The sequence below is a fragment of the Passer domesticus genome, chromosome 16 (assembly GCF_036417665.1).
Source record: "Passer domesticus isolate bPasDom1 chromosome 16, bPasDom1.hap1, whole genome shotgun sequence".
NCBI classification, from domain to species: Eukaryota; Metazoa; Chordata; class Aves; order Passeriformes; family Passeridae; genus Passer; species Passer domesticus.
In genome coordinates this window covers 6142043-6244582 of record NC_087489.1, presented here as the reverse complement: position 1 = coordinate 6244582, position 102540 = coordinate 6142043, and the positions used below count along the sequence as shown (strand labels likewise).

Below are 102540 nucleotides of genomic sequence, written 5' to 3'. Positions count from 1 at the left end.
TCTGCTCAGGGCAGCCCAGCTGCCACCAGCCATCCAGGGGACACCCGTGCTGGTGTGAGCCCTTCCCCAGCCTTGGCCATGCCCCTGTAGAACAGGGAGAGACAGACTGTGGGATCCAGCAGCACCCAGAAGCACCTGAGAGTGTTAAAGGGTGTGGGAGCTGTGTTGCTGGAGCTGAAATAGGCTTGGCTTTATCCCTTGCTCTGAAGACCAGGCCCGAGCTAGAAAGAGTTCAGGTCATATTACTGTTTACATGATTGAAGAAAAGCTTGTGCCACATCAAAAATAGATGTGACAACTCTGGCACCTGTCAGGCTGAGGGAAGTCCCAGTAGCTGTCCCATCAACTCAGGCATAAGTAACAAATGGAAAGAGAGGGGAGGGCACCCACTGCAAGCCATGGCACAGCTGTGCTCTGAGCACCTTGGACGTTTTAATGTATTTAAGCTAATGCACTCTGTTCTGTCAAGAGGACACTTCTGTTGCTCACTAGCCAAGCTGCACTTTACAGCAATTTAAATAAATGCTAGCCACCAAGCCAGACTGTGCTTTGGGTGAGAGCAAGCCCTGGCTTTGCATGTGGGGTTCAAGACAAGGTACAGCTGCGGGCTCTTGCCTTGTATGAAACCCAGCTCAAAAAAAGCACTTCAAAAGAGGGAGGCTGCAGGACAGCTTTCAATGGGATAAGAAGCCTCCCACCCCTACTGCAGAGAAGGAGCACTTTGATGTGCACTCTCCAGCACTCTCTTACCCTCCTTAGGGCCCTGAGATACCATCTTCATTGTAAAGATAGAAAAGTAAAGCATGGTCAGACAGAAAGCCTCAGGCAGAAGGAGGAACCCAACCAAGTCTCACATCCCATGCTAATGCCTGGTTCATCCTTCTCCATAAAGAGACTGTGAAAAACCAGCCTGTGACTGCAGAACAGGTCAGACCCGATGGCTTCTGAAGAGCAGCATCACAGCTTCCCTGCCTGTGCACCACAGATGGGCTGAGCCTGGACAGACACAGCCACAGTGCTCACCAGGCTTTGCCAGCTCCATGGAAAAATGCTCACACGAGATGCTCTGCCCTTCTGTGCCAGAAGAACAGTGGGGTGGCTCTGTCCCTGGGTATCCTGGGGGCACCACGGGCTCTCTGTGTGGGGACCACGCATGTGGGCAGCTGCACCAGTGGCTCAGAGCAGTGGGATTTAGAGCACAACCACTGCTGTGCCTGGCCCCACTGAGCCTGGACGCTGCCCGCAGGTGTCACTTGACACTTTGGCACTGAGTGTCATCACCTTGCTGAATTACAGAGTGTCCATCTGCCTGGTGCTCCCTGGATACAGGAGCTGGAGCCTTAAGCTGTTCCTTTGTCTTTCCGTATGAGGGAGAGATCATTTTCTTTTCTAGGTCATATAACAGATCAGTGACACAGCAGGGTCAATAAAGGAAAAAAAAAACAAACAAAACAACAAAAGAAAAGCCAGCCCAGGTTCCAATCCTTAGAGATGCAGCTTGGCTCAGGCAGTCCTTGGATTCGTGAATACAACCTTAGGGTTCAGGGGCTTTCCATACTCCTCCTCAACCTCTCAGGGAGAGGGAGCATCCCCAGGATGAGCAGCTGGAATACCACAAGGCTTGCTTTCTTTTTTGAAGCTTTAGATCTGGCTAATATCCATGGCAGTGCATCATCTTAGGATCTGATACTTGGCAGTTGAGCTCCCCAGCCCTGCTCGGGGTGCAGGTCGGAATCAGCCTGCTCTCCCAGCATCTGCTTCTCAGCCAGGGATCTTGCTGGGTGATTAGTGCCTCTGCATGGATTCTCTTCCTGCTCACCCTGAGACAAGCCCACAAGGTGGCCTTACCAACAGCAGCAGCCAGAGGAAAGAGGCTGATCTCACGGAGGAGCCATTTGGGCTGGAAGCACCCACCAGTGGCTCAGGAAGGAGCCAAGTCTGGAGGCACAGTCCCACTGGCAATAGCACCAGCCTTGTCCCCTCGTGCTGTCACCCAGGCTGGTCCAGCCAATCTCCTGAGGCAGGCAGACCACAAACATGGCTCAGGGTCACAGGTAGCCCTGCCCTGCAGCTTTTCTCTGGCACCAGGTGGTTTCCCAGCCGTGGGAGGTAAGCTACAGTCAGGTAAGGACTTCAGCCCTCCCCCAGAGCCTGGAGATTACCCCTTGGCAACAGGGTTCTGCTACTCTTCCAGCAAAGGCAAATCCTCTGGTTCTAGGGCAAGGGAGGACAGATGGCTCAGGTGCCACCCAGACCTGCTGCTGGAGGGGATGAGATCCAAGTGACAACAGGCTGTGTCCTCGGAGTGAACACATGCTGGCAGCCTCCTGTCCACCCCTTGTTACCAGTGAGTAACAGGCACTGTGGGAGCCCTGGTGACACTGCCAGTAAAACCTGAGAGCTTGACACAGGGGGACAGTCCTGCTGTGAGCCAGCCCTTTAACATACAGCACCCTGCTCCTGCCCCAGGAGAGCTTCTGCTGCATTTAGGCTGTGGGAGAGACCCCACACCCTCAGCACAACAATTTGCAGTTCAGGGCTGACCCTGTGTACTCAAAAGCATTTATCCTGTGGGAGCCAGGAGTCCACGTTCTTGGGGAGTGCTGCCACTGAGCTTTGGGGAAGTGAAGGGGATGCTCAAGTCAAACAGCAACTCATCCTCGCCATTTTAGAGCCCATTGCCAACACAAATTGCACAGCACAGGACCCCTGCCTCCTCACTGGAGCTGCTCAGGGGCAGCCACAGCCCCACCCCAATACCTTTCTAAGATGTTTCAGCTGCCACTGAGGCTGAGGGCAAGACAGGGAGAGGAGGAAGCAAACAGTGCCATAGGCAGGGCTTGGAAGTTCTGAATCCAGTCCCCTCATGCCCTGCACACAAACCACCTCAGTTCCCCTGCACCTCCCCAGAGGTCAGGCTGACAGCAGCACCCAGCCCTCCCCCAGCACCCATCTCCTCATCCATTTCACCCCCCATGGCCGTGCCGTTCTCAGCAACACCAAAGGGCAGATCTGAGGGCATTGTTCAGAGACCAAGGGACCTGCACACATGAGATTATCCCTCAATCACTTAATTCTTTTAAAGACACACTAAACATAAAGCATTAAACTTTTAAGGTGACAAGACTGAGTCACTTACCAGTCTGTGGAAAAGGGAGCAGCCAGGCTGGGGGCTTGGGGCACTAAAGCCACCCCAGACTGTGGTGATGATGGTAATGGTGAAGGAGCAGCAGCAGCATCCACTGTGAATTTAGAAAACCCCCTACACCCTGCACTGTGCTGTATGTCAATTACTCATCACTGAGGAGGGATCCCACTCAGCACCCACTAATTACCTTAACACAGCAGGCTTGTTTCTTAGAGTTGCTGATCAAGCAGATTCTGCCGAAGGGAGGCTGCCCCTGTCCTGTCCCCCCAGCCCAGCCTGGGTGGCTTCACTCAGGGACACTGCCCTGTGCTCTGGCAGCACAAGCACCACCCCTGCCCTGCCCTGTGCTTGCTTTGGGCCACACAGTGCCAGTGTCCCAGGCTGGGGGCACATGGAACACCCCTCAGGCCTGACTGCAACCACTGTGTCACTTGCTTTTCCTCCAGGACTGCTGGAGATGCCAGGCATGGCCGTGATCTGTGCTGAGCCTCGAGCCTGTCTGGGGAATGGCTCCAGCAGCACAGAAGCCCCACCAGATCCCAGAAGCATCTTCCAAAAAAAGTGTCTGAAGCACCAGGAGCTTCACACAGGCTCCGGGCAGCATCAGCTCCTCTAACAGGGATGCTAAGGAGCTAACAAGTCCTGTCATACACAAGCTACACTTCTGTTTTGTGAGGTCTGTTTGTATTTAATTATCAAATAGCAAAGTATTTACATCAACGTTAGAGTTTCAAAGCATCTCCACCCCCCCCACCACCCAAAAAGCTGGACCTTTTCAGGTTTTTTTCCGAAGTCATATTATTATCAAAAAAAAAAAAAGCTAAATATTTTACTGAGACACTGAAAAAGGCAAGTGAAGAAGTGAGGGGAGCTGGGGAGAGAGACACAGATCCACACATTCTCTGCATAGTCAGTTGGAGATCTTACAAAAGACTGTGTAAAAAATGGTAACAGCAGAGGAGAATGACTTGTAGGGTTTTATGGACCCAGGAAGCCAAAGAGCATCCTTAGGTGGGGGCTCCCCTCTGGAGTTTATTGGCTTAAAAAGTAAATTGGCAGACAGAGTGATGGAGGGAAGCTCTGCACTCCCAGGGCCCCCAGGTCATGCTGGTGACTCCGGTGACGCTGGGTCCCACCACAAGCACTGGAACACAGATGGACACACGGACATGTGGACACACAGCCCCGTGGAGGAGGGCTTCTCTGGGATTGCCTTACTGCCTTCTGCCCTGAAGTGTCCCCAGCACATCTCCTTCACCAGCTCTTGCTGAAAGCCTGAGGGAATTCAGCCCTCCCGGGGTGCTCCTTGCACCTTCGGTCTCTGAAGAGCCAGAGGCTGCACTGGCCCTCCTGTCCTGCTGCACCATGGCCCTGCACGTGCCTGACAACCAAAGGCCAAACCTTAACACTTGTGCTTGCCTTCTCTCTTCCCAGCTTCCAGACCAAATCTGGCTTCCACGTGTTACAGCTGCAAAAGGTTTCTCCCAGGGCTAGGGATTTGTATAATTCAGGCAGAGCTATGGCACAAGCCACCCCTTGGAACAGCTTCCATGGGACAGGGTGTCTGTGGCAGCTGCCCATCCCAAAAGGCTGCACACATGGGAAGACCCACTGAGGTTTGGGGAGTCCCTGCCCAAATGCAGAAATGCCAACACAGCAAACCTGCTAGGAAAGGAAGGGGGGGGAGAAAAGGCTCCAACTCCCAAAATAATAAAAAAAAATTCATTATCCAGCTGCTGCTCTTCAAGCTAGCATGTTCTCTCCATACTGCTGAAGAGCCTGTTCAAACTGATTTTAAAAGTTTTACTATTAAAAAAGGAGCCACCAAACAACCAAGCATGTACTTGGTTCATTAATAAGTGGCTGGGTCAGACCACACCAGGGCACTGTGGGAGTGAGTGAGAGAGTGAGTGAGAGGCAGTGGCTTGCCTGGGTCCTGCTCTGCTGGGGACCTGGGGCAGGGCTTTTGGCCACCTCCTGCCCATGCTTGGCTCCCACCCAGCTTTTGTAGGACACTGGCTCCATGGCAGGGGCTGGTGAGGGGTGGGTTGGGTCTGCTGCCTGCAAGGAGGCTGTGCCAGAGGCAAACACCATCCCAAAGGAGATGGGGAGGCACAGACAGCCTGAGGTCTGAGAGGAGGACACAGCCACTGGCTCCCCTCTCCAAGTCCTTCCCTCCAGCACCCCTGCCCCACAGCATCCCCCAAGCCCCAACCCTCTGTGCTCCAGGAGAGCATCTGAAGACCCCCAGGTCTCTCTGAGCAAGGGTCTCTGGGACCCAGGAGGTGAAGGAGTGAAGCTTTGTGAACCACCATGGTGAAGGGATTCCAGCTGGGTACAGCCACAGGAGAGGGAAAACCGACACATGCAATGAAGCCAAGGTCTGGGACGGTGCAGGGACCACTCAGGGGTTATGTACAAGCAGGTGCTGGGTGGGAGAGGGCAGGGGATGAGCCTCACCTTGCCAACACCAGGGATCAGCCCAGGATGTGTGTGGGACAAAGCTGGGCAGGAATAGCCACCCACAGCTGAGGCCTTTGGGAGGGGCCAGAGGGGAGATGAGGATGCAAAGGTGGCACAGCACTTCCAGAGGGGGAATGTGGCTGGGGATGCTGCATGGGGACTGCTGCCTGGAAGCTGAGACACAATGGGGAGAGGGAAGGCAGCTAAAAACATACCAGGTGGACAAAACCATCTGTGAAAGTCGAGTACTTCCTCCAAAACATTCCCTCAGCCAGAACATGACATGGGCCATGCACCCAAGCACCACAGTGGCACTGGATTTGGTGGCAGGGCCAGCCCAGGGGACTCTGCTGGTGGGAGAGCTGGTGGCAGAGCTGGGGAGGGCGGCTGGGGGGTACTTCCCAAGGGTCTGGCTGGAAGACCTGGAACATGTGGTGAGACAAAGGACTGCAGGGTAAGGGCTCTGCTGGTATCCCCAGTCCTGCTCCCCAGAGAGGAAAGATGTGTCCCTTGGGGGAACAGACATAGCTGGAAGATTTGATTGTGTGCTTGGGTGCTCCGACGGGACAGTGTTGGTCACCAGAGCCTGGAGCTGTCACATTCCAGAGTCCCAGAACCCACCAGCCCTTAAGGTCATGGTGAGGCCAGAGAGACCACCAGAATTCTACTGTCATCCCATGCTGCCACCACCACCCTGGCACATCACCCCATTCAAGCCAGCCTGGAATTGTGACATCCCTGTGGCAAAACATCTCTGCCAGCACCCTCGGGAGAGCTGGAGCCAAGAGGGAGATGGTGGGGAGGGTGAAGGGGCAGGGAAATTTGTGCTGATTTAGAAAGGGGTTGCAGGAGACTGGGACCGTGTGTCTGAGGTGGGGTGATGCTGTCCCTCAAATCCTCCTGGCTCACCCCAGAGCTGTGGGGGGAAAAAGTCTCCCAAAACCCAAGTCTCTTGGCAGGAGATGCTCTGCTTGCCCTCCTGAGCTGGCTCTGTTGGTGCCCACAGGCTCCTCTCGCCAGCAGAACAGCGCCGCTTCGTTAAACACGGGCCACAAGTCTTAATGAGCGATGGGGGAACCCAGGGGCTCCCCTGGCTGCATCTGGAGACAGTGCCCTGTCCTGCTCCAGGGCTGCTCCACAAACACAGCCCCTGGCTGGGGAGGCCAGCCCTCGGTGCCCCATGGTGAGCACAGCAGTGTCCCTGGTGCCAGGAGGAGCCCCACGTCTATAGGTTCTCTCCAGGCTGGTACTGGGGCTCTGTCGAGGTGAAGTAGTCCTCCAGGAAAGCCTGCAGGTACTCGAAGGTGGGCCTCTCCTCGGGGTCCTTCCGCCAGCACTGGCACATGAGGTCGTGCAGGGACTCGGGGCACTCGGGCGGGCAGGGCATGCGGTACCCCCGCTCCACCTGGTCCAGCACCTCCCGGTTCACCATCCCTGCGAGCGGCCAGAGACACGGCACTGATCAGAGCCAGGCCTGCACCCTGCCTGTCCCCGAGGGGACACCACGGTGCTGTGCCAGGACCTGCCTTAGGGGCAATCCCAGTGACCCAGGGAGAGAGGGACCCCTGGCCTAGCAGCACTTGTCCCTGTCACCTTGCTCAGGGACTAGAGCAGGACAGGGTGCCTGGGATGCTGCATCCTGGCCAATATCTGCTCACCCTGGTGGGGCAGGATCCAACCTGGGAAGAGGCAGCTCAGGGCAAGCACTGAGCATGGACAGCTGGTGCTGGGCACCACAATGGGGACAGGGCCTGTGCCAGCAAGTGCCAGCCCTCACCTGGGTATGGCACTCTGCCCTTGGTGGTCAGCTCGGTCAAGAGGATGCCAAAGGACCAGACGTCTGACTTGATGGTAAACCTGCCGTACAGAGCTGCTTCAGGGGCCGTCCACTTGATGGGGAACTTTGCACCTGGATGGAGAGCAGGGTGAGGGGGGTGAGTGCCCCCAGGGCCCCCGTGCAACCAGAGCCACGTGCTGGCTCCAGGCACAACACACCGTGGCAGCAGTGGCCATTGCTCCGGTGCCAGCAGCCCTGGGCACGCACCTTGCCGAGCCGTGTACTCGTTGTCCTCGATGAGTCGTGCCAAGCCAAAATCAGCCACTTTGCACACCAGGTTCTCCCCCACCAGGATGTTGGCTGCCCGCAGGTCCCGGTGGACATAGTTCATCCTCTCCACATAGGCCATGCCCGATGCGATCTGTGGGGACCAGCACGTGAGGCACTGTGGCTGACAGCATGACATGAGGGTCCCCAGGGAGGGCCTGGCACCACTGAGGGGAGCAGGCCTGCAGTGGGACCCAGCTGAGGTGTGGCAAACACCAGCTGCTCAAGAAATGCCATGCAGACTTGGGTTTGCTGGCCAGGGAGAGCTGGCAGCAACAGGAATGGGCAAAATGATGGTCCCAGAGTGCAACCCCGCTCCGGGCTGAGAGCCAGCAGTGGCACCCACCCAAGCGAGGCTGCAGAGCACCCCAGTGCCTGACCAGTGACAGCCACCTCAGCCCAGTGAGGGGCTCAGGCAGCCAGCACCCCCACCAGGAATGCAGGAGGCCCAGGGATGTGCAAACCCACCTGAGCAGCCATATCCACGAGCTGGGGCAGCCGCAGGTACTTGCCCATCTCACCCTTCAGGAAGTCCAGGAGGCTCCCTGTGAGGAAGACCATGGTGAGAGCAATCCAGAGGAGCAGGGCCCCTCAGCTGCCCCCTCGGTGTCCCTCCCCTGCTCACCCTTGCTCATGTACTCAGTGACAATGTAAATGGGCTCCTCTGACACCACAGCGTAGAGCTGAACCAGCTTCTCGTGCCGGAGCTTCTTCATGACCTGGGCTTCCTGCAGGAAGGCCTCTGGGGACATGGTGCCAGGCTTCAGTGTCTTGATGGCCACCCGAGTGGTGCCATTCCAGGTCCCTGGGGCACAGGACACACTGCTCAGGACACACGTGTGGGGCAGGGGAGCTGTGTCCCTTCCCTGCTCCCTACCCCACCACCAGCTCCAGGCATCTGGAAAGGTGGGGGACAGGATGCAGGTGGCGACACGGAGGGGACAGCAGGGTGGGAATGGTCCTTACCCATCCACACCTCTCCGAAGCAGCCCTGTCCCAGCTTGACCTCCAGCCGCAGCGATTCCCGGGGGATTTCCCAGGCATCCTTGGCAAGGCCTTGGGTCTGGGGCTTGGACGTGGGGCAGATGTTGGTGAGACGGTGGCACAGGCCATCAGCATGTTCTGGCATGGGAAGGGACAACAGCAGGGTGACAACTGGGTACTTAGCCATGCAATGTCCTTATCCCACAGCTTTCCTGTAAAATGTACATCTCCCCACCCTGGGGACCCACACCCAAACCCTCACCCTCTGCCCTGAACCCCAGCTTTTCACCACGGTCCCACACAGCTGCTTTGGTGCCTCCAGCAGCACCCCCCCTGCAGCGAGGGCAGGGACAGCACCCAGGGTGCCAGCCAGACCCCAAGGGGACCCACATGGCTACCCACTGGAGTAGTAGGCCACCAGCTGCTGCAGGCTGTTGAACTGGGTGCGGGAGGTGATGTAGAAGCCACCGCTGTCCAGCTTGCGGATCTTGTAGTGCTTCACGTTGAGCCCCTTGGCGTTGTCAAAGTCAGACACGGAGAGGCAGTAGGCACCTGTGGGCAGGACAGAGGGGCTGCAGGGGATGTGCCATGGGTGGGTGCCCCCCATGGGGTCCCACTGTGGGTGGGAGCAGGACTGGGAGCAGGAATCCTCCCCACTGCATGGGGGAGGCAGGACTGGGCACGGAGGCGCTGCCTTCACCCAAAAGCACAGGATGGGGAGCAGCTCCTGGCTGCACCAGCTGGCACCAGGTGCCAGGGAGGAATGGCACACATCCCCCAGCTTCAGCCATGCCACACCATCACAACCTCCAGCTGCCCTCTCTTGCACAGCAGCTCTGGCAGCACCCTTCCTATGGGACGTGCTAACAAGGGGAGAGGAGCAGGCAGAGCCAGGCTGGGGGAGCTGCTGACCAACAACTCCTCAGTGCCTCAGGGAGGAGCTAAGGGGCTGGTGGGCACAGTTCCCTCCTGCACAAGTCCCACCATAGGCATCACTTCAGGATGCTGGCTCTGCTCTGCCCACATGAGAACAATGTTGCTGGGGCCACACAGAGCAGAGGGCAAGATTTATGCTGCCGCTTGAAGAAGCTGATTCCATCAGAATAAAACAAATAGTGATAAGTTCAAGGCATAAAACCAGAAAGGAGTCTTTCTCAAAGGTGCATTTGGAGCCAAACTAAACCAGGTAAGAAACATCCTCAGGCAGTCAAACCTCAAAGATCACAACTCACACATTCAGAAGTGTCAGACTTGAAAGGACTAAAGGTCATCATTCCCTCAGCCTGGCTGCCCAGGAAACACGTGCTCAAGATTTTGTGTTCAAAATTTTGTCACTATACAGGGACCAGGAGAAAACAAAAACCCCATCTATTTGGGGGTATAAAAAAACCCAGCCAAATAAACCAACAACAAAAAAATAAAAACCAGGAAAAGAGACCATCCTGCCTGGTGGTCTTGCCAGAGTTGGTGAGACCCCTGGCTTCCTCCGTGCCTTGAGCTGAACCACCTCTGAGAAGGGCACCCCCTGGGTGGGCAGTGGTGGGAGAGAAGTGGCCACATCCCTCCAGCCCACGGGCTCAGTGGTGTCACAGTGCCTTTGGCACAGGCATGTCACTGGGGTGTGAGGGCCACGTCAGCACTGGCTCCCTGGGGACCAGCAGCAGACACTGAGGGGACTCAGGGTACCCCCACACCCCCGGAGAGGGTCTCCTCCAGGCCCCCAGCCCTGCTCACCTTTCGTGGTCTCACTCTCCCGGACCAGGAAGGTCCCTCGGGGGTTTTCGGGGTTCAGCAGCAGCCGCTCGGACTCCCGGCGAGTGATCTTCCCAAAATACCACCTGCAGGACAAAGGCACTGCCTCAGCCCCTGGCACCACCCCCTCCACCGCCTGCCCAAGCAGGGGGCTCAGCCCTGGCCCACCCACTGCAGGTTTGGGAGACAGGGGCTGTGTCTGGGCTCAGGCACCTCGAGTGTGCCACATCCCATACAGCCTGGGCTGGGCATCACCTCCCTGCCACAGGGGAACCTTCCTGCCACACCTTCAACTAGACCAGGTTGGTCAAAGCCCCATCCAAACTGGCCTTGAGCACTGCCAGGGATGGGGCAGCCACACTGGGCAACCTGTGCCAGTGTCTCACCATGTACCAGGTAAAGAATTTTTCCCTAACATCTAATCTAAATCTTTCCTCTTTTAGTTTAAAAACATTCCCCTTATCCTTTCACAGGCCTCTCTGCCCATGTAGAACACCTCTCTATTTTTTTAGAATCCCCTTTAAGTTCTGGAAGGCTGCAATGAGATCTCCCTGGAGCCTTTTCTGCAGGCTCCCCGTAAAAACCAGAGCAAAAGCACCCACAGCCCTGCTGTGCCACCACACACCCTCCACCACGCAAGCACGCTGCAGCACTGCACTCATGGCCTTAAAGAAAGGCTGGTTTGCACATTCAGAGGGGAAAACTAACAAAAAGGAAAAACCCAGAGGGTTTGGAGGCTTCTCCCAGGAGCAGGGCAGGGGTGGAGGGGGAGTGCTCGGGTGTGTTTGCTATCACTTGTCTATAAACTGTCTAAAAGATGGCAATTACTCTTCAGCCTGGATGGAGTCTGAGGGTGCGACATAGTTACTGGGGATGTAGCCCGTCTGTCCTGTAGTGAGGGAATGAGCCAGCCACCAGTCACCTTCCCTGCAAGAGAACCAAAACACACTCAGTGTGAAGCCAGGAGCCCCCCAGCCAGCCCCTCACCCGCCCACAGGCACCGGGGCAGGATGAGCCAGCACAGAGCCCCACTGGGAAAAGGTGCAGCCCTGCAGCCCCCAGCCCCACAGCCAGACCCCAGCCTGAGAGCTCCTGCTGCCAGCCCCTGCCCTGCCTCTGTCTGGTGAGCTCCGGCTCCTGGGGCCACCCATCCAACAGGGAATGCTTGAAACCCGAATCAGGCAGGGCAGCCAGCAAGCCAAAGCACCTTTGGAGCCTCCTGAATGGGAAGGGTTTCTGGCTGGAGCCTGGGAGGCACTGGGGTCCTGGCAGCAGGGAGCAGCAGGCAAGGGGAGGGACAGGAAAAGAGGAGCAGCGACAGAATGATGGCAGCGATTGGAAAAGGAACCAGGAGAACCCGAGGGAGTTAGTTAAACACAGGCTGCAGGTTCGGGCAGGGGCTGAGCCCTGCCCGTCGGTGGTGTCCTGCTGGGTGCAGCGGGATCTGTGCATGGCTCATGTCCCAGCCACAGCCCTGCACGGCTGAGCCTCCTGCTGCCCCAGCGAGGGCTGTGCTGCACAGCCACGAGTGAGGCTGCTTGTCCCTAAAACCCGGCTGAGCCAGCAGCCAGCCCTGCTGCCCCGGGCACGGGCACGTCCCCAGGAGCCGGAGGATGCTCTGCCCTCCTTCCCGCCGGCTCCTGCTCCGGACGGGGCTGGAAAGGACAACAAATAGAGAACAAGAGGACGGCAGGAGGTGGCTTCCCCTTCCTGTGGACAGCAGGGCTTTTCCTCCCACCACCTGCATCTTCTTGCCCATCAAAGACAGCCACTGAATTCATCCTGACCACAAGGGAGACGAGGCTACGGGAAAAGTGCAGCTTCGTGGGAACAGCCCCGTAAGGATACAGGAACTTGGCAGGACAACCTCCACAAACAAGCTACAGAAAAACACCAATAACCTCAGCCACCACTACAAGGAACACCAGGCCACATGCAGCCCCATCCCTGACCCTGCAGACGTGTGAACCTCTGTCCTTGCTCCAGACTCACCAGCTGCTTGTGACCTGTGCTTTTCCCAGCTAAACCAGTGATGTTTTTGGGATAACCCAGACACAGCCCCCAGCTCCCTGTGATGGTGTCACTTGGTGGGGATGGTGGGAACCTTCCAGGCATCTTTTCCTACTCACAGAGCTGGGCTCTGCCCCTGGAACAGCCTCACAGCAGCCCTGGATGACATTTTAGCTTCTTCCAGCCCCAACACACCTCGTGGCAGGCAGCTTGTGCTCCTCAGCCAGGGCTGCTGCCCCAGTCACCTTTACTGAGGTGGCTCTGGAGGGGACAGGAGGCTGCTTGGGCTCCTTTCCCACAGCACCATAGTAAACATCTGCTTGAAAAATGCCCAGCTTTTGACTTGTGGCTTTATTCCAGCTTGGGCTGCAAGCTGGGAATTCAGTAAAACAAACTATTCCAAAAATGTCTCAGTGGGGAAAAAAATAATAATAATAATCATCATCAAAACAAAGCATCTCAACAATTCCCTGCACAATCTTACCCAAAATATCCCACCACAACCCAGCTGGCTGCCTGCTGGCTGGGAGGAGACTTCTTCCCACTGGAAATGGTACCACAAGAGCCTTTCTGCACTGGCTGGGTTGGTAGGATGGCCCAGAGCAGGGAGGTGAGCCATGTGGAGGCTTCTCATCCCACCCTGAGCAACCCCAGCCCCGTCAGGACAGCCAAAACCTGCAAAGCCACCCTGGCCATGGGCTCCCCTGTGCCCAGCACCTGCCAGTCCTTCCTGGGCTGAACATAAGTCCCCTTCCCCCAGAGGAAGGGGACATCACACATCTGTCTGCTGCTGTCCCCAAAGTGCAGCAGCCTGAGCTGTTCCCAGACTGTGTGAGCGTCTCTGGGAGGTCACTGAGAAGAGTGATTCACCCCTGAGCACTGCACAAACGCCCAACTTCCTCCACCACCTCTGTCCCTGTGGACATCTCACCCACACAGGCACCAGGAATGTTGGCAGCTACATCCTGCACCCTCCACCAAAGCACTGTGTCACCAAAAAAAGCCCTTTGCTCCCCAGGATGCTGCAGAGCCCAGCAGAGGCTGAGCCTTCCCTCTGACTGAGCCTTTGACAAATAGCAGTAGAGGGAAAAAAAAGTGTGAAACCCCCAGAACTGATAAAAGGTGAAAAGATAAACCCCTCATATATGGGCCTGATCTGCACCTCCACAGGCAGAGCTCACTTTGCAATAGCCAGGAAGCAGAACTCAAGCATGGGGCTCACACACTGCTGAGACTTAAATTAAGAAGCACCAAAACTCCCAAATTCAGGCTTTTCCTGCAATGTTGAAACGCTGCACATCCCAGACTTCACAGATGAAACAAATCACCATTAATAAACAGCACTGGAACAACGAGAACAAGGATCAGATTGAAAACTGTTTGTGTCACACTGCCCAAGCACTGCAGGAGAAATCTCACTCCTGGGATGTTCCCTTGTCTTTCCACCCTTTGGCTTTGCTGTTTTGGGTGCCCAGGTTGGAAGCAGCAGTGCAGGGGGAGCAGGAGCTGCAGACCCTCAGGACCCTGTGGCAGCTCCTTAGCTGGGGACACTGGGGACATTGGCTCTGCCAGCCAGGCTCTGGACTGTGTGTGCCTCCTGTCAGGACAGACCACACATGGGGTTAGTACAGGATCACTTTTGGGAGCATCTTCCAGCTGGCCATGCTGCCCTGCACGCGATGGATGGGGAGCAAACCAGGGGGTCAGACCCCTGAGGAAATACTTGAATCACCAGAGCCACTCATGAAATATAAAAATAAAATTAAAAAATGCAAAAGAAAAATGCAAAGGGCAGGGGGGAGTGAAGAGCCAGCTGGAAAGAAAGTGCAGAGGGGAGCCACACATGGACAAGGAAAGGGGATGGGTTCAGAGCTCCCAGGTGCAGACACAGCCCTGGATGGAACATTTCCCCAGCACGGGAAGGGACTCCCTGCTCTGCTCTGGTCACTCAGAGAGGACAAATGCAACCAACCACAAAACCATCTGGAAACCATCTCCTCCCAGCCCTGCTCCATCCAATCTGCCCTCAAGTGGGCAGCAGACAGGCTTTGATCATTTAGGTCATTTATAATAACAGTAAGAATGTGCAATACACACCTGACATCCACTTTTCTCCTAAACGACAGCATGGAGGGAGAGAAAGAAGAGTCAAGAGAGAAGCTGAGACCAGAGACAGCGTACAAGCACAGGGAAAAGCACCCATGGAGCTGAGGGATGTGTCCAGCCTAACAAGAGGGAGCTGAGCATGGATGGGGATGGGACTGGTGGGGACGTGGCTCTGTGCTGGAGGGCACAGAATGGTCAGCAAAGAGGGGACATGGCTTGGTGACAAGGCTGTGAGGCCACAGCGACCAGCAGCAGGGTCAGGAGGATGAGGAAGCAGGCAAATGACTGCTCTCAGTGTCAGTGTCCCTGGACAAGTCACTGTGTCCGTGTGCATTTTGGCACATCCCTCTGAGCGCCCACCCCTGGGACAGCTGGTCCTGCAGGCTGGGCTGGGGGCTCCACAGGAGGGGCAGAGGCGACAGCTCAGCCCGTGGGCTTGGCTGCAGGGACACTCACGTGTTGTTGACGATCTGCAGGCGCTCTCCCTTCTTGAAGGACAAGTCTGTCTCCGTGCGGGACTCGTAGTCGTAGAGGGCAACGAAGGTGGTGACTCCCCCTGTGACAAAGAGCACTCAGGAGGGGCACGGCCACAGGGACACTCTCCTCCCACTGGCTGATTCTCCCCCAAGCCCAGAGCCCCTCAAAAACCCAAACCCCAAGAAGCTGGACACAAACCCAGCCCGACCCCACCCCGGCGAGCCCCAGCCCCACGGACCAGCCAGCGCCCCGGCACGCTGCGGCGAGGTGACGGTGTCAGAGGTGTTGAAGCCCCCAAAGAGCTTGGATTCAGCAGCCATGGTCCCGAAGGAGCGGCTGGGGGTGCGGTGGGCGTCGGGAGCAGCCGCCTTGCTGGGTGTCTGCGAGGCTGGGAAACCCCCATGGTGGGTGTTCTCCGTGGGCTCCAGGCTGCGCCGGCGCTGGCTGGGGTCTTTGGGCTTGCTCTTGCTGCTCCCCATGGTCCCGGGCTGGAGGACACACAGAGGCCTTCTATCATTATTATTATTATTTTTTTATTATTTTTTTAATTTTTATTGTTGTAGTTATTATCGTTAATAAGAAGTTGTTGCCCAGGGCTGGAGTGACAGATGCCTGCCCACCAGGAAACGAAACAACCTCTGGAGTCTGTTCAAGCAGCAGCTGCTGGGCAGTCTGGCCATCCTGCCCTTGCCCTGGGATACCACTGCCCCTCATTAGCATGGAGACACCTCCTGTGTGGCCAGAGCAGCCAGTGAAACTGCCAGGGCGTGCTTTGGGAGCAGAGGGAAGCACGCTGAGCCGTGGGAGTGCAGAGCAAAGATGCTGAGCGTGGAACCTGGGCTGTGCTGAGACTGTGGCAGCTCTGGGGCCAGGCTGTGGGACACAGCTCAGTCCCCACGTGTTTTCTCCTACACATGAGTTTCTACCAGGATGGGGATTAAAGTACTGAAGATGGACCTTTGAAGTCCAAAGCACGCAGCCAACAGGATAAAAGTTTAAATCAGGAGCAGTTTCAGACAGTTTGCAGCTAAGGACCAAGGGATCTCGCCTTTATATATAGTCAAATAGATTATATATAGCCTTCCTTTCCACTCAAGACCACACTCTATAAATACCTTCAAGGTAATGACATAAATGAAGGCAGGGAATTATTTGCAGTCTCTAAAGATGGCAGGATACCCAGCAGTGTCCTGAAGCTATGGAAGGAAATATTTAGGCTAGATCATGCATGGCAGGAGGGAAAAGGGAGGTGGAGACAAGCAGGGAGGAGAGAATCTTTTCTCTGATAAGAAAACAAGCAGGGAAGCAGCAGGGGAGGCAGCTGCTGCCCACAGGGTGCAGACCTGGACACAGCCATCCGTGAGGCTTTGGGGGGCTCAGCCTCACCCAGCAGAGGGTTTTTCTAGCCCAGCTTTGGAGAGAAGCTCAGGCTGAGCCCCCCAGTGCCGTGGGCAGCCCCAGCAGCCTGCACAGCCCCAGTGTCACTGGGGCAAAGCCTTGGCTCTTGCTGTGGGAAAGCTTAGGGGTGCCAGGCACAAGCTGCTCCCTGTTCCCCTCAGCTCCCCTCCCACAGCAAGGCCTCTGACTGACTATCAGGGCTTATTTCCCAAAAGACACAGTTTCCATCTCCTGCTTTCCAGCTCCCACACTGCACAGAGGACCAGCAGTGTCCTTGTGTGACCCATGCCGGCAGGCTCAGATCCTGCCATGGTTTGGGAAATGTAATAAACTGATTTTTTTTGTGCTGGGTATGACTCCACAGCCACTCCAGCGGGCAGCAGAGCTGTCCTTCCTCCTGTGGATGCAGGTGATGAGGAGGGCCCATGCCTCTGTCTGCCACAGGACTCAGTTCACCCATATCTGTGCCAGGCTTTGGGGGTCTCAGAGCAAATAAGGGTCACATAAAAGCTTTGGACTTGCAAATGGTCACTGCTGGCAATCCAGAGGCAGATCCTGCAGCCAAGGGGAAGGAATCTGTCCATAAATAAATGCACTTTAAAAGCTCGATGCAGTAGGGGAGAGCAAGACCTGAGGAGTGACGACAAGGAGCCCCCACCTCCCTGTCCCCAGCCAGCCCCTTGCTCACCTCTGCCCGGGGCTCTGGCACCCGCCGGGGCTCCCGGGATGCCAGTGGCAGTGCAGGGAGAAAAGTGGGAGCATGGCAGGGCTGTGACCGTGTGGCTTGTGACTCCCCACGGGACAGTGAGCAAGAGTACAGCTGCTCAGAGTTTCCCCTGGAAGCAGCACTTCCCCAGGCAGGAAAACACCCCAGCCAGGGAGGTGGGTTTAGCTGCACTCTGGGGACACAAGTGTCCCCCAAGCACATTTTCTGAGCCTGGGTCAGAAAATTATTTCTCAGTGTGATGAGGAAATTAAGGTAGAAAACAGTCAATGTGCCCAGAGATTAGATAGAAGCAGAGAAAGGACAGGGGATCCCCCAGGCACTTCCCCAAAACAGGGGAGTCCTCACCCTGACACCTGCGAACCTGTGGGCACAGGATGTGCAACTTCCAGGCGTGTCCTGGCCAGCAACACCATGAACTGTGAGTTCATCCCTCCTCACGCAGCAGTTTGGGCAGGCAGAGCTCCCACCCTGCTCTGGGGGTCTGACGCTCCCAGGCAAGGGCTCTGCTGGATCTGCTGTCACTGGGACACGATGCTCTGGCAGGGCTTTGGTGCAAGAGCCAAGCATGGAGGAGGAAGAGGAGGAGGAGGCACGAGCCCACAGCTCTCTGGGGAAGGGGCTGCAGAGCCACACTCCCCTGTTGCTCTGCATCTGAATACCTACACACTGACTTCAATCTGGCCATACAGAACACAGCCTGGCAATCCCAAACCGTGCCCAGGGGCACTGGCAGCCTCGCACCATCCCCACTCTGAGTCCCAGGAAACTCAGCCTGCACGGCCATGTGGCTTTAGCCCTGTGGCCCTGCACCTGTCCCCAGGGAGGAGAGGGGCCTGAGGAAACCCTTGCAGCTCCCACACCGCCTTGGCAGCCGGAAAGGAAAGGGTGCAGATTGCCCTGGGAGGACGCAGGGTTGTGTAAGAGCCTGGCAAAGGAGTGATTAATGACAGCAGGAATGTGCTGTGCACTCAGGTCCTCGGGAGGCACAGGGAGAGACCCCCCTGCCTCGGGCACAGCTGCCAATGAACCCTCCCCACCTGGAGTCAAAGGGCAGAGGGGGAAGTGTGGCGGCTCCCAGCACACCCCAGCAGCCTCACTGGGAGCTGTGGGACAGCAGCCAGACTGCAAAAAACACCCATTGCCAGGAGCTATGCTGTGTGTATGTCTAATGAGTTTATGTCTAATAAATACAGCATTTCCACACGCAGCAGGCTGCAGGGATGCTGGGCACCACCCGCACCCAGCCAGGGCAGCCTGGCTGATGCCCGGTGGGATTCTGCCCTGCTGCCGTGCTTTTCACAGCTGACAGTGCTGGGATGGGGGCTCAGCATCGCTCCCCATCCCGGCCAGGGCCTTGCCTTCCAGCAGGACTGCCCCTCTCCCCCCGGCAGGGCTTGTGCCGCGGGCTGGAGCACGGCCAGCGCTCCCTGCGCTCGCCAGGCAGCTTTCCTGCGGCGGAGATTAGCAGCCCGGGCACGTCGCAGCCTGCAGGAACCCCTGCCTTCCGCTCGGGGGGCACTGCCAGCGGCACAGCACAACCACCGCGGGCACGGCAGGAGCAGCGGGGCCCCGGCCGTGCCGCCCGGGCCAAGCCCGGGATGCTCCGGGCCGGCACAGCGCCCCGAGCCCCCCGAAGGCAAAGCAGCCCGGTCCCCGCTGCCCGGGCCGCCGGCGATGTCCTAGCGCTGCTTTCGGCTACAGCCCTGCAGCGGGCTGGGGAGCGCAGCTCAGCTCCCGCCGCAGCCTCGGGGACAGGGAGCGGCAGCACCGCGGCAGCCCCCAGCCCCCGACACCCCCTGACCCCGCCACGGCCCAGGGCTGCCTGCATCCTCCTCCTCCTCCTCGGCATCCCTCCGGCTCACACCGCTGCTCTGATCCTGCCGGGGATGGGGGAGCAGGCGGCTGGAGCCGCCCCAAGCCATGCCCCAGAGGGAAGGGGAGCAGAGGCACCCCCAGCCCAGCAAGGGATTGTTCAGGGGAAAAGCAAAGCCGGTTCCCCCAGCCACACCGGCATTTCCAGCCCTGCTGCTCCATCTCCGGACAGCCGCGGCCTGCGGCACGGCACGGCACGGCACGGCACGGCACGGCACGGCACGGCACGGTCGGCCACCAAGCAGAGACCTCGTCCCCCGGGATGAGTCACCTGCTCCAAGAGCCGAGAAAAATGCACAAACCGAGCACAAGGTATGGGAGCAACCTGTGCTGCTTAAGCCCTGCCTCATCCAGAAAAGCGTATTTTAGCTAAATTTTTCAAAAAGGACGGTTTTCTGTCACAAGTGTGACCCTAGTCAGCAGCAGCAGCTCAGAAAGCAGGGCAGGGAATGTCCCCGCAGAGCCAGGGCAGCCCCTCACCTGGCTTTGCCACCCTTTCCCAGCCTCAGCTCCTGCAGGAACTGCTCCTTCTTCTACAAAGGAAATTCTCCCTCCAACCAGCCCTGCTTTAGCCCGAGGGGCTCCTGCTCCTGCACAGACGGGATTCAGACCCCACTTCAAGGCCGCAGGCAGGATCCCACCAGGCTCCTGTCCCAGCTGGAGCGCAGGTTTCACCCCTCATCCAAGGGCACCATCCCGGCTTTCACACCTCATATAAGGGGAATATCCCAGTGTCTGCATGCAGGGGCCGTGCCCCACCGCAGGTTTGTTTTCATGGCCTCCCCTTCCCCCTGCTAATAAGTTTTGTCACTATTTTTAGTGCATTTGATTAGGATAATGAGTGGGAGCTGACTGACAGCTCTTTAAGACGTTGAATGGTTTGTAATTTGTACTTGACAAATACTGGCTGGCAATGATTGCACAGCGGGATGCAGGGGGAAGCCGCAGCCCCAACTCCAGGCTGCAGCACATACAAATAAAGCTGTGCCACGTACACACGTGGTGCCCGTGTCCCTGCTACCCAGGCATGCTGTGACATGGGCCACAACAATGATTAGACCGAAAAGAGCCAAAAATGCCACGAGGAAAATCCAAATATGCCTCAGCCTGGGGTCAGCATGTGCCAGGTGCCAGGTCTGCTGATGGGGAAGGGTGGATGGATGCACTAGCAACCTCATGCTGACAGATTTGGCTGTTTGGTGGCTGAAGGTGGCTGCTGTGGCAGCAGCCTGGCACTCCCTGGCACAACCTGGCACTGCCCTGCTGCTCGCTTGGCAGCAGGGTGCCATCCTCAGCAGCACGGCCACAGCCAGGCTCAGACCACGCCAGCACTGCCATCCCCACCCATCTCCTGTGCTGCTGGCTCTGCACTTGGGGTCTGCCCGGCCTCCACTCCTCCCCAGACAGAGGGGGCATGCCAGGCTGAGCTCAGCCACCCAATGTGCCCGGGGCAGAGGCCCAGCAAGGAGAGGCCAGCCCAGTCCTACCCTCTCCAAAGGCAATTACCAATGAAGCACACTCGGCTGCACACCTCAGCTCGGATCACATCACGGTACTGGAAACGCCACCTGGGCCGCCCAACACCCAGCTCCAGGCTGCCTCCCCCCAAAAATTCACTGGCAGGTTGGGTGGCAGGGAAAGGCTCCATGCTGTGCCCTACCTCCCCGAGGAGAGATGCTGTGGCAGCGAGGGGAGGCGGCAGCCCCGGGCGAGTCCGCGCCTGGATCGCTCAAGGATGCAATGGCCGTGGCGCGGGCAGGCTGGCAGCGCGGGGGAAGCGATCTTATCCTCGTGCCTCCGCGAGGACACCAACAAAAGACACTGATTGGGAGCAGACAAAACACAGCAGAGGCAGAAACCTTGGGAAATGCCGCGACAAGCTGGGGCCCAACACCAGGCACGGAGCTTTGGGGAGGGAAGCATCCCTGGCAATGAAGGCACCGTCCTTGGAGCCGCTCCAGAGCCGGGGCCGAGCAGCGCTGCCGGGGGAGCGGGGCTGGGAGCACCAGCACCCAGCCGCTGATGGAGGAGACGAGCTGAGCCGTGTCCTCGGCTCGCAGAGCCCGCTGAGATCCATCACGGCAACTGTCTCACAGCAGACTGAAAAATGAAGCGTGCGGGACGGCGGGCGAGACAAAGCAGCCTGGCGGCACCAGCCCATGGCAGCGGGGACAGGGAGAGGCACCGAGCAGCCAAACACAGCCAGCCCCTCCATCCCCCTGGAGCACAGCCAGCCCCCTCCCAGCACGGCCAGCCGGGGCAGATCCCTGCAGGATCACTGCAAGGGGGGCATTAAAGCAGAGCTCCCAGGCTGGAGGCAGCCAAAGGGCACTTTGTGTCCCCCTGCCTGGGTGGCACGAAGTGGCAGCAGTGCTGCCCCTGCCACGTTGCCCCCACAGAGCAGGGTCAGTGCTGTGGGTGCAGTCCCAGCTTGGTCAGTGCTGCCATTGCCATGGCATCGAGGTGGTCTTTTAATCATCGAGGTGTCTTTTAATCATCTTAAGGTGGTACCCTGTCCCCTTCCCTGCTTTGCTGTCTGCTCCCTCCCCACAAGTGAGTAGGATGCACAGCCCCGGATATGCTCACAGGACAGTTTCCCCCTCTGTCCCCGGGGATGCTCCTGGTTTTGCCCTTTCCCACGGCAAGCATCCCAGCTGGGGGCCAGCAAGCAGCAGCACAGCCCCGGTGCTTTGGGGACTGTGCTCAGCCCAGCATCCCCTGTGCCACCCGAACACTCAGTCTCTGTGTCCAGCCAGGGACAGTCCCTGTCCCCTGCCCGTGCCATCAGGCTGTGCTCAGTACAGCACAGGGAACACAGGCTCGTCTCTGCCAGGCTGGGACCAGCCCCACTGCAAGGAGTCCCAGGAGCTGTGAAAAGGGGGAGCTGCTGCCCCAGCCCCACAAGTGGGGTGTGATGCTGCAGACCCTGTCCCTGCCTGGCTGAAGCAGTGAGGACACATCTGCCTTGTGCCTGCAGCCCTTCTCCTCCACAAGGACACTCATTTCTCACCTGCACTGATTCCTAAAACAGGAGGAACAATGCAGGGATGCTCATTTCATCTCTCAGCTCCAGCCAGGGGCAGTCACAGGCAGGTGTCCCCAGTCCTGATCTCTGCTTCACCCAGTAACAGCATGATGCAGGCATCTGAGCCAAGGCAGTCCAGCCTTCCCCTGGCTCCCCAGTTGATGGAGAGCTCTTCCAGATGAAAGAGTGGCTGGAGTAGGGAGGGCAGTGCAGCTGCTGTGCAGGGGCCCAGCTACACACTCCCCACAGATATAAGTCCCAACTCCTCCTCTCTGGCCCTGTCAACTCCCGTTAAAATTAAGACCATCTTAATTAAAGCTCCACAGCCCAAGACAGCAGAGGCCAGTGTGTCACAAAAGGGGAAAGGATAATTAGATCAACCATCCAAATTCACTCCCCCTAAGCATGGGGGAGAGCACGGTCAGGAGCAATGCAAAATGCCTCTGTAAAGACATGTCAAAACAGGGAGTCTGAAAGACCAAAACAAACCCTGAGAAGCACACAAGTACATTCTGGATGTTCCTGTGGCCAAGAAACTGGGAAACTCCAAGCAAGCACACTGGAGCATGTAGGGAGCTTGAGGTCTCCCAGCCATCACAGGGTCAGCCCCTCCACAGGCAGATCTTGGCTTGCTGGGGCGATGGGCAGTGGCTCTGCCAACATCAGGGGCACAGAGAGCTGCAGGCTGTGCCCCCTACCCTCACAGCACCCCAAAACCAGCAAAACAGGGGCATCCCTACACCGGGCACCCCCAAGCACCACCCTGCATGAGGCTGGCAGAGAAAGCCACAAGGCTTATCTCCCTGAAACAAAGCCAGCAGCTGGATGCAGGAAGCGGAATGTGCTGCAAGTCGAGCTTGCTGCTGCTGAGCTGAGCACTCTGTTTTAAGCCTTTTCTCCACTGAGAGGTGTGAGGAGGGAAGGTGGCCATTGCCACACCTTGTCACATCCCTGTCACTGCACTGCAGCAGGCCTGGGGACCGGCAGGGACCATCTTTGGATCTGTGTGGGTGAATCCTTTCTGTAAGGGCATCCAACAATTACAGAAGGGAAAACAAAGCTTTCTCACCCTGAGGGTGGTCCAGCAGGGACTGGAGGGGTGGTGGGATCCCCAGCAGGAGCTGCTCAGAGCTGGCTGGGTGCTGTGCAGCCTGGCTGTGCTCCGGCTCAGAGCAGGGATGCCTCCCAGTACCTCCCAGCCTGACTCAAGCCTGCACTTCCAGCATTCCCATCAGGACACCAGCCAAAGCCAGGAATTGCCCAACCAGCTCCAGCAAATGCTTTCCAAGGCACACAAAGCCCTTGGCCTGCGTTAACCTGAGCTGGCTTCTCCCAGGCAGGTGATGAGGGCACCGCTCTCCTCCTGCCAAGTCCAGGAGAAGGAAACTGAAAGGAAATGCTTCCAAGGGCAGGAGTGCCCGTGGGGCTGGGAAGAGACAATGCTGGGCAGGGAAACCCTGATGCTGAGCTGGAATGGCACTAGGAGCTGGAGCTCTTGGCCACCAGGACTGCCTGGAGCCATGGGGCAATGCTTCCCCAAAGCAGCCCTGTGGCTCAGCACTCCTCAAAATGTGCCCTTGTAACACTGGCCCCTGGGCATGCTGGCACCTCTGAGCTCCCACTGCCAGCCACTTAATCCTCCAGTTCCCTGTGGCCCATCACAGCCCTGCTGTTCCCATCCAGGCAAAGAACCAGGACAAGGGACTGGCCTGCTGGAGGGGGTGATGGAGACCTGGTGACACGAGCTGGCCCTTGGAGGAGGAGGAGGGGTGATTTCTGTTCCCCATTTCTGCAGCGCCTCTCCCTGCACAGGCAGCCTCAGGCTCCAGGAAATGTGGTTTCCTTCTGCTTTCTGGAAGTGAACATGCACCCCGGGGCTCTGGGGGATGGCTGTGGCAGCAGCCAGCCCACCCCGTGCCCTGCCCGGCTCCGGGGGAAGGGGCAGGTGGCAGAAGGAGGCTGCTGTGACTCACAGGTGTCTCAGATCCGGACAAAACAGCGGTGCCACCTGCGTCTGCGTGGCCTCAGGGCTGACACACCCAATTCTGACCCGGGCGAGACAGCAGCGCAGGCAGGCAGCAAATCTGCAGGGCAGGGGGAGGAAGGGGGCAAGGAACGCGGGAGGCAGAAAAGCTCCACATCTGAGCAAGTTACAACCACCCCTGGCCACGCTGGCGTCACTGCTAAAACATTTCCACTTTCAGAGAAACCAGCCCATCCAGTCCAGCCAGGCAAGGAGCTCCCAGGGCTCCAGTGGCCCTCCAGGAGCAAAGCCCCAGCCCCAGCAGCCCTGCTGAGGGGTCCTGCAGGACCCCCGTGGCAGCAAACCTCCCACAGCCCTCCTGGCATGGAACAGGAACTGAAACACTCATAGGGAAAAAAAGAGAAAATGTGGGGAGGGTATGTGGGTATGTGCACCCTTGACACAACCCATGGAGCTGGGGATTGCCCCTCTCCCAGCTGGAGCCACAGGGACTTGGCAGGACACATCTGGGGTTCACTGCAATGGGAGGGGATGAAGGACAAGCCCAGCAGAGGCCAAGGCTCTTCTGTCACAGATTTCAAACCTTTCCCACTTTGCAGACCCCTGAACATTTTCAAATAAACAAGCAGGATCCCACAGTGCAAATTTATCAAATTTATGCTGATCATTTTCCTGGTTTCTTTGGACTTTGGGGCATATGTCCAACACAAGCCTCATGCTCTGGGGAGCCCTGGGGCCACCAGCCCTCATGTACACATGCCACATGTGGCTGCAGGTCAGGGCTGGATGATCAGGGTCAGCCTCCAGCAGGGCACACTGGACTCCTTTCACCTCTGTGGGCATGGATGGGACTGGGAGCAGGTCCCATATGAGTGATCCCAGCATGGACTGTGCCTCTGGCCTTGGAACACCCAGACATCACTGGCAACAGAGCCCTGAGAGATGCTGGTCCCCACAGCCACTCCCATCTGCACCACCAAAACAAAGGATGGCTCAGGATGTGTCAGAGGAAGCAACCAGGGAGGGTCCTGAGGGGCAAAGGGAGATCAGCCAGCCCCAAAAAGCTTTTCCAAACCCAAAATGCTGTGTTGGATTGCCAGCTGCTCCTGGGTGAGTGGGATGCTCATGCCAGAGAGGATCCAGCTGGGAGGTGCAGCCCCTGATGGTGCTCACTATCAACAACCTGAGCAGATGAAAAACAAAGAAAAATGCTGAGCTGGTGTCTTTTATCCCCGTCACTCCTGGAGCAGAGCTGGGCTCTGCACAGCCCTGGCACTGCTCTGCAGTTGTGGGGAGCAGAGATGGACCATGGGCAAGGCGGATGTGACCAGGGACACACGTGGACCTTGCACCCTCCCATGGCATCTCTCCAGCCCTCGCTTGTGCTGCTCATCCTGCAGGGACAGACTGAAGGGACACAGGGACAAAGGGACGAAGGGCGTCTCCTCTGCTTCCCATCACCTGTGGCTCACAGTGCCCTCAGCACAGCCCTCCTGGCCCACAGCACGGGAGCACCAGAGCTGTGCCCACCCCCAAACCCCCCAGAGGGCTCAGGTGAGCGTGCACACCCACGTGCACACCCCACACACCCGTGCAGGCAGCCAGGTGGGCAGGCAGCTGCCCTCCTTGCCCAGCCCCAGCCACACACCCTGGCCCCACAGCCTGAGCCTCCCCACCCCACACTTCTGAGCTCAGCTGCTCATGGCATTGGGGCACAGAACTCACCCTGCTCACAGTGACTCCTGCAGCTCCATCTGCACCCCTCCTGATCCCATCTCACCCCCTGATGCAGCAGGCTGCTCACTGGAAGCTCCCTCCTGCTGTTCCAGGGATTCCCAATCCCTTTCCAGCACAGCAGGGCCCCACCAGCACTTGCCCCACGGGCAGGGGAAGGAGAGGGCCCATCTGGGCAGGGAGTGACTCCAAGAGCCTTTCTGTGTAGTTTTTTTTGCACAAGTCAGCAAGCACATGCTTCAGCCCGGAACATCGGAAGCCCAGAGAGAGCACTGCCCGACCCTGCTGCTGCTGCTGGCACTGGCTGCAGCTGAGGATGAGGATGAGGAAGGTGCTTGTGCTTCATGGAAATCAGGTTCTATTTGCCCTGCCTAAGGGGAGGCTTTACCCATGGTGTGTGCAAGGGGTAGGGCAGTGCAGCTGGGGCTGGGAGAGGGGAAACTGAGGCACACACTCTGTGTAAAACCTCACCAACTCCAATGACAGCTTCTCCTCAGGTGCTCCTGGGGGAAACTGAGGAATGCAGTGGGAAAGCAAAGTGGGGAAGTGAAACCCAGCACAGTGCTACACCTCCAACCCCAAATTACTGTGAAAGGGTGCCCTGAGGTGAGATATTTTTAAGATCAATTTAGCACTGACCTGGCCCTCTCATGCTGCCCCCAAACTGGTGTGTGGTGTGGGAGTGGGACACATTGCTCAGGACAGGCTGGACTTGTTAACCTCTCCCATGGTGGAGGGGCAATGCAGCAATGGGCTTTTACCCTCATTACCCAGGTTTTTGGTGGCCAAGGCTGCCAAGCACAGTCAGGAAGGATGGGAGCAGCTGCACTGCGTGGAAGCTATTGCACAGCACACAGTCAGGTTGCCATCCATCCATCCATCCATCCATCCATCCATCCATCCACCCATCCATCCATCCATCCATCCCTCCATCCATCCTCAGCACAGGGGGCTCAGGGCCAGCCAAAACCTCACAGTCACAGGAGTGAGACCACAACAGGTCAAGCATGGGCTGGGAAGCTCAGGGCCAGCCTCTGAGTCCTGCAGCACAGGGAAAGAACCACAGCACAGCCCAAGTCCCAAGGATTCCCTCTAGGCTGCAGAACCCAAGCCATCCCAGTGCCCTCCTGGCACGGGGCCATGGCTGTGAGGTGAGGCCAGGCTTGCTACGCATGGGCCCCATTTCTTTTTGTTTTACTTTAAACACCCAGGCAGTTCTGTTCTCCACATGTCTCCAGACAAGCCCACCAACCCCACGTGCCATCCTATGGATATTTCAGATGCTGCATCTCCACTGAGACGACGTGGTGTCAAGGGGCAGATTTGTTTAAGGGCTGAGCTAAAATCAATGACCAGCCCTGCCCTGCCCAGCGGCCGATGCCCCCGGCAGCCTGGCCAGCCCCCAGCCCTCAAAAACCCCTCCCTGCTCCCAGTGAGAGCAGCCAGCAGATCCATAGCCTGGAGGGAAGTCAGCGCAACACGCAGATTTGCAGGTCCTGGTTCCTGGCCCAGGTTCAAACCACATTTGTTCCTGAAATCTGTTTCAGGGTTTTCTTTGCAAAGCGCGCGTGTGCGGAGCCATGTGCACAGCAGCACCAGCTCCCAGCACAGCCAGTGCCAAGGTCACTGTGCCAGCCCAGAACTGAGCTGGGGGCCTGGGTGCCCCTCCTAAGCACACTCTGGGCAAGTCTGGAACTAGATGATCAGGGGAACTGGAACTAGATGAGCTCTAAGGTCCCTTACATCCCTTACATCCCACGATTCTGTGATGTACTGGACCATCTCCCAGTGTGCTGCCCATTTAAGTGAAGAGGAACCAAAGGCTTTAAAACAGCCCCGTGACACGGCGTGTTTTCTGCTGATGGGTGGAAACTTCAGCAAGACACGAGCCCTGGGGAGCTGGACTGCACCACCCACAGCTCCAGGCAGTCGGGAAGAGCAGCTTGGCCTGGAAACAGTGACAATCCACGCTCCTGTCCCAGGAACAGCTATGCATGGATGGCTCTTTCCATCCACAGGAGCGAGCTGCTCTCCAGCAGGGCACTGAAGGGCTCCCCTCTGCAGGGAGGTCAGGGCTGTGCTGCTGTGTGACAAGGCTGTTTCCGAGGGGATGCACGCTGGACACATCTCCAGGCGGGCTTCGGGGCGAGATGCGGAAGTGAGCTCACATGGGAAATTGTTCCAAGAGATAAAGAAACAAGTTGGAAACCAAGCTGCAAAATAGCACAGGAAACAATAGCACTTCAGATAGGCTTTCCAATTTCCCACAGCCGTGCCAGGAGCCCAGTGCTTCGTCCCAGGGATGCTCATGGGTCCCCCCCTGCTCAGACATGCTGGGAGGAGGTGCAGGCTGCTTGCTCGCTCCTACCTCTTCTCTTTCAAGATCTTACAGGCATTTGCTGGTTGTTTAAATGAGAGGTTGGGGACCAAGTCCTTCAGGTCTCATTAAATAAGAGTTTAGCTCTGTGATGACTTCAAAGGCCAGGCGGGATCCCACACCAGTAACAGGGAGAGGCAGATGGGATTTGGAAGGTGCGGGAGCCCCATGGTCCATCCCCTGCTTGCCTCTGTGAGCCCAGTGAAATGATGCTGCTTTGCAGGAGCTGCCCGTGCTGCTAAAGGCCATCCCTGTCTCAGGATCGCTGATCTCCCCTCATGCCACCAAGGCAGAAAAGGACCCTCTTGTCTTTGCAGCAGAGCCTCCACATGGTTGGTCACTGCAGCACTCCCCTCGTCTCACCCCCTGCTCCCCAGCCAGGGGCTGGGATGGCCCTTTCTGCCTCCCCCTGGAACCTCCCTGATTTTCCATCACTCTGGCACAAAGTCATTAAAGGGCAGAGCTATCATTAGGGCATCTCCATCACACAGGGAGCACTGCAAGGCCACTAACGATCGAGACAGGGAACATTGGACTCCCCTTCGCTGCTGCTGCTGTGTAGCCCATGAATAACCCTGTCTTGGGCTGCTTTGGTGAAGCCAGGAGGTGTTTAGAGGAGCCCCTGCCCTGCTGCTCCCGGGTCAAAGCTTGGAAGTGAGAATTGACCCTCGATCTCCTAAGCAAAGGTGTTCCTTCCTGATATATAAGCATTAACTGGCTAATGATTACAGAGACACAGCTCAGACACCGAGTGCCACGGTTTTGCTCTGGGTGGATCTGGAGCCAGCCGAAGCTGATGGCTTAGCACAGGTAAGCCAGGATCAAACTCTATGGCAAAGGTGCCAACAGTGAAAATGACAGAAAGGATATTGCTTTAAAGTGCAAGGTTGCTGATGTCTTCCTCCACATCACCCTCCTCATGCCTTCCCGGGCAGCCCTGTGGCTGTGTGACCAACACCTGCTGCACAGGGGGCCTGGGCACATGTTGAGCCACTGGGTTCTGAGGGGCATCTCCAAGTCTGGCAGGGACAAAAGGACTCCCATCACTAATGGTGGGATCTTGGGAAGGTTTGTCACGACTCGGTTCTTGCACTGGTCATGCTGGCAGTGGGTATCTCCTCGGCTGAGAGGAGAGCAACAAAGATCCCCAGCACCTCCTCCTCTGGGAGTACCAGCCAGGCAGGAGAAAGAAAAATCAAGTCTTTTGTTACCACCTTCATTCAGTTTCATAGAGCACTGCTGGGTATGTGCTGTCCTGTCCCTGTCCCTGCTGCACAGGCAGGAGCTCACCTCAGGGAGCCCTGAGCTCTGCACCCTCCACTGTCCCCAGCTCCTAATGCCCCTGTCCTGAGGGACCCCTGGCTGCATGTCACATCGTGTCCCTTCCATTGCATCACCTCTGGGGAGCCAGGAGGACAGGCCATGGCACACACAGGGCAGCACAACCTGCTCCCTGCCACCTACAGCCTTTGCTGCTGCTCAACATCTCTGGGACCGGGACCAGGACCACAGTCACCTCCTGGCACCGAGTGCAGGGCTGAGCCCTGGCACACCACAGCAGCCACCGGGGTGAGGAAGGACCAGGGAGGAGTGCACTGTGCAGGGCCAGCAAAACACAGGGAGGTGGAGCAGATCCCAGCTCAGTCCAGCAGGTCTCACACGAGGCTGCACAGACATGATGCCCAGCACCAGAGAGGACCATGCCAGGATCGGTGCCACAAGATGCCAGCCCCCTACCACACCTGTCCCCATGCACACAGCCCTGGGCAGCAGCCTCAGCCCTGCAGGCTGCCTCCCGTGTCCATCCCAAGTGGCTCCAGGGTGCAGCACAGCCTGTCTGGGCAGTGAGCAGGATAAAACCTCATCCTGACCCCCGAGCGGCTCAGGGCAAAACCCACGATGCTCTCCCATGGCACTGGGGGCTGTGACAGTGGGGACACGCCACTGCCACCACTTGCAGCCACACACGGGGGTTGGATCGCCCAGGCTGCAACGGGGAACTTCCCGACTGGATGAAGTCTTAAATCGGAGAAGCCGGGGCTCTGCAGCCCCCCAGCAGCTGAGCCAGGTGGGCACGGCGAGGGGCACGGCGAGGGGCACGGCTTGCCAGGTCCATGCAGGCTGGACACTGGCCCCAGAATCACCGGTGAACAAACACAACAAGGGAAGCGGATCACGAGACATCAAAGCAGGGGGGCGATGAATATTTCATGTCCTGGCCTACATACAGCCCGGCTGTCCCCGCCCTGCGCTCCCGGGGGTCCCCCACAGCCCCTGAGCACAACAAAGGGGAGTTGCAGGCAGGCGGGGCCGCCCCGCCGGACCCCCCGCGCCCCCAGCTCTGCCCCGCCAGGCAGTGACACCCCCAGCCGGACCCACGGCTGACCCACCAGACCTTGTGCATCCCGCTGCACCCACAGCCGCCCCACCGACACCCCGCGCCACACCGCCAGCATCCTTGTGGGGACCCGCCGCCAGCCCTCCAGGCTGCGGGTACCCCACGCTGCCGGACCCACAGCTGCCCCACGGCAGCCCGGGCACGCTCGGCGGGAGCCATCGCCTCCCTGCCGAACTGCCAGCATCCCCGATCGGAGCCACAACCCGCTCCCGCCACCGCGGGCATCTCCCCGCCGACCCGCCGGACTCTGCGGGCATCCCACTGCGGGCATCCCCCCGCCGGTCCCCGCTGCGGGCATCCCCCGCCGGACCCCACGGCCGGACCCGGGACATCCCCGGCCGGATCCGGTGCCGGACCGCGGGCACTCCCGGCCGGAGCCCGCAGCCGCTCCGCGGTTCCCCCGCCGCCGCCGGCACTCACCTCCCGCCTGTCCGCGCAGCGCGGCCGCCCCGCCGCTCGCCTCCAGCGCTCGGCCCCGGCTTTGTCTCCGCGCCGGGGGCGCGGCCGCCGCCCCCCGCCGCCGCCGCCGCCGCCGCGCTCGGTGCCCGCACCGCCCCGCACCGGGCCGGGCTCAGCGCCGCGCCGCCGGCAGCAGCATCGCGCAGCGCCGCGGCCCCGGCGCGCTGCTGCCTCGCCCGCCCCCGCTCACCCCTTCTGCGGGGCGGGGGGGAGCACCGCGGGGAGGGGAAAATAAAAAAAAAATTAAAAAAAAAAAAAAAGAGAGTAATATGGCAGCAAACCGGAAACGGAGGATGGGGGAAAAGGCAGCAGCAGCCCCTCCCCTCCCTCCGTGGCTTTTTTTTTTTTTTTTTTTTTCCAGGGAGAAGGCTCCGGGCAGCCGGGCTCCGCGGGGCGCGCACGGGCCAGGGGCCGCCCCCGCCGCCGGCGCTGCCGGCGCGTCCCGGCCCGCGGCGGGGGAAGCGCCTGGCGGTGCCGGGGACACGCGTGGGAGCGCCGGCCGCGCTCCTCGGGGCGCGTCGCCCCGCGGGTGAGGGGCTGGGGGTGCTCCCAGCCGAGCCCGGCGCTGCCCGTCCCGGCGGGCTGGCTTGGTGTGGTACCTGGAAGCCGGAGCTGGTAACACAAAAGTGATTTTCAGGAGGCTGAAACCTCCCGGCTGGGTTGCGGTTCGCTTTATTCAACAGCTCTGACACACGGCGAATTGCAGGGAAATGCTGTTTTGTCAGGTTCTGTTCCTCCCCATCCCCGGGAGGGACACATCGCCTTCCCGGAGGACTGCAACCCACGTTCCCCCTTCTGTGAAGTCGGAGGGAGGCAAAACTTCAGATGGAAAAGCAGGCAAAGATAAACCGCGTCCTGTGCCTCCCTGAGAACCCCGGGAACTTTGTGGGGCCCTTTGGAGCCGGTGTCTGTGCTCCGCCGGGGCATCCATTCCGTTGAGGGGTTCACACCTCCCACCCCTGATCGGCCCTGAAGCCGGTGCCGGATCCAAAACAAGGCAGAGTGGAGCTGCGGCTGTTCCTGGGGGCCCCTCCCCAGCTGGCAGCATCACCCCTCGGGTGTGTGTGCCCCCGAGTTCCACTCAGGCAGGTGGGCACACGGGAACGGTTCCACCCATCGCTCCCCTTGCGCCTCAGCACCCTCCCCTTCGGGCAGCAGCAGCAGGAGGAGGTGGGAAATGCCCAGCCTTGCCCTGGCACCGGGGTGCACACAGGGCTCAGCCGGGTGCCCCGATGCCTGCGCCCAGCCCGTCGGGGCTGCCCGACCAGCTCAGCGGCGCTGGCAGCCCTCCCACCTCCCCCACTGGCGATCCACTGAAGTGTTGGCTGTCACGTTATCCTCCAGGAAGAAAGGGGGTGAAGCAGTCCACTCCTTAAACCCACATGGAGCTCTTTTGTGCTGGCCAGCCGCAGTGACCCTCGCGTTTGCAGAGCCAGCACCGCCTGTGCCGCCCTTGCCCACCCCTCCGAGCCCACCCCTCCGAGCAGCCCCGCAGCCACTCCGCGGGGCTTTTCCCAAAACCCTCCTTCCTCTGAGCAAGAGCTGACATTTCACAAACAATCTGGGAAGTTAACAACTTTTAAAGAACTGTGTGGTGGAGTTTTTCTTTCTGTTTCCCACTCCTCCTCCTCCTCCTCCCCCCCCCAGCCTTTTGAGTTATTAAAAAAATATTTCCCATGACACTGGCGAAGGCCAGCGAATCCATGAGTCACCAGGAACAGGGAGTCATGCACGCGCCGCTCCATCACCCCCGGCCAGCGCCTTGCGAGGGGCCCTTCCCTGGGAGGAGCGCCGCTGATAAGGTCCTGCAGCCGGCCGGGTGCGCTTTCCCTGCGGGCTCCCTCCCAGGGCTGGCCGGGCTCCCCGGACACCCGTGCCGTGTGTGGTCCGGGGCCGGAGCATCCAGCCGCAGCCCGGTCTGTCCCGAGGCGTGGGGGTGTTAATTCCCAGCCCACCCGCTCTGCTGTTCAGCTCTGGAGGGGAGGATTCCTCATCCGCTCTGGGATGAAGGGGTTAAGCCGCTGGTGCGGGGCAGTCCCGGGTGCTGCTCTGCTCAGCCCCGCGGGAATGGGGGCTCACAGCAATGCCTGGGCAGCCGCACGCCTTCTCCCTGCTGTGCTGCACAGGGACACAGGCACACGGGGACACAGGGATACAGGGACACAGGGACACAGAGACACAGGGATACAGGGACACAGGGATACAGGGATACAGGGACACAGGGACACAGGGATACAGGGATACAGGGACACAGGGATACAGGGACACAGGGATACAGGGATACAGGGACACAGGGACACAGGGACACAGGGTCACAGGGACACAGGCACACAGGGACACAGGGACACAGGGACACAGGGACACAGAGACACAGGGACACAGGGACACAGGGTCACAGGGACACAGGCACACAGGGACACAGGGACACAGGGACACAGGCACACAGGGACACAGGGACACAGGGACACAGGGACACAGGGATACAGGCACACAGGGACACAGGGACACAGGGACACAGGCACACAGGGACACAGGGACACTCCCCTGTCCCTCCCTGTCCCAGCAGCGCCCACTCCAGCCCGGAGCTCTGCCCGAGGGGAGAACACCCCGGGGAGTGGGGACCTGGCTCCAGCCCCGGCTGAGCTGCTGAGGATGACTCAGCCTCTGCTGGATCCAGACCCAAATCTAAGATGCAATTATGACTTATAAATATTTGTATTTTGTTTTTCTCTTTTGCAATCAGCTTCTTTTCTCCGGGCTGTCCTCCCAATCGGAGTTCCCATCTCTGGCGGTGCCGGCCCGTGGCTGCAGGGCAAACACCCACAGCGCCGAGCCTTTCAACAGCCAGACCAAGGCCAGGACAAAGCCCTGCTCCTTCCTCTAGGATGGTGCCAATGTGCAAATCTAAAATGACAAACAGACACTGTCTAAGCCCAGACTCTTATCTTTTGGTCTCAGATGCTGGAATGTGCCCTCACAGGGCTGACATTAAACACGCAGTGCTGGTGATAGCGCGATTTAAGAGCATTTAAGCCACCCAGCTCACCTCAGGACACTCCTGGCTCAGACATGAGCTCTGGAGCCTGACAAGCCCTGGCCACCCACTTCCCTTTGCCTCCTGCCTCTCTCCAAATATTTATCTTTAAGCAGTCTGATGCAAATTGCTGCTTTTTTCACCCAACCAGCAATTTCAGTCTCTCGTCCGAAACTTATTTTCTTGATATGATTCTTCACTTTTAAATAGCGCTGATAAAACCCACCCCAGAGAGAGGAAGAGGGTGACAGAAACTAAAACCAGGTACTTTCAATTTGAACAAAAGTAGCACTGAGTATTTCCAGTGGCTCGGTTATTACAGGACGTCTTGAAATGATACTTTAAAAAGAAATGAAGACATGCTCAGGTATTTCTGTGCTTCCTTGCTGACCTTTACACGAGTTTCATCAGCAACAAGAAGAATGAGAGTTACTGTGGGCAGATGCTGTCATGCTCATGAGTAAGTAAGTAGGTACGTGGCTCCTTCCCCTCCAGGTGTGCAGATCAAACTGCTCCACAGGGCTCCTGAAATCCTCCTGTGAGGTAAGAGGGTGCTTGTTGGGTCCAGGATTTGATCTGAGCCCTGACCTCCCCAAAGAAACCGTGGATTTACAACAAAACATCTATTCATCTCCAGCCAGCTTTATTTTTAAGCATCCCCTTGGCACGCGTGAATAAGTTTTGTCTATTGGATTCTGTTCCTGAGGCTGCACTTTGTTCACTGCAAATTGCAAATACAGTTGCAGGAATTATTACTATTAATAATATAATGGTTGTGTTTGAGATGCTGGACAGAGAGAGAGAGGCAGACGTGGCTCTTGCCCTGAGATTTTATGATTTTCATTGAGCTTTACAGCCCTGCAAATAGTGAGTGTGAGATGGGAAATGATCAGCACCATCAGCCCCGTTAGGGAAGCTGCAGTTTCAAGCTCAGGAGCTGATTTACTAAGGGGGATTGACCAGAATAACCCTGCAGCACGAGCCATTTGGCAATATTTCATGCTAGAAATGCTCATTCTGGCCATTCTCTCCCACACTGAGCATCAGGGCTGCAGGAGCCCAGCAGATTGCCAGCATCCTGCAGGTTATGGGATAAAAAGGGGCACCAGAGAAGAAATTACCAGGAGGGCTCAGGACCTGTTGTGTCCCTCAGTGTGGTGACAAACTGCTGTGCAAGAGGGGCCCTTAGCCCCTGCCAGGAAGTGTCATTGCAAAATTCCCTGGGGGAAAGAGCTATGGGGAAGCCACTGACTCGGTGACATGCAAATATTTAATAAGGAGGCACTGAGTTCAACAGCTGTGGGCTGAAATTATCTGCATGGTCAATAAAGGCACATTTCCTGTCAGGGTTCTGACTGGTAAAATATGCTTTGATACAATCTGAATTAAGTATCTTGGAATAGCTCGTTTGGGCAAAAATCTGACACGTTTTGCTTCTTGCCTCAGCTCAGCATGAAAGCCACACACAAGATGTTGGCATCTCCCAGCCTGGAAATTCTGCTTTTTGGCCAGTCTTAGTATCCATAGAAAAGAGCAATTCAGAAAAACTCAGGGAAGCTCATGCAGATGAGATTTATGCTTCTGGCTTGATTTGGTGGCAGAGCAGCAGAGGGTGGCTGGCTGGGGCAGAGCTCTGCTAGCCACAGCCAGGAGACCCTGCCCCAGGGCTGGGTGTCCCTCCCTGCCAGCACCCAGCTGCTTGCTGGCCTGCCTGCAGCCTGAGCAGACACCAGGGTGTTCCCCCTTCATCCTCCAGTCTTGGTCCTTGGAGCGAGGGATGGGCGAGGGAGGCCCAGTCTGAATCTGAAAATCTTACACCATGTGATGGTTGGATCCCAGCTCAGTTTAAAACAAGTTAAGTGAGGGGGGAGGTAGGGATGAGAACTGCTTGCAGCTTTTCTCAAAATCTGCTCCTCCTGGAGCCACCAGGGCAGCACAAGCTGCTGCTCTGAGGAACCACAGCCATGAGGACCCTCCCTGCAGCTGCAGTCTGGCCCTGGAGCACTGGGCAGGAGCTGCCCCCAGGCAGCCACAGGGATGTCACCCCACAAGCTCCACAGCAGCAGCACAGCTCCAGCAGGATCCTGCCTGTGCAGCCAGAGCTGAGGCACAAATAACAGCAGGGAACGTCTGGAGCTGATTCCTGGAGCTGCAGGAGAGCTTTGCCTGTTGTACTCTGGACTTTGGCTCATGGCAAGGGGAATTTATAAGCTTGGGATGGCTTTTGCACAAGAGCAGCCAAAGGGAAGGCAGCAGGAACAAGCCTTGGAGCCAGGGACACCTGAGTTCAGCTTGGGCAAGATGTGAGATGTCTCAGCCATTGCTGATGCCTTCCATGGCCCCAGCCCATGCACTGGGACTGGCTGAACTTGACCCAGGGGTGGCAGCTGGGACAGCCTCTGGCAGGAAATGTGGAGCTGTCCTGAGTGCAGGTTTGGCACAAAAGGAATGCTGTGCAAATGGGACTTCCAGCAGAGCACGATGCCAAAGACACAGCTCTGTGCCTGGAGACAGGGAGAGGTGAGAGCCCTTCCAGCCACAGCTCCCCCACTTGGGAGCTGAGCTCCTTTCACACAATGAGAGACATCAACCAGGCATCAGATGTTTTAAAATGTGACCCAAAGCAGGTTTACCTTGTGCCCAGCAGCCAGGAAGGCTGGACTGAAACCACAGAGGAGCCCATCAGCCTCTGTGCTCCAACCCCCTGCTCTGCATCGCTGAGCCCTCACCTGGACTGGGCATTCCCAGGGATCCAAGCAGAGTGCAAGGGGCATCAAAGCCACACCAGGGCCTCCAGGCAGGAAATGAAACCAGGGAAGCTCTGAGGAGGGAAGTGGGCACTGCAAGAGGTTTGGGATTGCACAAGACAAACCTTGTGCGTGCTGGTGAGGAGCAGGATCTGAGGGGTGCTGTGGGGCACAGGCAGCACCACAGCACTCACTCATCACGGGCTCAGAAGTGTGCTGTGGGATGGGTTTGGCTCCTCATGGCTTGGAGGGATGATGTGCTTGGCACAGCTCTCCAGGGGTACCCGGGGCTCCCAAGGCAGGGAGAATTCCTTCCCTGGCTGTTACATCTGCTGGCTGAAAAAATCATTGCCAAAATTTACAAAGGAACACCTTCCTCCATCCTGGGGGCTCCTGCACCCGTTCCTTCTTTGTATCAGTCCTTGACAACAGCAGGCAGTGCCCACTGTCACTGGTGGGTAAAATGTGTCTGCAAGGACAGAACTACTGCAGTGGATGTGAGTCTGCAGGCTGGGAGCAACAAGAGGAGTGATTTATGGTGACAGAAAAGCCACAAATTGGGAAGAAGCACCGTGCAATGGGAAAATCAGCTGAATTTCAAGGGAGAGGCAGGAAGCCGATTTCATTGCCCTGCAATTGCCAGCTCCAAGCAGGAGACACTTGGAGCAGCTACTGCCCAGTGGCCTGGGTACCAAAAGCCAGAAGACACCCCCACAAACCACCACTCAAAAGCCACAAAGTGCCAGAGAAGAGCTGGACCTTGGACCTGCAGTGACTGTCAGCTGGAGGAGGAATGCAAACACTGATTACAGCCCACATCTGTGGCCAGGGAGAAAGGGAATGCTTCCCAAACAAATCATCCCTCCTGGCTGCATGAGGAAGAGGAGGGTCAGATCCCTTCCCAGTGCCAAGGCCAGCAATCAGGCTAATCATCAAACACACAGCAATGCTCTGTACTCCAGCACTCTCCACTCACCATCCCATTTTCACTGCAGTCAGTCCCTGATGCCTCATGAGATTAATAAACAAACAACTAAATCAATACAGTCATCTCAATCCCTGCAGGCCACAGGCTGTGAACAACACAACTTCTGCCTGAAAGAAGTATCAGTGTGGAAGAGATGCTCCCAGGAGGGAAGTCCAGCACCCCAGCTCCCAGCTGTCCAAAAATGAACACACACACAGGGGAATGGTTGAGCAGTGCCCTGGCAAACAGATACTGAGCAGGTCCTCTCTTCCTACAGCTTCCCTATGGTTTCCTCAAGCATTCCCAGAAAGCCTGACCCTCCCTAAACCCAGGCACTGAAGGAGTATTTTCATTCTTTGTGACAGGCTGGGAAATAATCTGAGTTTATTGACTCGACAAGGGGGCTGCTCTGCACACATCAGGGTCTGATGGGCTGAGGGCCTGGGGCTCTCCAGCCCTGGCAGCAGGGAACCTCAGCAGGAGCTCTGCTGAGAGAGCAGTGTCTATGAGAATGAAAGTAAATTAGGTCTGAACAAGATTAACAGGGATTTAATTGAACTATGTGAACTGGAACTCCAGTCACGAGCTACTTATCAGTCTGTCTCAAGGGATTGTGCTGCTGGCTCTGGGGGAGCACAGGGATGCATTGTGAGCGTGGGACAGCTCCAGGGGACAGCTCCAGGGGACAGCCACGGCCACAGCTCTGCAGAGGAGCATGGCCAGAGAGGCAGAGCCAGGGGAAAGAACTCCCAATCCCAGCCACGTTTCTTCAGAGCTGAGGCATGTCCTGCTGAGGGACAGGAGCTCTGGGACACACACCAGCAGAGGAAATCCAGCCCTCAGCCAGCTCCTGGCTTTGGGTGGCAGAGCAAGGTGTGGCTGCAGAGGTGCTGCCTACTGGCAGGAACCTGGAGACAGACCTTTGAAAACCTCCCCTTCAATAAAATTGACTTAATGAGGTCTTCAGCTCCCTTTGGGATGTTAATTACAAAACAGCCTGGAGAAAAGTGCTTGGGAATTAAAGGAGTCACCACACTAGTCCTTCTCTGCTTGGGTTTTCTGGTGAGAGAACCAGCAGACACTTGCCAGAGCCTGGCTACCACATTGGTCTCACTGCAGCCAAGAGGAGCCACCAGACAGCCCCATGCTCCAGCCATGCAAACTCCTGAAAATCCCTTTTACCAGCCTACTGAATCCCCACCTAATCCCCTGCTTGCATTGTTAACAAATTATGCCTTTATTTGGGCTACTTTTGTGGGGGCTCTTAGAGCCAAAAACCTCTCATGGGGGGGGGCAAATTGATTTAGTCACTGGCTGGTTTTTTCCCTCCTTCCAGGAAGGTGAAGCAGTGTTAGGAAATAGTTTGCTACTTCCAAGTCAAACACAGATACGGATGCACACATGCCTGACAGTATTAACTAACCAATTTCTCACAGATTAAAGGATCTGAAAGGATTTCCCTTAATGGATCATTTTAATGAATAGGTTATTTATGTCCCTGTGTTTCTATAGTCTGGGAGTTCTGGGAGCTTTCACAGTCAATGTGAGGGAACAGGCAGCACAACTTTAAACACAGATTTTTTTTATAACAAAGATTCTGATGGCATTTATTACACATTTCAGGATAAACTAAAATACATGGGTTATTGGTAATCTCTACATACTGTAAGTTCAGCAAACAAGAGCATTCAAATAGGTATAAAGCTGTCAGGAACAGATGGGGAATTTATCTCATCCCTCTTCCCCCCAACAAAACCAAACCCCAACATCCATGATTTCTACTGAGCAATGAGTGAGCCAGCCTGCAAACAGCTGGATGTGGACACTGATAGCAGATGATATTTCAGGTAACAGCCACACAGTGCCCACTGCTAACTGGTTCTGGGCTGCAGAAGTGACTCTGTGTTTTGGATAACGTGTGTCCTGTGATTCCATTAAAGCATTAACCCCCTGCTTTAGGTAACCTGCAGAAAGCTGGAATTTACATAAAACCATTCTCATGTATTAAAATGGAAAGAGTGATCTGCAGAACCTACTCAGGACTCTTCTTTGCCCTGCAGATCAGAGACAGAGCACAGGTCCACCATGGAAACTCATGGCACAACACTGTTCTTTGTTATTTGCGTGGGAACTTTTTGTAATCTTTCTTTGTACTGAGAACTTAAAGCAACTTTAGAGTCCTTGTGTCTCCCATGCTTTGTTCTGTCCTCCTGGTACTGCCTTCATGTAGCTAAAAAAAAATAAAATTAAAAAGCAGAATTTAAAGCAGAACTCCAAGGTGGATTTTAAGAAGTGCACCTTGGTGCCAGCATTCTGGCTAAGAGCATCAGAGAGCCTGGAGCAGGGAAGTCAGAGCCACTGGTTCTGGGATCCATCTGTCACCCCACCAACAGCAAGAGCGAGCAGAGGACGTGGCTGTCCTCAGCACTGATGGTTTCTGTAAATGTGCTGTTCACCTGCTGTCAAACAACACACACCTGGCTCACCAGGCATTTGTGACTCCAGGATGGAAGTCTGTGTATGCAAAGAGGATCACAGACTTGCAGCCCTGCCAGGGAGAACCCTTCCTTCAAAGCCACTCTGAACCCTGGGTGCGCCTCAGAGAGCAGGTTCTCCTCCCATTGACTCACTCCTGATCAAACAAACCAAGATGTGAGCTGGCATCAGGAAGCTCGAGCTGCTCCGCAGAGACTCCGTGCCTACGTCACCACCTATCTCCTTGCAGTCCTGTCTAGCCACATTTAAATCAGTCCTGGACTGTCCCTGGGCTGGAGAGCAGAGCCTGAAGGAACTCAGTGTCTGTGTCCCCTGCCATGCTGTCATGGTACACAGCTGGCCTGCCACCCCTGGGATGTTGAAATACCTCCTCTCTCAGGCTGAGAAGGAATTCACCCTCAGGAGGAATTCAGCCAGAGGAGAGGGAGCAGGCCGTGGCAGGGAAGGCTGGAGGGACCTGCAAGGGCAGTGATGCCCAGCTGTGCTGAAAGAGGGGCCATGGTCAGGCTCAGGCAGCTGGCAGGAGGGTTATCCATGGCACAGAGAGGCAGTGCAGGCTGATACACCACCAGTGCACCAGCCCCAGGCTCCCACCTCAGCAGCCCTTCTCCAGCAGCAGTGCCTGGTCTTCCCAAGTCTCCAAGGACAACTCCCCTAGCATGGCCATTAAATTCTGCACCTTCCAGAGTCAAATTGTTTCCTGATTCTTGTAGTCATTGCAATCCCCACCACAGCCTCAGTTCCCTGCAATGTACCTGCTTTCAAAGGTGGGAATAGAAAGGAAGAGTGCATGGGTGGGGAACGAGGCAGCGACGCTGGGAAATGAAAGCTTTCATCTCCAGCAGTCTGGAATCTGGTGAGTTATTACCTAAAGAATTAAAGAATATGACAAAGGCATTATGATTAAGCCATAAAATGCAGCTATGTATTTCAGACTAGATGACAACAGAGATGAATACAAAGCTGTGTAGTGTGGCATTCTTGATCCATTTGATCCCTCTGCCTTCAAAAAACACAACACAAACTGGTATCCAAAGCAGCAAACCCATGCTCCACTTTCCAGAGGGACTTCACTACAAATCCCAGCCAGCACGGAGGAGCCAGGCCAACAGCCCTCTTTACCCACCAGAACTGGAAGAAGTCACTATAATGGTGACATCAATCAAGTCAAATGAAGTCCTGGATATGAGAAGTTCTCTTTGCTTATAAGAAATCTATGGCAGAACCCCAACCCTTCCACTCTTCTAAATTTCTTCTCCCTTGCCCCTGAAAAGTAAAAGATGGCAATGCCAGAAAACCATTAAGAGAGTTAGTTGCCTTTGATGCTGTCTCTGAGGAAGCACGATTACAGGTGGTTATTTGGTCTTGGGAGGCTCATCAGTCACACCTCTATCGTTTCTTTTTGGTTTCCTTCTTTGGTTTCTTGCTTATCTGTGGAGCAGTTGCCTTTGGCTTCTTCACCGGCTCAGAATTCTTAGGCTCAAAACTGTCTGAGTCCTACAAGAATCAATTAAGAAACAGTCAGTAACTATTTTTTTACCATTTGCTAACAGGTTGCTTTGGGGATTCAAGTATAAGCCAGAGGAAACAAGTGCTGGGTATCTCTGTTGGAACACATTGATGTCAAACTGAGGCCACATTTAATGAGACTTGAGCAGCATCATCTCTGCTCCTTCTGCATGTGCTTTTTGATGAGTGTGAGTTTCTGCACAGAAACAGATTGTTACCAGAGATGCCATTAAAAGCTTAAATATATAAAACAGGCTTTGGAGAAGAAAAGCTTTGAAGGCAAGAAGAAAATCAACACTAAATGAAAACTATTTGAATTAGGAAAAGATAACATATAATCACCAGGATGCATGGAAACAGACAGCAGGCATTTCTGCCAAACATTAATCACTATCACGTGCAAGACAAACAAATATTCCCCAAAGCAGCAGTAAGAATATAAAGTTCAGAGCCTCTAAAATCCAAGGAGGGAATTGCAGGCAAAGCTTTCTTCACCTGGACTAACAAAATACTGAGATGTGATGCTTGTTTCCTTCAGAGAAGATGAGAGATAATATTGCAGCCATGGGAAATAAAATCTAGTTATCTTGTGAAAACACAAGGGAACAGCGCCAGTCTCCTCTGAGAAAGCACACACATGCAGATTGCCTCCTTTCATTAAATGCATTTGAGTATAAATATTGCTTTAGCATCTTGGGTTCTCTCAGCCTGAGTGTGCCAACTGGAAAAGGACACAGAAAAAATGGCTGAGCAAGACGTGCGAGTTCCAGGCTTCCAAGGCAGAATTCCAGATAATGGAGGGGGAGGCAGCATCTGACAGTGTCCTTTTAATCAAAGAGCTTGGTTCAAAGTCTCTCAAGTTACTGGGCTATTACAGCTCACATCTGTGTGGCTTTCCAAGGAAGGAGACTTGGCTGGCTTTCCAAAGCTGTGATCAGTGCACAGGGAGCTGGTTGTTACTCAGAGATGCAGAATGCTGCTGCCATAACGTGAACACTGCTGCCTTCTAATGTCCAAACTTCAAAGTTTGAGGCTCCAAGACAGCAAGTTCCCCAATATCCTACCCAGACTCAAGCATCATTCTCAGGATCTGGAGGGGCAGCCTATGGTGTTTATGGCTTTGTAAACAAGTCATATGGGCACATCAAAAGCAAAGTTTATATATGGAAAAAATAAAAACTAGAGTATGCAAACATCAAGGCATACTACAGATGTAAGCAGTAAAAGATCCTTGAGCCTTATTTTAATTGGGGCTGGTCTCCAGTTTCCTACTCCAAAGCTCTCACTCTTTCCAACTTTCAAGAATGGGGTTACCTGGTATTTCTCAAAAATTTACTGGGGAAATGATGGGCTCTGACAGATAGGTGCTGGTGGCTGCAGAGTAACAGTGCAAAGGTTGGACTCAATGATCTTCAAGGTCTTTTCCAACCTGAATGATTCTAAGATTCTAAGACTTGCAATGCCACTGCATGGTGTCCAGCAACTGCCTGTTCCCATGGCAGGACAAGCAGGAGGGAGCATGGCCCATGGCAGGACAGCATCACATCACACCAGCAGTTAAAGGTGGAAAAATTGGGTCATAACTTCATCCTTCACTCTGTACCTCTTCCTGAGGCATTCCCTTCCCCCAAGAGGTTGAAAATTTCCAGGCTTCCTCCACACAGGAGGGAGCAAACATGGAAATAAAGAGTCTGAAAACAAAACTCCATGCTGAGTTGTTACTGAAAATACACCATCAACATCTGTATCAAAGAACCAAACTTGCAGCCTGATCACCTTGTAGCACTGAAATACCTGTCCCCAGCACCAAAGACATTTTTCTCTTAAATGAAAAAAGCCAGGCAGATGCAGGACATCCCTCAGTCTTGAGGAACAGCTCACCTCAACTTCAGCTTCACCTCAACCTTTCCCTTTCAACTTCTCCTGTGCCAACTGCATCAAAGGACCCTTGGGCACTGGATGGGATGTCAGTGCTGAAAACTGCTTTCCTCACCTTTAGGATATACTAGAAATTTCACCTGCATCTTGCTTCCAAAAATCACCCACAAACTCAAGCCCAGAGTAATTTCCTGAAGGCAGGTCCTGCCAGGGGATGTCCTGCCTGGCAATTAATGAAGCAAATCAGCAGGATGACAATATGGGTTGGGACAAAGCTTTCTCTTGCAGCCAGGAACTGCACATGCATTTAGCACCCTGTCAGTGCTTCAGGTTGCTTTTTTCACTGATATTAAGAGAGATCCTGACTTTCCTATCTGGTGGTAAATCACAAGACAGAAGCTGGAGATGGGAAAGCCAGAGGGAAGGAAGGAGAATGAACAATGAAACTGTCACCAATCCCAGGGGCAGCTGTGTCTCCATTAGCTACTCCACATTCCCTCCCATCCTGTTTGCTCTGACTCTGCCCATTTATATCACTATTAAAGAGCACTACTTACTGTCTTGTGGGACTTGGACACGGGCAGGATGATGGCAAGCACACAGATCAGCTGGAAAATGGCTCCAAAGAAGAGTCCATAGCGGAGCACATTCTCCATGAAGGTGGGCTCAGGGATCTCAGGTGGGGAGAAATCCAACTCTGCAGCCATTGTCAGTGCACCCTGCTCCTCTACTGCTCTCAAGAAGACTGGTTACTGCAAGGGAGAAAATACACAGCAATTTTTGGCATCATCCTTTCTGCCATTGCTTCCTGTTATCCAAAAATGAGACTCCCTCATGGAGTTTTGAAGATACTCTTGATCTACTGGAGCAGTAACAGAAAGGAAAAGGAAAGCTGTGTTTAATTGGGGTGTTTGTCTTTTGTCACCTGCCTACAAAAATAGCACTCAGCTCCTGGTATTAGACCATTTCCGGGTGAGGAGCAGACAAAATATGAACCATGTTCATGAAACAATAAGGGAAAAGCTTAACAAGCAAGAATACATTTCTTCCTGAAGTTGATCACACATGCAAGGTGATTATTACTTATCTTTACCTATATTGTCTCTGTGGTCACAGCCTCATTGTTTTAGATGCTGTGCAAACCCAACTACTTAAACCTCACAGAAGCAGAGCTGCTGAAGGCAGAGGAACAAGCTATGTGTATAAATTTAAGTGTGGCTTCAGTGGTTACACAAAGCCCCATACAAGTTAAAACAGTCACAGGTAGTTTGTGGCAGAGTTAAATATTGATCTCCTGGGTCCCAGGCTTCTCAGCCATGAGCCCATCCTTCCTTCCTCCCTTTATCTTTTGCTAATGGAGTTGTCAATTTGTTCTATGAATGAGTAATGGCTTTTCACAACCAGGGAGAACTCTCTGCCAGAACTGCTAGAGTAAGCCTCAGGAAGTCCCCAAAGGGAAATCCAATTAGTCTGAGATGCCATCACACTCAGCTGTGATTAGTGCCCACTCGGTTTTCCTGACCTGGATGATCCCAGTGTGCATTCCCTGGATCAGCACTGCTCACTGAGAGTCACAGTTCTCTGTACCACTGAAGCCTGGTGTGACTGAGCTTGTAGGCTGAGTTTGCCTCCTAGGAATTCTCTCCAAAGCAGGAGAGATCTCTGCATTTCTCAGGCTGGGAGGAGGTTGTTACAATCTGCAGATGTGACCCAGTCCAGAAGGATGGTAAACGTGGCAAATCCCAGCAAATTAATAATTGATAAATTTGAGAATCAACTCAATGCCATTGCACAAGAGGCAACTATCACTTGGTGATACACTAAAGAGAGAGGTATATAAATTAGAAAAAAAATTATTTTGTTTTCATTCAGATGAAATACAGAATGTTATTTTGAATTTTAAGACAGGAGAACATTTCCAACTGCACAGACTGCCAGCCACTGGAATGGAGAGGCTGTGGAATCCCTGGTGATTCAGAAGAGCAGATCAGATAAGCTCTGGCCTGGGATGGGTGTGGGTATATACAATTCTGCCTTTGACCCAGGAGATAAGAATAGGTGACCTCTCGAGGTCCTGTCCAGGTCTGTACTTCATTGAAAGAAAATGTTTCAAATTCTGACTCAATCTCAGCCAGCAAGGGCTGTGTGGGACTGTACATGAAGCCAGGACACACAGTGACCCACCCAGGCACAGCCAGACCCAAAGCTGCTCAATGCTCTGAACAAAGCCTGCATGCATGTGGCTCATCCCAATTGCTTCTGCCTTTGAAATCACCCCTCCCAACCCACTAAGGCAGCAGTTCCTAAGCAAGACACAGAATCCCCTCTGAGCTGCACTTATCTCATCTGGGTATCTTTTGAAAACATTGTTGTTGCCTGCCCCTGGCCCCTGTCCTCAAACACAGCAGGAAGGGAAGTTCTTTCATTCCTCACCTGGAGTTTTCTCAGGACAAACTCCTGCTGATAACCCCAGTTCACCACCTGAAACACAACACACAGAGATAAACAGGAAAAGGAAACACATACAATGAAACAAAAAAATCTCTGTCCTCATCTTCTACAACCCTCCCCTCCTTTTCCCTCTTCTAGCTCACCTCCCCTGAGGGCATTAGTAGTTCTCTAACAAATCCAGGTGCCATGACCAGCACCAAGAGCTCTCCAACAGCTGCCACCACCATTTGAATCAATATCCCATGAAACATGGTCAGAAAAACCTGGCATTGTGCTCCAACTAATTACAGCAGTGTCCTTGCTTGCTCAGGCAACCCATGCTCCAACCACTGATTTTCCTGCCATCACTGGAGCCCAACTCTGAGCAACATTCCTCAGTTTTAAAAAACTCCAGTGGTTCACAGGGTGCCCAAAGCCTCTGCCTTGCACCTAAACCAACAGGTCTGGGTGCTGGAGCCTTCCTCCCTGTTCCCAAAAGGCTCAGTTTCACCACTTTTTCCTCAGATAACATCTCTTCTTCCCCACAGGTTGCCAGCTGCCTTTCACCTCACACCACCTCACCATTAAAGCAGCTCTCCCTAAATTGCATTTGAAGATCAATGCTCCTCTGTCAGACCCTGAGAGGAAGCTGTCCTTGCCCCTCCCAGTTTATTCCCGAGGTCTGGTACCCAGTGAGCAGCTGCAGGAGGGGAGGCTCCCTCCTCTCCCCACAGCACCAGCCAGGGCTCCGGGGCTGCAGCTCCTGCTCTGCTCAGTGACAGCACCAAGGGGCATGTGGCTGCTCCCCAGGGCTCAGGACCAGCCCCGAGACAAAAAACCAACTTATTTCCAGGATCAGGGCCGGGCACCAGCCAGGGGAGACCAAACCTTTCTTCCTGCTGCACTGTGTTTGCCAGCTGATGTTTTCGCCTGGCACTACAGAAACAACGGGCAGAGGGCAAAGCCTCGGGAGCAGCTCAAGTAACAGGTGTTAGTGTACTCTTGGAGATAAAGCACAGGGAAAGACCCCGTCAGAGGACGAGGCAAAAAAAGCCCAGGTTGGGATTTTCAAACGGCTTAGGAGGTGTGGGGATGGAGCCCGGGCAATTCCCACCGCTGCTCCTGTCCGCAGCGCTGAATGCCGCCCGAGGGGCAGCGGGCGACAAGGGCCGGGGCTGGGCCAGGAGCAGCCCCGGGCGGGGGCACCGCGTCCTCCTCCCTCGTCCCCCATCCCTCCATCCCTCTATCCCTCCATCCCCCATCCCTCCATCCCCCATCCCTCCGTCCCCCATCCCTCCTCCCTCCGTCCCTGCCGGGCCAGCCCCAGCGCGGTCCCCCGGCTCTGCGCTCGCCTCCCGGGGCGGTGCTGCAGCCTCCTCGGCAGCCCCGGCACGGCCCCGCTCACCGCCCGCTCCGCTCCGCGCCGCCCCGGAACGGCTTCCCGGCCGCTGGAAGCGCTTCCGCCCCGCCCCGGCACAGCCCCGGCACAGCCCCGGCAACCGAGCGTGACAGCCATCCCGGCAACAGCCCCGGCAACCACCCCTGGCAACCATCCGTAGCAACCGTCCCAGAAACCATTCCAACAGCCATCCCAGAAACCATCCCAGCAACCACCCCTAGCAACCGCTCCTAGCAACCACCCTTGGCAACCATCCCAGCACCCATCCCAACAACCATCCCTAGCAACCATCCCAGCACCCATCCCAACAACCATCCCTAGCAACCGTCCCAGCACCCATCCCGGCAGCCATCCCAACAACCGTCCCAGCAAACACCCTTGACAACCATCCCAGCACCCATCCCTAGCAACCATCCCATCAACCGCCCCAGCAACCATCCTTGGCAACCATCCAAGCAACCATCCCTAGCACTCGCCCTAGCAACCACCCCGGCAACTGTGCCTAGCAACCATCCCTAGCAATCATCCCAGCAACCATCCCAACAACCACCCCAGCAACCACCCCGGCAACCATCCTAGCAACAATCCTTGGCAACCATCCCAACAACCACCCCTAGCAACCACCCCAGAAACCATCCCAACAACCATCCCAGAAACCACCCCTGGCAACTGTGCCTAGCAACCATGCCAGCAACCATGCCAGCAACCCCCCCAGAGCTGCCCCCTGCTGCCCCCAGCACCCACTGTGCCCTGCCTTCTGAGGGCACCTAAGGGTGACAGGGCCTGGGGGCAGTGGGGGTTTGGGGGCTCCATTGCCGTGTTCCTCCAGCCCCCTGGGGTCAGTCAGCTCCGTGGTCCGTGGGCCATTCCAGCCCTGGGAGCCTGTGGGTGCCCAGCCCCGGTGGTCACAGAATCCCTGAATCAGCTGGAAAGGATCCCTGAGCTCACCAATCTGACCTACAGCCCAACACCGCCTGGCACCCAAACCAGAGCACTGAGTGCCATGTCCAGACTTTCCTTAAACACCTCCCTCCCTGGGCAGCCCATTCCAATGCCTAATCACCCTTTCTGTGAAGAAATTCCTCCTGATGTCCAACCTAAACCTCCCCTGCTGCAGCTTGAGGCTGTGTCCTCTCATCCTGGCTGGGTGCTCATGGCAGAAGCACCCCAGACCTTCACACCTCAGGCTTTATGTACTAAATTTATTTACTGATTTATGTACTCACCCCCTAAATCCCTGGGAGGGTTTTAATCCCACCACCAATTATGTGGCCTTCCAGTCCTGGTGGGTTTCCCTTTATCCACAAGGTTTTAATCTGCTCCCTTGACATACTCTGGCAGGATCAATTAGGATGTGATTCTGGCTTTGCTCTTGACAGGGACTTTATTTTTAATGTCCAGTTTCTGGCTCTGAACTGGAGACGTCTCCATAAGATGAGCTACAAAGGGGGAAGTGCCTTGGACTCTGTTTTGCTTGTTTGTGGTATTTAAGGAATCTGATTTGTTTTGCCCTTTTCCTAACCCTAAACTATCAGAAGTGCCAGGTTGGTTTTTCTGCAGAGCTTTATTACCAGAGAGCCTAAATACTTTGGGGAAAACCTAATCAGTTCTTATCTACTGAGGAAGCAAGGTATGGCATTTGTAATAAAAGGATTTTCTAGGCTGTTACCAAGCATTTGGATTAAGTGGATATTGATGATAACAATTTCAAAGATTTTTAGCAATTGGATTAGATAATCCTTCATGGTTTTTAGTGCAGAAGACATTACAGACAAGTGGAGAACACTGCTGCATGAGTGGCAGAAGCCAGAGACATTCATACACAGAAACTCTTCTGGCATAATAATCCTAAGAGAAAATTACTCTTAAATGGAACTTCTCCTGCCCCTGGTGAGTGACTAAGGGATAATGTCAGAGCTCAGGAAAGCAGTAAATTCTGCCCTTTCACCTTCTTACCTCCCAAACTCTAAATGTTTGGTATGAAGAAAAAACCACTAAGAAGGAAGAAATGATTATTGAAAATGTCAGGAGGGATCTTATCAGAACGGATTAACAGACAGATTAAATTCTTCCCAGTGTTACCAGTGCACTGAATGTGCTGGTGCTGCTGCCCACACAGCTTCTCACAGACTCCAGTCTTCACAGATGGAGCTTGCAGGAAAAAGGGAAAAGACCCTTGTTACTGGATATTTTATTATTTTTCTTCTCTCCCCACAGAAAGGGCATTACTCACTCCAAGCAGAATTAGGCAGGTGAAGTTTTTGGGCAGCTCCTGCCCCTTCTCTCCCCCTCTATTTCCCCCCAAGGCCACCAAACCCTCGAGGCCAGGAGTGCGCCAGGCTGGGAGCCACAGGCAGGAGGTGCCATCAGCCACTGTGGCTCCCCACCTTCCACAGCACCACACTGACCCATCCTTGCACCTGCCTGGGAAATGACAAAAAAGAGAAGCTATTTATTTTAAAAAGGGGAAGATTTCCCCAAAGCCTACCGGATGCAAGTGGGTTTCAAAGCTAAAATTGAACAATTCAACAAGTGGACAAGGCAATTTTGTTGGTACTCTGTTCTAAGAAGTGACAGTGCTCAAACAAGAAGTCTTTCTTCAAATCAAGTAATCCTTGGCTTTTTAAAGTTATTTCTAAATTTCTTCTTTGTGCTATTTCCTGCTTGTCTTTGCTGTGAGGCTTCTTTATTACCACTCACTGTACGTGTGATCCTTGTGCTCCAAGGTCTTGTCTTCCTCAGGTTGCACATTCGTATTCAGCCAGGAAAAAAAAAAAATACTCACAACTGCTCTCATTTCTCATCCCTTACTGGAAACACAGCCTTCCTCATTCCCCATAAAGCACATTTTGCCTTCTCGATGCCAGTAACATCTCACTTTTATTCAGGTTTTTATCAGAGGCTTTTCAAAGGATTGAAGCTGCCTCTCCCTGTTCACTGATCCTGGCTGTAACATGTTGTAACCTTCTAGCCAAGGCTCCTTTCCAAACTGAAATGAGAGTGGTAAGACCAAAGACGAGCTCCTTAATTACTGACATTCACTGCTGGCATCTCAGCTCTGTCTGCCACGGCTGGAGGAGGAAGGAGATGGTATTTAGAGAGCCAGAAATTCAGGAATCAGTAACTCTCAAGCCTATAGCTGAGTGCAACGTGCTGATGCCTGGCTGCAACTCCTGGCAGCTCACTTGGGCGATGCTGAAATGCTCCAGAGCTCTGCCAGGAAATGAACAGAGGCAGAGAGGTACAGGCTCTTTAAATGGATCCCACCTGCAGAGCCCATCAGGCCTCCTGACAGATGCACATCTCACAGGCTGCTGCCACTTGCTCTGTTGGACAGGCTCAGGGACAGCTCATGTCTGAAGATTAAGCAGGCTTTTCAAGCAGGCTTTTAACACCACCAGACAGCACTTCTTGCACATTCTGAATTTCTGATTTATTTAGTCTGTTTTTAATCTGATCCCCTGCTTCAGACTCATTCTCAGAGTGCAAACAGTGCTCTCATCCAGAGCGTCTCCTTCCTTGAGATTATTTTGATAAATGTTTGTATTGGGCTTCCTACCAATTTGAATTCCTCCAGGAAAAATTCTCCTCAGGAACTCTATTGATGTTCAAAGGGTTGAGTCTGGAGGATCTGAAGATCCAAGTCTCAACAATTTATCCTTCCAAGAAGAAGAAACCAAATCTTGTATAATTTTCTAATGGCAAGTCTCACCACACCCACTGGGTTGGAGTTTTGGATTTTTTGTTTCTTCCTTAGAAGGAACTGGTATCACAGGCTAAATCTTGTCTTTCTCATCTCATTTAAGTTTGCTTGCCTTCCACAGAAATGACACGATTTTTACAAAGAACTTAGAAATGAAAGTTAATGTGAACACAGCAGTAATAAATGCTGCAATTAAATTATTATGAATTTATTATAATGTGCCTGAGTTCTGCCACTTAAACCAAAATGGGTTCCATCCTACCTCTATGGTGGCAAACCCAGGCAAAAACCATAACTTTTACTCTTAGGCAGTTCTGTTTAATTCGCCATTAGGGCATTTGCCACAAGTTAGTCACCACCCACCTCACCTCAAGTAAAAACAAACCAGAGGGAACAGCTCTGTCCCCAGGGCTCTCTTGGAAGTGGCAGAGGGTGGAGAAGCCACCCTGTGTGACATTTTGGAGAAGTGCAGAACAGCTTTTGACAGCTGAGAACACAGGATGGTTTTTTGCCATTCAATGAGCTCTGTCAGTAGTTTCAGCCCCACAAGGCTGGACCCCATTTCCCACACTGCTCAGCCTACCTGAAGCTGTTAGATCATGCACCTGGAATACACAGGGGTCATTTTTAAAGCATGGCATGGAGACCGAGGGAGGTAAAGCTGAGAGGAAATCAATACTGGGAAATTGCTTCAGGATCCTCACTCTGTGTCTTTTGTCAGCAAAGGATGGGCACTGAAATAAGAGTAGCTGGCATGTGCTTAACCCAGGGGCTGTGGGGAGGGTGAGTCTGCTTGGATGTGACTGAAATCCAGCAGGTCCAGGTGCTGAAGTGGCAGGTTGTTGCCACGTTCCTCTTCACAGAGAAAAGCAAGGCACCATTCTTCCCAAGAATATTTCTGGGTTTCACATTCTTTGAACATCAGAGAAAGGAAACACAATTCTTATCTCATTTGCTGTGCCTGTGTTTGTGCAAAAGAAGAATGCCATATGGAGATTGTTTACCCAAAGTGATGGGGTTTTGTTTCCTTGCCCTGTCAGGGCCCAGGGTGTGTGTGTGTGTGTGTGTGTGTGTGTGTGTGTGTGTGTGTGTGTGTGAGGACTGTCCGACAGTCATGAGATGAGGGCAGTTCTGTGCAGTTGTAAGCAGAGATGAGTGCTTGGCAGATTCAGTTTAGATGTAATGTAATAGGTATAATATAGTATAATAAAGTAATTAATTAGCCTTCTGATATCCATGGAGTCCTCCTCATCATTCCTCTCCAATGTTGGGGAGTGTTTTTTGATCTGATAGCAGCTCGTACCTGGCTGCAGATCCCATCACCTGCACTGGTGTGGGCTTGGGTTCAGAGGGCAAGCTGAGAGTTCCCCACTGCTCCCTGTGGACATGGGGATCTGTGGGAGGCAGTGAGTGTCACAAACCTCTGGTCTGGGAGCCTGTGAATGCTGACACAGCACTTGCTGTGGTAGGGAGGAGAGATGGGGAGAAGCTGGGAAGGTTCTAGGGGCAAACTGAGAGATACTCTAAAGAGAAAAAGCTGTTCATTTTGCAAATCAGATTTGTCATCTGTTGTGCCAAATGGTTATTGATACTAACCCTAAGGTGAAATTCCTGTGAGGAATGTTGTCACAGGCAGCATGTTTAGACTTTGAATGCCACTGATGGTCCTGGGGCAGCTCTGGGGCTGTGGGGAGCACAGAGCTGCTGTGAGCCCCCTTGGCACGGGCAGGGGGCACCAGCTCTACGTGTGTGACAGCCCTACTGGAAAAATGGCCATGAGAACAGAGCCTGCCAGCTCCAGCACACACTGCAACACCAGCAGGGATGGATGCAAAACTGCCTCCAAACAGCTCTGTGACAGTCTGCAGCATCTTCCTCCTGGCAGCAGTGGGGATCACATTTCTGCATCACTATTTCTGCTGCAGAAGCAGCTGCACGAGCCAGAGGGAGAGCCTGTGGAGCCTGGTGGAGAAGCTCCAAAAATGACTTTTCTGGGTCCTGGGAAGACAGGAAGGTTTTGTTTGAAGCTGGGACAGGAAATCCCAGGGACAGAAACGCTGCTCTGTTTATGCTGTTGCAGAACTCCTGAGCTGGATGCACCCAACAGAGCCTCGAGGGTTTTTAGAAATTTCTGCTGCCTCCTTCAATTAACCCAAAGCCATTGTTTTGGGTCTTGCTGGGTCCAGCTGTGCATGGCAGGAACCCAACCTGGGCAGCACAAGGAAAGCCCTGGGATGATGGAGCTTTATGGAGCCTTCTGTGAAAGCAGCTCACTTGAGATGTGAACACGGACCACAGCTCTCCTCACCCAGGCTGGGCAGCAGGCAGCTATAAACAAGTCAGTTGTAGACTGATTCTCCTTGATCTACTGAGAGAAATATTGCCTGGTATCAAATGCAGCTCTGTGTAAGGCCAGGGGCAGCTGGATGGAGAATCAGCTCAAGACCAGGCTAGAAGATAATACCTTGAAATAGCACTGGCTCTTGACTGGTTTAACAGCTTGATCTGATTCATCTGTTCAGCCAGTGCAGCACCAAGACAGTGGAAGAAAAATAAGTCATGCTGAAAAATTAGTGCACACATGAGAGAACACAAACAGATCCAAAAAAGCTAACAACAAAAATCCCTTTCCAGTTTGCAGGGACTGCCTGCAGCTGTGTGCACCAGGACAAGGATTTTGGAAAACCTGCTCTGTGCTGCCCAGAAATCCCCATCTCCAGTCTCTCCAGTGGATGAGAGATGACATACCTGCCTGGTTTGCAAGAAGCAATGAGAGGCAATAACAGAGTTAGACCATCACTGGGTGCTTCTGACCCCCTGCACACACAGGCACCCCAGCTGCACCATTCTCCCTAAACCCCTCCCTGCCACCAGCAGCTGTGATGGCACTGTGGTGCCAGGTGAAGGTGTTTGGAGCAGGCAGACGTGTGTCATCTCACCTGCTGAAACTTCTTCCCATCATGGAGTCGTGCAAGCCCTCAGACAGGACGGGCTGCATCCCCATCAATTCTGGGCATTGTAAAGTCAATATGAAAAATCTGGCAGGTGGAGCTCATGCTGGCACCTCATTTTGAGCTCCTCTGAACTGTCCTGGTCTTCTTGGCGTGAAGGCTCTGTGCTGGTTTTAATGGGGCTTTCATGAAGGTTGTTTCTGGAATGAGCACAGCTGGCAGTGATGCAGCACCCCAGGGAACACCCCTGCCTTTGTGCAGAGCACAGGATGGAGCAGGGCTCTCCAGCTGCTCTCTGGGCTCGGCGTGAAGCTGTGAGGTTTGTGAGGGACTGAAGCATGAACTGCCCCCCTGGTGCAGGTGTGAGTAACAAAGGAGAAGGAGGAAAAGGCTGATAATCAAAGAAAGATAAAATAGCAAAAAAAGATCAACCCTCCTGTTCACGCAGTGTGAGAAAGTACTAATGGTTAACTCACTCTCATTGTGGACCAGAAGGAAAAAATGCAATTGCAGAGGAAAAGCGAAGTTTACCTAGCAAAGTGAATTTGTCCTTCACTCTGCCGGATTATTGCTGTTATTTGCTCTTCACTCTTAGAGGGATAAAGAGAAATCGTCGTGCAAATGACCCTGGGCTATGGCACAGCCCTCTCTGCACACACACACACACAGGATGCAAACACTGCCTTTGCAATTGAGGAGGATAATTGATGCTGTGACGCGTGGGAGCCCACAGGAGTCCTGAGGAGCTCAGGTATAAAAGGCAGAGTTGCACCTCCCTGGCAGCCAGAGGACACCGGCGGGTCCGGGAGTGCCCTCCCTGCCGGGCACCGACCCCGCGGGCTCCCGGAGGCAGCGCCCCAGGAGAAGCTGGATTTGCAGCAGGGAAGGAGCTGATCCAGGAAGAGCTGCTTTTCTCCAGGAACGGTAAGTGGGAGCCTCTCTCCGTGCATTTAACAAGATAATGTCTATTTGGAAGTTGGGGACAATTAAATTCTGCTGAAATGCAATCAAAGCTGGCATCAGGAACGAGCTTTACCAGGTGCCTTTGTACCATGCCAAGATTTTTACTAACATGTTTTTGTACCAACTTATAGAATGAAACAACAACTGAGCTACATCATAAATACAAACCAATGGAATTATGCTGTAGATGAGCTTTATAAAACATGTTAGATGATTGCTAGCTGTAGCACAGTTCCTCTCCTTTGCTATGTTGATGTGAGTTTCTTTTTCCCTGGCAAATGAACGGTGTTTTACTCACCCAGCAATGAAACTGTGTTTGAGCCCAGCCAAAGTGTGAGGAGGAACACAACTCTGTGTTACAGGTGATGCAAAGCCAGCCACAACGAGGCACAGGGAGGCACTTAAAAGGATTTCTGCTTTTCTAATGCAGCATTTCAGGGTATGAAAGTTTTGGCTTTGTAGAACAGCAGGCATGGCAAAAGCTTCATTTCATCTACACAGAGGTGTTTTGAAGGCTGCTCAGGTTGAGGTTTCAGAATTGGCCAGAGGCAGATACCCAGCTCTCCAACATCACTGTCACAATGCTGCTGTTCCCACTGCACAGGATGGAACAAAGGATTGCACTTCATCTGCTGGAATGGTGCTAAAGCTCTTCATCTTAAGGGGATTTATTTATTAATCATTTTTTCTCATGCTGCCAGAATGGGAGGGGAAGGTGTCCCTCACCTCAGAGGATTTCGAAGGTGACAATGTTTTGCAGAGCTGTCAAGCTGCCTGCACACAGGGTGACACTTCAATTTCCCAGCTTCTCTTCTGAAATAGCAGACACATCTGGGAAGGGATGTAGAACTTTCATTTCTGATTTATTCCTGAGGGAAAAAGGGAGACAGACATACCCCAAAACCTGGAAGCAGGCTGTAGCTAAGGGAGAGAAGACAAAGCTGGTTAGGGGAAGAAAGACAAAGCCAGAATCAAACAAAAAATAATTGCAAAGAAACTAATAGTAGAGAAATAAAAAAAAGTATCTCAAATGTTCAAAAAGCAATTCTAGAGAAAAAGCCAACATTTAAAGAGAAACCAGAGACAGAAAGAAAGTGGTAATTAGGGCTGTATGCTAGGAGGAGGAAGGGGAAGCAGACAATGTTGGGCTAAGTTTTCATTTACATTGGCACTTAACTTCTCAGCTCACATAGAAGCTTCTCTGATACTGATTAAATCTCCTGGTTGGAACTTTCTATAGATGCTGGTATCCACTGATAGATGCCTTAGATAATTTCCTCTAACTAGAAAGATCTGATTTTCTAGAAGATATTTAGGGAAGAGGCACAGAAGCAGCATGTTTTTGCAAGTTCAAATGAAAAAGTCAAAACCAAAGGGAAGCAGGGGATTTGTTCTAAAAGCAGAAGTCCTGCACATCTATCAAAGTCCCTTGAAGCATTCCTTGGCTCTTTGGGGGGCCAAAGTGATTTGCAGGAGGTAGGAGATGCCACCCATGAGCACGAGGAGCTTTGCAGGAGCTACTGTGCCATTCCCAGGGGAAATGCTGGAGAAGCTGCTGGTCCCATCTGGGAGCACAAGTAACTGGAAACAGAGACTGGATGAGAATGACTGGGTGATAAGGAACCCCATTTCTTAAAGGACACCTTTCCATGTCTGTCTGTCACTAATTCTGTTATTAACTTCCCTGCTGTCAACACCAAACCCACCTGCAAGACCTCAGGTCCTTCATCAGCCTCCCCCTCTCTGCGCTGCCCTGTTCTGTCCAAGCAGAAAAGAGAGCTCACTGATGATGTTTTCCATCAGAGAGCCTTCCTCCCTCTCTCCTCCCCCACGGGTAAAACCCACTGCTTGAAAGTTCACTCGAGCAATCAGCAGTCCAAGCAAACCCTTTCCATCTGAAGCTGCTCCTTTTACAAGGAAGTATCGTTATACATTTGGAAGAGGGTTTTTCTTTTTCCTCCTCTCAGGGAGATCAAACACCTTTCTGGTCTTTTCTTGTGTATAATAAGACAGTGAACAGGGAAACTTTGGTATTTTATAAGTTCCTATCCACATTCTTACAGAATCTTCTTTGAGCAGAAGATCAGTCGCTTTCAATGGAGGCTCAGGAAGAGCAGCATTCACTGAAATCCCTTCCTCCTGCTGTTGCTCGCTTCCAAGGACAAAAGCTCGGCACTCAGCCCCGGCATCCAGCCCCGGGGGAGGGTGACCGGGGCACCCCGGCCTGAGTCATCCTCAGCTCGGCAGCCGGACCTGGGGGAGCTGCTCTCCTCAGCAGCCCTTCCAAAGGACACATTTCAGTCCAGCCCCCTCTCCACTGAAGGAGCAGTCTGTGTTTTGTTCGGCAAACCAAGCTCAGCCTTTGATGGATGGCTTTGCCAGGGGTACCTCTGTGCCAGTGTCACCCCTCTGCCCAGGAGTTTTGTTTGGATTTCCCTGTTTCTCCCCAGCTCTGGACAGCCAGTGAGGCAGCCCAGGCACAGATCTGTGCCCTGCAGGTGTATCTGTGTGAGCAGGTCCCAGGGCTGGCTGCAGAAGGTCCTGTGCAGGTTCCTTTCACATCCCTGCCAAGGGCTGCCCTCACCCAGGTGCTGTGACAGCCCGTGCAGGGGTTCCTGGGCTCACACCAGCCCAAGAGCCTCCTCCAGTGAGGGCTCCCACAGCCTCAAACCCTGACAGAGCAGCAGCTCCAGGGGATCACACACAGCCCCTCTGCCTTGGGAAGCAGCACAGCCTCAGAGGCACATTTCCAGTCCCTTTGTGCTGAGAAACAAGCAGGGGGACTGAGAGCACAAAGGTGGCACTTGGCCTCCCCTCAATGCCCTGACTCCAGCTGCTGTGCATTTTAGGTGACTCCAAGGGGTGGAAGATGCTGGATAAGGTCACCCTGCTCCTGTTCCTGCATTTGGTCACATGCTCCATCTCCTCGCCTCTCTACCCAGCTCTCAGGTAAGTGCTGAGTGCTCTATCCACACTCACCCTGCCTCATCTCTGACCTTGTGCAAAATAAGCAGGTGACACACTGAAGCTGCCAGCACTTCTGAAAGCCAGATGAGCTCTAAATGTGTTTCCAGGCCTATTTCTCTGCCCTGTCTTAATTTTTTGGGTACATTGCTGGCCTAGGGGTGATTTCCAAAGAAGGCAGACACCTGATGGAATATTTCAGCCCAAACAGTTGGGTTTATAATTGAGTGCTGGGGTCTGTAAAGGGAAATCTGGCAATCTCCAGAGCAGGCAGCACCTCCAGCTGATAAAAATTTGTGGCTGCAGGGCATCTGCACTGAAGTCAGAACTGGAGATATTCTAGTACATGAAATCTACAGATACCTATTAATATTTCAAGTATTTCCTTGTTGGGTCTTAGAAGTTGCAATTCTGCTTTGTACCTCTACAACTCAACAGAAGCCCAAAATCGAGCCTTGGCTTCTCTAATGTGGATTTGCAATGTCCCATAGAAAATGCTTCAGCCTTGTGGCAAAGCCATGGCACAATGAGACCAGAAACAGTGGGATTCTGCTCAAGGCTGCTGGGAGCTCAGAGAGGGGGATGTGTGTTTGAGGCAGCTTTACAAACCATCTATAAACCATCACTGCAGGGCAGTTTCCAGCTGGGGAGAGCAACAGGCAGTACTCGTGTTACTGCTAAGATGGGATGAAAAACAGAGAAAGAACAAGCAGGAGAGTAGGGGATGATGGTTAAGCAGACTGAGCCCCAGCTGGCATCTCACAGCGAGCCTGGGGTTTCTCTTGCAGGTTCGGTCCAGGGCCGGTTGCTGGCAAGGCCATGAGCTTCCAGCTGCAGCACAGCAGCTCCCTGCAGAGCCACAGCCCCCTGGCACAGGAGCAGGAGGAGGAGGGGTTGTTAACAGACCCCACTGAGAAAAGGTTTGTACCTCACCTGCCAGCCCTGCTGCTGCAGTGTGCTGGTTACAGTCTCACCCCAGCCCAGGAACAGCTCAGTTAGTTCCAAACCATCATCCCTGTCCAGAGCCACGTCCTGCTGTCCCCACCAGCAAGGACACACTGACAGGGGCAGGCTCACAGGCCCAGGGCTCCTGCAGGGAGCAGAACTTTTCACTGAGCTCTGGGAGTCTATCTGCAGGGATGCTAGAGCCTCTGCTTTCCATCTCTGCCTGGAGACAGAGGATGATTATTTCTGCCTGAAGCACAGAGGACCCATCCTTACAACAGTGACTCCAGCCCAGTGGTTGTGCTTCCCTTACCTGTGGACTTTCTGGAGCTTGGGTCTAACCACAGGCTAGAGATCTGCTGGAGGCTCCTGCCACCCTGTCCCAGACACAGCCCTGCCAGGAGGTGATGGTGCTGCTGCAGAGCACAGGAACAGCCCAGCCCAGCCCTGCCCTTGATATTTCATTTTCCCTGCTGCCTCCATGTCAGGACTGAGCTCCCTCAAACCCTTTTACCCTCCCACACTAATGCAGTCCAACACTACCAGGTGTTTGCTGTGGTTACCTGCCCTGGTATCACCCTGTGACACCTGGGCTGTTCAGTTTTTTGTCACTGACAGCTCACTGAGCACACTGTGCTTCCTTTCCCCAGGATGCAGCGCCACGCTGATGCCATATTCACTGACAACTACAGGAAATTCCTGGGGCAGATTTCAGCCCGAAAATTCCTCCAGACCATCATTGGCAAGAGGCTTGGGTAAGCCCCAGCACCCTGCAGCCCTAGGCTGGGTTTTGCCTGTTGCCCTGGGCAGTGTCTCCCATTCTCCTGGCAGAAGAGCTGCCTTTCACTGCAGCAGAGGCAACGTCTCCTGCTGCTCCCCATCCCAAAGGGCATCCTGCATCCCTACAGTCTTGGATACCCCTAATCACAGCTATCATTAAACAGCCTAATTAATGCTTTCCTCCAAGGCTGTAAGCATCAGATCAGTTGAGAGTTCTGCTGCTATACCAACAGGCAATGCTATTTGCTGGTAATATTTGCAATGATCCTTCACTGGGAGGGAACTGTTATCCCTGGCCTGGTTTGAACACAGAAAACAGCCTCTCCATTACCCTTGGCTACTTAGACTGCCACTAAACAAGACCAACTGGTCAGATGCAAGCCAGCCCAATCCATCTTCTAACAAAGCAGCAAATACAGCGACCAATTCCTTGCTGAAATTAAGCAGAATGGCCTTAGGCTCAGTCCCAGCAGGGTCCCTTTCTGTGCTGAGCCAAACTTTGAGTGAGGGATGAAAAAGCATCTCAGAAACAAAGAGGTTTCTCATCTTCACCAAACAGAAGCAGCGAGAGCAGCCCAGGGGAAGGGGTGCAGGAGCTCCTGAGCAGGCGCCAGTCCGACAGCATCCTGATGGACAGCCAGTACCAGCAGCACATGGTGCTGAGGGACTTCCTGGGAGCCATCCTGCAGAGCCAAAGGTGGGTGGGAATCAGGTCATTCTCTTCTCACTGCACACCCAGATCCTTATTGCTGCCTGCCTGCCACGTGTGAACCTGCTGAATTAAGTGTAGTTTCAGGAACAGTCAGGGAAGGAATAAGGCTGACCTCAGAAGCAGGGTGCAGATAAGAACAGCCTGTCCTGAGCCAGCCTGCACCACACAGCAGCACATCACTGCTGTCTTCTCAGCCTTGTAATCCAGTAAAATAGTAGCAGAAAAGAGAATTTCTCTCTTGATCCCAATGATGCCATCCCTGTCCTCTCCCTTGACAGGCCTCAGGACATTGACAGCAGTGGCCTGGAAGGCTTTCCCAGCTCCCTGGCCAAGCTCATGTAAATACTTCTCCCTTTTCCACCTCCCCGTGCTCTGGTGAGTACCATTCCCTGCTAAATCCTGTGCATAACTCACTGCTGCTGCACTGCTCAAGGTTTGAAAGCTCTCCTTCAGTGGTGCCAGCTCCCACTGCTGCCCATGAGAAAGGTGCTTGCTGCAATTTAAGGGGGGAAAAGGCTCCCAATCAATATTGTCAAGTACCTAAACCCTGCTGGTTTGGACAGACAGAACAGAAGTGCTGTGAAGCTGCATGTGGATGTCAGAACAGGCTTGCAGCAACCCAAAGCAGCCTTGCAAAGCTATCAGAGATGGAGTGCCTGAGGGTCTAGGCCAGGCTCAAGGCAGACAAAAGTCTTTCTCCAGCAGCAGAATCTGTCTCTAGGTCCCTGGGACCTGTCAGGCTTTCCCTGCACTGGAGAGAAAGTTTTACTGTTTTCTGTATCCCTCACTCCTGAAAACAGTCAGCTGGAGCTTGAATTATGCTCCAAGTCTTGCCATTCCTGGGGGAATGAGAGAGAGCAAACCATCCATCCTTGGGAGTACCTTCACTTGATCAGCTGTCCCACAGAAATTAAGCCTGTCCAATCCTGCCAGCACAATACAAAGGGGTGTGGGGAGATCAGTGTGCACACTGAACAAAAGAGGGGCTGGGGAAGAGAGGGAAGATCAGAACTCTACATAAATCACACCTGTAGATTCACCTGGGAGAGCATAATATTCCAGCATCTCTTGCCATGCTTGACTTGGTTACCTTTCCACAGATAAGGTCAGGGAAAACCTCCAAAGGATGAAAAAATGTCTGTGTGTGCTTATGAAGTTTTCTGGTAATTCTCTTTTCCTTCTCTTTCTGTCTAGAATAATTCAGAGCTCATGGACCAAACTGTACAGTGAGCCCTTCATGGCAGTGAAGACACTCCCAGATGTGAGCAGCTGGAAACTGATGCATACACTCCTCAGATCTGATCAAAGGAATGCAGTGCTGAAGCACTACTTAATTTATTCCAGCCTTTACAATTTAACTCCCCTCTTGAAATACTGCTCTGTACTAAATCAGAAAAAAAACCACCTCTGTGGTTTAACCTCAGGCTGCTTTACACAGAGACTAAAACAAGCAACACACTTGTAATCCTGGGGATATTCTGTCTGCTAATTAAGGTTTCAAATCACAAAGTGTGGCAAAATTTCTGCCAAGTCATCTTTCTGTTTGAGGGCCTGATTAATAAATATGAGGCCACCAAAAGGCACCTTTAGGCAACTTATCAAATTGATTACAGCGTTCTCTAAATTGATGCTGATGGCACAACCACACACAGCAGGGATCAGGGTGAGGTGAGAGATGAATCCACACATCTCCCATTCATGGGAAACGCTGTCCAGGGCTGCTGCTGCCTGGCTGCCTGACACAGAATGAACTCTGAAATGCTCAGCTAGGGTTCCTGCTCAGCCTTGAGGAGTTCAAGCTGAAGGTACAGCCCTGCCAGAACTAAAGGAGATCCCTGTGCATCAGATTGGGCTGTCACTGTTTTAACTCAAACCTCCTGTTGAGTGCCATCCCCTGGCTCCGAATCCACCGTGGCTACAGTTACAGCTGTAAATGTTTTAAAAGCAGTAAGTTATTAGCCCAGTGATCTCATACAGCTCCTTGCTCCCTCTCACCCCAATCCCCCTGTTGTTTGTGTAATAGTTATGTCTTCAGAAATGTAAATAACACCGGGATGGGGTCTGCTTTCCCATCAGCAGCAGGAAATAAGAGTCGTTGTAAATAAACCTGTCCAACAGCAGGTCAAGATGGCTCTTTTGTTGAGACCTTCTCTTGGTTCTGGGCCCAGAATGGAAGATGCTCCTCAGAGACAGCTGTCAAGTGCACCAAGGATGACTCAAAACTGGGCTAACGCAGGCACTAGCTCCAGTACCAATAACACCAGGCTGGAAACACAGTGATGTGTAAATGTGTGTTAAGGCATTTGAAATCTTCCCTCCTTGCACTCCAACAATTCCTTGTTAGTCTGCTGTAGTTACCATCACCAGGTGCCATGTTTTAGGATAGCAGCTCCAGTGTGCATGGAAATGATTTCATCCTTGCACCAACTCCCTGCCTGGTACAGCCTGTTCAGGTTTTACAATCCCAGCTCCAGGGAAGTTACAAACCCCCCAGCAGGATGGGGAACACGGAGAGGATGCTGAGGGAGAGCAGTGAAGCTGTGACAGCAGCAGGAGCACTGATGGATAACTGCTACCCTTGCATGGGCAGGCAGCTGCCAGAGACATCCTGCTGCTCCACAGTGCAGGAGTACACAAAGGAAGAATCACCTGAGTAGCCTGGTTCAAAATGGGGTTGTAAACCTGTTCTGTAACAACACACCCAAAGCCATTAGAACTTACTCCCTCCAAGGAAAGGAATTACAAAAAATGAAGACTCCTAAAGCAGTGAGTAGACATAGTAGCAAAATGAATTTAAACTCTGTTAAGTGGCATGAAAGGCATATGCAAACATTGGATTGGATACTGCCAATAAAATCAAAACCCTTTCAAAAACATTTCAGAAAGTGTTTGGGTGATTAAGTCTGTGATTAAATGGATGGGTGAGTGTAGCTATTGGGAATAAAAGAGACTCCTTTGGAGGTTCAGTTCGCTTCAAAATGAGGAGACAATTTCTGGGAGATTAAATATAAAAACAAATAAAGCAAATAAAAAATATCTGAGGACTAAAAGACCAAAACAATAAAAACAATCTTTCCTAATCTAAAAGTAGTACAAGCAATAGCAACACACACAGCTTAGAGAGTACATCACAGGGGCACTCCAGGATTCTCCTTTTGCATCCCTCTCTCCTTGGATAACATGCTGCAGCTCTATAGGCACAGGGCAAGTTCTGTCCTAGCACAAAGCACCAGCAGAAAGAAATAGCTACAAAACAAAGCTGCTAAGTGAGCAGTAACAAAATACAAGGCTAAAAAAAATGTCAGGGTAAATGTCTATGAATAGTAGCTTAGTTATTTCTTGTCTAAAACTCCTTTAGTCCCAGAGGACTTGAATGCAGCCTGAGGTCTGGTGTTTGAAGGAGTGCAGGGGAGGTCAAAGAAGTTCATTAAACCTCTGTGGGTCCACGGTAATGTTTACACTGAACCAGCAGGTAGGAACAGCTACAAAGAGCAGGAACTGTGAGCTAAGTGTGAGCAACAGCACGGGGAAGAGAGAAGGTGGATTTAATAAAGTGGGGTCATGTCTCACACACGTGAAATGCTTTGGAGGATTCAGCTCCACACCCTCTATCCACATGCTTGCTTGCTGATGTAATGTTCCTGGATTTCCAGGAGACATTTGATAAGGTTCCTTTGCCAAAAGGCTTTAAAAGCCACTACCCTTGACACAGGATGCACAGGAGCAGGGGAGGGAGCAACTGTTAAGTTTTCCATGTGAAAGTTGCTCATCAGGAGGAGATTTAGGCCTTTGCTCATTACTATCTGTGATAGTAACACCCAAAGCTGCTGCCTCAGCACTGCTTGGTGGTCCTGAAGGCAGTAATTAGGTGAGAAATTAGTTTGAGTAACTCAAACATGGCCACATGGCAAGCAGCAGACACCTGGCTTTTGGTTTCATAGAAAACCAAAAGCAACAGCCTCCAGCAAACTGGTATTTGGAGTGAGAAGGGTACTGCCAGAGGCTGGAAAGAAAGTGAGGCCCCCTCAGGACCCCCAAAACTGCCAGGTCAGACACAGCCAGGCACAGCAGCACCACTGCTGGCTCCCCCATGCCTGACCCCAAGGGCCAGAGCAGCTGGGCACAGCCTGGAGTGGGACAGACAAACCTTTAGGGGAAAGGCAGCCACAGCCTCCCCAAGGGACAGGCAGGAGGGAAGTCCCCCCCAATAAACACAGCCTCCAGGGAAAGGACATGAAAGAACAGGAAGCTTCACACTCAGCACTGACTCACACACAGAATCACCCACCAGAAAAAGCTCTTTTCATTCTCATGCGAGCCCAGCTTCCAATCACTGCCTCTGAGACAGCCAAAACACAACACTCAGGACCATCCTTTCCTCCTCTTTATTCACAAATCTTCAGGATGAGGAAAGGGCACCTGGGGAAAAAGCAGATTTGTATTTTCTTCTTCCTTTTTCTCAAAAAGAAATTCAAATGTCCTGGGAGAAGGGGAGAGGATCCAGGGAAGAAAAGATTTTCCAGATTCATATGAAAAGCACTCCAGTAGCATGAACACAATGATGAAAAAAAAGACTTTAAAAAAAGTTTAACTGGCACCCTTTTGACTTAATGTATAAAAAAGAAATATCTTCTGCCTTCCTTCTTCTGGCCTTTCAGTTATTTATTTGCTTCTCTTCTGAAAGCATTTGCTTTGTTTTTCCACATTTCTTCCATTCTTCTGGTACTATTGTGTCCTGGAAAGAAAAAAAAAAATTAACTCTTCCAGGCAGCAAAGCACTTGCTTGTGCAGTACAAGTCTCCCAGACCCCTCATGCTCTCTCAAAAGCAGCTCGTTGGACAAACTTTTCATCTGTGAGTGATAAACCAGCACTGCTCCAGAATGGGGGACGGAATTCAAGGAGCATGGAAATGATCAGAGAAAATGAAGATTAATTTCTGGTGCAAAGGGGATGAATGTGCCTATTAAATTACAGAACTGAACAAAAAAAAAAAGCCAAAACCAACCCAGGCTGAACCAAAGCCTGCAAGTACCTTAACTGCTCATTTTAACAGGGCTGATCCATCTGCTGGCAATCCTTGGTCCACGTTAACACAAAGATCTTCATCTCCCCAGGAAGGTGAGGCAGGGTTAGCACAGCAAACCCACCCTTCTGAGGTCCTTTGCCTTCCACGATGCCACACAGGCACACATGGCATGACACTCAACTGACAGAGCTGGGCATCAGAAAACTGAGCAGTGAGGAAAAATGCTTGTGACTGCACATGGAAGCAAAATCTAAATTAGGGTTGGTGGGTATTAAGTTATTTGCAAGATCTCAGGGCCACAGACAGCTCTGAGAGCTGCACCCTCTGCTGTGAGGCAAAGCCCAGGGAGTTGGGGATGCTCAGCCTGGAGAAGGCCCAAGGGAGGCCTCAGTGGGGCCATGCAGGACTTGAAGGAGGTTATGAAAAGGAGAGGGATGTTTTATACAGGCAGATGGGGCAGTGGTTTCCAACTGAAAGAGGGCAGCTTTAGATTAGATGTTAGGAAGAAATTTTAAACTCAGCATGTGGTGAGGAACTGGCACAGGTTGCTCAGAGAAGCTGATGTTGCCCCAGCTCTGGAATTTGTTAAAGGCCAGGGTGGATGAGGCCCTGGCTGTGGATGTGATCCACCCTGGCCAGGTGGATGTGGTCTAGTGGATGGTGTCCCTGCCTGTGGCAGGGGGGTTGGAACTGGAGGACCTTAAGATCCCTTTCAACCCAAAGCAGTCTGTGATTTCCATGATCCTCTAGGATTACTTACAGCCCATAAGGAATGAAGGAGTTAAAATACCAGGCTGAGAAACAGGAAACATGCAGGCTGTGGAGAACACACTGTGAGGCACTTGGTAACAGGCCACTAAAAGCTGCAACCCACTGGCCCAAAGTGATGTTAAAGAGAAGCATCCAGGAGCCTGAACAGCAAACACAGCAGTCAAAAGGACAAGTGACAGCCACCTCCAGGTCCTCTCCAGTAACCTGCTGTAGCTTGTTCTGTGCTTAAGTACCTCAAAACACTCCAGGGAGAGAAAAGGCAGCAAAAGGGTGTTTTTCTGAGGGACATGACACCAAATTTTCCACAGGTAATTTCCATGCAACCATCCTGCATGCTCCCTGATCTGCAGACAGGAGCAGAGTGCACACCTTTTGTGTGGCACAACCTCCCAATGCTGGTTTTGATTTGCACCACAAAAACTGGGCTCCATTGTGCCTGAAGCTGTGGATGTGAGGGGAAGCAGATGCTCAGATGTACCTGTGCAGAACACTGTACAGTGATTTGTGTCATCTCAGGACCCATCCCACAAACTCTTCCTTTCCCCACAACAACCCAGTGCAAGGAATGAAGCCCTCATGCACACACACTCAGAACTGGGCAGTCCTGCCCCCTACACCACAGTGCACAGAGCAAACTGGGACCTTACCTTTGGGAATGAAAGGAAACCAAGGGCTCTCTCCTGGCAAAGGGCAGTGCAGACCCAGCACATGACTGTATGGAATGGAGGGGGTGGGAGCTGCTGCTGCCTGAGCCATCATGACCAGCACAGTCCAGTGGGAGGGTGACCCAGGACTGGTGTTCTCAGCTGAGAGAGGTGGTGCTGACCTGGCTCTGTGCACAGAGCTCTCACCACTCCAAAGGAGGATGTAATTCAGCAGGCAGAGTGCCTGGCAGCTGCACAGCCAGAATGCTGTAAGTGGGGATAGGGAGTACCAGCAGCAGGGTGGAACAGCCCCAGTGTCAGCCACTTTCAGCATGGTCTCCTCCAGCTGACATTGCTAATAATTTGTTTATAGGAGCAATTATATTGTTTTATTTCATCACCTGAGAGCTGCTTGATGCTCACAACAGCATATTTACATGTGCACATATCACCACGCAGACTTCAGATAATTCAGGAAATCCCACAAATGCAATTTAGTCTCAGAGAACATGTCCTGCTAACCAGCCCAACCCAGCTGCAGCCAGGGCTCCCAAGGACTCATTTAAAGCCCACTAAGCAATGCTGGGGGAAGCAGCTTCAGCTCACATATTTTTTGTCAAAGGAGTGAGGGATGAGGTGAAATGAAACAGGCAGCATGGCCAGGGAAAGGCAAAATCCAAGAAGGCCCTTACTTCCTGAAGAGCTGGTCACTAGCACACCCCCTTTACCGCAGCGTTCTATACTTTGCCAACCTACTGCTCTGCTCTGCAGCGATCCTGCCAAAGGAGAGAGGGAGAAGGTTCAGAGAGACAGGAAGGAAGAAAGCAGCCCTGCTCCAGGAGCCAGACCCAGTGACAGAAACGCAAAAAGCAAAACCAGGCCTTCTGGTAACTTGTGTAACAAGATGGTTTATACAGACAGCCCCCTTCCCACGCCTGCTGCTGGCCTCCACAGCTTTGGCTCAAAGTGCAAGCTGGTTAATTGTCACTGCACTTCAGCATCTGAGACAGGCAGGCACTGCCTTCACAAGAAGATGTCTTTTTGAACTTTAAAGTCGTGCACAAAGGGTTTAACTTTAGCCTCAGAGAGAAGTTTTACTTTCAAATTTGCCATTGTAGTTGCAGCTTCGTGTCATTTGCAGTGAAAAAGCACACGGACACCCCCTGCAGTGGTTTGAAGCAGGAACCAACCACCTGCATTTATGTGTTAACAGAAGCCCTGGTTGAGCCAAGACACTTAGAAATTTGCTTCATTGTATTATTTTCCCCCAAATCTGTATCCTAGGCAATCTGCACTTAATGTCTCATTACTCTTTCAATGAAAAAGGAAACGTTATTGAATGACATAACAGTCCCAGGGGCAACAAAATTCCCATAGGAAGTTATGCTAATACAATAAAATGCCAGTGGAGAGAGCTGGACATCTGAGGGAGAAAGCCTGTGAAAGCTGGGAGGACAGTATGAAAATGGTTAATTACATTAATCATCCTCCTTGACACAGCCAGAAATGTAGAGATGTTTTAAAGAAAAGAAATCAATGCAACCCTCCTGAAAATCTTAAAGGGTTTTTTTACAGCTCTTGTCCTGGTTTTAATAGAGTGTAATCAAAAAGGTGAGACCCCAGGGATATCTATGCAGGCAGGTATCCAGCAGCTCAAAAAGGGGAAAGTAAGGAAAGCACAGGTGTGATGGCAAAGCGGGTCAGTAAATCATCTTCAAAGTCAAAAACTACATTAGTACAAAAGCTTAAGTCTCACATGGAAACTGTGTGTGGCAGAAGTGAAGGAGAGGGAATGGTGTGACCTCTAACCAAGGCACTGCCCTGGCAGCTTGGGACAGCAAACTGCTGGCTGCCCACACCAGGGCAGTCACCAGAGACTGCGGCAGAAGACACAAGTGTGCAGAGACAGAAAGGAATGCTGTATCCCTCATATCTAGCAGAATTTTCTCTGGCTTTGCTAGTGTTTGTTGCCTCTTGCCTGTTGCTGCACAGCTGATAAGCAGCTGCTTCCCTTTCCCTACAATCACCCCTTAGCTAGAGGAACACAGCAGTAATTTACTCCCACCTTACCTTCCTCCTCTTAAAACCTTTATCACAAGCAGAGCTCCCAAATAGTTGGATCTCTTCTACATTTATAGTGGGTTCTATAACCTAACACTATTCTAAAAGCTGCCTTCAGCACATGCCACATGGCCAATTCCCTCTGCAGGAGCTGCTCCCTGGGGACAGCCCCTCACTGCCCTGCTCAGATCAAGAGGCAGGGAAGTAGGGCTGAGCAGCCCAGCCCCACACACAAGGTCCAAGAGCCCAGAGCAGTGGTCACTGACACACAGCAGCACCCTGTGACCTCCTCCCCACTGATGTCAAAGCTCTGTCCCTCCCTTACCTCTTCACAGCTTTCTGAGCCAGCATCCTGTTGCCTGCCAGGAATGTGATGCCACCCAAAATGGCCAAGTACTTCAGAGTCTGGAACATGTTGAGCTGAGTCCAGTAGACATACATGAGTCCCAACATTGCTGGGGAAAAAAAAAAAAATTGTCCATGGCTGAAACTGCATTTCAAAGACCAACCATTTGTCATCCTCAGAACAACTGTACTGCCAGGCTGAAGCATTTGGTTCCTATCCCATCTCTGAAGCTCTGAATGGCAGCTCCAAAGACCACACATTATTGCCAGGAAATGAAGACATCTGGGTTCCCATTCTGGAGTGAAAATGTGACACTGACAGCTTGCAACCAACTCTCCTGTGGCACAATTATGGACATATTACAGACACTAAGGGCTACTAAAAAGAGGAGGATACCCTGGATTTCAATAGGGGATATTAACCTCACACATCTGTAAGGCCTTACAGCTTTATAAAGCTTCCAAGTATCCTGACTTGGACTGAGAAACATAGTGACATTTGGAAATCAATTCAGTGCTCTCCCAACCTGCTGCGTTTTTGAAATTCTACCAAGACAGTAAATAACTGTGTAACTATAAACACAATAAAATGGATGAAAAAATTTGGTTCAGCCAAAGGACCAGAAGTGCTTTTATGGAAAGAGCTTTAAGGAAAAGATGTAGCTTTTCACTGTTGAGAGTCCTGCAGGTCTCAATCCCCACAGAACCTCCCCACTCTCAGAGGATAAACATGCAATAAAGTGTGACTCTGGAAATAAGAAGTTCTATTAAGTACAGATAAATGGAGTGAGAGAGGGGCCTGGATAATGATGGCTGTTATAAGCTGATGGCCAAAACAGGTTTATCACCATATTAACAATCATGAAAAGCAGGAAGGCAGATGGAAACAAGAGAACAAGTGTTATGCTGTTATGTCATTAGAGTTAATAGACCACGAGCCCATTAACCACAGGCTCTCATCTCTAACTCTCAGGTGAGGAGGTCAAACACACAGAAAGCCTCTGACACTTACCAGCATGTCCCAAGTGAAAAACAATGGTGCTGGGAGCAAAGCTGAAGTTGGAGATGTTGGCACCTATCTTGATCCACTAAAAAGGAAAATAAACAAAACTGGCGTTGAACAGCCTTGTAAACACAAACTTTAATTTTAAGCTTCAACATCTTTCAAGCCTGTTTGTTTTAGGATCTTCAGTGAATCCAGTGTATTCTCTACAGAAGCACTTGTTTACTACTGCAAGAAGAGACAGCAGTAATTTTGCTAAAGGCAGCACTGTTGAGCTCCTTCAGTGGAAGTGTCTCCTGTTACTTCTGACTGCCTTAATGCAGTTCCTCAAATATCTTAAACAGATGAGAGAAGACTGCTCCAAATTTAAATAGTGAAAAAGAAATAGACATTGGTATTTCTACCCAGCTGAATTAATTTCCATTAAAAATAATAATTTTAAAAAAGGATAATACTCTCATTTGGATTTTGGACTCATCCAAAGAGCAGCTACAGATACAAGATGTTAGCTCACAGTAATAATAGTTTTTGACTACAAAAGATAAAGGCATTAAGGGTGGAAAAGAGGAGCAGCAACAATGAGTTTTTTCATTGAAGTGTCATCAACTTGTATATTGTGAACTCCATAGACCAGAGGACACAGCTTTCACTGAGTCTGGCTAATGGGAAATTACTGTTGGAATCAGTTTCATCTTCCAAATAATGAATAATTTAACTTGTCTCACTGAGATTTTTATTGCATTAAGTTCAAAGCACTGACCTGATGATACAGTAAGTAGCAGGGGATGTTTCAACTACAGACACTCCAATGTCCATAAATGGGAATTCAATCTGATAGGATTAAGTAACAGATTTTGTGATGGATTTATTACATGTGAGGCAGAATAACTGCCTTTTTCCTGTGGAAGTCTAATGTTATTGTAACTTAATCTGCCCAGTGTTATTCACCATCCCCAGCTGAAGCACACTGAGAAACTCATCCACCTACTTCCACTTGGCAGCACTGTTATTCTGCTTTGACTAGAACCTAAAAAACCAAACCAGACCAGTGCTCTGCACTGACATCTGCTAGCTGTGACTGCAGCACTGCCGTGCCAGTCAAGAGTTAACCAAGTTAACCAAGAGTTTCAGCAAGAAGTTGAGCTGTCCAACCTCCTAAGTGACTCTGACTGGATGGGAAGAAGTGTTGTTCTTCTGTGACCCAGCTCACTCACCAAGATGAGCAGCAAAAGCAGTGGGGAGAGAACCAGTGCTGTGAAAGTGTTGGAGACCACTGTGGGAGGCCTCTTCTCAGGCTCCCTGAAGAGGTGCTGCAAACAAACAAAACCAACTCATGAGCAGGAGTGTTCCAACAGAGCAGCTCCTCTGCTCCACAGCTGCAGCCCCAGTGCTGTTCTCAGAGGTTCCTCTGGGTGGGAGCCATTTTTTTAAGGCAAAGACTGACTTGTTAACACAGTGTCTATTCCAGTCTCTGCATGTTTAATTTCTTGCACAGTTAACTTTTCCTTGCTCTCAAAGAAGCACTTCTTAGCTTGACATCAGCCCAGAGACCTTTCTGTGGTGCTTACCTGGCCAAATTTGCATGTTTGGGTCTTTTCACTGACACCAGTTGCTTTCTCATAGCTAGAACACACAGTTTTTTTATTCATGCACCATAGAACTCCAATAAATTTCTTTCCATTAAGCAGTAACTTTGGTCTTCCTTTAATTACATTACTTATAAATAAATTATGATGAGAACACGTAACACTAAACCCTCATCTCCACATATAAACTTGACTGTACCTGGATTTCAGGTTTGGGAACAAAGAGGTTCTTGGACTGGACTGTGGATGGTGCATCCTCTTCTGGGAATGTGATCACAACATCAGCCTGAAATGAAATTGTGCAGCTTCATGCATTTAGATCTAAATGCATAAAACCTATTCCATTACTGTGCTCTATTTCCTTATTTGATGATCCATGAATTACATAATTTTTAAAGGAAACTGAGAAAAAGATATTTTTTTAAGAAGCAACCTCTCCTAAACAGGGGCAGTAATGTCATTCACCCACCATTAAGAATTGGACTTATTTCCAGCAGAGAAAGAACAGAGGTTAAACCTCGAGAGCCTGCTGTGAAATTGCATCAAGCCCATAAACCTTCTGAAGTTTCTGCACCACTACACGATGAAATCAATGTTTATTTCTGTCTTGCTTTGATGTTTACTTGAAACTTGCAAAGAACAGCAAACCTCAGAGCCCATAAATGGCCAAAAGGATTCTGATTCACTAAAAAGAACAAAACATTTGAGCTTTTTGCTTCCAAGCCTGTACCATGTCCTCCTGTTAGAGTGTCAGTAATGACAAAATCACATCACCACACTTCCAGTTACATACCACATTCCAAAGGATTGGATTTTCCAGAGTGGCATCTCCAATGATCAGGTAAAGAGTGTAGGTCCCAGAGGCAGAGTCAAATTCAGTCTTTCTTTCAGAGGTATCCAGTTCAAATTTGTACACATTCTTGCTGTCTGGCTCTGCAACAAACACCACCTCCTGGCCAGTCTTTTGGTTGTGAAGTCGAACAAAAGTCTGCAAGGAAGAATGTAACATTCAAGGACTTTTTCAGCCAGCAATTTACATTAAAAAAACCAAACCAGAAGTGTGCTTTTACAGGGCAGGCTATGTGCACTCAATCTGTGGAGTTAAATACAACACAATACCAGAGCCAGAGATTTCATTTAACAGACAGACAAAACAAATGAAGTGAATCTCCCAGCTAGTGAGAGCAGTGATCTTCACAGTACATGTCAGAAACATAAGGCTTCTCAAAACCTATCAAATCTTTTCAAGAGCAACTGTCACCTCAGATGCTTCATGATGGAACATCTTGGTAACACAGCAATGACAAAAATTGTCCTAACCTGGTGAGGGATGAGTTCAGCTCCACTGTTCACATCTATCAGCTGGAAGGATAAAGCAAAGTTCTGATGGCTGTCAGCAGTGAATGAGCCCTTGGCTTTGGCTGGGTAAGCTACCCTAGGAGGGAAAAAACCACACAGAACTGAGGTGATGTTCCAAGAGAAAGCCTGGTGCTCAGAGAAACCAAGGCTCTGGTCTAGGATCACACACCCCACGCTGTTTTACCTGGTTGTTTTTGGCGCAATGCTCTGATCTTTATCCACGGTAGAAAGATCTACATTAGTAATCCCCACTTCTGTGGAAACTTTTACTTTCAGCTGCAACAAAACACAACAGAAAATTCTTCAGAGCACTACACATACACCAATTATGGTCAAGTTCACTGCAGATGCTTTAGCTCTTCTGTCCTTCTTCCCCAAAGAAGGTCTTACAACTAAGCCCAAGTCAGAGCCTGACCTGCACAGAAGGATCTACAGCAATTTACCTTCTGGCAAAGCTCCAGCACCAGTCACTGACCCATCCCCTTCCTCCCTGCACAAGCTGCCAGCTCTGCAGACACCAGCTTCTCAGGCATGCTGGAATTAGCTATCCTTGAGAGAGCTGTTTGGAATGAAACAGTCCAACTACCCAGATCCAACCAGTTTCCCTTCTGAACTAGCAGAAGCTCCCTATTAAAGGTTACATCACATATGATACAAGTTCACACTGCCTGTGCATATGTCCTTCTACCTTCTGGACAGCAATTTGAGACAAGAGGTCTCCAGACAGCAACAGTTCTGCCTCTGTTGGCTCCTAAAGCCCAACAGGTTTCCGTTGACTTTATTACCAGCAGGCAAATGCCAAAGCATTCCTGCAGACCTGCACTTTGTCCAGCAAGCTTTCCTGGAGAGTCACAGCATTCACCCCTCAGTGCAGGGCAGCCAATAAGGCCCTGCCATTTATCTCACTGCCCTGTGCTAAGTGCAATATAAACCCCAAGCAGAGAAATGATTTCCTGCCCTTTCCCCAGCCCCAAACCACAGCCCATTCAGGCACTGAGCCGACTGGGTTTGACTGATTTCAATTCTTCTCTCAAACATAAGCAGTTACTGCAGTCTGTAGTTTTTAATTAGCACATTTGTTCTCACAGCTTACAAATGCTCCCCATGAGAATTGAAGTTTCATTGCCAAGACATTTTTCATCTTATACTACAATTTGTTATTACAGGTTTGCTCATGTGAGCCAGCCCCACACCCTCAGTCTGAAAAATAATTCACAGAGAACCTGTAGGAAAAATATGTAAAAACATTAACTAAACTATTCAGGTCAGACTTCAAACACAATCATCTTGGCAGCTCCTTTACAACAAAAAGTGTAATTTAAGAGAGAGGCTACCCCCAAAAATGGATCCATTAACATGCAGATGATTCAGGCTAACTTTAGCAAAGCTCTCCTTTGTTCCAAGTTGGGAGCAAAGAAAGATGGACTAAGAAATATTAATTTTTAAAAAGTTGTGTGGAGGCAACTCGGAGCTGCTGCACACAGCCCCTCCAACTGCACAGTACACAAACATCTCTCAAATATTTTAATGCCAGGAAATGCAGTCTCTGCCTGAGTAATAACCCACTGGTTTAGCTCATTACTGTCAAAACGATGGTGCATTAAGGACAATTAATGCTAATAACAGTAAGGAAAAAAGCAGCTCCCCAGCAGTCCTCCCCCGTAACAATGTGTCTTATTAGCAGCAGTTCCCACAAAGCTGCTGCACTAATACATTCCTGCCCGTGCCTCCCTGTGCCAGCCCCAGCTTAAGCAGGACAATCCAGCCCCTTCTGACACCCTGAGTGCCATTACTGCTCCCCTGACAGAGTCAATTTGATACTCAAAGTAAAGGTCAGCAGTTGTGTCTTCCTCCACTCCAAGCTAAATATGCTGGAAGACTTGAAATGCTAATTGTTTCCTTAAATAGTGATTGGGGGCAGAAATTAACCCTGGCAATGGACCTCTTTGGAGAAGAGCATTCTCAGCTGTTGACACTGGGGTGACTACATGAACAGTCAGAGAGGTCACATTCCTCTCACTGTAACAAACTTAAGAAAAGGAAAACTCCAAATATTTATATAAAACTGCTCTTCAGAAAGGTGTTGCCTAAGAGCTTTTGCTACCAAGACAGTGCTGTGTGTGCATGAAAAGAAGACTTCATCTGCTTTGGTCACTGCTTCTCCACTACAAAATCTTCACCATATACACAGTTTGGAAATGCCAAAAGACCCCCTTGACTCTCTTCTAGTGCTCTAGAGCTTACACAAACAGACAACAACAAATGCTCAGCTTGCACACAGCAGGCAACCCCCAGACAACTGCCAGCCAAGCCCTGAGATTTATGGGCTCGACTCTGGAATGCTCAGGAGAGCTAACACTTGGTAATTATTTCTGCATATCGACTCAGGGCTGCCATATAAACACTTCCACTGTTAGCCTTGGTTCAGATGCTGTCAGATCAGCATCTAAGTGATAAGACAGGTTTGAAATTTACACAAATCCCTTTTGATCATGTATTAATCTGGTTACTGGCCATAATCCTGAGCCAAAATCCAATGCATTACAGAAAAGCATGTGATAAAAATTCCATATAACTGGCAACATCTTCCACAAGTATAAACAAAAAGCTGTTTCAGTGAATAGGCACAGAATGAAAATAAATCAAAGAGCACACCCACCTCCACTTTATTAGCAATAAATCGCTTATCTCCATCTACACTGATAGAGAAATCATAATATCCACTAGCAGGTTTCACATTCATGAAGTTCAGCTCAAAGAAATCTCTGTAACAAAAAAAACCCCAAGGTGTTAAGAAGCCTCCAAATATGCTACATTAAACAGGTAAACAAACACAGCATAAAACTAACATTGCTAAGTGCAGTAGGAAAAGAATTCTTCAAAGCTGACCAAAGCCAAAAGAACATTGGAATTTCCCACTCCCAGTCAAAAGAAAAAACAACAGAAATTCACCACCTCCACCAAATATGATCAGTCACTCTACACTAACAAAATACAACCATAGCATTTTTAGTTTTCTATCACAGAAACATTTCTCTGGTGGAAAAACGCTTATGGAAAAGTAAGTCTAACATTGACTAAATAATACCTGTTTGTAAATACCTGTTACTCTAAAAATAATCTTATTTTCTTACCCAGAGAGAGTAAATGGTAGCTGTTGAAGGACAGTGGCTTTGCTAGACACAGACTTGGCTTGGTCAAGCTTTACAGAAACTTGAGTCAGTAGCTGGGACATAACATTGGTCACTTGCAGCTACGAGAGAAAAACCAGCATTTCTGTGAGACTTGGCCCAGAAGGAATGCAGGAGCACAGACAACTCAGTACCCCTCTGTGTTCCACACCCAGAGCTCTCCCCTGCTCAGCATCCCAGCCCCCCTTGTTCTTTCTAACACAAGAGGGAAGGTGAAGAGCTGACTTCCACACCATTCCTTCTTGGGGCAGTGCCTGGTAAAACAAAGCTCCTAAGAATCACTTCACAAAAGCACTACAAGATCTGCTGGAGCCTCAGCCACAGAGCTAAAAGTGAAAGACATCAGCTCACACTTTCAGTCAGCCAGAGCTACAAGAGCAGACGGAGCCAGGAGCTGGGGCTGAGGCCTTACCCTGAGCAGGGGCTGGTGGTGGGACACAGCTGCAGGCCCGTCAGGGACAATGACGATGGGCACGTGGAAGCGGTTCTGGGACAGGGCACCCGCAGCACGGGCCACGCTGAAGGCCTCCGAGAGGGTCTCAAAGTTCTTCTTGCTAAAAATGGCATTCATCAGCTGGATAACCTGATCCTGAAAGAGGAAAAGCCAACCACATATAAGCACCAGCAGCTTCCCACAACATTGCAAACTGGCTGAGTATTATGTTATTAGTGAAAACATCATTCATAAAAGACTGTTTAATTTTCCATTTGCTTTAAAAACAGTTCAAATTATGAGGCAACCCAAAAATTAGCTACCTTTGGAATTTCATGTGCATTCTCATTCTTGGCTGGGAGACTCCAACCACAATGGCTGGAACTGCCTCAACAACTTGGAAAGCAGAATATAGATGCACCTCTGCAAATGATGTGTTTCAGACTAAAAAGATGTCATCAGCTCAACTACCCAGACTGCGTGTGGCTGCAAAAAGACAATTTGGCTGCAAGAGCTGCACAACTGTCCTCATACAGTGGAGCAGAACCAGGCTTGATGTCCTGGCTGGGAAGGCCATGGAACAAAGCACCCCAATGGCTCTGGAAGGAGCAGTCTAGGCCATGCAGGCTTATCCCCTCAGGCTAAGAGGATTGGCTTTAAAGCAGCACCACCAGGAGCACAGAGCCAGCTCTGCCTTTGGGGTGTGCCAAAGCTAATTTGTTCTCTCCACAGCAGAAATGGGACAGCATCCCCCCAGCTGGTTCTGCAGGCTGACTCAGTAGGGTTAGGGCATCTGCACCACTCTCTGCAGATTGTTCATTACCCCTCATTATTCAGCTTCTTCCATCACTCCCTGCTAGTCTGGAAAACAGAGGGATTGGCTACCTGGACTTTGATCCCAACCAAGGATTTTGGGCTGAATTCTGATGAGAATCAGTACAATCAAAGACAATCCCAAATAATGCAATAAGGACACAACTTCATGACCTGCAAAGAAATTCACTGCACATCAAATTCTCACTCTTCTGCTTGTACCAGTGAACACCAAACATCAAACTAGAGAAAGCATCCAGACAAATGTTACAAAACTCCTGCACAGTGCAAATCCTGCAGTGCTTTTAATGTCTGTGGAGGGCATGGCACTGCTCCAGACCTTAATCAGCAACTGACACACTCATTGAAGTTGTGGGGAAAAAAAAACCCAGGCAGTTATTTTTTTCAAATACTACACAGTATTTTTAAAAGACAGTTTTGTGGCATTCCAAAGGCACTGTCACCATTCACCAGAGATAAAGCCTCAAGCCCCAACAGCAGCACTTCTGACAGCACAACTCTGAAAAAAACCGAAACAATTTCCCTTAATTGGTCTTTTTTTAAGGCATAATTTGGATGCTGACAGTTTGAATTGCACGTGACAGAATTACCACCTCAAAAATGACATGAAAATTACTTTGCATTAGCCTGTTTGGCAGCAGTGTGGAAAAGAGCCAGTCCTGAACTCAGATGTCTTACACTGGCTTCAGTCTTAACCCTGCCACTTTGCCTCATGCTTTAGGGAGCTGCCATTCTCACTCCAAAGTACATCTAACTCCATTAACTTGTGGGGAAAAAAAAATCAAGTGGATAGCTTGCGGTAATGATTTCTAGCTTAACCAAGATCAAAAGAAATTTCCAGCAGTCTTTCATCTTAGACAACAAGTTTTTTCGTCTTGATTCCTGCAGGCACAAGGTAATGTTGTCTCTCTTTTGGGCACCCCAAACTGGGGTGCCTGCATTTCCTCATAGATAAATAACATTTGCAAAACACCTTGAAATGCTGGAAAGTGCTACAAGTGCCAAATGCCAGAACAAACTCTGAAACAAGGGTTTTTTTTCAACACCATGCTTCAATAAACAAAGAAAAAACTAAGTTTCACTTGCAATTTCCGCCTGTACACTTGAAAAAGGAAAAAACCCAACAAATCCAGCCTGTGATCTTTAAGCTGGAATTTCCTTTTAGATTCTGTTTCCTAGCATTCCCTCCACAATGTCCCTTTTCACTGGGTGTGCTCAATACTTTTGCCAGTAGAAATTCTACCAGTTACACCAGGCTTTGGCACTGCACCACAGGGACTGAGCAGATCCTCTCTGGGAGCTGGAGTGTGCAAGGAAGGAAAGGGCAGGTACAGACCTCCTTTATTGCTGGCTCTGTACCCACATGGTCTGACAGCTTATAGGCAGCAGCAACAAACAGGGCAGTAGTCTCAATTCCTTCTTCAAACTGCAGGTAAACTCCACCCAGGTCATCCAAGCGAGCAACAAGATCCTGACAGAAAGAGTTATTAAAATTTAAATTGCATTCTAGAGGATCCACAGAAGTTAACTCTGCTGTTAGGTCTTTAATCAAGAATTATCTGTATGGGATCAATGATGTATTTTGTGATAGTCATTTAGAAACAGGAAGAAAGTAAATCCTCCAGCCTTTAGTGCATTTAATTATATGTAAATGTCAGGACTGTCTATTTTTCAGTCCACTGTGAAACAGAAAAAAGCCCAAGGAATTATCTGCTTGAAAGCCAAGCCACATTACGCAGGCAGACAATTAGCCAGGCTGGTTTTTCATTTTGTTTTTCACATTAATACATCTTTTAGTTCTAAGCAATCTAGCAAATTTCTGAGTAATTAGAGAGCACAGTGTGTTCCTACCTCAATCTCCTCAACAATGCTACTTAGATCTGCCTGCTGGGACAGGTAAGATGCCGTCTCCAAAGCCTGGATGGTTCTTCAACAAGAACAAACAAAACCAAACAAGTGTGTGATTATTCCTTCCTTAAAAGTCAAACACCATTTAAATCAAAGCAACAGCATTTTCTATTCTGAATGAAGTGTAAAACAGCTGTTCCTGCCTTCAGGTCACTCAAGAGAATGACTCTGAAGTGATTTAGTGTGAACTTAGCATTCATTACAGAATTCACTTCAGCTGCATCAGTGCTGCAAGGAACTCACAGACTCAAAGGCAGAGCAGAGAACAAACTGATCCCTGCAGAGCACAGATCCCAGACTCGCCGCTGAGGCTTCCAGAAATCCACTTTTTTAGTCAACAAAGCACGTTTTAAAGTTTCCCTTTCTTCCCCAGCCTTTAAGGGACATTCTGTTCTCGTGTTTCACAGTGAAACAAATTTTTTTGGTGATAAATGCCAAGATTCTTTCAGCTTACTGGCACATATTTTCCAGCTCACAGCGCAGGCACCCCAAACTACAAACAGGGCTGAGAAAGAGCATTAGGTCTGCTGCAACCATAAATGACACAGAATCATGGCTGGGTATAAAGCAAAAATTCTGTTATCAATGCTTCTAAGAGGAGGCTTTTTTGGGATACCATCCCTTTATTGATCATTATCCTTGAACTAAATTGAATATATAAGTTAATTTACAAAACCACACAAAAATAGCCCCAAAACTCAAGCCCCCATATATTTTCTTCCCCCGAGAAACAACAATGAACTGGACAGCACCTACTCTACCCCATCTGCATTCCAAGGATTAAGCATTAAAACAGCCTTTAATTCAAACCCCAGGAGCCTGGAGGGTAATGACATGAACCCCTCCTGTGGGACTTACGCCAGCACGCTCTCCTCCTTGCTGAGCCGGGCAGTGAGGGCACTCAGGGCTTCCTGGGATGCCAAAGGAAGGCCAAAGCCACTCAGGGCACCAACAGCGTGGAAGATCTGCGTGACTGAGGAGTCCTCACTGACAGCTGCCAGCAGCAGCTCCCTGGTCTCATTTGAAATGGTGACCTGAGGAAGAGCACAGGGAACACTGATTCACACTTGACAAAATGTGGTCTGTAAATCACCACTGATTCCCTCCTGGAGCAACACTAGAGTGGTGAACTTCTACAAGCTTCTGGGAAAAATCCTTTTATCACTCATTACTTTTTAGTTTAACTGATTAAATCCTTAAGTATTGCTGTCAACCATCAATTAGGCTAATCCATGCAGATGTATCCTGGTCACCTGCTACTGCTTTTCATGTGGCACCACTCACTGTTAGCAGCCAGGGGCACTGAGAGAGGGCTTGGGTAACTCACCCCAGCTCAGCAGGGGTGCTCTGCAGCTGTATGCAGCAGTTTCCAGCACCCAAACACTGTCACCCACATAAAGAGCTTCGAAGTGACACAGTCCTGAGAATTCTAACAAAATGTGCTGCCTCTTTTCTTAGCCAGTGTTTAATTAAAAAACATCCCCTCCGAATTACTCTGGCCCAAATACTTGTGTTGGATATTTATACTTTGCCTTGTGTAGAGCACAGCCAAACATTTATTTACTTAAGGCACAACAGAGAACAATCCACTAAAAGAAAGTAAAACTTAAGCATAAAATGAACTGAAAAATATCAAGGCAAGTATTTCTCTGATGGTATCTGTCTGCAGAACTCCACACTCACCTCACAGGCTGACAGGACCTGCATGGACTGGGCAGCATAAAAGAGGGATTCAACACTGCTGGAGTCCACGTGAGATTTGATGAACTTGCATGCAGCCTGTGGAGAAACAGAAGTTAAACCCCTGAGAGGAGATTTAAATGATACTCTGAGACAATTCCATGAACACTGTGTGTTTTTATACCCCCCAGATCCTACTGGCAAGTGCTGCACAGAAACAAGGGTGGTTCTTCCTAAAAGACATAAAGAATTTTCACATAAGCTCTACTGCAACCACAATTCAAACCTAAATTGAGTATAATTATACAGCCTATCAAAATTAAAGTCTAACAGGTGTATTTAGTAGGGCAAACCTTCCAGGATAGAGAACAGATGAACAGAAGTTCTGTAGGTGAGCTTCCTTTCCAGCTGTATATCACACCATCATTAATGGATACAAACACAGAATTTCAAAGAGTGCAGAGAGAAAAGTGGGGCAAGCAGGCACAGCACAAAGGTAAGCAATGGCACTGCTTGTTAATTTGTGCTGACAGCTGGATAGATGGATCTCTGGGATGCATTTTAACCAGAAAACAACCAAGAGTTTAACTGCTGCTGAATTCAGTACTCGAACTGAAACAATCTGATGGGAGCTCTATTTAAGAGTGCAGTGCACCAAACGTGCCACAGGCAGGGAACTTATTCACAAGGCAGTTAAACAAATTGCTATGCACAGTGCCCTCACAGCGGGCCGTGAGGAGTGAGCCACCTTACTGCCCGCACAAAGATATAATTTATCCAAATAACACACAAGACTCGCCAATTACCACTGATACCCCGGTGCTTACTGATGATATAACGCTTTTGTAAAGGTTTTACACTTCCCACACGGCCCTGTCCAAGCAGAGCTCTCTCATAGACTCACATTACATTAATAATTCGTCATTCACCGCTGTGCAGCAGCCCCTCACACAGCAAAGCGCCCCCGGGCAGCGACAGCCGCGCCCTCCCCGCTCACCTTTTCGTCCGCCACCCGCGCCCCGAGGCTGCTGAGCCCCACGATGGAGTAGTAGGCGGACCGCACGTCCGTGAAGGGCCGCTCCAGCACCGCCCGCAGCCGCGCCAGGTCGCGGGCATCCAGACGATGGCTGGGGACAAGGGCCTGGGCACCGGCGAGGACAAGCAGGAAGCCGAGCGCCGCCTCCAGACGCAGCCGTGGGCCTGCGGAGAGATAAACGCGTTAGCCCGCGTCCCCCATCCCGCGGTACCGACACCGGCCCGGCCCGGCCCGGCCGCCCTCGCCTCACCCGGCGCCGCCATGTTGCCGCCCCCTCCCGCGCCACGGCGCCGCTTCCGCCCCGCGCCCCGCCCCGCCCCGGAACGCGCCATCATGCCATGGGGGTCGGTGAGAGGGACGGTGTGTTATGAGAGAGTCTCTCGGCTCCACTGCTGCCCCCTACGGCAACAGAGAAACTATGAATGACAATGAAGAGAGCCGGGCGAGAGAGACAGCGGGCTGGGGCGGGCAGCGGCGGCGGGGTCTCCAGACCACGGGAAGAAATTACTCCCCCGGGTGAGGGGAGTGGTACGGGCCTCCCGGCGGGCCTCGGGGGCGGCCCCCTGGCGGGGATGTGGGCTGCGCTGATTGGCCAGGGCGCCTTAAAGGGGCCGCGGCGGGAAGGCGGCTGAGGGCAGCGGCGGTGCCCGGCTGTGCGGGGTCTGTGCCGCGCTGCCGTGTCCCGGTGTCCTCACGCCGTGAGAGCCGAGCCAAGCCGAGCCTGCTGTGTCACACCGAGCCCCTGGAGATCTGAGCGGGGCCGTGAGTCAGACTTCGGGTGTTGCGGTGCTGGCCGGCTGTGCGGTGTGTCTGTGCCCGCGGTGCTGAGGCGATGGCGCTGAGCTGGGTGCGGCCGGCTGTGCTGCCAGCTGCCGTTCGGCTGTGATAGTGGGTGGGGGCAGAAAGCTCCTCACAGAGGGTGCTGGCGCTGCCCAGGCTCCCCAGGGAATGGCCCAGCCCAGCCTGGCAGAGCTCCAGGGCATGGGGACTGCTCCCCGGCTCAGGTGTTGGTCTGTGCAGAGCAGGAGCTGGACTCTGTGATCCTCGTGGGTCCCTTCCAGCTCACAATACTCTAATCTATGTTCTGTTCTAATTCTGTGATTCCAGCCTTTTGTTTTAAGGAAAAGAGGAATGGGCTGTCTGGCTGGGAGCTGCCAGGAGTGAAGTCAGGGAAGTGAACAGAAGAGGTAATTTTGGAAGTGGGAGATCACAGCCACATTGACCACCTACTCCAAACAGACCCCGACTCAAATGGAGGGAAGGCTCTGCCTGTGGACTAATTACAATGAGACACAAAAGATTTAACTAGCACGTAGGAGATTGAGTGCTAGTTAACAAAAAGTTCCGATATTTACAACCAGTGAATGCTAATAGCTTTGTTAAAATGTATAAATAATGCAAATCTTGATGAGCAGGGAGCCAGCCTTTTGTGGGTTATCACCCAGCTCCCTACTTCATGCAAATTAGAAAAAAACCCCAAAATACCTCCCCTTGGTGTGTGAATTGGTGCTGCACACTAGGGAACAAGCTTGTGCTTGGGACAACAGTCCTGTGCCACAGGCCGTGTAGTGCTCAGTCTTGTTTTCTATCTGTTCATTTATTCTCCCTTGTTTTTCCTTAAGTACCAAATAAAAAGAGACAAGAAACCAAGTGTAATGTTAAGCCCCAGCTCTGCTGGGCACAACCCAAACCTCTCGTTTAACCAAGCTGGATTTCCTGTGGGGATAAATAGCAGAGATTGTTTCAGGTGGCTCTTGGGAGTGGCCATGGCCACGCTATCAGGGTCCTGGAGTTCCTTCAGCAAAGCAATGTACAAGTCAAGGTGCAAAGTGGCTTTTTCCTGTGAGCCCCTGGGGGTGGGCAATGGGCTCCCCTGTCCCCACAGGGGACACAGCAAGCCATGGGTGACAGACACCCATCCCACTGCTCACTGTCCTCCTGGAAAGCCCCAAAATCTGGGGAAAAGGGCTGTGATTCCTCCTGCAGAGGGCACTGGGAACTTGTTCTTTCTCCTTTCTGGGAAATGTCCCCTGGAGCTGGTGCAGCTGCCACTTGCACACCCTCCCTGCTGCCTCTGCTCGCCCTGGAGCTGGGGACACTTGGTGTGACATGGACAGGGCTCCTGGGGGAAAGCCAGGAACATGGAGCTGCTTAATGTGGAAAAGCCTCTGCTGACAAATCAGCCTGCTCTGCCCCTGCCTCCCCCTCTGTGCCAGAGTGAGGGTGAGATGTCAGCTCTGGAAGGGCTCCCTGGTGGTTTTTGAAGCCCAGCCAAGGTGTGCTGGACCACCAATCTCACCTAAACCCCCCAATTATTAGCCAGAACACGTCTGAGACAGCAGGAGATGCTCACATTTGAGATGTGCCGTGCTGAGGATGCTCCCTTGCACTGGGTTGCTCCTGTCCTGGTCTCCCTTGGGAGATGTAGCTCCTCTGAAGTGCAAAATCCTGTCAGCATTCCTGGGGGAAGGAAGAAAATGTCCTGCATAAGTGTGCCTGATTTTACTGTTTTGTCTGAGGAAGTGTTTTTGCTGTGCCAGGTTGGGTTTGTCTCACCCCACATTTTGCATTAACCAAATGTCACATTTTGGCTGTCTGAGATGGCACTTCCCATTCCATTGCCCTTCCTGGTGAGAAACTGGGCTGAGGGGAAGATCACTTGCCCAGAACTGGAGCAAAGCCAAACTAAAATGAACTCAAAACCCTTTGTGAGATGGATTTCTCTTCTATTCAAGATACCAGGTGAGTCTTTAACCTCCCCCTGTTCTAGTCCATATCAGGAAATGGCCACACAATCCCCAGGGAAGCTGGGACTCCTCTGGGAGGCTGCAGGGGGGCTGACCCCCCCACTGCCCTGGGGAAGGATCCTCAGGGCCATGGGGAGCCTGGCTGGCTGCAGTGCCTTCTCCCAGGGCTAAAACACTCCACGTGCACCAGCCCAGCCTCAAGAGGAGCTGGAGACTCAGCCAAATTCTTCTGCTATGACAGATGGAAATGGGACATTTCCTTTCCTTTTTTTTTTTTTGAGATGAGAGGAAAAAAGCTAAAGGCCATTTGTGCAATTAAGAGCCTTAAATGTGGATTTTATTTCGATGTAATGGGATGGTTATTGCATATAAAAGGAGAGCCAGATGGTTGTTAAAACCACATTTACTAAGTTCTAATAACTGTGAATTTGACCTGCAGCCCATCAAGGGCTGCAATCTCCCACTATAAAAAAGCCAGGGAGTGTCACCCCCAGATCCTCTGGCTGTCCTTGCTGGGACCTTTGGACACAGCAGCACTCACTGATCAGGGCAGGATTGGTACACTCCAGTATTTGCCCTCGTGGCACAGCCCTGCAGCCTCAGGGTGTCTTGCCTGTCTCTGCTTGAGCTTCGGTTGGTTGGTGGTTGTGACAAGGACAGAGGCACGAGGAGATGGAACACATCTGCCAGTTGGGGAGGAGGGCCAGGGCCCCTCTGTGGGGTGCAGGGCAGTGCAAAGTCTCTGCACACCCAGGGCAGAGCTGCTCCACCTGCTGCCAGGGGGCTTGGGGAGGGAGCAGTGAGGGTGAAGGACGTGGAGAATGGTGGGTGGGATGTGCAGGGTAGAAGATGGAGGATGGAAAGTTGAGGCTGGAGCCTTAGAACAGGTGGAAGGTGGAGCATAGAGGAGGACTGGGAAGAAGCTGGGGTATGACTCCTTCTCCCCCTGTGGGAACTTCATTTAAACCTGTGCAGGCAGTGAAGGAACAGGGTGAATCTCTGGAGGGAAGTGCAGCTCTCACCCCCACTGCTCCCAACACCTGCTGCACACAGGGCCAGGCAGCTCCCTGCCTGCAGCAGCCCTTGCACAGCACCAGCTCCTGCAGCACCTCTGGGCTGCATCTGGCCCCTGTGCATTCGAGGGGAGCCCAGGACAAGCAGGGCAGTGAGCCCCAGACCTGTGGGCTGGGTGTGGCATCCTTCCCCCCAGCTCTGCCTGCCAGCAGCGCAGCTGGCCTTCCTTCTTTGGTAAAGATTCCAACAATTCCCTTTTTAGGCTTAATACCACCAGTGCTGGGAAGGAACAGGAGGCTGTTCCCCAGCCCAGCTTTGGGCTGAGGGGCTGTCTGCAGGGAAGCAGTCCCTGCTCCAGATGCCTGCAAAGGGCTTTCCAAGACAGCCCTTCTGTGCCTGGCAGCTCCTGCCCCAGTGCAGAGGCACCCCTGGTCCCTACTCAGCTGATCAGCTGCCCAACCTGCCTTCCCAGGACCACACCTCACCCAGCCAGCACGAAGGTATTGTTGTGCTGGCAGGAGTCTGCTTTCTTTATTATTAATCCTGGAAAGCTCTTGCTGATGAATCCCAGCTGGGAGACATTTTTTTTTTCCTAGGTCTTATTAAATTATTGATATGGATTTCTCTGTAGAGCCATTAGTCCTCCCCTTCCCGTCCTACTCTGTGCCCCACTAAGATCCCCCTGCCAGGCTGCCTGGACCCAAACCCATGCCATCCCCTGGGAGCACTGGCTGCTGCAGAGCTCTCCCAGTTAGCCCAGTCCCTCCAGGAGCAGGCAGCTGGCAGGGCTGGGGCTGGCAGTGCCTCCAGCATTCCATGCCATCCTGACAGCATTCCCAGGAAACAGCCTCCATGTGAGCCCCTCCAGCATCATCTCCTGTTGGCAAAGGATTTATTGATCTGCTCTGCTCTGTGCTGCCCCAGTGATAAGACCTGTGTCCCACTCCTGGACAGGAGGATGGATGGGAGCTGGGAGTGGGATGGGAACTCATGAAAGTCTCCTACAGATCGGTTTGTTTGCATCATTCCCATTGAACATGTTGAAACTCTCCTGTTTTCCTGGATGTCAGATCTGGGCTCCTTGTCTGGATTTCCTCTGCAGGAGGGAACACACACAACTCCTGGTGTTGCCTCCTCTGAAGATGTGCAGCAGCCCAAAGTAGTGCTCCTGATGTGGGGAACATTTCCCCACCTTTCCTCCACATCCCATGGGAGCAGTGGCAGGGCAGGGTTATGGGCACTGTTGGAAACTCATTCCAGCAAAGCCCTCCCTAGATGTGTTGGAAATCCAGAGATTTTGGAGCTGGAAACCCTCTAAGAGGGGCTGGGGTTTGTGCTGGGTCCACTGAAACTCTGGGAGCAGCAGCTGCCAAGATACAGCAGAGCACTGAGCTCCTGCCAGGGCCATGGGTACCACTGCTGAGCAGCTCCAGGATTCCCTCCATCCTCCACACTGCTGGAGACAAGGAGGGGTAAGAGATATACCCTGCTCCTAGCACTGAATTTCTCAAAAGGACCTTAGGATTGGATCCTGCTGAAGGAGATGGATCGTTTAGGGCTGGAGGAGCAGCAGGAGTGTAAGTCAGCGGGGCTGCCATGAGCTGTGCCCGGTTTCACAGCCCGGCTTGGCCCTGCTGGAATGGAGCTGGCTGATGGGCTCTTCTGCTCCCTCCCACCCCCCTGTCCGCGGGGACACGCTGCTCCTGCCCTCCAGCCGGCAGGAAGAAACCGGTTCCCGACTGTTTCAGCAACTGCAAGTATTAGGTTCAGCTTCCTTTGATTCCCCGTGTTTGGTTTGCTCTCCTACTTCATAAATATTCAACCACCAGATGCTTGAAAAAGCGCCTGCGAATTCCCCCGCGCGCCGGTGGGAGCGGCGCCCGCGGTCCCCGGCCGCATCCTGCCGAGCTCCGTCCCAGCCGTGCCGAGCTCCGTCCCAGCCGTGCCGAGCTCCGTCCCGGCCGTGCCGAGCTCCGTCCCGGCCGTGCCGCGCTCCATCCCAGCCGTGCCGAGCTCCGTCCCGGCCCGTGCCGAGCTCCGTCCCAGCCGTGCCGAGCTCCGTCCCAGCCGTGCCGAGCTCCGTCCCGGCCCGTGCCGAGCTCCGTCCCGGCCCGTGCCGAGCTCCGTCCCGGCCCGTGCCGAGCTCCGTCCCGGCCCGTGCCGAGGATGAGGCACAGCACACGGCCGGGCCAGAGCCGGCAGCTCGTAAAGCAGCGCCGTGCCGAAACACTCCCCAGCCCGCGGGTACCCGGCGGGGATGAGAGACAGCTTGAGGGGCTGCGGGCTGGGATGCCCTGGACAGCAGAGATGGCTCTGGAGGGACATTCCCGGAGAGCCACGGGGGTGCAGCGGCTCCCGGGACATGCAGGTTTCATGCAGGTTTTGTGGGTGCTTGCTCCCCCGAGCGCACTGCCTGCTCCCTCTCGGTCTGCTGTCCAAGAGTGAGTCCAAAGGCTCATCCGAGTCCAGGGGGGATGGAGTTACAGGGAGATATTTTGCATGGAAGGTTGATGTTTTCCTGCTCCCTTTCCCCCACGGATAGGGGCAGCACCACCCACCTCATGTGCCCACTGGACTTGTCACCAACTGGGGACACCTGCACCACCAGCGCCTGCAAAGCTCAGGGAGGCTGGCACCCTCACTGATGGCTTAGCCAGGGCTGAAGGGATCATAGGGAGAGAAAACAGGGGAAAAAATCAAACCCCAATCCCCTGCATTATAAAGAGTTTCCTGTTCAGCAGGGCACTGCCCTGGGGACATCAGCACCAAGGCTAGGTGGCAGCTTCAGAGCAAGAGGTGTCAGCAGGGTGCAGGGCTGGGGAGGGGGAGCACAGCAGCCCTCCCCAAGCTCCCCCAGTGCCTGGGCAATCCTACAAACCCCAGCTCCTGCTTAGTATTCCCCTTTCTTGCCAAAATCACTCCGGAGCATGTCAGCATGCTGTCATGTAAGGAATCTCGTTTTGGAGAGGTTTTTCTCTCTCATTTTGCCTTCGATACAAACCAGACACAGGCTCACTTTATTGGGTGTGAGGGCAGGGCTGCCCACATCCGGCCTTCCTCCACTCCCTCCCCAAACCCTGCTGCAGTGGGGCTGGAGGACTCACACTGTTTGCACGGGATACTTTTTGCTGTGTGTGCCAGGACCTTCTGCACAGATGTGCTCGTGTGCAGGACCCCCTTGCTGTGCTGTGGAAGCCCTGCAGGGAAACCATGGGAGAAGGAGCCAAACTGCTCTTTGAGGTGGCTTTGGGGCTGCTCAGTGCTGCCCGCTGAGCCCTGATGTCAGACAAACCTTGGATGTGTGGGATGCAGCATTTCCCTCTGCTGCATTGTTATTTTGAGGACTGACAGCCAGTTCCCAGAAGGGCAGTGCCCCCTGCAAAGCCTCAGGAGATACTTGTTCCCTCCTCTTCTAACTCCCATCACCCCAAACCCCCCAGTGAGGCCAGAGTCTCTGCACATTCCTCCCCCTCTTATTCCAGGTGACTGCACAGACCCAGAGCCCCTTACCTGCTGACCCCAGGGCTCAGCTCCAGTGCTCTGGGGGTGGATAGTGATGGACAAGTCCTGGCCTGGATCCCCCATGCCCCTCTCAGCTCCCCTCAGCAAAACAGGACTTTCCCTTCTCTGAGTAACTCCCTGTGGCTCTGGCTGCCTGGGGAGGCAGGGAGCAGCTCCCCTTGGCCCTGCACGCAGAGCTGTGGTGATCAAGGTGATTAATTGGTTTGGGTGGTATTTATGCCTGCTTTGCACACCCAATGCCATGATTCCTTTCCAAGAGGTTTGGCCTGGGAAGCAAGAATAATCTGCTTAGGTCAGTGAAGGATGAAAACCCTCTGTCCACCTGCAGTCCTGCACAGGGGGTTTTGGAGCTGGGAGCTCCAGCCAGATGTGCAAAATTTGCCTGAAAAGGGCTGTGAGAGCCAGCCAACTGTGATAGCCCTGCAAGACTGGCACAGTGCTGAGGGGCTCCGGTTCCAGCTGTCTGTTTCACCCAGGGAAAGCTGCCCTGCTGCACGAGGGAGCTGGGGCTTCCCAAGAGAGCTCAGCCCCATGGCTGAGCCACAGGTGCTGAAATCACATGGGGGCTTTGCAAGGCTGCTCCCAGAAGGTGCCTGAACCCCACCTGAGTCCTCTTCCAGTGCTGCTTCAGTGGCCAGTACCAGCTGGGACTGGGAGTTCTGTCCCCATCTCTGTGTGGGACCAGAGAGGTTCTGTCCCCCATCACTGTGTGGGATTTGTCACTTGTGTCCACAAAGACCTTGAGCACGGTTCAGGAAGTTCTTGGACAATGCTCTGAGGTATGTGGTGTGATTTTTGAAGCTGTGCCAGGAGCTGGGCTCTGGCCTCGTGGGTCTGTTCCAGCTCAGGGTTTTTCATGATTCTGAGATGCTTGTCTCCAATTTTACCTGCAGTAACCTGGGAGTAGCTTTTGCCTCTTCTAGATTTACAGATAATTTTTACAATATATTGCAGTCTGCATCATGCAAGATATATGTTGGAGAACATTTTGGGTGCAAAGACTGTTGCACCCAGTGAAGTATCCTGCCAGCAATGCCATTTTTAGACCTGATCCCTGCTGAGTCTGGTCCTGAATGCCCCCTGGATTAACAGGGAATTCAGGCAGCTTATCCTCTCTGCACAACACCCGGCACCTCTGCTCCCTCCTGTGCTCCTGCACCAGCCCAGCCATCCCTGACCTCACCTTTCCCCATCTGCAGTGCTAGCCAAAGGTGTCCTGAGCAGGTTCTGCATCCCAGGGAGAGAACAGCCCCCTTTCCAAGGATTCCTGGCCCATATGGAACACAGCTTTGCAAAGGCACAATAATTTGTTCAAGAGTTCACTGCAGTTTAAAATGAGTTTGTCTCAGACGCACCCTCTGTGATGCTTTTCCATCCTAACTCACATCAAATCATCGCTGGACATTTATTGTTTCTGGGCATGCTCCAGTTCCTCCAGGAGGCAGCAATGAGAGGGCCCCTCACCTCCTTTTTCTCCTGCCATCCCCAGGCTCAGTCCCAGCCCCCCTAATTTTCCATCCCTCAAAGCCTCCAAACTCAACACCCCAAAACCCCCAGCGAGGAGCTGGGCTGGACCATGTCCCAGAAGGGTGAGGGCTCTCCTTGCAGCTGGGGCAACCAGTCCAGACTGTGAGCTCAGCCTGGGTGGTGGCAGCAGGAGGGTGAGCAGTGTGGAAGGGCTGGCTGGGAGCAGAGCACTGCAGAGTGGGAGACAGAGGAGGTGAGGAGGTGCAGGACAACGCCAGGATCCCCCCTGACCGGTGGTTGATGCTGCCTGCTGCAATTCAAAAGCTGCTGCAGCCTCAGGATAGGGTTTCCAGTACAAACACTTGGAGGTTTTCTCTCCAAGGTTGTGTTCCAAGACTAATTTCTCAATATTCGTTTAGGGAGTCTGCCTTTCTGTGGGTGTAAATCTGTGTACCTCCACCACCTCAGAGAGGCCCATGCTGATTGATATCAGCTGAGATGCTGACCCCAAATTTGCAGTTTGCACAAATGTTCCTGCCAATAAAACTGTTATTTAAAGTATTCAGAGAAAGTGAGCCCAGGAGGCATGTGAACATGGTCCAAACAAATCTAATTAAAGCTTTCATCCAGAAAATTCTTCCTTACTATAGAACAAAAATCCACACATTAATACTTGTCCTCACTTCACTGGGGCTAAAAAACTCAGTTTGGAAGCCTAGGATAAATGAAATTTCTGCTGGGCTGAGCACTCACAGACCCTGCTGGCTCCAGGACAACTCCGAGCTCCCCTTTGGTCTCCTCCTGCATCCCCATCCTTACAGAACCTTCTGGAAGGCTCTTAGCTTTGTGGAGAAGCTCCTTGCTTGATTCAGCCGGGCTGCACTGGAGCAAGCAGCCACACTCTGCTGCATGTGCTGGGGAAGCAGCTAAGGAACCATCCTGCCAGGGGCTGATGGAAGCCAGGGAGGACAGAGGCACCAGCACCACAGGAACCACCAGCCTGCAGAACCACTGTGGAGCTGATCCAGAGGTTGCATCCTGGCTGTTCCAGTGGCTGGGGTGCTGGCTTTGGGCAGGTCATGTCTTATTTTAATCTGCACAAAGGATCACAGTAAAGCCACAGGAGCAGCAGCTGATCCAGTGCTTGCAGCAGCACTTTGGAGGGCTCTGTGCTATCCACACACTCCCCAGTAAACTGATTATCCCATGGGATACAGGCAGGGCTCCTTTCCAAGGGCATTCCTCCCAGGAATTATGGGGACACTGTTCTGGTGCCTCTGATGGCTCCAAGTGGGAGCCAAGGGCCAGCTCTGCAGGACACGTGTCTGACCCTCTCAAGTTCAAAGACTACAGACACATAATCCATTGCTAGTCTTGTCTCTTCCCATTTTCTCTTCTGTCTTTCTCCCCCTTGTTTCAACTGACATTAAGTGGAAATCACCCCATCATTCACCTTTTTCTTCCTCACTGCCTCTCCAAGAAGCTAAACAAACAAATCTACCCCCCTGGATCACCTTCATTTCATCTGCCCTCCCAAAGCCTTGTGTTTTTCTGAGGGCTTCCAGCAAGACAGCCCTGCAGGCATTTTCCAAGACAGGAGAAACTTCAGACAGCAACAAAAATGTGTAGAATTTGGCCTATTTCTCTTCCCTTACCTTTTGGTGACCTTCAGGGAGCTTTAGGCAGCGTGTTCCTTGCTCCCTGTCATGCCCCAGGACAGCTCCTGCCAGCCCAGCCCAGGCTGCCTGCTGGGGAATGAGCCACAGAAATGGAAGAAGAGAAGGAATGAGACAGGTGGGGAGAAGATGACCTGACTGGTAATGTAGGAATTGTTTCCATGCACATTCCTCGTGCAACCAAATGGCTGGAGGAAGATCTTTCAGTACCAGATGTGCTCCTTATCCCCACTGAGCGAGTCTGGCTGCTCAGGGGGACTCCAGAGTTTTAGATTTGCATTCATCACATTCTCTTAGATGGTTTTGGCCAATGTACAGCTGGAGAAATCCAAGGTAAGGTCTGAAACAGAAATCTTGACCTCTTTATCCCACCCCTTTCCTCCAAGGAATTGCCCAAGGGCACAGACATCCTTCTCCCCTGCTGGGAGCCAGGCCTGGAGGTCATAGGATAAAAATGACTTATCTTCTGTCCCCAAGCTGGAGATCAGTGCTGCAGAGGGACTGGGACAAACCCAGTGCTGCAGCTCACTGGGAAAACCCAGGCTTGGAGCAGAGAATAGCAAAGGTCCAAGGATATTTTGTGTGTGGCATTACAGGGGGAGGCTGGGGCAGCAGAAACTGCCCAGACATGCAGGATCTCTTCCTCTGTGTCCCTAGCCAGGGAAGCAGCTAATTCTGCATCTACACCAGGGGTTTCATTGAGTGTCAAGAGGAGCAGCAAGCATCCCTCAGGACGGGCCACTGAGCCATGCTGGGGATGAGATCTCTGAGGGCTGCAAAGCCCAGGGGTGAATTCATCTGAGGCACGAATTCTTGCAGAGCATATTTCATTGCATTCCCACCCTGGCCATGACTTTACCCTTGACCCAGAGAGCCAATTCACTCCCTGTGCCTGAGGGACAGGGTGCATACAAAAGGGCCACCCTGGGACTTGTAGGGGCCACCTGCATCACATGTCACAGCTGCTCACACTGCCAAGCGTCCTGCCAGGCTCCCCAGAGGAGCAGGAAGCGCAGCAGGACACACACGCTGCCATCTCCTCCATGAGAGTGTTTTACAGGCATGGCAGATGAAATAAAAGAGCGGGAGAGCTGTAAAGAAGCTCATTTGAATGTCTCCCCGGGGCCTTGTCAAGTCAGCTTCAGCTCCAGTCAACACCTCCCACATCAGCCAGGGCCCAGCCCAGCCAGGCTGCCCGCAGGGACCTGTCTGCTAATGGATTTCAGGTGCTCCAGCAAGGCATGGAGGAAGAGCACAGGGAATGCTCCCCCTCCTTCCCATCCTCGCCCCTCATGACGTCCCCTCAGCTGGCTCCTGGCTCTCAGACATACATTTCACTGCATGATGCCAATTTCTACCCTACCCAGCATGAAACTCTGAGGAATGGCTCTCAGCACAGTGGGAAAATATTCTTTCACCCCAAAATTAAAGTTAGGTCAGGGCCAAAGACAAATAGAAGAGCAGGAAGAATGCTTGTCAAAATCAAGTGAGCTTTTTAATAGACTTCCAGAGATAATTTCCTGCCCAGGTCTCATCTCTTTTCTACTCCTCTTCTTTCCCTCCCCTTTCTCTGCTCTAGCTGAAGCCTCCCTACAAGCCAACATCCCACCTGTTTCCAACCCAAACACTCCTGTGCCACATTTCCCAGCAGACATGATGAGGAATTCAATGGAAAAGGTAAAAGGTCAGGTTGGAGCCATGCCAGGGCTGCAGAACACAGCTACAGCTGGGAATGGACTTCCAGAAAATGTCCATCCTTCCCAGCGACAATGCCCAGATGTCCTAGAGATGATACACTGAGTGCAGCTGGGCAGGGAGGAGGAGTCCTCTCTTGGGAGCCCAAGGATGATGGAAGAGGCAGTGGAAACCCCAAATGGCAACGGGGAGAAGCAAGAACCTGGTTTGCAAGTTCAGAGGAACAGGAAATTAGGAGGGCAATTAGGTAGGCACGCATCCGACCCGTGACAAACTGGGCCACCAACACACCAGACAGGCAACAAAACAAAGAGCCAGTGATGAACCCAGCAAGCCACCATACAGCCAGCAGCAGATGTGTTCAATTAGCCCAAGAGCCAACATCCAACCAAACACCAACCTAGCCAGCAAAAAACAGACAATAGACTACTTGTTCCATCAAACAGCTGAGTTAATAGCAAAAACGTGCAGGGAGTGAGCGAGCAGCCAAAAACCCACGCCAGCCACTCAATAAGTCAATTAACCAAAGACCCACATAATCAACCACTTAAGTAGAGCCGAGCAAATAACTCACAATGAGTTATTTATCCATTGAATTTCGCCTTTCGTTTTGCTTGGGCCATCTCTGTGAGCACATGTCAAGCCCCTTCAACTGATTTTCAATTAATCTCATTTTGGCTTGTTTGCTCTGTGCATGGCTGGCCAAAAGTTAACATGGAACTCCACTCATTAGCTTTGATTGCCCAGGAAGATTACATGTTGCTCTCTGGTCTCAGATTAGGTAAACACGGTTTTGCCAGGGAGTCTCAGTACCTAAAATGCTCCAACAGGACTGCTCTTAAGCCACCAGACACAGCACTCACATATATTCAAAGGAAAAAACACAACAAATGTAAGAACATATCCAGCCATCCAAGAGGTCCAAGTAAATAGTCCTGCAGGAGGAAGGCTCGTGCTGCTGCTCAAACAGGGCTGGGGAATTGGAGGGTTTGGCTTTAGTGCCCTAGGGCCAGGTCCCATTTCTGGGGTTGTTTTCCATCACTGAGGCCACAGCTCCCTGAGCAGGTGAGGCTGGCCCAGCTCTTCAGCTGCAACTCCTTGTCTGGGGCTCCTCAGACCCTGCCTGGGGTATCTCAGTGCCTTCTGCAGGACCTCACAGCACACCTCAGCTCCTGATTTATCATAGCACTGTTGAGTTTGGAAAACACCTCTAAGATCATCAATTCCAGCTGTCAACCCAGCACTGCCATGTTTAGCTCTAAACTGCATCCCCAGGTCCACATCCAGATACTTTTCAAACACCTCCATAGACAGTGATTTCACAATTTTTAATCCCTGACCACCCTTTCAATGAAGATTCTTTTCCTAATTTCTAGTCAATTTGAAAATTGCTTCCATGGTGGCAAGCCCAGTGACACGGCCAAGACGGCACTTCCCAGCAAGGGCTGGGACATGCAGGGCTCTCACTGCATCTGGGTGCCCCAGGCATCACCAGAGCACTAAAACAACACCACCACCACTCTGAAAGACTCAGGCACCCGACTGGCACGTCTCAGAGGAGATGTTCCTCATCCCAGCAGCCTTCAAGGAGAGGCCACATGGTGCCTTGGGTGCAGGATGCTGTTGTCCTCCTTCTGGGGCAGAAATGCTTCCTCCCTCCAGCCCACACCAGGCTCCTTCACTTGCTGCCAAGAGACCACAGATCTTCTCATGAGGTGGTCAAACCCAAGCCCAGCTGGGCCACAGCAGGATTTGGCCCATGCTGTGGGTCACATTGCCCTTCTTGGGCCCTGGTACCACCAAGGCAGGGCCATTTCCACATTAGCTCCAGGAACAAGGTCATTCCTGGCATGGCCATTTCCACGTTAGCTCCAGGAACAAGGTCCATTCCTGGCCTCCTTCACCCCAAAATGGCCATGAAGAGAAGCAAGCTGAGCTGCCTGGGCTCTGAGCGTGGCCCCACACAGCTAAGGGAGGTTTCTCTCCCTCTCCTCCGGGGCTGCCGTGAGCGCTGTGCTCTTGGCTCTGGCTGGGGAGGAGGCCTGTGCTGCCAAACCACACTGTCAACTGCTTCCCTGCTGCCTGCAGACCCTAATCCCACAGGCAATATATAACCAGCAGGAGCTGCACCAGCCCTGAAGTGTGAAGTGGAGTATCAGAGGAGCACTGCTATCTCCTGCCTTTCCAAGAGGCTGTCGCAGGGACTGTCGGAGATTAGGACTAATAGTACTTAGCTCACTTCAGCAGCCAGCTGAATCAAATGATCCTTACATGCCCTTATGTCCTAATGAATTGCATTTGATTCCTTGCCCAGCTCGGAGCATGGAGCAGCAGCACAGCTCTTTCATACTCGAAGGGCTGGGTAGGAATCACCCCTCTCATTACCCTTGCAAATCCAGCCTGTGTTTTTAATCCTGACAGCATCTCCTACAGCTCCCACTGCAGATTCAGGTTTGAGTTCATCTTTCAAAGAGAATTGACCTCTCAAAAGCCAAGCTCAGCTGCAAGAATCGAGCTTCAGCTTAGAGACCAAACAAAACCCAGTGATTTCACATTATTTCCATGCAAAGCCATAAATCAGCTTGGGCTCGGTTTGACTCTGGGCCAAGGCTTGACTGAAAGGTTCACGAACCTTAAGGAATTTTTTGACAAGCTCGGTCTGAGATTCAAATTTGTAATGAAACCCCAACAGTGAAGCTCTGCTAGTTCCATGCAATTTCAGGTTTTGCTGTGAACATTTCATGCAGCTCTGGGGACAAAGTTACACCAGCATAAACCCAGTTACTCCTTAAGAATCAATAGAGCTGACCTGGATTTCTGCCGGTGTGAGAGCAATCAACACAGCCCAGAAAAAGTTATTTTTATTCCTTGCCTTCTGTTTTGCTAGAATCCACCCAATAAAAGTTCCCAGCCCGAGTCCAGACTAGAAATGCAAATGCCAGTAGAGCATAAACCCCAGCATGTGTCTGGAGAAGTTTGTGTAAATTGACAGGGTCATTCCAGCTGTGAGGACAATGAAAACCCAACAAGAACTCCAGGACCCCCTTCCCCATCCAAATCTGCTAATACCCTGAGGGGCTTCTGTGAGAAGAGCCATTTTGTGGGCTGTTGCCTGAGATGACTGCTTCTGTAGGGCAGAAAAATCACTGTGCCACATCACACTGAACTCAGGACAGGCATTTCTGCAGCCCTAAAAGGGCTGGCTCCTGCTGCCCCAGCACAGTGCTGGGTTCCAGTGGGTCAGTCAGGCTTATTCCCACTCATTTTTCACAGATCCCCAACTCTAATAAGGCATACCAAATTTGTGCTGCAGAAGGAAAATGCTGTGGGGCTCAGGGGATGCTGTCCTCCACCCTTGCTCTAATTTTATAGCATATCTGCAGTGGTGTGTCAACATCAAACTGCTCCAAATGGGGGAACTGATGTGAGGTGCTGTGCCAAAGCCCATTCAGCTCCTTCTATCCCAGCACAGGAACCCATCTCCACAGGTTCAGCTGGATGGCTGCTGGGGTAAGAGACTTCTGCCCCTCTGCTCCCTGCTTGCAGGACAGAGAGATGCTGGGTGCAGAGCATGGCAGCCAGGCACTGAGCTCCATATTCACCCTCTCTGCAGAGCTGCTCCTCTGGTCCATGCTGCAGCAGAGCTTGGCCTGCCACCAGCTCCTGCTCCTTCCTATGCCAAGCACTTCCCACAGTAAGACAGCAAACAGCAGGATTTCCCTCTATTTGCTTATTTTAAAAACCTTTCTTACTGCAAAGGTTTAAGACCTGGCAGGAAGCTGGAGCTTTATGCACCCAGGGGCTCTCGGCAGCCCCAGAGATGTAAAGCAAGGAAGTTCTCTTGCCTGCTCCCCATCTGCACCCCAGCCCTCTCCAAAGGCTGGCAGGCTCCCCTTTCACAGCTCATTTTAGTGCCCAGAAAGCCATTATTCCCAGATATTGCCAGATCCCCCTGCCCTTGTTTTAATCCCACAGCCACTCCCAAGGTCGGAGGTACTCCAAAGCCTTGGGAAGGGAGTCTGAAAGGCAGCTGTACTGCTGAGATGCTAGCTTGGCTGCTGCATTCCCTGCTAGGCTCTGCAGAGGTGTTAAGAGGGAATTCCTCACTCCTGGCAGCATCTTGCTGACCTTTCAGTGCAAACACACTGGGATGTGTTTGTCCATGTTACAAAATCATCATTGATTTGCTATCCCCTGATCAGAATAAACAAGTGCAGCCATCTCAGAGGGGTTTCAGTGTGATCAGTGGGGCTTTGGGGCTGGTTGTGCCAACCTGGCTCCTTCCATATGCCCAGGGCAGGCTTGGAGCAAGGTTTTTGGAAGAGGTCTCCTCAGTGACCTCCTGTGCTGGGTATTCTCACTTACTCTGTGTCCCATTTCCTAATTGATGACTTTTATGTTGCTGGGGTGAAGGAGCCAACATTGCCAAGGGTCTGGTGCTCCCATCCATAGCAGCTGTGGGCTGAAGGCACCACACAGCGGGTCAGAGACCTCCTGAGAGCACAAGACTGAATCTCCTGTGGCCCTGCAGCACCTGCCCAGCACGTCCAGCACCTGCCCAACACATGGGCAAATCTCCCTTATGTCAGTGGCATGACTCCAACACGCCCCCAGCCAGCGTGGTACCTGTCTGCTGTCTGTTTTGGAGTTTCCTTTTGGACAGCAGCAGAAAATCTAGTGCTTTAACAGATCAGATTCCAAGCCTTGGATGCCAACTTCAGCCTTAAAGGAGTTTGGTCCCTCTCCCCATAGATAACACAGAAGAAAATTAGAGTTTCCAGCCCTCACCCACCTTCTTCCCAGGGCTGTGACTTGTGTTGGGAAGGTGGAATTGGCAGGGAGTGAGGGCAGCCTCTCTTCCCAGAAGCAGCTCTGAGCATCTGCTTCAATAGGGCTCCCCCAGCAGTGATCCTGGCAGGAATCTGGACCAATAATCCCCACATTCCAGGGAGGGATGGTGCTGGGTTGAACACCTCGCAGCAGACACCAGGTTTTGGCTCCTGAGTGCTGTGCACGAGAGGAGAGAGCCCACTGGGGAATGTGGAGTTATCCAAATTGGATGCAAGCTACACTTTATCTTATTGGAGTGGGTTTGGGGCTGATGTAATCACTCAGTGTGCTTGTACATTTGGGATCTGGAGGAGATGCTGTTTATCATGAGCTGACAAGTCAAGGAAGGATGCAGGAAAATGATCTGGGACTTCCCATGCAGGACTGGCTGGAGCTGTGAACTGGGGCGTGACTGGAAGCCGTAAGGATTAATGGCCCCTCTGCTGCTGTACGAGGTGCAAATGAATGAAATTCTGTTCCCCTTACAAAGGAATGCCATTAATTCAAGGGGAGATTGTCCAGATTTTTTGTCCAGTGTGATGAAAGCAGAATTTGGCCCTTGATCTTGCACAGAAAATGTCTGTCTAGCAAGTTTTAACTTGCTTATTTCCATTTCTCTTCTGATTTGATTGCATTTTCTTATGTAGAAACCCTTTATCCAGCACATGCAGAAAGAAGGGATAGAGAAAGATAGGCAGGCAGGCGAGCAGAGGCACTGGCAGACAGGAGCAAGGGGAAAATGAGCAGAGGGAAACTGCACCTGGGACACAGGGAGCTGCTCCTTTGGGCAGTGGGAGGAGATGCTGGGGTGTGAGGGGTGAGAAGCCCGACTGGTGAGAGGTCTCCAGCACCTTTGTCGCCCCTTTGCTGGAATTCATAAGTAAATACGGAGCTGACTGAAACTGCTCCCGCTCACCAGCGGCCTCTCCTCGGCGCTCGTTGGAATTTGGGATGGGAGGGGGCTGGGGCCGTCCGTGTTTGCCCACATTCCTCTTCTTGTGCCGGTTTCGGGACGCAAAACAGGGGATGGCAGCAGGGTGGGTGTGCGGCCGGGAGGGGTGATGGCTGCCTTGGCTCCTGGTGGCTTCGTGCTCCCGTGGCTGCCCCGGGAGGGGACAGGGGGTTTGTAGGGTGGAGGATGGGGCAGCAGAGCTGGAGGCGTGGGGCTGGCACTGGAAGCTGCGTGGGGATGGGAGCCCCAGCAGATGAGGCTGTGCCATCACCCAGCAAGGCGCCAGGTCCCTGGGGAGCCCTTGTTGGGATCCTGGGTGTAAAATAATGCAGCAGTGCCTCCTTGCATGCCGGGATCCAAGCAGATCAGCATGCAGGACGATGCCACACCTGCCAGCCCAGCCCCTCTCCTCAGGACTGTGATTCCACCAAGTTTCCAGCCATGGGATCCTCTGGGACCCTACCAAAATGCTGTTCAAGAGCTATTTCTCCTCACACTCTCCATCCTGTGGCTTTGCAGCCCATCAGAGCAGGAAGCTTCACCTCATTCTGTGCTTGAATCCAGCAATACCTTTCCTTAAGGAGCAGGTTTGTTTGTGTCACCCAGAACAGTGGCAGGCTGAGCTCTGCTGAACTCCTCTGCCTGCCATGGAGCATCACGTTTGCCACCCACGTCCTACTTGGATCTTCTCCTCGCTGGCAGGATGCAGTGGTACAATGAGCTACAAGCAGAAGCAGCAGATGTTTGCTAAAAAAAAAAAAAAAAAAGAGGAAATAATCCAGAATTTTGCTGATATAAACACAATACCAGCACTGAATACAACTGAAGGAAGACAAAAACATCCCAAAGACATAAAACATCAGGCTACTTGGAGAACCTCCAAGGCTACATGCGCTGAACTCTGTCAGCCTTGCAGAAACGAGTGCTTAACCCCTTTTCAATCTCTTTGGCAGTCCAGCCCTTGAAGATTTACAGTGGACTCTGTTTGAATGAGGGATCTTCCCTGACACATCGTGCTCCTTTAATTCTGGGTGAGAAAACAAACAGCTGCCCTGCAGACACCCGTCTGACCGTCCCGTTCCCCTCCCCGGGGGACACTCAGCCCCTTCCTGGCCATCATTCCCCAGCAGCACCTCGGCCCCCCGTGGCTCTGGGGGTGCCCCTCTGCCAACCACCCCCAGTGCTCAGGCACCCGCTGCTCCCCGTGGGCCGTGCTGGCAGCCCAGCATCCCTGGGATGCTGCTGGGGGTGCCAGGATGGGGCAGCCAAGAGGACCGAGCAGCGCTGTGAATTCCTCTCTGCTGCTCCTCGCCAAGCCCTAATTAGAGCCCTGCTGCAGGGAGCAGCGTGGTGTGGCTGGATCGGGGTCAGGCCAGGCTCCCAGGGCCAGCCGAGCCCCAGGGACAGCGCTGATGGATTCTGACAGGACTTAAGGACACCTGCTACTTTCGGAGATTTTTCTCTTTTGCAGGCGAGCTTTCGAACGAGTGTGTGTGTGTGTTGACAGGGGCAGATATCACTGGAGGGTGTTGAGGAGGGAGCAGGAGGGAAAGCTCTGGAGAAGGTGTCAGGAAGGATTTTTCTCGGCTGCTCACCCTGCAGTGAGTGATGGGCAGTGAGGAACTGGCCTCCCTTTGCCCAGATCGTGTGGGCTCACTTTGGTTGTGGGGCCTGACCATGGTCTTGGGAATGTCCCCTTAAAGGCAATTAGTAGCATTAATGTATAGGGACCACACACATGCCCAGTGCTTATATTTATGCTGGATGGCTTCCATCTTGGAAACTTTCTTGGCCTTCTGTCCATCCCCAGGATGTTTCCAGCACTCCACCTTTCCCTTCCCAACCCTGTGGCCATAAGGGAACTGAGAAGATTCATGGCCAAAGCATCAAGAGGGAAACTGAGCTACCAACCTCTCCCATCCATTGGAAGTTCTCAGGCTGAGCAAAGCAGGTGCTCCAGGCATGGGAGGGGGCTGTGAAATAAAGAATGTGTTCTGCTCTGTGAGTGCAGTTTCTTTCATTGCCAGTGACAGGTCTCAAGGTTTGCACCCCAACAGATCTGGTGCTCTTGAGGGGCTTGCTCCAAACAAACATCAGAAAGTAAAACTGGCTCTGTATGTTTTTCTGGTCAGCTCCATCAGAGTCAAGGAATGGCTTGGGTTGGAAGAGACATTTAAAAACCATCTAGTCCAACTTCCCTGTCATGGGCAGGGACATCTGCAACCAGATCTGGTCACTTAAAACCCCATCCAACCTGATCTTG

At 52.3% G+C, this 102540-nt stretch overlaps 4 protein-coding genes across 8 annotated transcripts; 1 reads left to right on the top strand and 3 right to left on the bottom strand.

Annotated features, from left to right (window-relative positions):
- Window positions 1-3810: 3810 nt before the first annotated feature.
- SRC (SRC proto-oncogene, non-receptor tyrosine kinase) lies at window positions 3811-31156 on the bottom strand. Of its 2 annotated transcripts, XM_064391039.1 has the most exons (13): window positions 30980-31156; window positions 15283-15532; window positions 15024-15123; window positions 14559-14576; window positions 11280-11378; window positions 10434-10537; window positions 9102-9251; window positions 8682-8837; window positions 8341-8520; window positions 8184-8260; window positions 7656-7809; window positions 7389-7520; window positions 3811-7045 (listed from the first exon to the last, which is right to left on the bottom strand). In XM_064391039.1, exons 2-13 carry the CDS (start codon window positions 15521-15523, stop codon window positions 6837-6839), a joined length of 1620 nt encoding a protein of 539 aa, XP_064247109.1. In that variant the 5' UTR covers window positions 15524-15532; window positions 30980-31156; the 3' UTR covers window positions 3811-6836. The 2 variants fall into 2 exon arrangements, with proteins under 2 accessions (XP_064247109.1, XP_064247110.1); XM_064391040.1 differs by lacking the exon at window positions 14559-14576.
- An 8187-nt stretch (window positions 31157-39343) lies between these two features.
- Window positions 39344-47590, bottom strand: MANBAL (mannosidase beta like). 2 transcript variants are annotated; one of them, XM_064391425.1, is made up of 4 exons: window positions 47485-47590; window positions 46083-46130; window positions 44207-44401; window positions 39344-41759 (listed from the first exon to the last, which is right to left on the bottom strand). In XM_064391425.1, exons 3-4 carry the CDS (start codon window positions 44354-44356, stop codon window positions 41652-41654), a joined length of 258 nt encoding a protein of 85 aa, XP_064247495.1. In that variant the 5' UTR covers window positions 44357-44401; window positions 46083-46130; window positions 47485-47590; the 3' UTR covers window positions 39344-41651. The 2 variants fall into 2 exon arrangements, with proteins under 2 accessions (XP_064247495.1, XP_064247496.1); XM_064391426.1 differs by lacking the exon at window positions 47485-47590 and adding an exon at window positions 47432-47456.
- Window positions 47591-53515: 5925 nt separating this feature from the next.
- On the top strand, window positions 53516-62919 carry GHRH (growth hormone releasing hormone). Of its 2 annotated transcripts, XM_064391738.1 has the most exons (8): window positions 53516-55056; window positions 55458-55534; window positions 57945-58044; window positions 58848-58979; window positions 59655-59759; window positions 60344-60481; window positions 60775-60871; window positions 61691-62919. In XM_064391738.1, exons 3-7 carry the CDS (start codon window positions 57965-57967, stop codon window positions 60836-60838), a joined length of 519 nt encoding a protein of 172 aa, XP_064247808.1. In that variant the 5' UTR covers window positions 53516-55056; window positions 55458-55534; window positions 57945-57964; the 3' UTR covers window positions 60839-60871; window positions 61691-62919. The 2 variants fall into 2 exon arrangements, with proteins under 2 accessions (XP_064247808.1, XP_064247806.1); XM_064391736.1 differs by lacking the exon at window positions 55458-55534 and having other exon boundaries at window positions 53521-55056.
- A 1948-nt stretch (window positions 62920-64867) lies between these two features.
- Window positions 64868-82760, bottom strand: RPN2 (ribophorin II). 2 transcript variants are annotated; one of them, XM_064391304.1, is made up of 18 exons: window positions 82625-82760; window positions 82336-82538; window positions 81342-81437; window positions 80517-80692; window positions 79602-79677; window positions 79087-79221; window positions 76896-77072; window positions 76427-76545; window positions 75952-76057; window positions 73477-73568; window positions 73254-73368; window positions 72727-72921; window positions 72133-72219; window positions 71562-71657; window positions 70357-70432; window positions 69325-69454; window positions 67631-67714; window positions 64868-65231 (listed from the first exon to the last, which is right to left on the bottom strand). In XM_064391304.1, exons 1-17 carry the CDS (start codon window positions 82707-82709, stop codon window positions 67663-67665), a joined length of 2016 nt encoding a protein of 671 aa, XP_064247374.1. In that variant the 5' UTR covers window positions 82710-82760; the 3' UTR covers window positions 64868-65231; window positions 67631-67662. The 2 variants fall into 2 exon arrangements, with proteins under 2 accessions (XP_064247374.1, XP_064247375.1); XM_064391305.1 differs by lacking the exon at window positions 67631-67714.
- Window positions 82761-102540: the final 19780 nt, after the last annotated feature.

Coding starts and splice junctions, on each gene's coding strand:
- SRC (XM_064391039.1), bottom strand. CDS start 15,523: ATGGGGAGCAGCAAGAGCAAGCCCAAAGACCCCAGCCAGCGCCGGCGC. Junction 10,538..11,279: donor GACTCCATCCAGGCTGAAGA/GTAATTGCCATC, acceptor TTTGTCCTGCAG/GTGGTATTTTGGGAAGATCA. Junction 7,046..7,388: donor GGGCAGAGTGCCATACCCAG/GTGAGGGCTGGC, acceptor GGCCGCTCGCAG/GGATGGTGAACCGGGAGGTG.
- MANBAL (XM_064391425.1), bottom strand. CDS start 44,356: ATGGCTGCAGAGTTGGATTTCTCCCCACCTGAGATCCCTGAGCCCACC. Junction 41,760..44,206: donor TGTCCAAGTCCCACAAGACA/GTAAGTAGTGCT, acceptor TGATTCTTGTAG/GACTCAGACAGTTTTGAGCC.
- GHRH (XM_064391738.1), top strand. CDS start 57,965: ATGCTGGATAAGGTCACCCTGCTCCTGTTCCTGCATTTGGTCACATGC. Junction 58,045..58,847: donor CCTCTCTACCCAGCTCTCAG/GTAAGTGCTGAG, acceptor TTTCTCTTGCAG/GTTCGGTCCAGGGCCGGTTG. Junction 58,980..59,654: donor ACAGACCCCACTGAGAAAAG/GTTTGTACCTCA, acceptor TCCTTTCCCCAG/GATGCAGCGCCACGCTGATG.
- RPN2 (XM_064391304.1), bottom strand. CDS start 82,709: ATGATGGCGCGTTCCGGGGCGGGGCGGGGCGCGGGGCGGAAGCGGCGC. Junction 76,546..76,895: donor ACCACCAGCCCCTGCTCAGG/GTAAGGCCTCAG, acceptor TTTCTCTCGTAG/CTGCAAGTGACCAATGTTAT. Junction 70,433..71,561: donor TGCTTTTGCTGCTCATCTTG/GTGAGTGAGCTG, acceptor TTTCCTTTTTAG/TGGATCAAGATAGGTGCCAA.